Source organism: Mirounga leonina, unplaced genomic scaffold, assembly GCF_011800145.1.
Source record: "Mirounga leonina isolate KUSES-001 unplaced genomic scaffold, KU_Mleo_1.0 Mir_126, whole genome shotgun sequence".
NCBI lineage: Eukaryota > Metazoa > Chordata > Mammalia > Carnivora > Phocidae > Mirounga > Mirounga leonina.
Window position 1 is genome coordinate 9,384,874 of NW_023270314.1, and position 132,053 is coordinate 9,516,926.

A 132,053-nucleotide genomic window follows, 5' to 3' on the forward strand; every position below is an offset into this window, starting at 1 on the left:
CCTATATTTATTTTCTTTATAATTATTTCAAGTTATTTTATTTTATTATTTTGATATATTTTTGGTTGTCTAACAAGTCTTATTACAATGTAAGCATCGTACAGATAAAGGCCTTGTCTTTCTTCCTCATCTCTTTATCCCCAATGCTTACAGCCTGGCACATAATGGCATCAAGTGACATTGAATAAATACATGAATAGGTGGATGCATGAATGAATGAGTGGCTTATCTATGATCACACAGGTAAATGGTAGAATCTAAATTCTAAGTTATTCCTTCTCATTTCAAACCCTACAGATTAATGTATGGAAGAATTTATTCCAAAATTATACATCAAACTTAAAAACAAGGAATAGATTAATTCCTAGAAGAATTTGATTCAACAATTATGATAACTACCATTTATTAAAGGCTTACCCAGTGCCATGAACTCTACTAAGTGCTTTCCAAGCACTATACATATAATCATCAAAAACACTCTGTGAAGTTGCTGTTTCTATCCTCATTTTGCACTAAGGAAATTGAGGTTCATAGAGGTTGAATAATTGACCCAAGTCACATCTAATAGGTGAGTGAGCTAAGATGAAACCAGGTCAGTCTCTAGAATTTAAACTATCACAGTCCATACCATAAAATCTGGGTGTTTTAAAATAATATGCCACATTGTATATATTTCCCTAATCTAAATATGTATTTGCTTGATACTTTAAAAATAAATTTAAAACAATTTGTGTCCAAAAATAATATGTAAATTGTATCATCACACCTGACACTGTTCTCATCTTCAACTCTTTCCCTCAGTAGAGAAACAAGATGTTACTTGATGACGAAATTTTCCCAGCACTAAAATCTAATATGCTATAGAGAAGGGCAGTTCCACTAGATAGAAATTATAGATGGCAGATGTCCAGGGCTAACCCATTGCCTTTTAAATGAAATAGAAAGAATGTCTTTGAGGGGACATTTATACCATCTAATAAGTAATCTTCCAAAGCACAAACTGCTGAGGCTAATGAATAATGCTAATCTGAATGCATCTGCATAAACTCCCTCCACTCAGGACTTTTCCCCCACTTTTCTCTTGAGGTGACTATTTACAAACTAAAGCCGGAATCAGAGACTTGCAGAGAGTTATCAGACACCACGTTCTTTAAACATCTCTGGATGCAGAATGCTGACTTAACATGGGAATAACAGATCATACAGGCAGTCTCTCGACTGCTTCTTATCCAACAGTCTGTCTCTAGCTGGCCTGGAAAACCAGCTTTCAACAGAAGCAGCTGAGTTATAATCTCTTAGATGAAAAATTCTACAGGGAAAAGGAAATACAAAAAAACATACACAACTAAAACAACCTGCCTCAGCAATTCAAAAATGGCAATGAGAAAACACGTGTGTGTGTGTGGGTAAGCTGGATAATATTCTGAAGAAAGTGAATAAAGCAAAGACTAGTTACTGTTACTAAAAGGGCGGGGAGTGGTTTAAGGGCTTTGCACCAACAGCCTAGAATAGCATGCCATTGCAAAGCATCAAATTTCAAGAACACCAGAACATCAAGTGGTACCACTGATATGGATTTTTCTCCACATAGTTAAATTTTTCTAAACAAAAACTAATGCTGGTTTGCCTGGGTGGTTCAGTCCATTAAGCATCAGACTCTTGATTTCAGCTCAGGTCTTGATCTCAGGGCCTTGATCCCAGGGTCATGAGTTCAAGCTCTACATTGGGCTCTACGTTGGGCTCCACACTGGGCATAGAGCCTACTTCAAAACAAAACAAAACAAAAAAATTAATGTTTATCATTCTGTCCAGAACTTTCACTTTTCTCCTTTATTTTTTTTTTAATATTTATTTATTTATTTGAGAGAAAGAGAGCACAAGCAGGGGGAGAGGCAGAAGGAGAGGGAGAGGGAATCTCAAGCAGACACCCTGCTGAGGGAAAAGCCCAATGCGGGACTCGATCTCATGACCCTGAAATCATGACCTGAGTCGAAACCAAGAGTTGGAATTCAACCAACTGAGCCACCCAGGTGCCCCTCACTTTTCTCCTTTAAAGAGTTGGTGGGAGAGGGTCAAAATCAGTAATACAAAAGTTCTTCAGTTTCTGAAAATTTGAAGCCTAGATCCAGACACCTCGTTATTACTCTTCTTTAATATGCAAGCAGCATAAAAATTCACCTTTATCAAAGACAAGGTAAAGATGATGGAAAATTTTTCCCGATCTTACCCTTTCTTTGCACTTGTTGAGTGTCTTCCTAGATGGACAAACTGGCTTCCCAGCCTCTGGTCCATCCATACCGATCCATCATGCCTGCCACTGTTGAAGAAGTTTCTTCTCCCCTTAAACTCAAATACAAGTATATCTCTTCCTGTCCCAAACCTCTGATGATGACTATTTCCTACAGAATAAACTTCACATCCTCCAGCCTTTAGGCCTCCAGTTCCACAAGTTCCTACCTCTTAAACATGTGTCCAGCAGACTTGACCATTGTTCAGTTACTGGATCATATTCTGTTCCTAAATGAACTCTACAGCTACATATTTGTAGGCCAACATTTCTCAAGCACCAGTTCTCCTGTGGGTCTCCCAGAAACAGTTTAGGAAATAATGCTCTGGCCTTTGCTTAGCCAGTTTCCTCTGCCCTCTTTCTCCACACCCCCAATGTCCCAGCCTTCTGGAAAAGTCTACCTCCAAGTCTATCTCTGCCAAGAAAACAAGTGAATCTCTCTTTCCCCAACACTTAGAGAATGTGGAGGCTCTCTTTTATCACTTTATATTTAAGATTTTATTTAATTATTTGAGAGAGAGAGAGAGAGAGCATGAGCAGGGGAGGGACAAAGGGAGAGAAGCCCAATGTGGGGCTCGATCCTAGGACCCTGGGATCATCCTGAGCTGAAACCAAGAGTCAGATGCTTAACCAGGAGCCCCTCTTTTATCATTTTATAAACAAATATCCATACAGAGCTTTTTGGTTTATCAAAAACTTTTGTATATATTATCTCTTTACATTTTTACAAAAGTCCTGCATTTTCCATTCTATTTTTTTTGCGGGGGGGTAGATTTTCAAAAGCTCAGTCAAGTTCCTTCTATCTGAACCTCATTTTTGTCTGTAAAATGGGAATAATAATAGCATAACTAAAGAACCATGAGGAATATTGTTATTATTAAAACAAGGTACTTATTCCCAAGGACCTTACACAGCTCTCACACAGAACACAAACTGATGGACCATAAACAAAATTTGACTAGCATGTATATTGAGTTTGGTTTGCACAGTATTTTTTAGTTGAGCCAATATGTAAAGACTAAAATTCCACATGAAATCTAGATCAACTATTCAGCTTCTCTCTCATAAAAAAAAAAAAAAAAAAAAGACGAGAAGGAGAAGAAGGAAGGAGAATATTTAACATTCCTATATGACAAGTGAGTAGTTGGTGTGTTTCCTTAGAAGAAGGTATTCATCTACAAAGTGTCACAGTCCCCATCAGCCTCTCTGACACTCATGTCAAGTGTTAGTCCCTGTTTATCATCATATACTGTTGCTTTTCTCATAGGAGAGAAATATATCTCAAATATGTCTCCATCAAAATTGGAAAAGTGAAGCATAATCCAAAAGGAGCTCATGTTTCAAGAAAATTAGGAAGCAGCACCAACTCTGTGGAAGAGAAAACTACTTTCCCTCACATTTAATAGCCAAAGAAAGGAAGCTTGTGTCTTACACTTGGTGCTATGTTCTGAATGTTTGTGGTCCCCAAAATTTATATGTTGGAATCCTAAGCCTTTAGGGCATAGTACCCGGAGGTGGGGCCTTCTGGAAGTGATTAGGTCAAGAGGGTGGAGCTCTTGTGAATGGGATTAGTGCCCTGATACAAGAGACCCCAGAGAGCTGGCCTGCCCCTTCCACCTCTGAGGGCACAACGAGAGGTCGTTGGGGTCAGCGAGGAAGCTGGCTCTCACCAGACGCCCAATCTGCCAGTGCCATGATCTTCGACTTCCCAGCCTCCAGAACGGTGAGAAATAAGTGTTTGTTGTTTATAAGCCACCCAGTCTATGGTATTTCATTCTGGCAGCCCAAACAGACTAAGACACCTGGGCTGCTTCACTCATTCACATTACTAGCCTGGTCCCTGAAAACATTTGGAGTCGCAACCCCAGATCCAGACTGTGAACTCCATGGAGAGAGAGAAAGAGATGATATTTTGTTGTTGCTTATGGCCATATCTTCCATGCCTAGAGCAATACCTGGCACAAAGGAGGGCCTCAGGAAGTGTCGACTGAACACAGTCTAACGGTCGCGGAGATAGCTACTTCCCCATAACTGCCATCACACAGTGGCAAGTGCTCTTTAAACCGTACCTACAGGATACAGTGGAGACAGCGGGCGTGGCCTCCTCCAGCATAACATACAGCGAGGGTGAGCAAAAAGGTTCCTGTGTCGCCTTGGCCACTATGCTCCCCGCTCCATGCTAGCTTCAGCAGCAGGGGTTGGTAAACATTTTCCGTGAAGTGCCACGTAGTAAATACTTGAGGCTTTTTGAACCACAGTCACAACTATCCAACCTGCCACCGTAGAACAAAGCAGCCTTGGTCAACATGGAAACAAACGAGCACGACTGTGGCCCGGTACAATTTTACTTACAGGCAGTAAGCCACATTTGGCCACAATTTGCTGAATCTTGTTCTAGAGCATAGGAACTATTTTTATCATCTTTGTGGCTTCTTGAATTGAATGGAATTATACGGAGGACTCTACTCTTGGGATTCTGGGCTCTGATCTTTGCCAATATATATATTTATTCACTTGAAACAGTGGTAACTGACACTAACCACCTCCAGAAAAATGCTGCTGCAGAAATGGAAAAAGTATTTGGTGTGCGTGACTTCCTAATGGAAATGAAAGTCTTTGGACTTTTTTGCAAGTAAAGCCCTGACCTCAGTTCCACTGCGTGGTCTTAAAAAGATCCAAGGGAGTATCAGCTTAACAACCTAGATACTTGTTCTGATATAGACAAAACTGACCTCATTTTCTCTGATGAGAACTCTAGGAATGATATTTACTGAGATTATGTTGCTTCCCTAAGTTACTGGAGATACCTGGGATAGAAAAAAAGAATAACAAATGGACATCATATACATATGCGACATTCTCTTAATGAGAAAATAAAGCAGCTCTTCAGATTAAAGGAAAGAAAATATCTTCCCACCAGAAATTAACAGGCTCTTGGTCCTACTGTCCCCAGTGGGGCTGGGTAACAATTATTCTGGAATAGACAGTAGGGGAAATACAGAGAAAATGGAGAGATAGAAAGACAAGGAAGAAGGAAGAGAATAGAATAGGAGGGGAAGAAACAGTAAGAAAAAGAGATGAGGAAGAGACCAGTGAGCCTGTGGTATGGTGGCAGGTTATCAAGGATTCCTTCAAGGTCATGTAAATCTTTTAGGGTCATAGATGACCAAAGTCTGGCTCACCAGATTTTTAAAAAATCTAGTACATAGTATTTTACAGAAGTGAAGGCAATTGCTTATTACAACTCTATGTGTTAGGTTGCAAACTGGCCCCCATATGCAGAGGGCAAGGAGAGAGCAGAGAAAGAGGGAGGCCACTCCAGATTGGTAGGTGGTAGGTTTTAATAAGCAAGGCAACTAACTCATGAGAGAAGTAGATCTCTGCACCAGCCCACTAGAATCTTCAAAGTTTATATAGAGGCCTTAAGGGTTCAGTCACATATAAGATACAACAGATAGGCTGGCTCAAAGATATTGTTCTCTCAAGTCTGCATCCCTGAAAACAGCTTGAGCTGTGGGAATGGCAGGCTGAACGTACATTTCAGGTGAGGAGCCTCTGATGTCCTGGTCCAGCTCCAGGTCAAGTGGGGGTCGCTTCTTCTTAATGACCTCCAACACTACAAATCAGAACATCTATTTTAAAATTCAGACAAAATATAATACTTGGTGTATTTGGGTCCCTCAGATCTGTGCTGGTATGCATTGCATTTCCACCATTCAAGATCTCTGTTGTGAGAAGGATCATGCTGCATTTGTTGATGAAAGAAAATTCGTGGGCCATAATGTAGGCCAGAAATGACTAAAACTGCTTTGACTGCCATTTAACGTGACTTGTTGATTTCAACGAGTGTTAGAGAAGAGGCCCTTACAAATCTGAAAGGAATGTATGAGGGGCTCTGGAGAAAATGAGCTCCCGCGTTCCACACTCTGAAACCAATGTTGAAACCAAAATGTGAGATTAATATGTGTTTTCTTTTTCCTATAATTTTCCCTCCCTTTTCCAAGATGGCCACTGAGTCTTTATGTTTTCTTCTTAAGGGAGTTCATGCTGCAAGGTCCAAGCAAAAGTTGCCCAAAGATTATGCATCTTTCTGGATTTTTTCCTAAAAGCCTAAACTCATTTAGAGACTTACGCTAGGTCTACAGGGGAAGAAAGGAAGGAAATAAGATGAATGCTTGGAGGAGGGAGAACTACCAAGACGAGGAAAGGGATTGAGATCTGTGGGTTTGACAACAAAGAAGTCCCACAAAGAGAGAAGACGGCAGTACTGCTGAGAAAAATGCTTGTCTGTGTATGCTGGTAGGTGTGTAGGCACACAGCCTCACAAAGACCCAGACTCCAGCTTGTAGCAAAAGCAGCATACAGAGAAAGACAAAAACTGTGTGGTATCTCTTATATGTGGACTCTTAAAAAAAAAAAAGGCAACTCAATAACAGAGGGTAAAATTGTGGTTGCCAAGGGTTGGGCATGGGGGAAATGAAAAGATATTGGTCAAAGGGTACAAACTTTCAGTCTTAAGATGAATAAGCTCTGAGAATCTAATGTGCACCGTGGTGACCATAGTCAGTAATACTGTATTATATACTTGCAATTTGCTAAGAGAGTAGACCTTAAGTTTTCTCAGCACCAAAAAAAAAAGTAACTATGTACAGTGATGGATGTGTTTATTTACTTGATCTTGGTAAACTCCACAATGTGTATATATATATGTATATATGTATATATATATATCAAGTCATCATGTAGTACACTTTAAATACATACAATTTTATTTATGATTTTAATCATAACTCAATACAGCTCAAAAAAAAAAAAAAAAAGGCAACAGAGCCTGTCCCTATCCAAGATAGATGTGAGCTGGGGCAGAGATCCGTATGAACCAAAGATATGAGAATCACCCCCAAATATTCTCACTGTAGGCTTCATCCCCCACCCACCTCATCCTGGCCAGCACCTGGATCAGTCCCAGCCAACACAATGACATGAAGGCTTGGATCAGATTAAATTTGTTTTGTTTTTTTAATTTTTTTTTAATTTTTTTAAAGATTTTATTTATTTATTTGAGAGAGAGAGAGAGCACAAGAGGGGGGAGCGGGAGAGGGAGAAGCAGACTCCCTGCTTAGCAGGGAGCCTGATGCAGGACTCGATCCCAGGACTCCAGGATCATGACCTGAGCCGAAGGCAGTTGCTTAACCAACTGAGCCACCCAGGCGCCCAGATTAAATTTGATTTAAGGAAGTAAAAGAAATTTCTTACACCTAAATGTTAGGGTAGAATAAAATATATTGCTACTGCCCCACTTTTTAATGAGTCACTTTAATTTTGTACAGTTCGGTTACATCTCACATTAAATGCAAAGTAGAATCGTTCTTATTCTCAGCTTCCTCCACTCCCAGCTCATGAGCTACAATGTGTCAGACACTTTTCTCAGCACTTCATTGCAACTCTGTGAGGGAGATACTATTATTGCCCCCCTATTGCATATGAGGAAACTGAGGCAGAGAGAGATTAGATAACTTACTAAGACCGTCGCTGGTGAGTAAGAGAAGCAGGACTCAAAACCTGGCAATTTGACTTCAGAGGCCATCGTCTTTACCAGCAGCTGCTACCCTGACTCTACAGGCTGGGGAGGGCCTCCTGCCTGCAGACAAGAATCCCAGTCCCGTGGCGCCAAAATTCCCTGTGCCCTCAATGTCCTGGTGTAGCCGTATGATAACAGATGTGAGAATTGAACATTAAAACAAAATAAGCCTCAGTGAATCGCTGTTGATGAACCGAACGTTTTCCTGGACAATCTCCAAAACCAGAAACTTGAAATCTTTTTCTACCATAATGCTTATTCTAGTGCTTTTAAGTTTTAAAAATAGTGTCCTGAGGTCCAACCAGTCCTTTTTTTTTTTTAGTTTTCCACAGAAATAAAGAAAACCTGATCAGCACCTCTCTCATTAAAGGCCATGCACCTTCCCACAAAGGAAATGACATTACATCCCCACTCTGCCCCCAGTGCTTGTGGGCGTGGCTCCAGCAAGGAGGAAACCCACCAGCAGGGACGGGGCCAGTGACTGTCACAAGGTGGAAAATGGGGGGGGGGGGGAATGCAAATGCACCACCTTTTCTCTGAAGTGCCCTGTTCCCTCACTCTAGACCCAAGAGGAAGACCACAGCTGGCCTGACCCTGGGGGAAAGGGGGGTGGGGCAGGAATAAAAAGGGAGCATATATCCAATTAAAATCTTCAGCATATTCTCAGTCTAACCTCTTTTTTCCATTTCAACACAATTTCAGCAATTATGTCTATCCCTTAAATGCCTCCTCTTGTTCATAACTTTGATGATTCTCACATGGGCTGTAGACTGTTTACTCTAATTGTGTTCTTATTAACATTCCCATTTTAAATGGCTAAAAATAAGACTTTGACCTTCCAAAGTGAAAGCCTGTTTACTGCCCTTCCTCAGGGAGAAATTAACTTTGGAAATATCAGCAGAGTATGTCCAGGGTGATATGTCCATTCATTTTTTTTTTTTTTTTATTCTTTAAGGTAGAGTCTCCTGTTTCCTTTCTGGAAGAGATGTGGGGGCAAAGAGTCACTGGGCCCCAAAGAAAAAATCACAAGACACTAGTGACAAATGGAAAAGGTTTTCACAGGAGAATGCTACAGAGACTACTCTTTCCCACACACCCACTGATCTATGGCTTTTGGTTTTAGGAAAGAGATCAAATGATGAATGTAAAGTATTTTTCTTAATAGATGCCAGCCATTAAAAATGATACCATTTAAGTTCAAATTTTTCATGTAAAGAAAACTATCATTTGGTCATTTCAAGGGGAAAAAAATAAACTTATGCATTTCTACCAGAAAAACAAAACAAAACAAAACAAAACAAAAACCCCCTCTGGAATGTCATCCTGAAGAAGCAGGATAGTGAGGATTTTTTTCTATACAAAATTGAAGACTGAAAACTATGAATTAAAAAAAATTTAAATATGAATTAAAACACTCAAAGATCAAAAGAGTTATTTGCAAAGACTTGGAAAACCTAACCCAACATATTCCATGTGCCTCTATAAATGTGGGTGATAAGTGTGAGTGTCGGTACCAAATAATAATTCTATACATTTTATTGATAATTGTCGTCAGCCTGACATATGGAAGGGAACATAATAGTTGCAGGAAATTGCAGCAATATATTTAGTCCCTTTAAACCTCTACTTCAATCACCTTTCATAAAGTAAAAGAAATGAAAGGAACTTTGTAAGATATACAAAGGAAACTAAACTTATTGATATATGCTAGGAGACCCAAACCAATTCCTTTCATCCAGACACACATAATTCTTACTGCCGACCAGGTTCTTTCTTTTTTTGGATGAGCAGTCACTCCCTCCCATTAGAGCTTGGGAAGAATGACTATCTCTGATCATGTATCACTATCATTAAAACTAAGGATATATGCCCACCTACCCCTTGCAAATGAAAGGGAAGAAAAGTAAAAAATAATCATCAGTTCTTCCAAGCACTGACTTTTTATATCTTTTACAGGGATCCATGAATCTTCCAAAATTAATGACAATGGATAAGCTTCCTCAAAGATTTTGCAGGATGCTGCTGGCACTTTTCTGCAAGGTAAAGCGATTTACTTTGCCCTCAGAGGAGGGAAAAAAGGGAGGGCTTAGAAAAATAAGCTAGCTTGAACATAAAATTATAAAGCTGAAGAAATAACATATGAAAGAAACATCCCACCTCTTCTCAATTTTAATCATCTCAAAACCTAAAGGAGAATTAAACTTATTTATTTCCCCAACTGAGGCCATTTTTGCTGAAATTGCAAAACCAGTCATTTTGCAAAAGAAAGGGAACAAATAATATTTTGTGCTGTCCAGAGTAAATACCATAGATTAAAGAAGAAGGAAAGATGGGGGCGCCTGGGTGGCTCAGTTGGTTAAGCGACTGCCTTCGGCTCAGGTCATGATCCTGGAGTCCCTGGATCGAGTCCCGCATCGAGTCCCGCATCGGGCTCCCTGCTCGGCAGGGAGTCTGCTTCTCCCTCTGACCCTCCCCCCTCTCATGTGCTCTCTCTCATTCTCTCTCTCTCAAATAAATAAATAAAATCTTTAAAAAAAAGAAGAAGAAGGAAAGATGAAAATAAAGCTCAGTTGAAAAGAAGTAATTTCAATAAATATATTCTCTACTATGTACTTTAATAATAATTGATTAAGCAACATCCAAATTATAAAATTTTTCTGACGAAATAATTCCTAAATCCAAAGATCGACTTCAGGAGGTTATAAGTGATCAACAATATTTTGAAAGTTAAGCATCCCTAAGATGTTTACTGGTAATTATTCACAATTAAGCAAAGGAATGTTCTTTCTGCCCATTATGAATTAAACACTTATGAAACAGTAAAATTCATTCAATTACTTTTTTATTCAAAAAATATTTATTGAAGTTCTACTATGTACCAAGCATTCTTCTAGACACTGGAGGTACAGCAGTGAATAAGAGGGGGGAAAAATCTCAGCTAGAGAAATGGGAGAATAGAGCTTTTATTCCAGTAAAGGAAGACAAAATGTGAATAAAATATATGTATGTTTGATGGTGATAAGTACTATGGAGAAACACTACAGGAAAGGATGATGGGAAGTGCTGAGGGTGGCAGGATTTGAGGAGGAGGGGGGAGGGAGAATTGAACAATAATGCTAGCTTTTTTTGCAAATACCTAAAGGAAATAAGAGAGCAAGACATTGATATCCAGAGCAAAAGTATTTCAGGCAGAAGAAATAGCAAGTGCAAAAGCCCTGAGGCAGGGGTATGGTTGTCATTGTCAAGGAACATTGAGGAATATGTTATTTCTGAAGCAATGTGAAGCAAGAGAGAGTAAAGATGATCTCATAGAGGTAAAGGAATGAGATTAAAATTGTGTACATTCTTTTAGGCCATTGTAAGAATTTTGGCTTTTTCTCTAAGTTGGGAAGCTTTTGGAGAAATTTGAAAAGAATGACATGATCTGAGTTCCATTTCAACAGGATCGCTCTGGTTGTGATACTCAGGAAGACCGTCACAAGAAAGGAACAGTAGCATGGAAACCAGATAGAAGGTTATTATAATTATTCAAATAAGACATGATGATGGCTAGGACCTGAGTGGTAGCAGTGAAGGTAGTGGGAAGTGATCAGATTTGGGATGTATTTTGAAGGTAGAGTCAACAGGACTTATTGATTATATGTTGGGAGCTAGTATGAGAAAGAAGAATCAAGAAGAATCAAGTATGACACTGAGGATTTTGGTTGAGTTTGGTCAACTGAATCATTGACTCTAATTCCTCATGTCTCCCAGCATCAGTGTCCTTCTCATTACCTTAATACGGGCAGCATCTGTTTTCCCACACCTTGACCGTGGGCTCAACCACACACTTAACTTTGGCCAATGACATGCATGTAGAAGTGACTGCCTGCTGGTCCTGAGCCTAGGCCTCAAGAAGCCTTACACATTGTCTCTTGCCCTCTTATACCTCTGCCATCAGCATGGAAGAATATTTCCTGCCCTGCCTGCTTGTTCCAGAAAAATAAGAAACAAGTGGAGTAGAGCTGCTCAGGTGACCCACAGATCTGCAGTAGGAAGCCAGGGCCGCCTTAGCCTCTGAAGCTTGAAGCCAAGGTGCCTAGGCAAGGCCAATCTAGATTAGCCAACTCCAAATCAGCCTTTAGATATAGGAGTATTAATAAATGATTATTGTTTTAAGCCTTTGAGAGTAGGATGGTTTGTTATGAAGCAATAGCGAACTGATACGCTGAACAACTTAATAGAGTTGTATTTACAAAAACAAGGAAGCCTACAAGAGAGGCAAGTTGGGGGGAAAAAATCAAAATCTTAGTCTTGAACATCCTAAGTTTGAGTTTCCCATTAGGCTTTAAAGTGGGGATTAAATAGAAATTGTACATATCAGGGAAGAAGTCTAGGCTAAAATATAAATTTAAGAGTCATAGGCACTTAGACATTATTTAAAGCCATAAGATTAATAAGATCTCCAAGGAAATGAATATAGCTAAAGAATAAGTGAAATCCGAGGCTTGGAACACTTCAACATAAAGAGGTTGAGGAAATGAGGAAGAACAAGCAAAGGAAACTGAATAGGAGCAGCCAGAGGTGCAGAAGGCCCCAAAAGAGGAGAATGTATGAAGCCTAGTGAATAAATTCATGTACAGAGTAAGAGAGCCATTGGACCAGTTGTATTGACAGGTGAAGTGAGAGGAAGACTGAAACATTACCATTAGGATCCTGCAACGTGAAGGTCTGATGATTTGACTAAGTTTTGGTAGAGTGGTGGGGGCAGAAATTTGGTTGGCATGAGGTCTAAAGAATGGGAGAAGAGGGACAAGGTCAGTATGTATAGATTGCTCTTTAACAACTCTTGCTACATAGGGAAACAGAAATGGGGCAATAGCAAGAGGGAGAAATGAGATTTTTAAAAGAGTATATTGGATTGTTGTTGTTTAATGGTGGAGAGAATAGCATTGTTTTTTTTCATAGGCTGATGAGAATGATCCAGAAGAAGATGAAAACTTAATGAAGGAGAGAGGCAGACAGTTGATAAACAGGAGAGAAGACAGCGTAGATGGAACAAGGACTAGAAGACAAGTAGTTTTGGATGGGAGCTTATGGAAAGCCTCTTGACTGCTTGTATTTTGTCAGTGAAATAGGAAGCAAGGTCAGCCAAGAGAGGGGATGGAGCAGCGATATGAGAGTTCAGAGAGGAGAAAGTATGACAAAATCTAAGAGTGGGAAAGTACATGGATCACATAAGGTCAGGCTGCATAAGCCCCACTTGGGGTGAATGATCACAAATTTAAAGTGAGACCAACCAGGGGTGCCTGGGTGGCTCAGCCGATTAGGCGTCTACTTTCAGCTCAGGTCATGATTCCAGGGTCCTCGGATGGAGCCCCGAGTCAGGCTCCCTGCTCTGCTTGTCCCTCTCCTTCTGCCTCTCCTCCAGCTTGTGCTCTCTCTGTCTCTGTCTCTGTCTCTCTCTCAAATAAATAAATAAAATCTTTTAAAAAATAATAAAAAAAATAAAGTGAGACCAACCACGGTTGTGTGTTTGTCTACAATCACATTCTGTTGCATGGTTATAGGCATAGGAAGACAGTACGGTTTACCCAGGTTGGGATTTTCCCCAACAAAACTCAGAAAACAAGAGCGCATGGGACAGCTGAGGATGTATGCATTACCACTATAATGACAGACCCTGGAATTTAAGCTGGAGAAGAGGGGAAACGTGTACAAAAGGCAGGTGAGGGAGAGTGATAAGAGGATACCAGGACTTTCGTGGTTGACGTCACTGAAGGGAGCTGCAGAGTTGGGCTGGTGGTGACAGGAAGTAGTTGTTCGAAACAGAACCCATGGAGAGGCTGCAGTTACTGGCAACAACAAAGTTGGGATATGCCTGAAAATGAAGAGCTGCACAAGGCTGGAGGACAGGGTGCATGGGGCAGAGGAGGGCAAGAGAATAAAGCCAGTGTATTCAAAAAATCATCTGGGCTCTGATGTTAAATTGCCAAGAATCCCATCAAGAGGAGTGTTAGAGAGAGAGCCGGTAGAATAAAAGATAAAATATTCCAGAAATTAAAATTAAAAGGTTTGGGGTTTCTGCAAAATATTTATTTCACACCTTAACTGAGCTCATAGTAAGTAGCATTCAAATTCCCCTATAAAACATTTAACAGGGATCCTAGAAGTATAGTAGAACTCTGTTAACCTACCTCCACTTAACCAACTTGCCAGGTTACCTGATGCTCCCCGGCTCCCTGGTGGAGCCCAGAGCAGCAGAAAGCCACGGGGCGGAGGCCACTCCCCAGCCAGCTCACTCAGCGCTGCTCCCATCAGTGGCGCTGGATGCTCGCCAGGAGGCAGCTATGTTTGCTCCCAGTTCCATTTATGCCGCTTAAACTTGTTTTTGTAGTTGCGTAATTGCATAATTTAATGAAATATCACATAAGTCCATGATGTTTGAATGCAAAAAGAGAGCCATGGCTTCTTTGAAAACCATGCTGAATGCTTTGGAAAGACTATAAAGGTGAGTCACTAAAAAAATACACTGTCAGATTAGATGTGAGTGAGACAATCACAAAGTATTTTTAAAGAATCATGAAAATGAAGGTGTCACTACCCAGGTTGCTGTGCCCATGTCTTAGATTATTGCTCTACTTGAAGAAGCTGAAGCAGAATTCACAGACAATAATTATGGGTGTGGTTGACGCAAGCAAGATGATGCAGAACTCCAACCGGGGGACACATACTCAAAATGAAGACAACGAGGTGAAGGCTGGTGAAGGAATATAAATGTATACGTTCTTAAGGTAAGTAAAATCTTTAAGGTGTCTTTTTAAAATAATTTCCTGCTTTAAACAACTTCTTCAATTAACCAATTTAACTACTGCCCTGATAGCATTAGATAAAGTCACATTCTGATGTTACTTTAAACTAGACCAAAATTTAGACAAGCAAACCAGAGAGATGAAAGGATTCATTCCTAAAGACAGTCCATTCTAAACACGGAAAGAACATTACCTGTTTGAACTGGGCAGTGACTTTGATCTTCATTGTTATTTGGGTAAAGTCCCGTACCATTACCAGAATGGGAACAACGTTACATGAGCATCAAGGCCACACACTTGTCTTTAAGGCAGGCTGCTCCTGAATTCCTAAATAGATGAGAATCTCTGCACTGAGGTTTCCCTTTGATTCCTTTCATATTAGAATAAGAGTTTTGGTGTGATGAATTATGTTGTAACTTTACATTCATCATTCACCAGGGTAGGCTGCATGAATGTGGTTGTGAAGAAAGTAAATAATTAAACTGACCTGCTCTTGTCCAGAAGGATCTATATCAGTGTGACACAGGAAATATAACTGTAATTAAGCTACTGCACAATTTGACCCAGTATTTCCACCCAAGTCCAGACTATGGGCTGAACGAGGCAATCCAGAGGACAGAAACAGAGGACCCTACGGGGCAAACATTGCCAGAGTAGTAAGGAACAGATGAGAAGCGTTCAGCATGGGAAAAGAGGAAAGCCATCTCTTTTGAACACTGTGACAGACTCTATATTTTAAGACTCCGAAGGAAACTAAAACTTTGCTGCAAATGGTAAGAAATGTCCTGTTAAAAGGAAATAGCCTTCTAAGTGGAACAAGATCACCATGAGATACACAGAAAAGGATAAAAAAAAATAATAACTTGTGTGATACAAAAAAGAAAACTGGAACCAAAACTCTTTGCTCAGCCACATTTAACTAAGGTTTCTGCACATTCTTTAAAGAGGATGATTGAAATTCTCATTTCATTATCATCATTAAAATTTACCGTATATGCTTAGACTGAGGTTAACCAAATACTACACTCTATAGAGTTTTCACCTCAGAGCATGAATTCAGTCAAAGTGAAATTTCAAAGTCAAAGAACCCTTCCAGGTCTTGTAGGAGCTGTGATTCAAGACTGATTTGTAGCCCTATTAACTACCGCAAGCAAAACTCTGGTACCCACTGCTGATAGCAACTCTTTCAGAACAATTCAGTGATATGCATCAGGTACTATAAATTCTTCATACCTATTCACCAAGAGATGCTACATCCAGGAACTTAGTCTATAGAAATGGAGAGTGAACAGGCATCTTATACACAAAGATTTAGAAACAATTCACATTAACAACTTTAGAGAAATGGTTAAGTCATACAGTGGTATATTTATATGTTATTGGGTCTTAATGGGACCAGAGAAGTAGCAAAGGGGCAACGCATACGTATTTAGGGGAGAATATTTGTTATTTTGAGAGTTGGGCCCTGAGTTCTTATTAACATAGAAACTCTTTCGTCATGGGAAAGAGGAGCAAGCTCGTCTGCCTAAAAGAGAGAGTCAAGTGACAGAAGTGAGTGAAATGGCCCATGTCTAAGAGATAATATGGAACAGTGGAAGTGGGGGTGAGGCTCACCGAAGAGCACTTACCTGGCTATAAAGACAACCAATCCGCAGCTCCATCTGATTGTATGTGGGAGTGTGCCCTTGTGTGGCTGGAAATGTTGCCATCTCTTCTGATTTTTTTCTGAAGGAGCTAACCGCCTGGGTTTTTTATGCTTTTTGTGTAATGGCCAATATTGTAAAGCACCACTTACAGCTCAAGGGCTGCCAAGGTGCCTTAGTGTGTGTGTGTGTGTGTGTGTGTGTGTGTGTGTGAAAGAGAGAGAGAGAGAGGGAGGGAAGAAGGCTATCTGAGGATAGCCTGGGTAGGCTGGGACTAGCCAGAGAGTAGGTAGCTAAACTGCCCTGCAAAAAAAGTTTAGGGCGCCTGGGTGGCTCAGTTGGTTAAACAACTGCCTTCAGCTCAGGTCATGATCCTGGAGTCCTGGGATCGAGTCCCACATCGGGCTCCCTGCTCAGCGGGGAGTCTGCTTCTCCCTCTGACCCTCCCCCCTCTCATGTGCTCTCTCTCATTCTCTCTCTCTCAAATAAATAAATAAAATCTTTAAAAAAAAAGTTTAATTTGGGGTTGAGGGAAAGAAGAAAAAAAGGGAGAGAGGAGAGGAAATCAGAAAGCAGCTAACATAGCAGTAGATGGGGTTAGGACTTAGAAGAACAAGGATTTTTAAAATATCCAATTCTTGGGCGTTGCACAAACCTTCAGCAAAGTATGCCATGTGCACAGATAGCCTGGATAATAGTATTAGGGGGAAAGAAAAGGACAGAAGCTCTTTGTTCTTCCACCTGGATTAACGTGGTCAAGGAAGAAGAGAACTATTTTATAAGTTGAGAGATAAATGAGTTTCAAGGCTTTAATAAAACCAGAAATCAGAGAGAGAGATACCATAAAAATATAATCCTCCAAGAAGTGCCAGAAATCATAGCTAGAGCATTGGACATGCCATGAGACAGAAATTAATGAGTGTATTAAGGTAACCTTACCTGCTATTCCTAGATCTCAATGGTTTAAAACAATAGAAATTTGTTTCTACTACACATCACAGTTCATTTGGTGATGGATAAGAGACTGGTAGCTCTGCTCCACACAGTTATTCAAAGTCTCAGGCTGACAGACAATGCGACACATGGATTCCAAGGTCACCCTGGGCATTCAGCTAGCTCTTAGTAGGAGAGAGAGAGTAGAGGACCATGCAAATTATTTCTATGATCCACATTCTCCTATCTGTAATTCAATCATATGGCCATCCCTAACTGTAAAGAAGGCTAAAAGTGTGATCTAGATGTATACCCAGGAGGAAAGAAAAACTAGGTTCTCTAATCCAGTTAATTCAAGCTAAGTTTGTTTAAATCTTAAAGAACTGGGTAACATGTAGATGGATGGATGGATGGATGGATGGATGGATGGATGGATGGATGGATGGAGATAAGGATATATAGATTTGGAGGAGAAACCCCAAATATTTGTGTTGTATTTATATGTCCATATTTGGAGGAAGTATATATATTCATACAAAAATGGGCAATTTGTATGCTTTGCCCCTTCTTAGTCTTCTCCCAGAACCTCTATGATGTTGCCATGGTTCACATGATCCTGCCTCCCCAGATAAGGATTGCCTAAATAGGGAAAATACCTTACCCATCCTAGACCAGTCAGTACCCCATTGAAGAGAGTTTGGAATTAAAGAGGAGGAGTTGCAGTTTGAGTTCTTGAATTAGGAAGTCCTGGAAGAGGCTGCTAGTGTCCACAGCAATAAGGTCGTAACTGGATACCTGAGAGCACATTTAACATTTCCCAGCCTCTAGTGGCAAATTGTGGTTAAGTGGTTTAGTTCAAATCAAAGGACTGAGAGTGGAAGTTAAGTATGCAACTTCTAGATTATCTCCTACTTGAAAGATAAGCTCTTTATCCTGAATTAGTGCTGCCCTGATTCCCTTCTATGAACTGGAAGCTCGGATACGCCCATGAACCAATTTCAACCAGGCAGACTCTGTCAATACTCCAGGGAATGGCAGAGCAAAAAGATGGAAGAAACCTAGAATCCAGAATGGCTGCACGGAGCAGACCTGCCCCATCACCCTGGAGAGAGACAGAAATACACTTCTTTTAAGCCACTGGATTTTGGAAGCTCTTTGGTGCAGCAGCTCAGCCATTACTGAAACTAATACAAAGGATATGAACTAGAGTAGCCACATGCATGTCCACACCTGAAAAAATCAGTGTCCAAGAGCAGAAAAACACCAAAAGGAAGCAAAGATAAGAAAACATTCTGTCTTAGAAAAATAAAAAGAGTAAATAGTACTGCTGCTTTTTCAATGACCAGAGCCCTTCTTTCTTGATGTTCTTGAATTTCATGGATGTCCTTTCAATAAATGTCCATTCTTGCTTGAGCTAATTTGAGCTTCTGCTGCTTATAGCTATAAAACCTCTAAGACTGTAAGAGGGCATGAGTTTCAACAGCAGCTCTGTCTGTGAGGTAGGTGTACAGGTCATTTTCTTCTTAAGTAGGCTCCACACCCAGCATGGAGCTTGAACTCATGACCCTGAGATCAAGACTTGAGCTGAGATCAAGATCAAGAGATCTGAGCCACCCAGGCACTCCAGTGTACATGTCATTTATTTATGTTTTCTTTAATTTCCCAAACATCTTATAATGAAAATACATTGCTTTTTTTTTTATAGGAGAAAGGTTATATTGAAAATTTTTTCTTGGGCGCCTGGGTGGCTCAGTCGTTAAGCGTCTGCCTTCGGCTCAGGTCATGATCCCAGAGTCCTGGGATCGAGTCCCACATCGGGCTCCCTGCTCGGCAGGAAGCCTGCTTCTCCCTCTCCCACTCCCCCTGCTTGTGTTCCTGCTCTCGCTATCTCTCTCTCTGTCAAATAAATAAATAAAATCTTAAAAAAAAAAAAGAAAGAAAATTTTTTCTACTACAAGAGGGGTTAAACAGGAAAAATAACCCCTCTAACAGAATTCTCTCTTAGCCATACTTCTTGTCTGGGTGTGCGAGATAATACATTAATAGTAATGATACTCTTCACCATATACCTATCATGGGCGAGACACCATTACTATGAATTTTTAATATGCAGATTTAAGAAACTGATTAAATAACTTCCCCAAGGTAAGCAAAATTATGCCCCCCTCCAAAATGTCCATATCCCTAATCTCTGGAATCTGCAGATATTTTAGGTGACGTAGCAAGAGAGAACTAAGGTTGCAGATGGAATTAAAGTTGCTAATCAGCTGGCCTCAAAATAGGGAGCTAATCCTGGATTAGCCAGGTAGACCCAGTGTATTCACAACAGTCCTTAAAAGTGGGGAAGGAAAGCCAAAGAAGAGTCAAGAGAAACAGATGTGATCACAGAAGCATGGTCAGGGTGATGCAATGTAAGGACTCCACCCACCACTGCTAGCTTGGAGGACAGAAGAAGGGGTCATGAGCCAAAAAATGCATTCAAAAATCTAGAAGCTGGACAAGGCAAAAAAAAAAAAAAAAGCAGATTCTCCCCTACAGTCTCCAGAAAGGAAGGCAGCCTTATCAGCACCTTGGTTTTAGCCTAGTGAGACCCATGCCAGACTTCCAACCTAGAAAACTGTTGTTCTAGCAGCTAAGGTTGTGATGGTGTTAGAGCAGTAATCTCACACTATTCACGTGAGATTGGTGCTTGTGGACATAGGGAGAAAAGAAAGCAAAACTCAAAAAAAATCTGAGGTGCAAGAAAATGCATCTGCCCATGTTGCTCAGACTGGCCTCTGAGAAGGTTTCCTAAAAGTGGTTAGAGGAAGTTGCAATTAGTGATTGAGGTATAGAAGGAAAGGCTGGTGTTTTATGCTGGGTGGACCCTGAGAAATAGTCGAGAATGTTAATACACTTTCTGGCAGATTAATCAGTTCTGAAAACCTTCAACAACCATATGACAGAGGAATAGATAGGTTTTATGGAGTCTGGGGAAAATCTGGCCTATAGATATTGTTATAGATATGTTAAATGAATTTTGAAAGTAGAAGTAGTTTGGAAGTTATATAATCCAATCTTCTTTTTCCAGTTTATTTATTTATGTATATTTTAACAGCTTTATTGAGGGATACTTGATATACAAAAACTGCATGTATTTAATGTCTGTAATTTGATGAGTTTGGACATATGGTAAAACCATCACCACAGTCGAGGTACTAGACATATCCATCCCCTTGTGCCCCTTTGTTTTTATTTTGGTTTGGGTTTGGGTTTGGGGATTGGGTTTTTTGGGAGGTGGGGGGAGGTTCTGGTAAGAACCCGTAACATAAGATCTATGTTCTCACTCAAACTTTTAAGTGCATAACACAGTGTTGTTAAGTATAAGCACAGTGTTATACAGGAAATCATTGAAACTTACATATCTCACAAACTGGAACTTTCTACCCATTGAACAACTCCCTATTTCTCCCTCCTCCCCAAACCTGGAAACCACCAGTCTACTCTCTGCTTCTATGGGTGTGACTATTTTAGATACTTCCTATAAGTGGAATCATACAGAATGTATCCTTCTGTGGTTGGCTTATTTCACTTAACGGAATGTTTCCCAGGTTCATTGTTGCTGTTGTATATGGCAGGACTTCCTTCTTTTTCAATGCTAAATAATATTCCACTGTGTATATATACCACAGAGGTATTTATACCTCATTTTCCAAAGAAAGGAAAATGCCACTCTTAGAATAAGGTAGGAATCTGAGTAGGAACATATAGTCCATAAGGATGGAACTTGACTGGCTATGCTCATGATTACATCCAGGACACAGGTACTCCATTCACACCTCTACAGGCCAAAGACTCCATTCTCTGGAGTCCATAGCCCCTTAACCCTTAAAGTTCTTCTCCTTTGGCTTCTAGGACCACACATTCTTGATCTTCCTACTTTTCTTGATGCTCCTCCGCTGTTTCTGTTTTTATCGTCTCTCCTTTCTGCTCACCACCTTAAGAGCCCACCAAGGGCTCTTTCCAGCCTGCGTGTTAGATGATGTCAAGTACAAAAGTGGGGAGAGAGTAGAGAGGGGGAGAATGGACTGGCCAATGGTGGTGTTTACCACTAGTATAAGCTCACTCCATCCACTCCAAAAACTAGGACATTGGATGAGAAGTCAGCACATGCAAAAGGGAGTGATTAAAATGAGACATAGGGGGTAAAGGCCCACCCCAAGCCTGATCATTTAGGATCTAAGGACAAGCTCCATTAGGCACAATGATTTTTTAATGGGGCAATAGTTGTAGTCTGGAGGATAAAAACCTGTTTGGGTTTCTGTCCATCCCATCTTCTCCCAGAACTGACTCCCTGCCCATAGGAAAGGGTCTCTGCAGTCATATTTAAACCGTCTTACCCTTCCATTCTGTCCACAGTCAATTAGACCAGGAATGGAAGCTGACTCACACTGGAGCAATCAGATTCTCTTTCCCAAGAATTTGAAATCTGAATTCAGAGGCAGTGAGTCTGTCTTTAGCTAAAATATAACATGTAAAACTCAGGAGTTCTAAAGTCCCCCTATTCCACCATGCAGATGGGTCAGTAGAAAAATCCCATCTGCAGATTTTGAAAATTAAAAAAAGGGAGTCCTGGAAAGTAGAATGAAACAGATGTGCAGAGAAGGCAACAGTGAAAACAGAGAGCAAATCCCGAGTCTTTCCGGTTACCAGCTCTTTTTGGAGGCCTACTGCATCCCTGCTCTTGGGTCCCATGAGCCATATGTAAGAAAGCTCCCCACCGCTTGCCAAGCTAACCCAAATGATTCAAATAATACAAAAATAAAGGTCAATAAAGTAAATGTTCAGGAATGGAAGATAAAGATAACAGTTGGTCAGTTTTTTATTACAAGGCTTCCTGAAAGGAGGCTCCATTTCAGTTTGCATGTCACATATCCCTTCTCCCCACATATCAGGTTTTGTCACACCTAACCTCAGTCCTCACGTAAAGGTGACCACAAGGAGATTGGCTCTGTCTATGCTGCTGGTTAGAAAGAGCACTATATTCAAAGTTGTTTAATTTAAAGCCAAGATGAAAAGGATGCCCGAATCAAGCTCAAAGTAAAATTGAATCCAGCTACTGTGCCCTTTTCCATATTCGAATATTTTTCTGAAAGTGAATTCTCCAGGGAAGAGGACATCACAAAGGAAACAGATGGTTATTTTAAGGCAAGTAGGAGACACTCCATATTGCCTCTCCCTCGCTCCTTCCTTTAACAGGGAGGATTTAAGCAGTTACGGCTAGTCCTCACACACATCTCAGCCATCCTGTTTATGCAATGCAATAGATAGACAGATAATTGTGCTACTGCAGGACAGAACAAGCAGCTGAATGTGGAATGGGACTCCGAAATGGAAACCTTGTCGGTTCGCGTTAGCGAATCATCACACGAAACAAATTGTTCACTTTTTGTTCAGTCCATTAGCTACAAGGATGAAGGGAATTGCTCTTCCAATACATAATATTCCAATTTCCTCTTTTCACTTAGCACCTCCCTTTCCTGCTTTACAAATAAAATGCATTTATATTCTGAACTTAATTTGTTCCCTCTGACCAGGACTTCATGTTCATTAGAGACAGCCCTAAGCAATTGCTCTCTGAAATGAAGCCTTGGGAATGCGGTACCTCTGACAGAGAAGAGGTTGGTTGGGCCTGCCTTTTAGTAGATGGACTGGTGACTAGAACATGCGCCCACCAACCATTCTGCCCTCTGGTTCAGTTTTTCTGCGATAGAGTTGTAGGCTGACCAGGAGCCAACTTGCCATGACACAATGAACTATGAATAATAGCTCGATCTGCTCAGTGTGTTTCTTCCACAAAGTTCCAACCTTTTATATTGTCTCATTAATTTAAACGGGTTTTTATCTTTTTATCCCCATTTCATAGATATAAATTTTGATGTCCAGAGAGAAATGCAAAACATCTCTGAGGTCACTGAATCGGTGAGTATTCATTGCTTTTGAATTTCCAGGTAGTGATTTAAGGCCATCATGCAAATGATCACAAGCCTAAGATTCACGTCTGAATGAGATTCAGTCAGTTCTATTAAAATCTGGTCAAATGAAAGTATGAAAAGTCACAGAAATAAAAACAATGACCCAGGGCACCTGGGTGGCTCAATCGTTACACTTCTGCCTTCGGCTCAAGTCATGATCCCAGGGTCCTGGGATCGAGCCCCGCATCGGGCTCCCTGCTCCGCGGGAGGCCTGCTTCTCTCTCTCTCCCACTCCCCCTGCTTGTGTTCCCTCTCTCGCTGTGTCTCTCTCTGTCAAATAAATAAATAAAACCTTTAATAATAATAATAATAATAATAATAATAATAATAATAATAAAATGAAAGCAATGACCTGAAACACTGGTATAGTACTTCTTTGGGCCATTAAGGTACAATGATTTCATCATCTAAAAGTGTGGGAAAAGCTGGAGATGTTTAAGTGTTGATAGATTTTAAAACAAGAAGGAAAGGAAATTAACCTTTGTGAAGTAATTTTTATGGTTAGACATATATACAAAATTAATTTTCATGATAATTCTGTAAACAACATATTCTCATTCCGATTTACAGAAAACAAAGCTGAAGCTCAGAAAGTGTCAGTATGTCCGTAGAGGTCACCCAGTGAATAGGCAGAAAAATCAGACTGTGTACTTCCATTTACCTGATTCCAGAGCCCATGTTCTCTTACTATACTCTGAGAATTTTATTTAGAGCGGCTCAATTCTACTGCAAACCAGATCCTCCTAACAGTTACAATAAAAACAAAAACAACAACGACAAAAAAAACAAAAACAAAAACTGGTACAAAAAAAGTCTTATCCAAGTATCTTAAGTTTAATTAGCCTTGATATTCTTTTTCCATGGAACAAATCAGTGGCCTACAGACTGAATCTCAAATAGTCACCTAGAACCCAATTAAACACTTCCCTTGAGCAATTTTGCCGGCCACATCTTACTGGAAGAAGTCATACCGTTCTCAGCGTTAGAGGAGGATAAACAGGTCAGACATCCCAGACTTCTATGGTACACACTAAACCAGAAGGATATAAATAATTCTTCTTCAGGAAGTTGTGATTTCCAAAACCAAGAGGAAAACTGTGAAAAAAAGCAAGTCTAAAATCTCCTGCCTCTCCTTTTGTGCTTTTATCCTGGGCCTCAGTGTTTTTTTGGCGTCAGAGGGGGCAGCAGAAAAATGAGAGCAAGGGAGGAGAGGCCATTTATTAGCTCACAGACCTGGAACGTCCAAAGATACATCTAGCTTCAGGTGCAGCTAAATCCATGAGCTTGACGATGCCATTAAGACATCGTCTCTATCTCTTGTTCTTGGTGCTACATTCCCGGCGTGGTGGCTCCTAGAAATTCCAGACTCACAAACTACCACCTTCCAGTCACAGAAGAAAGCAAGCAGCACGCCTCTTTCCCAATGGTTCCAGAAAAGGCCAGGATTTGACTTTAATTGGCCCATCTCAGGGCATGGCCCATCCCTGGGGTCAGCTGATCACCAATCAAACGTGCTGGAGTGGGCTGTGCTGATGACCTATACTTGCAGTAATCATTTGGCTGGGTGAATCAAATTATACTTTCCAATGCCACTTCAAATCAGGATTTCTATGTCTGCACTGGTTTTCAGCAGTAAGTATGACCCTGCAAGTTATTTTCTTTGATATTGACTGTACGTGGGAAAGGGAGGAATTTCGGCTTCTTTTAAATTCTGCTTAACAGGAAAGACCAAAAAGTTTTAGAGATTTGTGAGGAGGCTAATTAGGATCCATTCCAATTTAATGGCTAGGCTTTCACATTGAAATGGATAGGGGAGCATGTTCTGCCCTTGCAAGGTAGAGATTTTTCTTCCAAGTACCTATCTGATTTGGGGACCTCATTCTTTCATAATGCCATGTGCCATGACCAATCAGCTGTAATGATCAAAAGGAAGTTTGCCTTAATCAATCCCAATAACAAATAACTGCTATAGTGGCAAACCTAATGTGTTCTTCACTTCAAATTCACTTGCCAATAATTGGCCTCATTAATGCCTGTGAAGTTAGCTGTTCACTAAAATTGGGCAAGCTGTACATTAGATGTGTTCAGTGGTTTTCAACCCTTTGGGAATAATAGACCTACTGAATCAGCATCTTGCTAGTTCCATGAAAATTAACAAGCTAAAAAGTAAAGAGACTGCAAGGGATCTGGAAGGAGTGAAGGAGGCACCAGGAAATTCCCACCACCTTCCTATAATGAATAGTATCTTTCTCAACCTAAAAATGGGGGCTAGGTTTGCATCTTTTTTAAAAGATTTTATTTTGACAGAAAATGAACTTGATTTCTTTGTGCCACGAGCTTCCAAATCACCCTACCCACATCTGTCAGATGTTTTCGTTGTTCAATTATAACAAGTGTACCCAGACTGGATTATGAGAATGCTGTCTGCCGTCACCATAACCACAGATGCCCTCGGGTTGAACATCCGGCTCACTGTGATCTTCCCCGAGAAAGAACTACACACCCAGCTGCTGCACCAGACCCATCTTCTTGGGGAGAGGAAGAAATCACAGTAAGTGAACCTTTCTGGGGTATCTGAAATATGCATCTGGGGAGATGGAAGGCAGCAAGAAGAATGGAAATAGACAACTGATTCACTTACGCTTACAGGGTCCATTCCCACAGAAATGGCTGGATGGCACGGTGAACACAACTATTCAGCGTGCCTGGAGGTGTGGGAGCTTTTTTGTCCTGAATTACCCTAAACGTCAGCACCACCAATGGTCACCAATAATGCCTCATTTTCTACTTCATTTTTGCCTATGCAGCTAATATTTGTGAGTCACAAGGAAAAAAAAAATCGCTGGCTTTTTAGCCTTAAAAGCTGGCCAGAGAAATTTTAACATGATGTTGCTTTGTCAAAGGAGGCTTTAAGTATTTGCAAAAGACACAGGATATCATTGGATACCTGCTTCTCTGGTCAGATGATAACCCAGGTACCAGTTATTCCAGTTCCTCGTTTTTCATCTGACAGTTCTAATTCACCCACTCAACTTAGTAACTTACTTAATTACAACTAGTTTTAATAATGTCCACCATGATCCAGCAAGATACTGTATTGCAATGGCCTCCTAATTGGTTTGACCCCACCCTCCCATCCCCCTTCAATTCATTTCTTTTTCTTTATTTCTTTTTTTTTATTATTTATTTGTCAGAGAGAGAGAGAGAGAGTGCACAAGCAGGGGGAATGGGAGAGGGAGAAGCAGACTCCCCGCTAAGTAGGGAGCCTGATGTGGGACTCGATCCCAGGGCCCTGGGATCATGACCTGAGCCGAAGGCAGCCGTTTAACGACTGAGCCACCCAGGCATCCCCCCCTCAATTCATTTCCACGCCGCAGCCTGGGTAACCTCTTAAAAATGTAAATCAGATCTTGTCACTGTCTTGCTAGGGCTCTCCAGTGACTTTCCACCCCATTTAGAACATCCCTGACCCCCTCGGGGTACCTGGGTGGCAGTCTTTTAAGCAGCCCACTCCTGGTGTCTGCCTCAGGTCGTGACCTCAGGGTCATGAGATCAAGCTCCGTGTTGGGCTCCGTGTTGGGCTCTGCACTCAGCGGGGAGTCTGCTTAGGACTCTCTCCCTCTCCCTCTGCCTCTGCCCCTCCCACTTGTTCTCTTTCTCTCTCTAAAATAAATAAATATACTGACCCCCCTCTAGAACCCTGTATTATCTCATCCTTGCCTCCCAGGCTGCCCTCTTAAAGCCTTCCACTGGCTTTGATCTTACTGTCCCCTCTTCCAGAAACAGTCTTTCCATGGGTCTCTTCATGCCTGGCTTCTTCTCATCCCATGGTTCTTAGTCAAATGCCATCTGCTCAGAAAAGCTTTCCCTGGCTACCTTACTCCTTCCCCCAGCCCATTGCTCCTTATCCCTCCAATTATTTTCTTCATAAAATTTGCCGTGGTCTCAAATAATCTGTTGTGGGGTTTTTTGCTTTTTTTTTTTTTTTTTTTTTGGCCTGTATCTGTCCACCAGAATGTAAGTTCAAAGTGGGCATAGCTTCTTGGCCTTATTTAGCTCTATATCCTCAGTGTCTAGAAAAGTGTCTCATACAGTCCCTGATATGGTCTAAGCCCCTGAATAAATGTTTTGAGACCCCAAGTCATATTATAAAGAATCACCATTTCATGTTCCAGAACTGGTTTCTTTTGAACACATGCACATCTAATATTAGAAGAAGCAGTATCTCACTATTAATTCTCTTGCCTCTTCCCAGAATATGGCAATCTGCATAAGAATCATTTCCCAAAATAAGAGAATGCCTTTGGAAATTGAAGAAGAAGAAAAAAAAGAAAAAAAGAAAAAAAACCAAAAAACTCAGACACACTAGAGAACTCCGGGCTGTTTTCTTTTTCATTATAAGTAAGACAAGGTTCATGAGAGTAAGCATCAGTGCTTGATTCTTTAGAAGTTGAAAATTAGATCAAATGAATTGGAGGACAACTACATCGTGTGTTAGTGCTTTCTTTCTCGAATGAAGAAAATGAGATGTTGTGAGCCATGACTCCATTTGAAAATGAAACGGTGTATTTCTATTTGCTTCCACGTTAAAGCACACTGTTTTTTCATTTTAGACTTTTCATGTTGGTAAATGTCGCAATACTTTACATTCATTAGGCACAGGCCCATTTACTATGTACAAGCAAGACAAACACAGATATATCATCCCCATAAAGCATCATTTCTAAATTACACAGTAAATAAATGAGACTAAGCCAGAAACCCAAGTTCCACAACCCTTCCCACCAATGTAAAAAAAAAAAAAATTAACAACCTTGGGTCAAAGTTCCCTACTTTAAAACATGTAATTTATGGGGCGCCTGGGTGGCTTAGTTGGTTAAGTGTCTGCCTTCAGCTCAGGTCATGATCCCAGGGTCCTGGGATCGAGTCCCACTTCAGGCTCCCTGCTCAGCAGAGTCTGCCCCTCCCCCTGCCCATGCTCTCTCTCTCTCTTTTTCTCTCTCTTTCTCACTCTTAAATAAATAAAGTCTAAAAAAAAAAAGATGGAATTTATGAATAATCCATTGAGCTCTCATTATACAAAATAAACTGATCATCCAAGAATATATTGGATGCCTGACCCTAATTCGTAACAGACAAAAATGCTTAAAAAAAAAAAAAAACTGGACTAATCAGATTCTGGCTGTCTTTTGCTAATTTGTGATGCATAAAAACCTGGTCTTACTAGGAATCTCTTGTTGATTTCTGATTAGCTGGTTATAGAAGTTAGCAGCAAAGTCAAAATAAAGTAGCAATTCACAATGAGACAACAGTGAGCAAGTGTCTTCAAATTTATAATTGTCCTTGATTCTATTTAATTTGGCTTTAAGTCATGAGTCATAATGGTTACACAGAACAGGTATCAAATATGATGAGAAGCTAGCTGTGATTATCTTGTACTATTTCCATTTGGGGACTTTTTCTGCCAACACTTTTCCTATGATGGCTATTAAATTTTATAGGATTTTTTTCCCACCATTAGTTGTAATGGCATTTCCATGTTAAATGCTCACAACAAATGAAAACCATGATTCCATTGTTTCACATGGTGAAAACCATCGTTACTGCTATTCCAAATGGAGATCAAATCTAAAAAGAATCAAGTAATTCCTCCACGGTGTATGATACCTATATAAACTCTGTGGGAAAGCCTGTTTACTTTGCAACTCTTCTATTTTTGAAACAACATAGATTTTGCACATATTAAAAAAAAAACCTGAAGATGCCCCTGTAAGCCAAATCAGAAGATAGCTCAAATGTTATTTTTGTTGGGGGAATTTGTTCACAATTAAATATAATTCTTCTTTCAGTCCACTTAACTGAAAACCTCCCCTTTCACGGGGATAGAAGGGAAAAACCCGATGGCTCCTTAGGGGTTTTCTTTAAGGGCGGGTATAGCAACACCAAATTACAAAAACAACACAGAAGGCAGACATTGCTTAGCCAATTTTCTTCTTTGAGAAAATTCAGGAACTAGTTCTGGAAATTTCTGGATTTATTGTTCTGGGTTATTGTTCTAGATTAGTATTTAAAAGTAAATAATTACTCAGGGTCATCTAGATCTAGCAAAACAAGATATAAGAAACTATTTGGGGATCTATAAAATTATTGAAATATACAACTGCTAGATCATTCTAGACCCTTTTGGTTCAGCTAACTCATCACTTCTCTACCACCAAGAATTTTTCAAGGCACTATCTCTTTCATCTAAAATAGCATTTAAGTTGCATGACTCTCACATTCTGTCTACCAAATCCCTTTCCAAAACTCAGTTGTTCTGAGAATCCTTCAGAAATGAAAGATCCTCATTAGTTAAGGAAGCACCATTCAAACCTCTGATTTATTTTCATTTTACCTCTCTCTACTGCATATTTTCACTCTTTTCATGTTCTTCCTGCATATATCTAGTCCAAAAATTTCTGACTCATAATGGGCCCATGTGAGTATCAATTAGTTTGAAATTATATGCAATTTGTTATTAAACGAACATCTTAGAAATTGTGTCATTATTTTAGAACTGTTAACTTAAAAATTATTTGGTCATCTTTTTCTTCTCTACTTTTTCCCAGCCCCTCCACCCAGCATTCTGTATGACGAACAGAGAGTGAGAGGAACAGTGGTTGTGTTTGTTGAGAGAATCAGAAGAAGAAATTTATTCACTCCTTCAGCAGTTTTTTATTTGTTCACTTAATCACCTGATGATACCTCTTATGGCAAAGATGACCAGAGATTTGTGGTGTATCACTACTGTTTGCCCAAATTTGCCCAAACTTTGGGCAAAGTGGACACACCCTCAGAGATCTGGCTTGGATTGGGGCTGTACCATTGGCAGCCCTTGATCACAAACCAAATCCTACTTAGTGATAAACATTAGTTTTGATAAGTATTAGTTTCCCATCTCTGACTACACACAAATCCACCACGCTGAACTCCTTAGTGATCTGAAAGTGGGATGCAACGGGCTATACATGTTAGTGCACACCGACTGTGCCTATCACCTAACCTCTCCGAGACTCAATTTCCACATCTCTGAAATCAAAGCTCTACGTTATTATTGTTCTCTAAGAGAAATGGGCTAAACACCTGAGCGTGATAATTCACTTTATTCCAGCATAAAATTCATAGTCCCAAGATTTTTTTGCCTACCGTTTAGTCTTTCCTAATGCCCCCCCTCTGGAAGTATTTTCTTCCAAAATTCTTTGGAAAGCATGCCACCCCTCAGTTTCTACACAGTCAATGCCACCTATCTGTTCCATTTGTAAGATATTCTCTTCTCTTACATTGTATAAATACTCAATCTAAAACCCATTCCAACTAGTGTGTTCAACTAGTTTTCCTTTTTGGAACAGAATACTGAATCCTTTGTTAACATGAAGGGAGTTCCACACAATTCTGGGTTTATCTCAAATAATGCTGTGGAAACACTGAGACTATAAAAACAGTTTCACTGCTATTTTCATTTTATCTAATGAACACAGAGGAAATGCTCAGATCTGAGAAGGAAAAAGTAATAAGCTAGAATCATAAGAGGGCTATTTGTTACAAATTTTAAAGAGCTGCAGTTTGATTAAGGACACCAAGTAGGAATGTCAAATCTATTGAAGACGTTTAAACAGGTTACAATATTTCAAACAATGAGCGGTTATCTGTCATTGGGTTCCTTACGGTGTTTCACACATTAACACAGCAGATTACATGTAGATAGAGATATACAGAATTGCATGCTTACTAGCCAAGCCATGACACAGAAAGTTATCAGTGTTATATGACGTTGACTGAATTACTACGAAGCCCCAAAAAGATCATGTTGGCAATGACACTGGTCCCAGGCATCAAATCCCCAGATACTGGTTCATTTTGTTCAAGGCATCACACACTGTGTTCAAATCACTGCGAAGGTCCTGCACCACATTTTCAATACTTCGGGTGTCTTTCAGAATTTCAATACTCTGTGTGTAGGGATTGAAGTACACAGAGAAAGGACGCGTAATTGATTTTGCAAAGTCCCTGCAAAAGAAACGGAGATAGAAGGATATGCGATCAACTCTCATTGGTAGAGGAAATACAGAGAGACGGAAGGAACAGCCAGAAAAAATAAAAATTTTTTTCTGGAGATGGAAGAAAAACAAGTCTACCTCATCTTTTCTTTGGCTTCTTCAAAACTTTCTGAAACAAAGTAGGCTTCCTGGAAAGTGGTGATAAGGCATTCCTGTAAGCAAGTTGTCTTTGGGTCAAAGGCTTTCACACATGCCTTGTCAGAAAGAGCATGCTGCAAAACATACCACAAAACCTGTTAAACTCCACAATGAGACTTCCAAAGTGCCATGATGTCACGTTTCTACAGCACAGCTCAGTATTTTTATAGAACTGCTCAGTTACTAGTCTGCCATGAAATATGGTACTCTCCCATATGCAGGGTAAATTGAGTGTTTGGGGTTTTGTTTACTTTTGTTCAAGTCTGTTAGAAGCTGAGGGGGGAAAAATGAGATTATGGTATTATTTTATTTATCATCAGACAAATTCATATGGAAGGACAGTTCAGAGCTATATCCCAAAAGAAATGGAATTTTAAATCTATGCTATGAATAGAAGCAAGGAGGGAGCATAAATATGGCCCTCAATTTATTGCCATAAGCAATGTACTGAAATTTCACTTAAATGGCAGAAGTAATAATCACCTGCGTGGAAAGGTAATTGGGGCTCTGACTGAACTATTTGTGGCCTCATCACGAGACATTTTGAGGCCAGGTACTGTGTATCAACAGAGTCTGGAGTGGGCTTGTATATTTAAGGATACTGGCAAAGCTTACCCTTTCAGTAAGTATAGGAGAGCAAAATACCGCAGATAAATATTGTCAGGTGGGCAAAAAGAACTAATATTAATAGTTACAGTTATGCGCAGAGCAGGCGTTAGGAAAACAGGGAGGCCGGTGTAATTACCCTTTGAACCATCATTAGCTCCATTCAACTCACTACATGACTGGCACTGAAAGCAGCAAGGAACCATGAATGATTGTCTTCTCAAGATAAATTCAGTGATGCCAAAGGTGAGTGGTCACTCCCCGCCACATACCACCTGCCTATTTATAGGCTCTAATGGTTCTCAAGCCTCATGTGCATAAGAATGACTGAAGAGCTTGTGAAAAAAATGCAAATACCTGGGCCTCAATTTTATTTAGCGGGTCTGGGTGAATCCCAGAAATCTGCACGTTAGAGGCATCCACGGTGACGCGAGTGGTTGTGAGTCTATTTTGAGAAATACTCCTCTAGATTCTGTGTTTTCCTTAAAGGGGGGAGAGGGGCGGACTGAGAGAAGGGGCAGCAGGAACTGCCTTGAACTGAGAGAAAAGGGGCTCCACTCCAGACATTTCTGCTGTCACACTGGGTCACCCAGCCATGGTGTTTCACCTCTCTGTGCCTCTGTTTCCTTAACTGTAAATGAGAGGATTGGGCTGGATGATTTCTGAAGACACTGCATTCCAGCCTCTGGGTTCCACCCAAAGCACTTTTCTACCTTTCAGTGTAAGAGGTAGATTGCTAAGGTTACCAGGAGAAATGCTACAAGCCTTTCCTGTTCCAATTCTTGGTATATTCCCCAACAATTTCAAAATGCATGGGATGATTTGCAGCCTTCCATGAATAAGGGTGTGGTTCCCTAAGCTTGAAAATACAACTGCAAACCCAAGGACTAACATGTTTGAGAAAGGGCACGCGGCCCTACCCAGCATGTGATTTGCTTTCCCGCCAAGTTGTGCTGTCCCCATCGATGCATGTATGAATCAGGGAACCCAGAGGGCCTCAGGGACTGAACTAATTCTTTTTGGCCCACAGAACAACTTCATTAGAAGCAGAAGGTCACTACACCTGCAAATGCATTTGTGCTAGATTCAATCCAGTGCAGTAAACATCGGGGGATTTGGGTTCCACATGACTAATAATTCTGTCCACATTTTAAAAACAACTTCACAGTTTCAAGAAACAAATGTCCTTTTCGGAGAGCTGGGGCTCCTCTGCGAAGAACAGGCCTCCTACTGACTTGCTGTGGTTTTCAGAATTAGAAGCGGCTTTCTTCACGGCCACGTACTCGGGGCGTGCTTGACTTCGGTACGTTATTCTAGGGGTGCGCTCCCCAACCAGCACATATGAAAGGAAAGGCAGTGACTGACTCCGTGTCCTTGATCTTTCTATTTTCTCAGCCTCGCAATCAGGGGCAGCTGGACAGCCTGTGAGAACATTTAGACTGCTGCTCCCTCAGGCAGGGGATCACTGCTGAGCCAGACTTTGCACAGAGTCGATACAAGCACAGGAAGGAGGTGAAAGTCATCTGCTTGGGTCTGAAATGTTTGGATGGGCCATGAGCAGTGCTGGCGGCCACCATGTGTAACAGAGGCCTCCCGAGTGTGTGTAGACAGTAACAGAGAACGGAAATCGGTGTAGCTGTAGAAAGAATTGTCACGTGACATCCCACTGGATACTCAGGTGAGCCCAGGTCGTCATTTTAACTAGTAAAGGGGAGGAGAGTGGACCAAGAAAGAGCCCAGAGGGCAGAGTGCTCTGCCCCAGATTTCAAGGACAGTCGGTGGATTCACAGCATAAAACTTGAGGCAAAGACCATCAGGCAATGCATTTCACACTTGCCTAATGTAATATTCCAAGGAAAAACTGGGAGCTGCTTGTTGCAAGCTCTCAACAAGGCAGTCTATCCTCAAGAGCCTGCTGTGTCCAACATGCTAATGACCTACTGGGGACCTCTCCCTCCACGGGGTATGGGATCAGGGCTGCTCCTTGGCTATTACAAAAGGCAATCATAGTGGTACCCCAGTATTAGCCTGGAGAATGACAAGAGCCTGGAGTTCGGGGGGCAACTGGTGAGTGAGGCCGACAAATGAGGTGGTGCTCACACCTGTAAGTGGTCTCATTTACCTGACAGGGAGTTTTTCTGTGGGATGCCTGCCGGGAACATGCATGCAGCTATGAGGTTCCCTGAATACTAACGTGTGGCCCCAAGGCTATGAAATAGCATCCATGTCTCCACTGATGCCCCAGGGGGTGAAGCCCTATTGAGTCTGTTCTCAACTCTTGTCCACATCTCTCTCTCAGCTGCCTCGGCTTGAGGGAGCAGCTTCCATGCCCTTCCCTCTACGTCCACAGTGGATTCTCTGCAAACAGCGAGCCACACTGCTTGATGTCCCCAGGGAACTCTGTGATGACTACTTCCCAAAGTGTTAACAGTCTGACATCCTGAAGTCTGCAAGAATTCATCCAACTTCGGCAGACAGAGGCTTTATAAGGCTAAGAGAATGTGGCTGACAGTCTTTTAGTCTTAAGCCATTTTAAAATTTCAGGAATGCTTGAGAATCACCTGCCCTCATCTGAAGACTTTCTAAAAGGACTATTTTGGATTTACCCAGAGTGCTAAAGACGAAGTACGCAGGACTGGGAGCTGTGATACCTGGGTCCTAAACATAGTTGTCCCAGAGGCATGATATCAAAGGAGTGAAACTTCCCCATGCTGGGACAGAGTTTCCTCTTTAATAAACTGAAAAGATTGATCTGCATGAATTCTAAAGCTCTCCTTGCCGTATTGTTTGAAAAGGGCCCACATATACACTGCACTGCTTGGCATCCCCTCCCTCTGCCCCCAGTGGTACAAATTGGCCATGGCAGGCTTTCCCACTGGCCTCAGCATGGCCTTTCCCCCACCTTCCCAACAGAGGTGGCCATTAGCAATTAATTGGCTTCAGTGCACAAATTAAGGCTTATTTGCCATTCTAGCCTTTTAAATACAAAAATCTTTTTTCAACATCAAGTTGCCCAGAACCCAATTGTTATCTGAAGTTTCTACATGACTTGGGGCAAGTTATTCCACCTCTGTAAGCCTATTCTAGTATTCATCTGGAAAACGGGAATACTAATAGTATCTATAACCCAGGGTTGTGATAAGAATTAAACGAGGGGCACCTGAGTGGCTCAGTCAGTTGAGTGGCCAACTCTTGATTTCAGCTCAGGTCGTGATCTCAGGGTTGAGATCGAGTCCCACATGGAGCCCCGTGCTCCACAGGGAGTCTGCTTTTCCCTCTCTCCGTCTCCCTCTGCCCATCCGCCCAATTGCACTCTCTCTCTAAAACAAATAAATAAGTCTTTAAAAAAAAGAAAAGAATTAAACGAGGTGATGCATACAAAGTGCCTGGCACATGGGGAGTGCCCAGTATACTAAGTGATTATTGCCAATTCAGTCTGGAGATGATGTTTGGTGGACACAGGCATTCAGCCACACCTGTCACCACTGACGCAGCTCTTCCCCTCCCCACCCCCCCGGGGTCCAGAACCCACAGAGAAAGAAACATGGCCCTCGCTATAAGGCTTCCAGGTTTTAGACTGCAACAGTGCCTGCCCTAAGTTCAATTTAAAATCTTCCTTCCTCCCAGCCACCTGCCTTTGCAGACACAGAGTTACTATCTCAACTATTCTCCACGTAAATCCTGTGATCCTCACCCTCTATATTAGGACTGGTTTAAGTTGGGAAAACACTCAAGTGTCAAGTCAGGTTTAGAGGTAGTTTGGGCCCTAGATTCTGAATAAGAATTTGCAACACTCCTACGTTCACACTGCAATCATCTTTTCCCCTGTCAGAACTGCAAATATATACATTTGTATATGTACATATGCATGTATGTAGATAATATTTTTTGAACTTCCCTCAAATGTCCCTCCTGCTAACCAAATACAAAGTGGCATTGACATCCCTATTGCTCAGTTGGTTGATAATGGCATCGCACCTTTTTTTTTTTTAAATCAGTGATGTTGCAAGTTTTATCAATTTGAATAAGTTGCAGGGGCAAGGGAAAAAACTCCCTCTTCAAACAATCTCTTCATAAAGGCCAAAGACCTGTTTCCAGCTCCCTATGCTCCAGAGTTTGCTCTGTCTTTACTAACAGTGCTGGTTTCAGGCAAAGGTGGGGGGGGGGGGGGGGGGGGGGGGGGGGAAGGGAGGTGTGAGCCATCTGTGCAGGGGAAATGTGGGGGAGCTCTGCAGCAGTGAGTCCTAACTCTAGCCACACTGGTGACAGGACCCGCAGGTGCCTCCAGCCTCTTCTGTACAGCCTGGCAGGAATTCTGACCACTGGACAGAGTTGCTGCAAGTGGCAGTAAACATGAATAATTGTAATAAATACAAGTCTGTTGGGTGAATGCTGATTAAGCTATTTTAAAAAGCAGTATGATTAAGTCCCTGTGCAAGGAGATCCTAAAACTAGAGCTGAAAAATAATAATAATTAAAAATTGTAAAACCATCAGCTTTGTCAAAACCTGAAAAGCAGAACGGATGGATTTATATGTACTATTTCAGTGACTACTATGGGGTAGGTGCTAAGGCTGTTTACCAAAAAAAATCTAATCCACGCCCTTAAGGAAATAAAGAACTAGACTCTGCCCATAAAAAAAGGAGAAATTGCCTTTTTGCTTTTAAGATGGATTAACTTTTTGGGATAAGATTCAGCCAATTCATCAATTAGCAATCATTTCCTTACCACCACCATGAACAAACTTCACTGTTACTTGTCCATGAGTTTTGGATTCAACAGATACCCATATCAACCACTTTCTTAGAACTTCCCTACTAGAGACTCCAAGTTCCTTGAAACCTTAGGCCTTTAGTTGTGGGTTTGTTGAACAAAGTGAATAAATAAATGAGTGAGACACATAATGTAGGGTCTCATAAATAAAAATGAGACACATATAGTAGGGTCAACTCTGAGATAGAAAAAACGTAAAAGACACATGCTGACTATGGGTAAACAGCAATTGATTATCCTACTTTCAGCCTTTTTTTTAAAGTCAGACTTCCAGATGAGTTAGCTCATTATCAACTGCTCCCCAGAGTGATGAAGGTATGGTAGAGTCCCTACCCAAACACACTTTGGGAATTCCTGAAAGTACATCACAGAACAGAGAAGAGAGAGAGCAACCATTGATGAGGTTAAAAGAAGTCTTTGTGGCTATCAGATGTAGCTTGTACAAGCTTTTCCATATTTATTTTGTTTCTCTCTCCAAAGATTGTCAAAAAACAAGCATTGTAATCATTGAAAGAGTAAGAGGGAGAATGAAAGTTATCCTCCAAACTATAGAAACACCCCTTGGGGGTACTGGGCCAGCTCTGAAGTACAACATCTATGCCCAGGAAAATTTAGCCCCTTAAAGCACAAATTTTAAAACGTGTTCTGTTCAAGGAGAGAAGGTGAATCATGGATATTTAGGTAAAAGTAATAAAGACTACACCAAAACCTCTAATGACTTAGCTGGGACCTACATTTGGGTTGCAGTTTGAAACAAGAGATGTTTCACTGCAAAAAGTAACTCCTTTCAAAATTGTAAGCGTGTTTTACATATGAATTTTTATAATGCTACCAATTTTAAGTTATCCCCTCATCCTGTGTTCAGGATTATCATGTGTCCATTCTAACAGAAGTTAGGCAGAAGTACTCAGAAGCTGTGAGAGGGTTCTGGACACTTGCCCAGAGCGGGGAGGAGATGAGTGGAGGGAAGCGGGTATGGAAAGCATCCTGTGTTATGTATTCTCTGTGAGTAATCAGAAGATACTTCTCATTGCAAGAATTTCTGAATGGTAAAAATGGTCCAAAGTAGCAATCTTTGGGATGCTGGAGTGTAGAAATTTGAGAATGGAAGAATGCTAATGACTAGAGGTGATGGACCAGAACAAGATTCACGGCCGACAATGCCCTTTGGTGAACACAGCCCTAGCTGATTTCCATTTTCAGACGTTTCTGTCCACACTCATAGGAACAAAAACAACAGATTCACCCCAGTGCTGCCTATACATGCCCCATTAACCCGATTAGAGGACCCTGTCGAAAGTTGGGGCAATGAGAGAGATTTGTTTCTTTTGTTTCTGGTGTCATTTACAAACCTTCTGAGGAGAATGTAAATAGATATAGCTCATGAGATAAATCATTTTCTAATTCTTTTTTCATGGAAATCAAGAAGCACTCTACAAAAGGCATGGGTCTTACAAAGATATGACATCATGCTATTGCTGTGGGCTTTGGCCACTGTACTGAAATTAACCCCAAGTGGCCTTTTGTTGTTGTGGAGAACTTCGTTAAAAAGAAAAAAAAAATTACCACATTACATCAGGCTTTTGTCATGCGAAATGTTATCATCTACTCCAGCCACGTGAAGCCTCAGGTAGCTCCCTAAACGGGCCAGGATTTGACAAGAGCACACATGCTGCTGTCCACTCACTGTTCTGTGCATCTCATCCTCTCCTCACTCATCCTTTCCACTCCTCAAGAATCAGCTCGGGCAGCAAGGCCCTCGTCAGGAGCCTTCCCCAGCACGACCTAGCAGGTGCCAGGCCCACATGTCACACTTTGCATTATCTGATTGGCTGTTTATCCCTTGCACTAGAAAGTAAACCCTCTGATAACAGGGACCCCAGACAGTACAGCCTGCTGGTTAAGGGCTGGAACCCTGCAGGGTAGGCCACCTGGACTTGGGTCCAGCTCCAGCACTTACTAGCTGTGTGACCTTGGGCAAGCTCCTTAATGTCTTTATGCTTCAGTTTTCTCATCTGTGAGATATTATTATATTATTACTAAATACTGCTTATCTCACTGGGTAGTTATGAGAAATAAGTGAGTTAATATGTTTAAAGCACCTACAATACTAATTGAGGTCTGCTTAAGTGTCCACTGAGGTCGCCATTATGTCCTCCTCCCCCTCCCCCTTCCCCTCCTTCTCCTTCTCCATCATTTATATCCCCAGTGACTGGCACAGTACATGGCACATAGTAGGTACTCAATCAAATGTTTGAGGAATTAATGAATGAATGAATGGAATCATAAAATGAATACTCAATTAAGACTACCTACACTGTACCTTTCAAGAATATAAACAACCAAAAAGTTCCAATAATCATCTATTTCCCAACTATATTATATAAGGATAATCAATACCCCAAATAACAACCTTAGGGTAGTCAATAATCCTGATCTTAGTCTGGGTAATCAAAGAAAGATTAAATTATCATCAGTACCATTTCCAGATTATACATCTCACTGCATTCTAAATTCATCAAAACTTGCTATCCTCCAGCAGTACAGATAGCAATTCTTAAGTAACCAGGATACTTAAATTAGCAAATGATCCAGGCCCCAACGTTTCTGAATAAATGACCATTTGCTGTATTTTAAGACCAAAAAAAAAAAATAGCATTCTTTAGGCATCGCTACACATATTAGCTACCTCTCTGAACGTAGGTTTATTTAGGGTTTTTTTCCAAATTGTATATTGTTTTAATACACATTAATTTTGAAGAAGCTAAAATAATCCCAAATTCCCCTTTGAGGAGTAAATTCTAGGGTGTCCATGGGAGCCATGGGGATAACAGAAATGAAAATAGCCACGCCATCCTTACAAGGAAATTTCAATCAGAGGATCACTGCTAACTTGCTGCCCACTTTTCAGCACTAAATTTAGGCCAGTCATATGTTACCCAACATTTGAGCATATATTTGTCATTCCTGTTGATCTGTGCACATGGCTGCTCATCCATCTGAGTCACGCCACGAACCTAGAAAGGCATGACCCATTTTCAGAAGTGCAAAAACTTAGGTCAGCACCCACATCTGAGGTGCCAAATCTTCTCTATTAAATATTTATGGTATGAGTAGAACTGCTCAGACAAACAAATCAATATTTCCATGACCTTGAACCAGTTTGCCTGGGAAGGATATTTTCATTCACAGCTTCATACCTTTAATTCTCCAATGGAGGAAAGGAGTCCTGCTCCATATGCCCGCAGTTGCCCTTCTTGCTTGCAAAGGCCAAACTCGATTGTGAAGAAATAGCACTGAAAAAAAACATGGACACACATCCAGTGTACTAGTCAACATAGTTCTTCTATAGAATAAAATGGCACCCAAAAGAAAATGGTGCCCTGGGCATAATCTCTTCAACATTGTCAATTTAAATACATTTGAATTAAGAACATTCATTGAAATCTATTCCCTTGCTTAATAATCCCTCCCTAGGTTAAAGGTATATGGAAAAGCTATTAACTACTAAGAATTTTATACTTAGCAGATTCAGAAACCCCGTAAGTCAAATCATATCCCTAGCAATAATTTTAAAAATTAAAAAAAAACAAAACACAGACTTAGAAATGAATGAATATGTCACAGACATAGCACTGTAAGAATATGCTACTGTAGGGGGTGCTTGGGTGGCTCAGTCAGTTGTTAAGTGTCTGACTCTTGGTTTTGGTTCAGGTCATGATCTCATGGGTTATGGGATCGAGCAGTGCATTGGGCTCCACGCTCAGCAGGAGTCCACCTGGATAGTCTCTCCCTCTGCCACTCCCTCCACTCACACACTCTCTCTCTCTCTAAAATAAATAAATAAATCTTAAAAAAAAAAAATGCTACTGTGTTTACCAAATTGTGTTTCAGCTGACATAAAAAAGTTCATGCAAATGTGGAAAAATGATTTGGAACCCAGTAATTCCAAACTGATTTTTACAGTTTTTTTATTCATTCAACAAGCATTTGGTGAGTACCTACTAGGTGCCAATGTTTGGTAAAGAACTGTGGTAAAGAAACAAGAGTGAGAACAAAAACAAGTACATGCTTACCAAATTACCAAAACCACAATTTTAGTATGATTTTTTTAGTGAGATCTTAAATGTATATCTTCGTATACTACACACAGATACACGTATATGTGTGTATATATATATAAATATATATAGTAAAACCATCTCATTGACTGAGCTTTGCCACCATCAACTACTACAGCTTCCCCAAGACATTGAAATCTATAATTGTTTCTGTTGATTTTAGGAAACCAGCCTAGACAGACAGAAACCTCTGTACAACCAAAAACCTCACGATGCTCTTGGGAGAGGCTGAAATCACACTACTCTTGCTCTGAGAGAAAAGCGAGAAGTCGACAATGAGCAATACAAATTGCATCAAATTAACACTGTCCTGCATGAGTGATGATAGAGTACTGCAAGTGTTGAGAAAGAAGAATTTAAACACCCCTGAAAAGTGGAAAATGATAATTATTTCTAGCCCACGGCAGTTTGCTCTATTTTCATTTGGAGGCTGAGATGTTCCCTGGTTAGGAGGGTTTTATATTTTTTAAATGTAAGGATGATCTGTGAAGTTGAGTGGGCTGAACCCAAAGGACTGGTCCTTGCAGGTCAGGGAGCTCAGCCTCCCGAGGCAAAACTTCCTTTCCTGGGGCGCCTGGGTGGCTCAATAGGTTAGGTGTCTGCCTTCGGCTGAGGTCATAATCCTAGGGTCCTGGGATCAAGCCCCACGTCGGGCTCCCTGCTCAGCGGGGAGCCTGCTTCTCCCCCTCCTCCCTGCTCATTCTCTCTCTTGCTATCTCTGTCTCTCTGTCTCTCAAATAAATAAGTAAAATCTTAAAAAAAAAAAAAAAAAAACTCCCTTTCTTGTTTCACCTCCCCAAATGGCTAAAATTATAGTCTTTCCCACCCCATCACCACCCACAATGCCCACCAGCTCTCCTGCTTACTGTGTTCTGACTTTTCTTTCTTTTCCATCATACCATCTTTTTGACATGGTCTTTAATTTCCTTATGTATGATACACACAGTCATCTGTCTCTCCACTCTAAACTATAAGCTCCACGAGAGCAGGTATCTGCTCATCTGCAATAGGGGTTTCCAACCTCAGCACTGTTGACATTTCAGGCAGGACAATTCTTTATTGTGGGAGGCTGTCCTGGGCATTATAGGACACATTTAGGACAGCATCCCTGCCCTCCACTGACGAGATGCCAATAGCACCCTCCACCCCACTTGTTAGAGCTGAAGATGTATCTAGACATTGAAAAATGTTCCCAGGGGACCAACATCACTTCTGCTTGAGAACCGCTGATGTAGAATAGTGTCTGAAACATAATAAGAGCTCAATAAATAGTTGGTGAATAAATAAATAGCGAATGAGAGAATCATCTCTAAGTCAGGCTTCCTGTGTGACAGCGTGACCCGAAGGAAAGACCTGAAGGGGCCTGGGTTCTAGTCTTGGCCCTGCTTCTTTTTTTTTTAAATCAATTAGTTAACATACAGTGTATTATTAGTTTCAGAGGTAGAGTTTAGTGGTTCATCAGTTGTATATAACACTCAGTGCTCATTCCATCACATGCCCTCCTTAATGTCCATCACCCAGTTACCCCACCCCCCCACCTCCCTTCCAGAAACCCTCAGTTTGTTTCCTATAGTTAAGAGTCTCTTATGGTTTGTCTCTCTCTCTGATTTTGTCTTATTTTATTTTTCCTTCCCTTCCCCTCTGATCCTGTTTTGTTTCTTAAATTCCACATATGAGTGAAATCATATGATAATTGTCTTCCTCTGACTGACTTATTTTGCTCAGCATTATACCCTCTAGTTCCACCCACGTTGTTGCAAATGATAAGATTTCATTCTTTTTGATGACTGAGTAATATTCTGTTTTATACACACACACACACACACACATATACCACATCTTCTTTATCCATTCTTCTGTTGATGGACATCTGGGCTCTTTCCATACTTTGGATATTTGGACATTGCTGCTATAAACATTGGGGTGAAGGTGCCCCTTTGAATCACTATGTTTGTATCCTTTGACTAAATACCTAGTAGTGCAATTACTGGGTCGTAGGGCAGCTCTATTTTCAACTTTTTGAGGAACCTCCATACTGTTTTCCAGAGTGGCTGCACCAGCCTTCATTCCCACCAACAGTGTAGGAGGGTTCCCCTTTCTCTGCATCCTCGCCAGTATCTATGGATTTCTGACTTGTTAATTTTAGCCCTTCTGACTGGTGTGAGGTGGCATCTCATTGTGGTTTTGATTTGTATTTCCCTAATGCCGAGGATGTTGAGAATTTTTTCATGTGTCTGTTGGCCATTTGTATGTCTATTCATGTCTTCTTTCACCCTGCTTCTAATTAGCTTTGTGACCATAACCTCTCTGGCATGTAGTTTTTCTACCCATGATGTTCATTCATTCATTCATTCATTCATTCTACAGACACTCCTTGAGCACCTATTATATTCCAGAATCTGCTTTAACTCCTAAGGATATGCAATGAACAAGGCAACAAAGTCCTTAATCCCATGAAGCATATTTGCTACTGGGATGAGATATAACAACAACAAAAATTGATATACAGGATAATTGCAGGTGGAATATCCTATATAAATAATAAATCCACATAATGTGTTAGGTATTAAGCAGAAGAGATGGCTGTTTTAGACGAAGTGCTCAGGGAAGGCCTCTCTGAGGGAGTGATATTTAAGCTGCAACCCACTTGAAAAGCAGCCCTTTGTGCCACATCTTAGGGAAAGAGCATTCCCAGCAGAGGAGGCAGGTGCAAAGGCAGGAACAGATTTGTATTTCCAAGGGCAGTGAGAAGTCATGGGAGGGCTTTCAGGCAAGAGACAGACATGTTCTGATTTTGTTTCAAAAGATTGTGCTGGTGCTGGGTAAAGAACAGACTGTCGGCAGGACAAGAGTAGAAGCAGAGAGACCAGTTAGGACAGAGGCAGCCAAGGAGCTAGGAGGCGAGTAACTTAGAAAAGGACTTGGGCCAGGGGGAGCAGGGAATGGGGAGAAGTCGGTATCACAGAGGCCTCAGGAGAAGAACCAAAATAAGAGATCTGAGTATGTGTCAAAAAGCAAAAATACAGCCCTCAAGCCTGTTCTCCCCGCCAAATATATATATATATATATATATATATATATATAAAATTTTTTATTTTTTTTAAGTAGGCTTCATGCCCAGTGAGGAGCCCAACATGGGGATTGAACTCACAACCCTGAGATCAAGACCTGAGCTGAGATCAAGAGTCAGAGGCTTAACTGACAGAGCCCCAGGAGCCCCTGTCCTCCAAAAAATTTTGCACAGTCCTGGGCACAATGAAGAGAAGTAATTGTATCATCATAGAACAAGAGTCCTGGAAGTTCAGCCTCCCGTTTCACCAAAAGGAAAACTCAAATTTAAGGAGGTAACATGATTTACCCAGGACCAGTCTACATGGTGACATTTAAGAGATCTCGAGCTCCAAATTTTACAGAGCTCAACATCTGTCACATTTTAAAGATTCTAGGTAAAAGATTAATAGATGCATGATTCTCCCTTACAACCAAAAAATGGAGAAGTAAAAGTCTAAAAGAGGAAAACTAGAATCTTATAGCATCTTCTGAGTGTGTTTTGGCTGATTTCCCTAGTTTATATTGCATTTATAGTGCATGAGGTAAAATCCTTGGAGCCTTAACATTAAATACAGAAGAGTTTGTAAAAAAAAAAAGAGAGAGAGAGAGCGGTCATGTTCAAAAGCCTCCAAAATACACATATGGAGCCAGCTATAGGAGCATTCAGGTCAGCCTGTTAAGGGCATTTTTAATTTTCCTTATGCTACATCAGTGCATACATAATGATATAAATCAAAACAGGCTGAGAGAGCCCTTGAGAAAGTCTCGTGTGCCATACACACGGTCTTCATACAGGTTTGGCATCCCATCCTATTTTAAAGCAGGAATTAAAAGGTCTGCATCAACTCAACCTAAAGGTTCAAAGTTAAATCTATCAGTGTGTCTTTGGTCCATGGGCTTCTAGAATCAGGGCAAGCTCAGAGGAAAGAGCCACTGTGCATCTTCCTTCCCATCACTCAGAATGCTCTCTGGCCCCATACCTTGTCTGGGAGTCCTTCCAGAAACTCTGACCTTACATAGCTCCATCTGCTCATTCGCTATCTGTTGTCCTCAACCAAGGAAGCCTAGGTGCTAACTTCTACAGCCTCCTCTCCCCCGGGAATTAGATCTTTAAGACAGTTTTCCATTTGCAGCCCCGTGTGTGGCTAACAGATAAAGAGAAATGGCAAAATATACCCGAACCTCAGGTGTTGGCAAAATTTGAATTATGGACATGCTCAGGACAGAGATCTCACAAGACAGAGTGCCCTGGGCATGATCGCTGACGGGGCAGCTGGGACAACTGCACCTTTCTTCTGCCTGGTTTGAAATGCAAAGCCTGCTTAGAGTTGGACTGGATGACCCCTTGGAGACCTTTCGAAGTTCAAGGGATAACTAATTGCTTCCCCAAATTAAAAAAAAAAAAGAAAACATAATTTGTTTTCCTTAGAGCACTCTCCAGATGTGGATCTATAATATATTCCCTAGAGATTTACCAAATAAATATCCTACCTATTAGCAAAACAAAACAAAAACAACAACAACAAAAACCACCAAAAAAAAAAACCCTGCACGTTACAAGAGCACCTGTAAAAGAGAATTGCAGATTCTTGGCCACTAATGTCTTTCAAACAGAAACAAATAACATGAAGACTATCACCTCCCAAATTAAAAGGTACCTTTCATCAAAGCTGATGTTCATAAATTCCAAATTTTACACACCACTAATTATATGTCATTATTTATAAATATTTTATTTGAATATAATTACATATAATCATTAACTCAAAACCCAAATAGGAGTGATAGATCAGACCTTTTCCACGGAGGAAAAGCAGAATCATTTACATACATACAGTCATTAAGCAGAAAAAAGTCTGAGTGACAGTCTGAAATCCAAACCCTGCTGTGGAGTGGAGCTACAGAATGTGCCAGGCCCAGCATGTGCTTAGGAAAATGAGCTAGGTCGCCCAATGCTGCCATCTTCAGGTCACTACTGGTAGTACACCACTCTTGCAACAGTTCCCGTCTACCCAGCAGGCTGTCCTGCAAGCTTGAGGGAACCAAGTCCACAGACACTGGACAGACCAACAATTCTACACTGGCCCTCCGTGGTGTCTTCCAAAAGTGAATGCCGCAACATCTTTCTTCTGTTTGGTGTTAGGTACCTGAAGCTTTTGCACGTATTCCAATTAAAGAGAAATACAACTTTTTCAAAGAGCTCTTGATGAAAGACATTTACTATTCCAATTTCCCTTTTAAAGGGTCCTTTTGCCTCCCACTTCCCCCACGCCCTGCATTTCTTGAAATAATTATATATGCTCTTCCTGAGGGTCATTACGTATTCTTAGATTGGATTGGAAGAGTGCACGCAAACTTCTAGGAAGAAACTGGCTGTCTACTTCTTTCACTTTCTCCAGGAAAGTGGCCTCAACACGTCACTTAGTAAATGCCTGAAGGTGGGGATAAGTGATATATTTTCTCTACCGCTTTCACCAAAAATTTGATCTCTGCATACAGGTAGTATATATTTTAAAATAATCACGTATATCTTTCCACATCTAGAATTCCTTTATCCGCATATGCAGGACACAGACACAAAGCCAGAAGCTAGCAAAGAGAGTTTAGAAAAGCCCTGAGATGTGCTAAATTTGAATTACTTTACTTCTAAAGGAATCTCAGGCCTTCACTGAGATCTTATTTATCCTTATCTTATACGCAGTCCAAAATTTACTTACGTAGCATTAAGCCCATACCCTAACATAAGAGGGGAATGTGAAAAAATAGACAAAATTCAGACCCAACAACTCAAAAAACACAGAAATATAAAATTCGACACGAGCATACAAACCTAAGTAAACACTTCCATACTTGAGGTGATCACTAAACAATTCAACAATGATGCTAAAACATCAAGGTAATAGGGAAACTTAGCCAGAAGATGTCCCAGTTTAATGATGCGTTCTCACGGATGTCACCTTACTACAAACATGTTATCTTACTGTAACTTGAGCTAGAGCAGTTATTACTACACATTTCCATGTTATAGGTGGGAAGACAGAGACTCAACATTCCAGTGATTTTTCCTGATTCCACAACTCACGGTAGGCAAGGCTAGGAATCAAGCTCATTTCCTAACTTCAAATCCAGCGTTCTTTCCTCAACAAGTGCACTTACGAATGCAGGGCCACAGTCAGCCAGTCACATTGGCACAATAGTTCCTGTTGTTGAAATAATGAAATCCTTCCAGAGTGGGTGTAGAGCTGTCACCCGCACTCCCCAAGTTCCCCGCCCCCACGCTGCCTTGGCTTCCAGGTTCCATCCCTCACACCCTCCCCACCACCACTGCTCCAGAATCTAGCATCAGCTTCCCAACTAAGCCTTTGCACACTGCCTTCCCTCTGCATGGAATGCTCCTCTCATCATTGCCCGGCTCCCCGGCCTGATTCCTCCTGATGTGCCTGCATAGGGGGTTCTCTTCTCTCTCCCAGTGCAGCACATATGGGTCCATGTGGAAATCGCCAGGCTTCTTGCCTGTCCGCTCCACCAGGCTCTGACTGACTTGTTTTGGTGGTTCTTGTTGTCTAATAGCTGGTCTCGAACTTCCTGCCTGACATGTAGCAGGTGCTCAGCAAATGTTGAAGAAGGAAGGAAATGGTTAAACAAGAAGAGTTTGCCAGTGGCCTGAGCAACAGAGTGAGCACCAGTCTTCCAGAGCAGTAACTACTACTCTCAGCAAATTTTCCAATATTATAGACTTGTCTGTAAAGCTGAAAACCCTTCTACAGTAGCCGTCACATCAGTTTTCACTTACAGCTTCAGAAATGGACCTGTCCGCTAACCTCCCTTCAGCAACAGCCCACGGCCCTCCAAGCCGGCGAGGAAGGGAGAGGAGCCATCCTACTCGCAGGCCTTCAGGAGTGAGGCTGAAGGTTGATTGGCAGTTACCTCCGGTGGGAGCTCTGTGGTCTTGTGGTTAAGTGGCCTCTGGCCTTCTTCATCACAAGCAGTAACCCCGAAAACCCACTGATTCAACATGTGGATCCTCATCAAAAATACTGGGGTGGGGGGGGTAGTTCTTCAGGTGGCCATGTCTCAAACTTGTAGCCAAGTGGAGACTCGCCAGGGAAAACACTAACTGCGCTTTGTCAGGGTAGAGAGGAGTCTGACTGTGACAGACCCAGGCCCTGAAGGGCCTCACGGCCCAGGCTACTCAGAAGTAGCAGCCACAAGGGGTTTCTGTTGGCATCACTGCCCAGACCTTCATTTAGCAGATGATGACACATAAGATCCGACAGATGTTATTTTCTCCCGGAGATGAATTTGTGAGATGACCACCCATCCAATGCTGTTTTCCACAAAAATCTGTGGCTCTTTAAAAGGTATTATGAATACAAATAGGCTTCTCTTTAATGCCCACTGGACCTACAGGTATTTTGAGTTTCACAAATCAAAAGCTGGTTTTATCTTCAGCAGTATTACTCCTTGGACCCTAGATGTAGTACACGAGTCTCAATACAACATCTCCACAACAAAGCAATTCACATAAGTTTGGCTCTCCTTTTAAAGCAATTCCATCTTTTTCCAAACAACCACCTACTGAACTTATTATACAACTAGCTACCTTGAAATGGCTAAACTTCACTCTGAGGACAGACAGACAGACACACACACACAAATCATTTTCATACCAGGTGCATGGATCAGCATTCCATTTATATATGTGCTTCATCTACTTTGCACAGAAGACCTACTTAAGGAAATGCTATAGGTTTGGAAGTGTCCAAGAACTGACTTTTATAATCTAAGCAATTCTGAGCTCCTTGAAGGAGAAGAAAACTGATGAGCACATTCTCAGCCATCTATCCTATGGCATGTCCTAAAATGTTCTGCATCAAATCACACATTCTCCCCAGATGTGGGGATTTTAAAGGTCAGCTCTCGAAGGCTAGTATGAAAAATGAGGTTTTTACTGACTCCCAAGTAAGCTGTGGGCAGTCACCACTGCCTTTCGAGGGTCATTTTATTTTTATCCCTGCATTACTAAAAGCAACGCCCTCCCAGACATTAGGGCTAAAGAGCTTGCATTTGCTCACTTATTTCTTTCCAGGCAAGCCCAAAAATCCTGGAGATGATTATATGTCTGAAAAACTGGTGAGAAAGGTGTGTTTAGTGGGGAGAGTTCATTCTCGCCACTCCATTGCACCAAGGCATCTTCTATTTTAGCTTATTAATGAAGTCGTGTTTCTTTTCTAGTCACTAACCATCAGCATCTCTCACACTCAGAGTCGACACTAACCATCTCTATGTGTAAATGGAGCTGAGAAGATTTACCTGTGAATTGGGGTCCCCGTCACAATGAGGGTCTACAGGTAATTGAACCTCCAGATGGCATTTCAGCTCAGTTGAGCGCCCCTATCTCTAGTAATAACCACTGCGCATTACTGAAAGCTACTCTCTACTACGGTGCTAAGCACTTTACAGCGCGCTCTCAACAACCCCAAGAGGCAGGCACTGTGACGGTAACATAATATGGTAGCTTGAGCGCTTTGACTTTGGAGTGAAAGATCAAGCTTCAAGGGCAGGCTCTGCCATTTACTTGACCTTAGGAAAGTTATTTAGCCTTTCTGAGTCTTAGGTTGTCCATAAGATGGAGAAAATAAAATGAACAACTAACATTTATTGAATTCTTACTATTTGCCAGTGTTAAATCCACCATTTTACAGCTGGGGAAACTGACACTTAGGCTCAATAACTTGGGCAAGTGTGGGGTGATAGAGCTGGATTGGAATCGGTTGTGCCCAACCCCCCAAGTCAATGATGTTGGCACGATATCACAGTTTGTCCCCTCTTGTCAGTGACTGAACGCTGCAGGCCCCCAGAACTGATGTTCCTAAGAGCTGGGCATGGCATATGCCAGGAAAGCTGTCTAGCTTGCCTCCAGCCATCCTTCCATGGCTTGCACTGGGGTAAGTGCCTTCAACTCCTCAGTGGCCCCAGAATCAGACAAGGAACCCAGCGCACGCCTGTCGGGAGACAGTGAAGAGAGCACACTCGTAACTACTCATTAAAGGAAGCCATACCTTCTGAGTCTTGCAAGTGGGAAACAGCACGGCTAATAGCACAGCTTGGGAGACCTGAGACTATAATAAATTAGGCGAGGAAATAAAATACATCGTGTCCAGAGCACCAGTCCCTCTGTTCCCTCTTCCTTCCTCTAGTCAGCAGATTCCCCTCATCATAAGGGGGGGGGGGAGGGGGAGACAGGCAGGTGACTAAAGATGAAATTTTACTTCTCAGTTCAGGACCATGTACCCGTTCTAATAGAACAGCAACCCCACTCTGGCCAATTGTCTCCTTGGGTAAAAGCAGTCTGAGTCCCAGAGACACTGGTCTTTTTAAGAGAAGCTAGGAATCCAGATGCTCATGGGCTAGCCTCTGATGTGTAAATACACACCACTTTTTAAATTTAAGCAAAGTGTAGGCTATATATCTATATATTTCCCCCTTCACTCCCTGCTCCCATCCCTCCCCTCCCCAGCACCACCCCCACCCCCACCACCCCACATTAGCCTGAATCCCGCTTCTGCAACAATAAGTTGCCTCCAGGACACCAAGCACATGTCTCTGCTGCTTCACCTGGTCACACCTTGCTCTGACATCCTAAACTCCTGAGAAATGGTCTGTGCACTAGATCAGGACTCAGAAAATCTCAGTGCTCAGACCCTGCCACTATTTTACTGCATGGTCTTGGACAAGTCATTTCAATTATCTGAACCTCCCTTTATTCGTCTATATAATGGGGGTTCCTTTCCTCACCAAATTTTTATTGAGCACCAATTGTATGCATAGCACGCTGTAGACACCAGGGACTGCGTTCGGGGATGATAATAGGAGTGCTGCCCATCCTGAAGTGCTATTGTGAGACTCAAATGAATAAACACAGGTCAAATGCTCAAGCAATGCAAGAGCCGTAACTCAGAGGAAGGTTCCCTGCTCTGAGGCGATGAAGACCACAGACGTCCTCATGGCTGACTCATCCCATCTCGGGGCTCCGATTCTATAGAGTCATTTCTACAGAGAAATTACCTTCTGGGTCGACAATTGTGGGCTTAATTACAGGTCAACAGTTCCTGAAACTCAATCAGAGGAGCTTTCTGATATGCAGACAATCCACTGAGAAGCAAAAGTTGCCTAAAGTACTACATCTCTTCCATCAGTAAGCATATATAACCGCAAATAAAAAATTATCTGACTGCTGAGAAAGTCTTCCCCCCAGAAACCACCTCTGATCATCCTCAACCTGATGTAAGTGCTCTCCTTTCCCTCTCTTTGAATTTAGCAAGTTGTATTTAAATCCCTGTTCACTTCTGTGCATCCCTCGCTAGACTCTAAGTCCCCAAGGAACAGGACCATGTCTGCCTGCTTCACTGCTGAATCCCCACTGCCTGACACATAATAGATGTTCAGTAAATGTTTACTGAATAAGTAAATGAACGGGCCACAACTGATTCTGTCAGAGTTGTGGAAAAGATGTTTATTAGGGATACAGCAAGGTCACGCCTTTGTTAAAAAAAAAAAATCTTTGCAAAGAAGAAGGATCCAGTGCATCTTTTCTCACCAATTATAGCTTTGGCTCTTACCTTGAACGAACTAAGTCTTCTTCATTAGAGTTGAGGGAGGAAAACGTGAACAGCCCAAAAAAAGTTTTTGTGAGCGCTGAACATTTAAATGTTTCTGAAGTATGCCATTTTACAGTACCTTCCCATGTTTTATTACAGAGAACTTTTAAACCTTGCTAGTTAGACACCGACATAGGACCCCTGCGTACAAACACAGAGACGCATCCAACATGCATCCAAAGTAGAGCAAACAACATCTTTTGGAACTCTTCCAAGAGCTTCTTTGCATACTTTTATGTTAACGCAACCATCTTACAGCCAAAACAGCCAAACTGCAAACACCTGGCTTGAATTCTCAGAAATCTGAACTCATCAGGAGGAGCAGCTGAGATGTGAAACCCTGAATTTATTGCTTTCTTTAGTTATTAAGGGAGTGCCACACGTATCAATGAACAGCATCATTCCTCATCTGCTTGCAAAGTTTAGTCGGGAATTCGTAGTTCATGTGCTCTCACCGGCACAAACAATATTTATTCATCTGTTCTCTCCGAAGCGGTTTCCTGCAACTTGCCTTTCTCGGTGTTCACTCAGGGGAGGTGTGCTGTTAACTCTGGGGAGGCCTCCTCCATCTCCAGGGAGAAACTTGACATCTTTCAGGGGAGGCCTTACCTTTATTATTTATGGTTAAAATGCTTTACATTGCAAAGCAGCATGCTGCCTCCATCCCCTTTGTAATATAAACTGCACAGTCGGCATTTCAGAAGGGAAAACCTGAGTTGTTGAAAGGTAGAGAACTACTCAAGGTCACATGGGGGTCCTTCCTGCCCTTGAGTCTTACTGATATGGCCACCTCGATACCTAAGCGTACAGTCACATCAAATATGCCAGCTAGCGGGTATCGAACGGGCACTGGGCTTCAGCGGCTTTACAATGCATTAGTCCTCAACAGCTCTGCAAGACTCAATCGTATTACTAGTCTCACTTTAAAGACGAAGAAACCAGGGCACAGAGAATTTAATTAACTTATCCAACACTGCCCAGCAAATCAGTGATGGAGCCTGGCTGTGAACCCAGGTGATCTGACCGTGAAGTCTGCACTCTGAATTACGCACTCATGGGACGGCCTCGCTAGCAGGTCCCTAAGGCGCACTGGCTCAAGGAAAACCACACAGTGCTGTACGGGGTGGGCTCACTCTATTTTGTTCCAGCTTTCCCTTTTACTCCCTACCAGAATGCTTCTCTGAGAGGGATGGATATGGGAAGTGCTATGGGGAAGGATATTGATGACTTTACACAAAAAGAGAACAATAGGAGGGATGAATATGGATTAGATAAAAGTAGCCCTCACTGATAGGGACAACCTAATGCAAAGACAGAAAATGGAAGATTAAAATATGGAGGGAAACCAATTTTTAATTAGAAAGTAGCATCCGCTTTTTTCTCCAACGTAAAAGAAAAAGGAGAAGCAAACAAAGCTCATTAGCTACATAGGATGTTCACTGAAACACTCCGCAACTTACCTGAGTGAAAAGTCATAAGCCCCATATTTCCAGAGTACTTCCAATTTATTCTTGCTTCTGGAGATGTAAAAGATACAGTCTCTCCTGACAGCACAGGTGTTTGATAAATGGAGGAACACCTCACTGCTCCTTTTTCCAAAGCCAGGACTCCCTTTACGAAGTTCTTATTTGACGTGGCAAAATAATTTCGGAAAAACAAGAAGGCTATATACCAAACGTTAACGGCGGTGATCCCTGCTCTGATATTACAAATGATCTTTAGATTTTTTTTCCTTCCTTATCCATTTTTTTACATTTTTTTCCCTACAGTGAATATATGTCACTTTTGTCATACGGAAGGGAAACAAAGAGTTTTGGTGAACACTTTTCAATAAAGGAGTCCCCAAGTCACCCTGCCTCAGCACTCCCCTTCATCACCGAGGGAATGATTGTTTACGGACACCATAAAGGACAGACTGGCAGACCCTGAAAAGAGCGATGAAGCCCTGTGGGTGATTTATTCCCCTCTATCCTCCTAGCATTTCTTACTCACACCCACTGCGGATTTCAGCCCTCAAATGACAGCATTTCCATTCTCTCCCCACTATGCAATCCACCCATCGGAAATATTCCAGAAATGCCCATCTTTACAGTGACAAGCATATAAAACTCTAAGCAAATTACAATATTTCTACAAGGGGAACAAAGAGATTTTTAATCACCGTGTGTTCAATCTCGTGTCGTGTTTCTTATTGTGTTTCCATTCATTGTGGTAGCTCATAATGTACAGTAATACATTTTACATCTACTAAATGCGTTCTGGGTTTTTATATCACAGTTCAGAAGAATAGCTTCGAAAATCCTTTTGACTCCTTTATTTGAAAACTACATTTGTGGAATGGGGTAATTAAATTCCTATAGCTCATAAAAAAAAAAAAAATCCCAATCATCTTCTCCCTGCTTTTGCTAGAAATGGAATTACACCACAGAAATTTCTGTTAATACAAGTCTAAGATTTTGAGAGCCTACTCCATTGTAGTTAAACCAAAAAACTCCCTCTTTTGTACATCTTTATGGAAATTAAAATGACTGCAGAAATCTTCTGTGCTTGATGAATGCATGCTAGCTTACTTTGAGGAGAAAAAGTAAGAAGGGCTCAATGTCAGGGCTTTTGAATCACAGGAATCTCTAGATGAAGAGCTAGAGGATTCAGGGCCTTAAAATGACTCTAAAATTAGGAAATCAATAATACAGAACCTTTGGTGCAGTAGGATTGCTTGGGTAATGGCAAGATTGAGAACAACCATATCTGAGTATGACGTAGATAACGGCGTGGCATATACATCACAGAAGTATTTCATTTCATTTGCTCCTCATTCATTATCAGGTGGTAGGAGAATATCCCCATTTTAAAGAAGACACTGGAGGCACCAAGTGGTAATATAATTTGTCCCCGGATACAAGTTTAGGAAGTAACTAAACTCATAGTCATATCAAGAAGATAAGAGATAACAAATGTTCGCAAGGAGGTGAAGACAAGGGGACTCTTTTGCCCTGTTAGTAGGAATGTAAACTGGTACAGCCGCTATGGAAAGTAGTATGGAGTTTCCTCAAAAAGTTAAAAATAGAGCCACCGTATGATTTAACAATCCCACTTCTGAATATATATCCAAAAGGAATGAAAACAGGCTATTAAAAAAGATATCTATTCAAAATAGCCAAGACATAGAAACAACCTAAGTGTCCGTCAATGGATAAATGCACAGAGATGTGGTATTCAATGGAACATGATTCAGCCCTGAGGAAGAAGAAAATTCTGCCATTTGCAACAACATGGATGGACCTGGAGGGCATTATGTTAAGTGAAATAAGTCAGACAAAGAAAGACAAATACTATAAGATCTCACTTATATATGGGATATAAAAAAACCAAACTCATAGAAACAGAGACTAGAATGGTGGTTACCAGGGGCTAAGGAGCGAGGGATAGGAGGAGGGATGGGTCAAAGGGTACAACCCTCCAGATATAAGACGAAGAAGTTCTGAGGATCTTAACGTCCAGCATGAAGATTAGAGTTAATAATACTGTATTACATACTTGGAAGTCGCTAAGCGAATGTATCATCACAAAAAAGAGATGGTAATTATGTGACGTGCTGCAGGCATGAGCTAACTACTCACTCATATTATGATATATAAGTATATCAAATCAGTACACTATACACCTTAAACTTCCACAATGTTATATGTCAGTCATACCTCAATAAAGCTGGAGAAAGAAGAAAAAAAAAAAAAAAGCTGGCACTCAAGCCCCACAGAGACTAACTTCGGGTTCAGGCCCTTTCCATCACATCGCACCACACCACATACTGCCCATCAGACACCCCAAAAGCAGTTTCATCGAGTGCTGAGAGACTCCAACTGCTGGCTCGTGGTGCTCCTGCACAGATAAAATTAAGTGGGCATAGAGCTCGCTCAGCCCACAAACAGAATGAACTGCTACCAAAGCAGCTCTATGTGTATGAGTCTCCAAATATCTAAAGTAGTTTGTTGGGCTTGTTTCCCATCTGCAGTTATACGAGGGCTCGCTGAAGCCCCTAGGATACAGTTTTAAGTGACAAAGAGAAGATCTGAGTTGCAAAAATATACAACTATTCTGAATTGCAGATCAATTTGTTTTTAACCGTAGTGAGCAATGTAGAGCTCATTTTTTAATTCCGAATTACAATGGTGTCCTCATCATAATATAAATAGATGGGGATGCCCTCATAATGGCAAGGATGCATATCATAAGTGAAACATACACAGAGAGAAAATAGCCTTAGCTCCAACATCAAAGTTCCCAGAAGAGAGCTAAAGTCAGAAGGAAGTGCGCCTAGGCAAAAGAACACTAAGGGGAATCACTCAAAAAGTTAAGCTTGGGGGCGCCTGGGTGGCTCAGTCGTTAAGCGTCTGCCTTCACCTCAGGTCATAATCCCAGGGTCCTGGGATCTAGCCCCGCATCGGGCTCCCTGCTCAGCGGGGAACCTGCTTCTCCCTCTCCCACTCCTCCTGCTTGTGTTCCCTCTCTCCCTGTCTCTCTGTCAGATAAATAAATAAAATCTTAAAAAAAAAAAAAAAGTTAAGCTTTATGGGGCTAGCTGAAAATATACAGTTTTCCTACAAGGTGCTACAATTTTTCTATATGCACAGAAAACATGAAAGTGAAAGTAATGAGTTGGAATAGATACTATTAACTTTTAATTAAGTTACTCTTAGAAATAACACACACACTGATCATCTGCCCAAACATCTCAATTAAGAATGTAAAAAAGTGCATTCCTTCTAGCTTTTTGTCAGCTTTGTATCAAATGATCCAAACAGCTGAACTAGTTCAAAGACTCTACATGGAATAAATAAGCCTGGGGCTTATTTCAAGCTTTCTGTAGAGATACTGAAATGGTCATTTTTAAAGTCATCCATCTTCAGAAAGAACTAGAGCTGTGAGTAAATCTCTTAAAAGCATATGTAAGTTTCCCCCTCAGCCAGGTAGACAAAGACGAGATACAGGGAAACAAGCTAATGTCCTTCCGCAGGCAGGAAAATATTAATTAGCAATTCATAAACTAAGGTTACCTTTACAAGTACACTTCTAGTGTGAATTATGGCCGATTATTAGTTTAAGACTGACTGTACATTTCATTACCATTCTCAGCGTGAGAAAGTCCTGGTTATAACTGGAAATTCAAACACACTTGATTCATGACCATCAAAAGCCCCAGTCAATGCAAACTCTTTTACTTGGAACAAATAAATTGTTTCTTTTGATAAAGTACAAACAGAACTTTATATTATTAATTTCCTGACAATCCTATTCTGAAACAAAAAAAAAAAAAATTAAGCTGGTGACCGGTTCTCTGCTCACAATGAATTCTACCCTTTCCAAAATCATTCTAGACTTGTATCTCCTAAACTGTGTTCCTTGGAATATTAAAAGCTTACGATGCTGATATGCATTCCATAAAAAGAGACTTCTGCACCATATAATGTATTTCCTTAATTCTCAAGTTCACTGCACATTTTAACATTTCCAAAATGGAGCTTCATCTTACAATGTCAAAAACTGCTAACTAAATCTTTTTTCCCCTTTAAAAAAAAAAGCTATTAAATTACAGGTATATTTTATAACAAATGACATCTTAAAATGGATGAAACATGGTAAGTTTGGAGAAATAATTTTTTATTACCTGTGGAGATCCACCCTGCACATTACCACATTAAAGTCTCTGAAAAGTCCTACACTTTACAAACAAAGCTGTTTTCCTCATTTAACTCAATGTTTCCCAAACATATTTACCCATCGATCCCTTCTTTTCTAGAACTCATAATAACATTTCATGGGACCAATGTTCTGGGAACACATCCTGGGAAAGACCGCTTAATTTTTTTATTACCCTTGGCCAAGACTCTTCGCTCATCAGCTTTCCACGACCCAGTGACAGAAACCTTCAATCATAAAGTGAAGGTAAACATGTTTCAGAGTCAACAGAACTGAAAGAATGACCCAAAACTCTCTGTAGAGAGAAAATGCCAACTAGGCCAGAGGCCGATTGATTCTGCTTGGAGACATCTGTGGTGTATTCATACTGATTGCTTTCTCCACAAATGATGCACAGCTTTGTCTGTTTCAAATGCCTTTATGATGTGAGAAATGAATAGACTGAACTGAAGCCATCTGCATGGTAGGATGGGACGCACCATAGGATGGGACGCACCGTTGGGTGAAAGGCACCCCCATACATTGCCCAACATTTGGAGGTAAGAGAAATCCCTATTGTTCTAGGACTGGTTCCTAAATTTACTTCATCAGCAAGTTGCTATTTGTGCGTTCCCATAAAATAAGTCATATGGCCAAAGGGCAGGCAGCAGGAGAGTGTGAGAGCAGACACTGAAAATGGAACCAATGACATGGCGCTCACTGATGCAAGCGTCCATCTTTAGGGCCAGACTAAGTCTTAAATGAACTCATCTCCTACCACTCAGTATTTATCTGCCAATACCCTATGAATCCAATTTGCAGAAAAAGTATCAAAATATGGAAATAGGACCAGAAGATTACCATGTGCCTTTTGAAAGACAGACTCAAGCATTGTCTAACCAGCCCACCTGTCTAGCAGGTCAGCTGATTCTCTTGGACTAGCAGCATCGCCATTACCGGGGATCTTGTCAGAAATGCCAGATCTCAGGCCCCTTTCCAGACCTACTTGATCAGAATCTGCCTTTTCGCAAGATCCCTAGGTTATTTTATAGGCATTATGGTTTGAGCAGCATTGATCTAGGGAATATAACCTTTTTCTGACTTCCCGTTTACTGCTCATCGGGGCCCAGATGTCGTGAAGCTAGATGTTCTCTCGTGAAGATGGAAAAATCGCAAGTTATTTTTGTCTATTAGACATGCAAATGTTTCTTGCCTGGTAGGAAAGACATCCTCTAGGTTTATGGGGGTGCTGCCCGGTAGAACATAAAACATTTTACACCTTATTCCAGAATTCTCTTTCAGGGACGCCATGGTCTCAGCCCCTCAATTTATCATCCTGCTTTTCCCTCATTAATGAGTTAAATAAACCTTTGACACATGCTCAGCACATATGCATGACAATCATGCTTGTAACTGTTTATGGTTTCATTCAAACCCAGTCATCTCTTGACAGAGATGGGACACTTATCTCTAGTGAACGCCCCAATAGCCACCCTTTTTTGTCAGCAAACAGTAACTAAGAACATCCACTCTGACAGAGAGATGAAGACCTACCCTCAAGGATGGTAGGTCTAATGTATAATCTAACTTCAGATACAAGGGCTGGCAACTGAGAGCCTGTAGTTCTGTTTCAGCTTGCAGACATGGTGTATAGCCAAAGAACATTTTGTTTCATTTTAATTTTTGGATCTGAAGGCCTTTAGGTATAAAGTGTATTCTCCAGGTCTCCACAGGCTCCTACATTCCTTATTGTTGTATATCATGCTGTTTCACACATTTGTTACCTAGCTGGCCCCTGAACGCATTTAAGTTTACACCCCTTAAAGAAGGCACTAATCTATTAAATCCACTTAAGCCAGCATTACAGTGGGAAATGGCTCGCTCCTAGCACACTCGAAGCAGCCCTTATTGGGAATATTTTTGCATATCTATCATGCGCAGACCCTGGACAGCTATGATGAGTAGAAAAACAGTACAGCTGCCAAAACCGGTGGCCTTTTTCATTATCCAGCAGAGGGCAAATTATTTACACGTATAACAATGCATTTGAAATACATTTACCACGCATCATCATCAAGTTCTTCAGATACAAAAGAGTTTCATTTAAACGGTTCTCCGAGCATAGAAGCCACTGCCCACGTAAAAAGCAGATAGCTTCGTTCTCAACACTGAGCATTATTGAGATGTCAAAATAAATATCATGCAGAAATATAGCAAGAAGAGACACTCTAGCTATAGGCAATAGCCTGGTCCCTCTGAAATCAGACCCAGGAGTCCAAAAGCGGCTCTGGACAAAACAGAGGGTAGTGGGGCCAATTCGTCCTAGTGGACGTTGCTTTCTTCCTTGGATGGACTTGTTGACAACACATCACAGAAAGTTCTTAAGTGTCTGCCTTTATAGGCGTGACTCTCTGTTTCACAAGTGCTTAAAATCACTAAACAAAGAAAAGCAAGCACTACATAAACAGAGTCATTAATAATATAAATCTCACCTAGAGAAAAAGAATATTATGGCCTGTCTCATTGTACCACATAAATAGTGATTTCCGTGGTTTTCCATTTGTCCTCTCTATGGATTTTTCTCCTTTGGTACATCTCATCTCTCATTTTACTCCGGTACTCCTTCAGGGGACTTAATGGGAACAACTTCAAGGAAATCAGCTAATAACACCTCCATTTCTCCTCTGGATAGCTACGAGGCCTCGCCAACCCCCACTCTCCCCCCCCCCCCCCCCGCCTCCCGCCACTGGGCTTTCCACACCTCCCAGTGAGGCCTTAGTTAGCCCTTAATCTCTTAGTCTTTGTACTTGGGTCATTATATTGGGCTTTCAGCTACAGTATATGGCTTGAGGGTCATTAATATGCAGTTATCCAATAGGCTATTTATTCCAGGGTTTACTTGGCAATTGCCTGGCTGGAATCTGTGTTTTCTTTCAAAACCACCTTCCAGGAGTTTTCCATTCACTTTGTTTTTCACTGAAAGATGGGACGTGGTTTCAGAAGTCAAGAGCAGTTTTAGGAGCATTTCAGGGAAAATCTCCCTAGCCTCCTGGCACTGTGAGTCTCTCCTCCATACTCCCCACATCACACAGAAAAAGCTTTCCAAATTTCTCTTCAGTCTGTGAACCACTTTTCAAAGTAAATGGGCAGTCTATAAAACTAGAAGGAACTAGAGGAACCGGAACTGCAAGGTTTGTGAGAGGCAGGAAATCCAAAGGAGTTGGGGTGGGAGCTGCCCATACAATATGGGGGAAAGAGGAAAGAGTGGATCAGGCAAAACCGTGGTAAGTGCCCCCAAACTCTCCACTGCATTTAGAAGAGATTCCAAATCTTTTGTGATAAGGTCTTTTGCAAGTTTATACTCTCTTGGGTTGGTTGGTTGGTTTGTTGTTTGTTTTAACTGTCAAAGCTACTGCAAGATTCCAGGCAGGTTGGCTCCCTTGGGGGACACTTGATCCTCCTTAACCTGTCACCAGTTACTTCTTCCATACAAATGAACCTGTCTGCTGGCCCCTGCTCCCAATTCTAAACCCAGTCTCCACCACTGAACTCAGAACTCAAACACATTCGGAAGATTCATCTTAATTAAATCCACTTCTGCATATCTCTCTTAATAAAAGCTGGGGGCGGGCGCCTGGGTGGCTCAGTTGGTTAAGCGACTGCCTTCGGCTCAGGTCATGATCCTGGAGTCCCGGGATCGAGTCCCGCATCGGGCTCCCTGCTCGGCAGGGAGTCTGCTTCTCCCTCTGACCCTCCTCCCTCTCATGCTCTCTGTCTCTCATTCTCTCTGTCTCAAATAAATAAATAAAATCTTTAAAAAAATAAAAAATAAAAAAATAAAAGCTGGGGGCGCCTGGGTGGCTCAGTTTGTTGGACATCTGACTCTCGATTTTGGCTCAGGTCATGATCTCAAGGTCACAGAATCGAGCCCCATGTCAAGCTCCGTGCTCAACTCAGAGTCTGCTTGAGATTCTTTCTCTCTCTCTCTGCCTCTGCCCCTCCCCCGCTCGTGCTCTCTAAATTAATTAATTAATTAATTAATTAATTTTAAAAAAACAGGCTGACACTGACTCTGGGTTTTCCGTATTTTTTGTGTACAAGGTCATGAGCTCCTTGCAAGTACTACCTTTTTGTCTTTTTCCCTATTCCTACCTCATGGTACCTAGGACTCTTCAGCCATTTAAAGACTAACTGTTGATTGGTTTTTGCAGAGATGCCGGTATATTCCAGGAAAAAGGCAATGAAAAAAATGAGAGAGAGAGAGAGACATGATTAATGACCTAATGATCTCTAACAGATGGAAGCATTTTTGGCTGTTGGAGCTCTAGGGCAATGCATAGCCAACAGTATTGGAATCATGCTAAGCAATGTAAGTTCCAAAAGAAAACTTATTCATACTCCAAATTTACTGGTCCTAGTAGAACAGGTTTCAAGGTACATGTGTTTGTTCTTTCTTGCAAATGTAAGAATAGAAACAAAGAATAATGCCCGCCCCGCCCCCCCTCCCCCCCACCGCCAAAGATGTCCTGCCCTCATCCCTAGAATATATTCTCTTTCCAGATATGCTTAAGAATACGGACTTTGAAATGGGGAGGTAATTGTGAATTATCCAAGGGGGACCCAATCTAATCACATAAGTCTTTAAAAGCAAAAAACCTTTCCCAGCTACAGCCAGTGAAGACAGATGTGACGATGGAAGAAAAATCAGAGAGATGCAACATTGGTGGCTTGAAGACAGAGGAAGAGGGCCATGAGCCAAGGAATGCAGGTAGCCTCTAGATGCTGGGAAAAGCAAAGAAACAGATTCTCCCCGAGAGGCCTCCAGAGAGGAACACAGCCCTGCTCACACCTTAACTGTAGCTCAGACTTCTAAGCTTATGAAACTGTAAGATAACAAATTTGTGTTGTTTTAAGTCACCCATAATTTGTTAACGGTAGTGATAGAAAACTAATAGAAAAGGCAATCCTCCTTTTCAGCATGGCCCTGTAAAGGGGTGAACAGGCATTCACTGCTGGACCCCCAAACCAGAGAGATTTCTTATTCTGGCTGAAACTGTCCCTCCAGTCCCCCTTCCTCCCCTTGCAACTTGGCTGACTTTGTCATCTTTCAAGATTCCACACAAACTTTCTCTCCTGTGAAAAATCTTAGTTTTACCTACAGAGGCTATAAATTTCCCAAATATGAGGACCATGTTATATTCTTGGTGAATGTTAGTTTGAACGATGGACTTAATTAATTATCATTTGATGGAGTATAAAAATAAGGGCCAATAAAACTACTTTCTTGTTACTGCTTTTAAGAAAGGAATAAAATCACTTGCTAGGACCCGCCTACATTCACAGCCATGAAGTCCTACCTTATTCCTTCTCCTCCTCTCTTTGGACACACACACACACACACACACACACACACACACACAGAGCCTGACAGAGGTGAACCCCAGTTTCTGACTGTTCAGAGTCAGATAAGTAAGCAAGATGTGCATCCCCGGTGAAGAGTACAAGCTGTAGGGGGTCAAAGACTGAACCCAGAAAGTTGCAAGGCACGGGAAAAGTTCTAAAATGTGGAGATTAAAGACAGAGCCAAGGTTGAGAATTAAATAACAGAACTCAGTGTTGTGCTGGTTTTAAAATATGTCTACAAATACTCTGACACTCCTTTCTTCAAAAGGTGGAGACTAAATTCCCTCCCCTTGAGTATGGGCTGGAGTGAGTCCCTTCTAATGAACACAATATGGCTGACATGAACAACATGTGATCATGTCGCAAAAGTCATTACAACTTCCTCCCCTCGATCTCTTTCTTTCTCCTCCCCCCTCCAACCTCCTCATTATTTGCTCTAGAGGAAGTGATTTGCCAATAGTCACATGAGTGAACTGTCTTGGCAGAAGATTCCTAAATCTTCAGACAACTGCAGACCCAGCCCACAACTTTTTTTTTTTTAATTTTATTTATTTATTTGACACAGAGAGAGAGAGGGAGAAAGCAAGCACAAGCAAGGGGAGTGGCAGGGAGAGGGAGAAGCAGGCTCCCTACTGAGCAGGGACCCCGATGCGGGGCTCGATCCCAGGACCCCGGGATCGTGACCTGAGCCAAAGGCAAACGCTTAACCAACTGGGCCACCCAGGCACCCCCACCAGCCCACATCTTGACAACCACAGGATGAGTCCATGAGCCAGAACCATTCAGCCAAGTTTCTTTCAAATTCCCAAACACAGAAACTATGAGATAATAAATGTTCGCTGTTTCCAGCCACTAAGTTTTGGAGTTATTTGTTATGCAGTAATAGATAGCCAATATGTATGAGACACAATCCCTTGGGCAGAGGCTGCAAATTGGAAGTCAAGATCCTAATTCAGTCTACAAATACATTTTCCGCAGCTCATCATGTTTTTTATGAGCCAAAATTTAAAAATCATTTAAATTCATTTAGAAATCTCGATTTCCAGTCTCTCCTCAAAAATGTGCAGATCTGGCTCCCTGCTCGGCAAGGAGCCTGCTTCTCCCTCTGACCCTCCCCCCTCTCATGTACTCTCTCTCTCTCTCTCATTCTCGCTCTCTCAAATAAATAAATAAATCTTAAAAAAAAAAAAAAAATGTGCAGATCTGGCAACACAAAGGCCTGCACTCTGGTCCGGTGGCTGTGAGTGAGAACTGAGGATCTGCCTTCTGCTGTAGGCTCTCCCGAGCTCCCTGGAGCCCCCCCAGCCCCACTAACTATTCATCTCTACGCCGACTCTAAAGCATGGCTTTTGCACTGCTCTTTCTCTTGTATTAGAAAAATACTTTCTCATGTCTTATATCTCTGTGAAAACTAGGAAAGATAAACTGAAAGGGCTTATGTGTCTTAAGAAATCTAGAACAGTGGCGCCTGGGTGGCTCAGTTGGTTAAGCATCTGACTTTGGCGCAAGTCATGATCTCGGGGTCCTAGGATCGAGCCCCACGTTGGGCTCCATGCTCAGCGGGGAATCTGCTTCTGCCCCTCCCCCTCACGTGCGTGCTCTCTCTCTCTTTCTCTCTTTCATATAAATAAATAAAATCTTTAAAAATCAAAAAAGAAAGTACACTTATTTTTTGGTGGGAGAAAAGAATATCCCTGCATGCCTAATATGCCATCAATGAGCATCTGCGTCAAATACACACAACTTAAGATTCCAGAAGATTCTAGAAGCTTTGTTCATTAGGCAGATGGACTGGCCCCCGTAATGAGTTGGCTAAAGCTGCTCTTTCTCACCCTGGGCTCTTTGAAAAGGGGTTAAGGTAGGGAAGATGAGTTTGCTAGATTTGGCTTTGAGCATCTTAAAGAAGCCACCAACATGACACTTTTCCTCTCATATTGCTTGTTTTGAGAAAAACCTTGTTGAGAACATAGTAGCCATCAAATCTTCTGGTTTTGTACTTACAATAATTGCTTAGCTTCAGCTTCTTACTGCTGACTCAAATTGTGTCTGACCACATCCATATTGACTAATCAGAAATAACCTCAAGCACAACCCCTACTTTTCCATAAATGCATATATTACTATTCCTAATGTCTCTAGGAGACATAAACACTAGCTCAGTGTTTATTTTCGTTGACAAGAGTCAACGAATTTCAGCACACAAGCCAAATCTGGCCCACTGCCGTCTTTAATAAATAAAGTTTTATTAGAACACAGCCACACTCATATTCATTTCCATGTTGTCCATGGCTGCTTTTGCCCCACGGTGGCTGAACTGAGTAATTGTGACAGAGACCTTATGACCTGCAAGCCTAAAATTTTACTATCTAGGGACACCTAGGTGGCTCAGTCAGTTAAGTGTCTGCCTTCGGCTCAGGTCATGATCCCAGGGTCCTGGGATCGAGTCCCCCACTGGGCTCCTTGCTCAGCAAGAAGCCTGCTTCTCCCTCTGCTTGCCACTCCCCCTGCTTGTGCTCGCTCTCTCTCTCTCTCTCTGACAAATGAATAAACAAAATCCTAAAAAATATATATCTATTTACTATCTAGCCACTTCTTGAACAAGAAGGATAAAATACAAATATTTTGATAGTTAATAAGATAAGAACACATTGTGTTTCAAAGGAACACAACATGGGAAACAGTGAAGTCACCATGCCCTCTCCAGAATACTTGCCTTATAACTTATAGTCAATAACTCTAAGCTTACTTTACCTTACAAATGGACATAAATAGGACAGTGTTTTAAACTGAAAATGAACTCACGGTGGCTAGTTTCTGAACATCTTCATCTGACGCTCCCAGAGATGCCAGGCCTATTTCTTGTGAAAACTGAGCAAACTTAGGATCCGCAAGTAGTGGAACATGTCCCAGGAGTTCATGGCATGTGTCTCTGACAAGAAAAACATCGTAAAAAAAAATATTATACGAAAGGCTTTAAACTATCACTGGTAGAACAGGACTTAAAATCATAAATATAACCTTGGTTTATAATTAATTGCTGTGACCAAATTTCATCAAATCTAAGACTTTTTTTTAATCACCTTTCAATATCTCTGAAATCCAGATGCACCTTACAATTCATGGCATCTTCAATTATATGATATCCAAAATTTGTAATAAATAATAGCAATGACTATTTTCAAGTGCTTACCGTATGCCAACCACATGGTAAGTGTTTTATTACATTCACTATCCCTTTTAATCCTCAAGAGAAACTTAGAGAATTAAAGTAGCTTAACAGTACAAAATCCGATAGAGCAGGGGTGGGCAACCTACAGTCGCAGGACAAATCTGGCCCACCACCCGTTTATAAATAAAGTTAATTGGAACATAGCCATAGCTCATTCGTTTATGTACTGTCTATGGCTCTTTTTAACTAAAACTGCAGAGCTGAGTAGTTGTGACTAAGACCATATGGCCCGCAGAGCCTAAAATATTTACTAGCTGGCCCTCTACAGAAAAAGTTTGCCATGGTGATAAAGCCAAAATTTGAATCCAGCTTATGGTGACTTCTACACTGTTGCTTTTTTTTAACCCTTAAGTTGCACATACTGCCATGTTACACTTCGCAGACACCAGGACACAGCAGAGGATCATATTGTCATCCTAAAAGTGGCTTTTCCCATCAACGAGTTATCTGCCTATAACACAAGCAACTCCCTTGAACTTGCCCAGTGGAGAACCTTCCCAGTCCTCTGCTTTGGTTCACCTGAACTAGATAACAGAAGCTCAGATCTGCTCTCATTTGCCTGCGCTTCCATTTGGAGCCAAATGATCAGGCAAAGGCAGGTACATGTCCCAGGGAAGCAAGGCAGATGCCTTCCTGAGTCATTGCCATGAATCACAAAGTGTTCCCTGATCCCAAGCTATATTTGAATGAATCCCCCTATGATTCTCTGGGAATGGATCAAGAAGATGCAAAATTTTATTTTCCTGGCAAAAAGGAATCAGCCAGGTAGTATTTGAAAGATGTTTCCTAACTTCACCTGGGCTCCTCTCAAGTGTATCACTTCAAATAGATGCTAGAATATAAATGCCAGGTGCTGCCACTATGATTAAAAGTATAAAGTACGTTGGGTGGTTATGCGGTTGAAGCAAATTGATGGTGGTCAAAGGCACAAGATTGATGCCCACATAAAACAGATGGCATTACTCAATCAAAAAATCTTGTTCCCGCAACTCAAACCACATCCCCAGTCTTGGCCAGCCACTTCATAGGTATATCAGGTTGAAAAGGCAGCCGAATGAGAATATGGAGACAGGATACTAAAAGAAATTCCCAATTTATTCCCTGTCAACTGTGTGCCAATAGCTTTCTTTTTACACATGACTGAATGTGTGGAAAAGAATACATGGTTGTTACTCTCCAATCGTATTATTTAAGGCAGAGAATCAGACTCATTGGATTTTAGGGCACAAGGAGAATTTAAACATTATATGAGTCCTTCATTTTACCTATAAAGACATTAAAGACAGAAGGGAAAAAAGAAAGAAAGCGAACATATTCTGAGCTCCTATTATGTGCTGGGTACTACACTAAATGTTCTCATATCGTATCAGTAATTTATCTTTACTTACAAAGAAGTCTTATGATTCCCATTTGATAGATGGGGAAACCATAATTCAGTAAATTTAAGCATCTTTCCAAGGTCACACTCTTAATAAGAGACAGACAAGATTTGAAATCAAATTCTTCTGACTTGAACCTGTGCTCTTCCTGCTCTGTTGTTTTATCTAGCAGATGTGGAGTAAGTAGGAAGGGATAGGTCAGGGGGCACCGCTTACATGGTAGAGAGAGAGTTTAACCAAGCTGGTTAGCACAAGTAAAAATGCAGTCAGTATGTTGCAAGTCTATTTTCCTGCCACTCAGTGGCCCTGAATCCTCTAAATTACTTGAGGAGCCTTTTTAAAAATACCAGTGACCAGGTCTTATGTAAAACCAATTCAATCCAACTCTCCGGGATAGACCAGAGCATCTGTATTGTTTCAAGAGCTCCGAGGGTGCTAATGAGACACAGCCAAGGTGGAGACCCACTGTCGTAACAGATGATGCTAGGAGCTCTCCTAGCAGGCTTCGAGCAGCAAGGAATTGAAACGAAAGCCAAATGTGATTTTGTAATTTTGAGCTGCCTAAATTTAATTCCACTGAAATTACATCAGAATATAATAATAATAATAATAATGAAAGGTGGTGATAGAAAGTTCACTAGGTAGCTAATTACTCCTCTGCATGCATTTGATTCAGTTAAAGCATCTAATACCCCTATGCTGGGAGTAGACCCTATCGATGCACTCCCGTGACCAGTTTTTTAAAAGATCATACAGTCTGCACTGATGTTGGGATTAGGATCAAGTGGCCCACCATGGATAAATCTGAATACCTCCACTGTAGCCTATAATGCAAATACTAAAGCACCCCTACCTATCCAGGCAGAAAATATGACAACGATAATTCCAAAATTAGACCAGATGTCAAGCTTTGGGGAAAACTGAAGGCGGTGTAAATAAAATAGGTAAGCGGAAACTAAAATAACGAGTATTGTGACCAACACATTATCGAATGCTTGCTATGAGCCAGGCCATGTGCTAAGTGCTTCGTCATGTGAGAACGAGACAGGTCACGGCTACCATGACAGTTGATTCAGGGTGCAATACAGGATTTACTTTTGAGCTTGTTAAATCCTTGAAGAAGGCTGCTGCCGAAGATAGTCTTCTATCTACCTAGGTACTAATGGAATTCAAAAATGTACAGGTGTGGGTGCCCAGGTGGCTCAGTCATTAAGCGTCTGCCTTCGGCTCAGGTCATGATCCCAGGGTCCTGGGATCGATCCCCGCGACGGGCTCCCTGCTCAGCGGGGAGCCTGCTTCTCCCTCTCCCACTCTCCCTGCTTGTGTTCCCTCTCTTGCTGTGTCTTTCTCTGTCAAATGAATAAATAAAATCATTAAAAAAAAATTTTTTTTAATGTACAGGTGGAAGGAAAAGTGAAGAGGTGGCAGCCAAAAAGGAAAAAAGAAGGAAAATACTAAGATCCAAAGACATTAAGGAGTCAATTCCCTGTAATAAAAAAAGGAGCTATCACCTAGATTTTAAGTTAAGGTGTCATTATCTGATAACTCATAGCCAACTTAAGAACCTTTAATAACATTCAAGTGACAAGGTAATCCAACTATTCATAGATGAGGATAAAAGAATGAATTTGAAAGGATGAAATCATACAACATGGCAGAATATACTGTTTCATTAAGAATGAAAGTCTGGGGGTGCCTGGGTGGCTTGGTCAGTTAAGTTTCCGACTCCTGATGTCGGCTCACATCTTGATCTTGGGGTTGTGAGATCAAGCCCACGTCTGGCTCCATGCTCAGCAGGGAGTCTGCTTGAGATTCTCTCTCCTCTCTCTTCCTCTGCCCCTTCCCCCATTCCCACTCACACTCTCTCTCTCTAAAATAAATAGGCAAATCTAAAAAAAAGAAAAAAAAAGAATGAAAGCCTGAAGCAAGGTGTCTAACAGAATTACTGATGGAACGTGAGAGATGCCCTACACCCTGTTATAAGTAGAAATGCTAGTGCTGTATCTCACTGGTTTGTATCCTCTTCTCAGCTCCGTGTCCCCGCGTCCCCGCAGAGACCCTGAGGAAGAACTGCCACTCGGATTCCTGAGCAAGTGTGTGTGTGCAGTATGGACAGTAAGCCCATTTCTCATTGAGCCAAAGCTTTAAGCACCTATATTTCAAGACCAGAAACAAGGTTATCGTCTTTTATGACTGGTGCAACGTTCTCAGAAATAAACTCCATCCCAGTGTCTTTGGCTTAGACATGGGGTGTAGACAAAGGAAACCGAAGTGCCTGGAAACCCTTCAACCAAACAGTGAAGGAAGATGTTTAATGTTACTAAAGATGTTTAAAATTACTTAACTTCGAAAAGTTTCTTTGGTTTCTGTGACACTGAAGGATTTAGAAGCTGAGGTTGACTGTGACTCAGAGCCTGAAAGAGGCTCCAGACTATTGGGAATCTGAAGGAAAAAGGCTGAGTCTTTTCTCCAACCTTTGTATCAATCAGGTTCTGTTGGGCTGAAATCACGCGGTTTCGCCCTATTTTACAAAGTGCAATGGTTATTATGGCCGGCATATAAAGTAGTTCACGATCCCTCCATCGGTTGTGTCATCCACAGCTGGGACCCCTGAGTATCTAATTATGAACAGGTTTCCGAGGTGAGTCCACAACTGTTGCCTTATCACACCAGATCTCTCTTAAAAGATTCAATTATTTGGCTATAATTGCACCTGTCAGCACATGCTGCCTCCAATCTCCACATTGGCAAACTTTTCTCTTTTTAACTCGCATCCCTTTGATGCATTTTCGCCTGAATAATGCTTTCAGAAGCTTTTCACAAAAGCGCTCTGTTCACTGGAAATGTAGGACCTTTCAAAACTGTTAACACTGTAAAACATCATGTCTCCTTTTAAAAAAAGAAAGAAAGAAAGAGAAAGAAAAGCTAGAGCTGATATCAGACTCTACACTTTTGCTGCTCTAAATTGGAATCTTCTCTGATAAGCCCTGTTAGGAGGATTTTAAAGCCTGCCGAAATGGGCCCACAAAAGGGCCTGGGCAAAATGCCTCCGGGGAATTCTTAGATCATTCTAAGAAAGTCGCGATCATCTTGCCGCGGGGAAAGAAGGGTCCTGGTTGTTAAGTTCACATTCAAAATGAGTCTGGCATTTTTCTCCTCTTACCAGTTTTCAAAGCTGACTCCTCACGCCACGTGTTGAACAACTCCTTTTTATTTCTGCTGTAAATTAAAGCCTTTAAGAAGCAGTGAGCCAGCATCCAACATTGGCTTCCCATCCCAAATCAGTGCATCTGTCTTTTAAATCATATTTCTATAGGTTTTGTTTGTTCTAAATGACACAGAAGCCAACACAGTAGCTAAATCATGAAGAGAAGGAAAGCAAGATGAGTGGGAGGGGTGGGGTGTTCGCACTGGTGAAAAGAAGCAGGAGGATGAGCTGGGAGGCAAAATAGGTTATTTTGTTCAGCTTTCACACAACATTTGGCGGGCAAGGGCAAGTAATCTGGGATAACACTCCGGGACGCACAGAAAAGGGGGTGACTTAGTTTGTTTTCACTGCACCAAGGAGATGATAACGGGAATTAATTTGGTATCAAGGCAATTTTTCTTCAGCGCTTGCCTTGCCATATACAGAGTTCTTTTGGTTTAGATTTAAAATAGCATACTGTAAAATCTGGCCCAGATAAAATTTCAGGCAGCCCTTATGATCACTGCCTCTTCTATCCGTATCGCCGTGCAGATAAATAGATATGTGGCCCTCTTCCTATGAAGCCGAGCGCTCGGATATCGCCCTGGAGGAAATCTTCTTTACTTTTTTCCCCCTAGAAATCATAAGGAAGGCCACCAATGTTACTTCCCTTCACTACAATTCTTTTGAGACTGACAGAAGATATTATAGTTCTTTTTTGAAATTTCGTTCAAGAAGCGTTTATGGTATGCCTATTTTGTACCAAGCACTATGTTAGGAACTGACGCTTAAAAGTAAATAAGACATAATCCTAGAATAACTCTTAGCAAAGTCACCTTATGGTGCCATAAGAGGGCAAATAGCAAGTACTAACTTCCTTGGTCCAGGGAGAGACATAGTTTCCAGTTCTTACAAGTCCCATAAAAGGGCTGCAAGGGAAACTGTTGCTAGGTCTCTAGGTCCCCTATCATCTCAGATATTTCTTACTTCTGGAATAAATAAGAGCTTTTTAATTCTTTCCCTGCCGCCTCCCCAAATTTCACTAAAGATTAAGGATGCATTATAACAGAATGGTTAAAAGTCTATACTCTGAAGTCAGATCCAAGTCCATTTCCCACATTTCTGCAGAGGCAAATGACTTAGAGCAGTTCTGTGCAATAGGACTTTCCTCATCAATGGAAATAGTCTAAATCTGCATTGTCCAGTCTGGTAGCCACTTGGCACAGGTGGAAATGTGGCTAGCACTACTGAGGAACTAAATTTATAGTGAATTTGATTTTAATTAATAAATTTAAATAGCCACATCTCTACCATATTGGACAGCACAGCTGTATTTTTTCTCATCTTTGGAATGGAGATTACATGGAGTTCTTAAACAATGTAGTAAGATAACACATTGAAAACATCAGTTCCCAAAGAGTTATGTATGATTCATCATATTACATTAAATTATACTGACACAAACATCTATCGTACTTCAGTAAGGCTGCCCTTTTGGAAGATATTTTATCCCTTAAACAAGAACTTGTAATCTCCTCCCAGACAGATGTCATGCCATGTTCGTCTTTGGGTGCCTGGCACATAAAAGATGCTCAATTTAACTGTCGTTTTAACTCAACCAAACAAAGCAGGGATGATGGGACTCTATGGCTCCATAAAGAGGTAAATCCAAGTGCATCCCAAGTACAACTTTCCTAATTTCCGGTGTAGCATCGGGGCATTGGACTAGGTCTTGGTTTTGCTATTTCCTAGTTGTGGGACCACAGGGAAATTACCTGACTTCCTTGAACTATGGATTTGCCATAGTTAAATGGTGACAGTCCTGCCTACCTCATAAAGATGAGTGGAATGATGCCAGGCCAACAGAACACGTGTGGGAGTAGTCAGATCCCTCTTTCCTTCTCTTTGGTGGTGGCTTCTGTACCTGTCAATAGATGTAATTCTCTGCCCAGCAGTGAAGACGTATGACCAGTGGTTACCTCTTCCTTGCCTAAAATTCAATCACTTTGAATTTCTTTTTCTGAATTTGCAATTTAAAAATGCAAATATTCATCTCAGTCTTCCACACCTGATGGCACAGAAATGAGCTTCCCGCTGACTACATGGCACTGAGGGAATGAGAACTGTGGTTCGGGTGTGGTGTTAATTCTAGATGATTCTAGATGACAAGCACCACACAGGAAGGCAAACTTGGAGGGTGGGGGTGGGAAGGAATCCTGCTTTGAATCTGCTAATATATATATATATACATATATATATATATATCTGAAAGCTTTACCCCAAGTCACTGTGGATAACAGCCTAAAAGAACAGAAACAGCTCCAGCAGGCACTTAGATTTAAGTTTGGTTTCAAAATGCACAGGTTTTAAATAATGTATAGTGCTTTTTTTTTTTCATAGAATATCTATTGTTAGAGTGCTTGGAGCTCTTGAGACAAAAGGCCCTGTAAGAAGTCTTAGGGGTTATTTTTGCTTTTAGGCACCTCACAAAACTAGACAAAATTTTATGATTGAAAATTTGGGAGTCCCGGTCTAGGAATGTACGTGGACTTGTAGCTAGGCCGGAATTTTATGAGGCCCATCAGCCTCCTCATGAATTTAAGAGGTACCAAGAAAGAGTGGACCTATTTGGTATTTATGTAAAGCTTTTTTTTCTCTCTGCAAAGATCAAAGCATTATTTCATTATCCCTCACACAGAGAGGTTAAGTGGCTTGCCGACAGTCGCTGAGAGCTGATAGCGGGGCCTGGATTTCAGGCAAGCAGCCCATGGGTCCTTCTGCCTGAGGACGGGGACACAGCAGCCTCCTATCTGCATTTCTACCCTGTAGAGAGGAGCTATCCTCTTTTTCCCAGTGAAAGAGGAGATGCCTCCTCTTGATAAATAGGGCAGGCTCTGGCTCTGTGAAGATCAAAGGAGAGGGTGGGCTTCTAACAAAGACTAGTAGCAGGGCCCAAAGACTAGCTGGGACCTGCATAGCTCTAGACCATCCAATAGACACAGACAGTGCTTAGGCTTCTGGCAAAGCCGGGCCACCAAATTAAAAGAAGGGTGTTACTGTTGACTCTCTTACTTAACATTTGTAAATTAGAAAAACCAAGAAAGAAGCTATTCAACTTCACACATAATAGGTTTTGAATTTTCCTGTTTAATGGTACCTTTTAACATAGAATAGTGGCTAATCTCACAGTCACTGACACTACTACTTGAGTTCAAATCCTGGCTTCCTCCCTTACCACCAGCTGTGTGACCTTGGGCAAGTTGCTTAACCTTTCTGGGCCTCAGTTTCCTCATCCATAAACTCAGAATAATAACAGCAACAACCCCTTAAAAGGTTGTTGTATTAAATGAGCTCAAGCCACATCCAACACTGAAAATAGTGCCTCATCCATAACAGTCAATAAATACATACTTGTTGTTAATAGTGAAAAATACTGTTGTTGCTTCTGTTGCTACCGATACTGTTGTTGAAATGATCTGTTAGTCTAGAAGGGATGACAATACTTTCAGGTCTTAGGGCCTCTATCTAATGTCTTAACTGGCCCGGGTAGAGCCCAAACCAAACTTCTCCTGAGGGGAGAGATGGCTGCTAGGCTGGGGGTGTGAGCTCTGGGTTGAAGCGCAAGAAAAGGAAACCAGGTGGGATCGGCCTTCTGAGAACATGCCATTTTCTGAGAATCGCTAGTGGTGATGCTTCTCTGCAATCTCGAAAGGCAGCGATGATAATAGAGCCACGGAGGAAGCTAGGCAGGGAGCTCGGGGCTTCGCTCTGGTGTCCTCTGGGAAAGAGCAAGTTTAAGCTAAACAGAGCTCATAGGAATGAAGGTTAAACTCTCTAAAGCTCTGGTTCATCTTCCCAGCGCCACAGTTAAGATCTTGCCCAGACTTGCCTTCAGCGAGGCCTGATATTAAAAACACCTGAGACGGTCAGGTCTTAACATCAGACAAGTTCACATGCCCAGAATCCCTCACATGGCAGCAAGGAGGGAAAACTGAGAATGGAAAGATCCTCTTTTTCCTCTCATTACAGACCTAGTGAGAGACATCTGTTAGATCAAGAGAAGGGCAGCCAAATTTTCTCAAATTTTTTCAAAACCTACGTCTTTACCTGCTGCTATTATTACTTAACAAATGAGGATTAATGTCTGAGCCACAAGAAAAGAAAATAAATGACATCTTCGGCCAGTTTTAGAGAGGGTTCTGTTCTAATAAGCAAGGGCTAAGCATAAAATTCATTGACTTAGAAAGAGATGAAAAATACTGTCAGAAATAATTCACTTTTATTTTTCTTGTAAAATTGAAACACAGCAGCAATTATAAGAAAAATCACCTGACTGCAAAGCTTTTTTTAAACTTTAAAACAGTTATATTTAAAGATAACATTAATTGCCCCTAAAATGTTCAACTGGGACAAGAAAGAATTTCCTTAATGCAAATGAATTCAGTGGTATTATGGCAATAGACACTGCAATATTAGTCAATGGTGTCATGAATTATTTCCTAATGGTGGAAGTTTGCCCTTTGATTTGAAAAGTGCCATACCAGGAAGGAGCAGAAGAAGATATACCCACATCACTCTGTGCTGAATAATTGATCATCCCAATGCAGTTCTGAATCAGGGACTCCCTGAATGAAGAAGCTTATAATATGTTGTGCCAAGTATATTTTTGTTACTAGTATGTTAAGCCCAACATCTGAAAATAAAATAGAATGAATATTTTTAAATGTTTTCACTAAAACATTGTTTAAAGTGATTCCTGGTGCAGAACTGCATTATTACTCTGGCAAGAGTTCTTCTGGAAAGACAGATATTGTACTGGCTTGACCTCAAAAAAATTGATGTCGAAGAATGTAGGTTTAAAATTCCTGGTTGCTTCTCCCTGAGCAATAGACAAGGGTTAGAGGGCTTGTGCTATGGATGTGTATTTCACCATGGCTCTGGGCAATGTTTAAGTTTCAAAGGACACCCAGTGCAGAACCATGAGGCATCTGGTCACCTCCATCCAGAAATCTAGACCACGGTAGATTTGGCCTATATTGAGAAGAACAAGACCATATTATATAGGAAAATTATATAGGATTAAGGCCTTAGAAGATAGGGTCTGCTTGCCCTACCCCTCTTCATTCCTGAGATTTCAGTCAAACCACACAGCTTCTGGAGGAAAGCATAAAATTTGGCCCCGGGTCTTGAACTATATTTCTCATTAAAGGGCTCTGCGTTTCTAAGATACCACTGGGCATCGGGTATAGAGGTCCCTGAAAATCATATACATGAATACATGTAGGCAAATTCAGTTAGCAGGTGCTCAACCTCCACCTTGCACAATTCAAGAAGTCTGTAGGAACTATGAAGAATAGAGACCACAAATCCCCTCAAAGGAAGTGCCCAGGGAAGAAAAGGCAAAGGACTTAAAGCAGAACTAGGGAGAGTGGAATATATGCCACATCTGAAAATCCAAAGCACCTTCTGGAAACCAGAAGCCTGACATCAGAGACCAAACCAGAGAGAGAGGGATAGGCCCCTTCCTACGACTTGTTTATGTGCCCGGTATGCCTCCTAAGTTGAATCACCACCACTTCAGCAAGAAGCTTCGAGAGACAAATCCAGAGATGTTTCTACCTCTCTGGTCCACTCTCCTCCTTGAGGGAGGGGCAGCCACTCATGCCAGACACGGATGACACTCCCATCCACATGGCCACCCCTGGGGGACCTGCACCTGTGCTTGGCAGAAGTTGCCAATCTCATAGAACTTCTTAATGCAATATTTTGAATATTAGTTCAAATACAATTTAGAACATGTCACAGACTGACATTCCTGTTAAAGCTAGGGCCATGAGCTTCCCTGCCTTTTAAGTGGGACAATATTTAGGGTTAGTTACCCAAAGGGGAGAAAATACACTTCTTTAGCACCACGTAAAGTACAGTTTCTTTCCCTCTTTCTCTCCCTCTCTGGTTCTTTCCCTCCTTCCCTCTCTTGCTCTTTTTCTCTCCTTTGAATAAGGGGGAGGTGGGGACAACTTGCACATTTCCTTTTGTTCCTCTTCTTCAGCTTCACAATGAATAATCCCTCCTTTATTCTGCAACTATCTTTATCCCAAAAACAAAATAGAGGAGCAGAATAGGTTGTCCCTTACTGGGCTCTCTGATCCAAGTGACGTGCCCTGTACCCTCACAGCCGCAGTTGCTGCCTATAATCCCACCAGTAAAGGTTCAGGATTTTACCCAAAGACACTGAATGTGTAAAAATGCCTTATTCCTGGAAAGGTGTCCAGATAAGTCCCTGAAATCAGAGTAAAGCTACTGGGGAGAGCGGAGGGCCCTGCCCAACACAGGGCTGCAGCCTTTCAGAAAGAGTCCTCACCACCACAGTGTACAGGCCCAGGACTTCAAATAAATCCACAGCATCTACTCCCTGTACTCCCTCACTCCTCGGATCTCAGGGTGGGTCTGGGCCTTTGAGAATACCTTGTACTTGACACCTCCTGGTAGCAGTGCTAGTCATGGCTTCAGCCCACAGAGGACTCAGTTTTCACCTTATGTGCAAGGTTTGGGGATCCACTGCAACCTCAGTCTGATCTCCTCGCTTCTGCATTGCCTTTGTCAACCGGCTTTGACATCATCATAGTCTTATAAAGGAGACTGACACGTGAACGAAAAATTACCATTCAGTGTTGTAAGTGCTAAAATAGAAGTAAGGCAAAGTGTTGCAGGAGCATCCAGCTCTGCCTAGAAAAACTCCACAGAGAAGGCTGTGACTGAGCTCCAATCCTAGAGAATTAAGGGGATTCTACCAGAGTCATTCCAGGCAGAACGAACCACCTGTGCAAAGGGGCGGGGCCATGAACCAGCAGGATCATTGGAATGGTGAGAAGTCCAATGTGGCTGGAGCATAAGGTTTTGGAGGAGGCAAAAGAGAAGCAGAAGACATGGTTTGATGAGATCAGACTTTTCTCTCTATATGCAACAAAGAACAGAGGTTAAACAAGGGAAATCTATACTGCTTTTGTGTTTCAGAAAGGAAACAGAGTCTACAGACTGCTTCTAAGAGAAAGGAAAGCAATAATTAGGGGCACCTGGGGGCTCAATTGGTTAAGGGTCTGACTTTGGCTCAGGTCATGATCCCCAGGTCCTGGGATCGAGTCCTGTGTTGGGCTTCCTGCTCATTGGGGAGCCTGCTTCTCCCTCTCCCCCTGCCCCCTCCCCATCCCCATCCCCCTGCCCATGGGTGTTCTCTCTCTCTCAAATAAATAAATAAAATATTTAGGGGGAAAAATAATAATTGGCAGACGGAGCAACAATGTTAATGTGACCTGTCGAATTTCTTCTAGAACAGTGGTTCTCACTGGGGGCAATGCTGCCCCCCTCAGGGGACACTTGGCAATATCAGCAGACACCTGCCGTTGGCACCTCTGGCTTGAGTGGAAGGGTGCTCTTGACATCTAGTGGATTAGGGATGCTCCTAAACATTCTACAATGCACAAGACAGCTCCCTATAACAGAATTATCTGGCCCAAATTATCAATAGTGCCAAGGAGAAACCCCATTCTAAAGGATAAGGTGGACAGAGGGTACAATAAGACACAGCCACTGTGGATTTTCCCAAGAGGGAGAGAGGAGACCTGGAGATGGTGGACCTTCTCAAATTACTGTTCTGCCACTATTCACGCGCCGGGTGATGCTCACACACTCAGAGGATTCGGAACTCTGCATCTTCCCTTCTCATTCCTCAGAGTGAGAAGGATGCTATTCCTGGAACCTTGAATTTGACCCAACGGATATACGTAAAGGAAATCATTTACAAACTTCAATACTTGATTAGTGACAAAGGTGCCTGTGATCACAGCTGATCAAAGCATGCAGCTATGCAACAGTGAAGTGCAGAATCACGGCCTCGGGCGCTGCAGAAGGGGAGAAAGATAGCTCTCCACTTCTAGCAAAATCAGTCACCTTTCAATATAGGTAGAAACACATGGAAAAGCAAGTCCTCCCACCAAGAAAACCAAGAGTCATTGATCCTCCACAGCTTTCACTGCTGTCCTCCAGGATAGAAAACATTCCCCGGGGGAACCATTCCAATCTGCCATCACTTTTTAAATTAAAGTCCCACTATCCGGCCAAGTTTAGAGAATACAGAGTCTTTAACATGTAAAATGTAAAAACAGGCCAAAGACACACTTAAAGCCCAATATTTGTTGAAGGCGAGGATATCAAAATACATTCTCCCCAGGCTGAAAAAGGAAAATAAAATTCTTTTTTTCGGATAATGTCTTTTTGCTGCTTTCACTCTCATTTCTACCGGCATCTTCAAGGGCTCACCTTTGTCTCATTAGCGCTGCCCCCACGACAACAGTTCAGCAATTGAAGGCAGCTATTTGGAAGCAGAGCACAAGCACCAAACACAGGAGCCAAGCTGAACTTCACAAATTGGAGAATCTGCCCTCTCTTTGGTTTTCAATTGAAGAAATGAGATTTCATTACAAAGACAATGCTTGGAAAAGTGCTTGGGCAGGAAACAGCACTCCCAGCATGGGGTCCCATCCATTCAATGGTGCAGCTGGGAAGGGATTTAGGACTTTGCGATACATCTGGATTAAAGGGATCTTTACAGAGAATTGTGTCTGCATAGTGTATTTCTGGAAGGGTGCAGGGGAAGCTGGCAACAGTGGTGGCCTCTGGGGAGGTGAAGTGGGTGTCAAGGGAGCAGAGGAGGAAGAGAAAGTCATTGCTCACAGTATGCTTTGAATTCTGAAGCAGGTACATGTATTACCTACTCATAAAATAATAATAATCTAGAAAATGAATGAAAATTACTTACACACACACACAAAACAAATGAATGACATAAAACCCACTCCCTCAAAAAAGATTCTGTTAAAAAAAAAACCAAGTTAGTGAATCCCATGTTTTCATCCTCGGACTTAAGCCTCCTCTTGTCTGGGTAGTCATGGGAGTCATGGAAGAAGAAAACACTCACATCTATAGCGGGAGCTTTACATTCACTTCTGAACTCCTGACACTTATTTCCAACTATCAGGCGCTTCTCTGGAGGCTCCACCCATGAGCACCTCAAAGACAACATGTCCCAAACCCAAATCCTCCTCTTCTCTCCCTCCTTCGTACCTACTTCCCTCCAAGCCTGATCCTGCTCCAATATTCTCAGTCATTATTAGAAAAAAACCAACCATTCAGCTTCCCAATCTAAAAACCTTACTGTTACCTTGAGGACCCTCTCCTCACCCTCTTTATAGCCACCAAATATTGTTAATTCCATCATGATGGTGTTTTGCAAAGAGATGACCTCTTGTCCTATCCCACGGACCCTTTCTAGTTCAAGGAATTATAAACTACATTCCTTCACTGGAATGGGAGCTCCTGCTGGTTTTCCAGCTACTTCATTCTTTACATTTCCCCAGCCCCCACCCCCATCATCTTTCTCAAACACAATTACCTGATCATGCTTCAGAACCTTGGATAGCTCCCTATTGCCTACAGATTTTAGCCCAAATGTCCTAGTTTGACAAATGATCATTTACACTGTGGCCTGAAAAAAAAAATCCCATCCCTAACACATACCCTATGCTCTGGCCACTTGGTGTAACAAGCTTTGCTCATTTATGCCTCTTAGGAGCTTCCACAACTTCGCACTTGCTGTTTCCTTGACTTGAACGCTTTCCCCTCCCTCTCCGCCTTGCCTTGGACAAAAACAATTTCCTATTCCCCCTTCCAAATGCCCCACTCAGTTTATACCCTCTCTGAAAAGCCTTTTAGGACTGCTCCCTCCTCTGTACTCCTCTAACACTTTGTACACACCCTCATCATCGCCCCAACCACACTCTTTCATAATTATTTATGTTTCTATCACCCCTGCCAGAATGTGAGCTGCTTTAAGAAACAGCTGCTATATTTTATTCATCTTTGAATCCACTGCACCCCCTTGCTAACACTGCACATAAATGTTTGCTGAATGAATTGGCTGAAAGTACTTTGGTAAAAATGTAACACATTATCCCAAAATTTTATAGACTTCTGTGTCTAAAATCTCATTTCTTTGCCCTCTCTCTCTCTGCATACCCTTGGCACACTATCAGGTCTCAGGGGGACCAGTTATTCAAAAGGAACTAACAAAGTGCCTGCTATTTGTAAACAGGGCCATTTGTAAACCCTCTGGGCTAGATTTAGAGATTGCCTTTCTAACTCTGACAATGCTCTTTTGAGTACTCACTCCACTTTAAGAAGCATTTCTTTTCCAAATACCTTGAGTCCTATAAGTAACCTTTGTTTACCCTGAAAACACTTTCAGGGAAGCTGAAAGGAGCTAAAAGGCAATATAGTGACCCTGCTGGGACCTACCTGGTCAGTGAGCCAGCCTCCAGCCACCTAAGAGGAGAAGTGGAGCTTCAGAGACGCAGCTCAAATCCCTGCCTACTTCCACCACCAGCAACTACACAAGTGCTTGAACCTCCAAGGACTCTCTGCTCCCCAGTGAAGATCATGGCAGTCCATTAATCACAAGATGATTCTAGTAAGCATCACAAGCAAAATGATAACCCCAGTGTCCTGAAGAACAGTGGGTAACAAATTTGGGTAAGATGAGGGGTAGACACTCATTCAAATGGAGCCCAAGGGGACAGAGACCCAGTGACAACTCCCAGCCTTGGGGTCTTTGGCTCTTGCTCTTTTCTCTCTACCGGGAATGTTCTACCAGGAGATATTTGCATTTAGGTCTCTGCTTGAATGTGACCTCCCAAGAGGCTTCCCTGATGACTCAATCCAAAAGAGCACCATCCATTACTGGCCATCTATCTCCTCACCCTGCTTTATTTGTCTTTCCAGCACTTTGAGCACATCATAGCACTTGTACCTGATACCATATTGCCTATGTGTTTGTATGCTGACCATTGTCCCCCACCCCCACTCATTCACCCTAGAGAGCAGGGACCTTGTCTTGTTCCTAGACCATCCAAGCACACAGTAATCTCCCCATAAATGTTTATTCATTTTTTTAAAAAAAGGGTACAAAGAAATATTCAAGTAGTTGACAATTTCGGCAAAGATGTAAGACCCAAGTTAAAATGTTAAAAGCCAGCAAGGCTAAATACATGTAATAGATGGATGATAAGGAAAGTAAATGACAGATTTGCTGAGGAAGGAGTGATTGTGCATGAGGATGGCAAGAGAATGTTTCCCAGAGAAGATGGGATTCGTGTCTGTCTCAAAGGCACTGGAAAATTCAGTTAAGTTTGAGAAAACAGGCCAGTGTTTCACCCTGGAAGACTCTACAACCCATGTGTGATAAGGCCAAATGATTAACACGTGAGGGTTCAGAGCTTACCCAACCCTTGGCCACCCACTATCCAGTAGAGAAATGATAAAAGCCCCAAAGGTAGATTCTCTCAAGGAAAGCTGACAGAGTCAAAGAAGAATCACAAACCCCATATACATCGAGAGGTGGTGGGTAGGACTGGAGGAGTGTTCAAGAAAAGAAAACAGCAGGAAGAGCACAGCACAACGTTCTGAGTTTTGGGGGGTGATGAAAAACACTAAGGGAGAAGGAATCTGTCATGAGCATTACTAAGCCTTTTCGCGTGTGCATGAACGTCCTTAATGAGGAGGAGCCTCCTCACGAGACAGGTGCGTGAGTCCTGACTGTGTCGACGTTGACTTATGCCTTTGTGCTTGCATCTCCTCATCAGTAAAACCGGAAATAATAACCTACACCATGGGATCGCTGTGGGGATTAAATGAGTTGATGAGAGCCACACCCGGCATGTCAGGATTGTCCTTATTAGAATTTTGAGCCCTGCTTCTTTCAATGCAACTTTGACCTAATAATGGTCTCAATGGAGCATGGCTTTATACAAATTACACATTTTAAGGAGTAATATCATCAACAGCCTGGCCAAAGTGAAAGGGTCAGTGTTGGGATAAACTTAGAGAGGCAAACTGAAGTGAGACTACTGGAGACCCTACATCCCCAGCTGATGAATCCAATCTTTCAGTAACCATTGGCTTCTTTAGGTGAGCACGGTGGCCCTCAGATGAAATTACTTTGCAGGTAAAAGAGGGCCTGAGCAACTTTCCAAGTAAAGTGAGCATGGACCACTTGACAGAGTGGTGGTCCCCATCCAGCCTAGGAATGCAATGTGGGTACTCACGGTTCCGGAGTGTAGAGGGGGTCTGAGCCATGTCGGACGTACTGAGTACAGTGGAACACTCTGTAGGCCAGTCCCGCCAGAAAGTCTCTCGGACTCAGGTATCCAGCCACCGGCCTCACGGTGAAGCCTGATCTTTCTGAAATGACAGAAAGAGCCAACTAAATATTAACTCGACAAGACTTGAGGGCCCAAGCAGGGCATCCTATTATTTATAAGGACATTCTAGAAACAAAGTAATCAAGGTCTTAAAATTCTTGACAATTGAATGACATCTACTGTTAATAGCTACCACGTTTGTGGCTTCTGATTACTAAAATATACTCCCGCATGATGGTTTCCAGGGGAACAAGACATTCATTAAAATGGAAAGACAGGTGAAAAAAAAAATGTTAAAGATTTAAATTCAGAAGCCAAATTAGGATAAGAAAGCTCAAATTCGCGGGACAAGATTACAATGAAAGCGAGGCTTACCGCATATTACCTGGTATCTTTCTCAAAGACACACCCTTTCCCCCTGTATGTGTTCAGTTAACACACAGCTAATTCACCCCCGTCACTAGCCTGGTGGAACCAGTTCACACTACAGCTTTCTATTGTCAACACCCCTACCTCCTTCATTCCATATTACTGTTTTCTGTGATACTATGAAAAGAATCATATTAATTACTGTCATTTGAAGAGGTACACTAAAGCTCTACCTACTCTATTCACTTATGAGAGGAGGAGACAAAATAAACAGAATACAACATCATCTACGAAGCTGCCGGGTACCGCTGACCCAGTTAGGCTGTGGGTCATCAGTGTTCTCCGTTTAAGGGCTCCCCAAGGCTTGTTTGTGGTGATGGCCCCGCAAATTTACAACAGGAGAGCTACCCCTGGCTCTGACACCAGCATCGTACAGGCTCCCATTCCTGAAAACCTCATCTCATTAGGATAGCCTAACCTCAGAATGGTTAGAATGGTTTTAAAAGGCAAGAACCAATTAAGCTTATAAATCCCATTCTGGGATTTCTGGTATATACGTGAAAAATATTCCTGTTCTCAGGCCTCCTCAGACCCATAATTCTAACAATATTATGTTCATCCTAAAAGCTTTTACTTTGGATTTTTCCCCACTGAATATCAAAAAGATAAGTGTATTTTCTTCTTTTTCTATTTTATGTCAATTAAACCAGTATATCCCACGTGTGGAACCCGAGTGGTGGTACACAGAGGAATGTTCTTTATTTGAAGTTATGTATCTTATTTTTATATAAATTTTTTAAAAATATGTAACTAACACATCAAGAACTTTGAATTTGTGGATATCACTGCTTTAAAATTTTCCTTTTTAAATAAATCAGGTATTTAAAAGCGAGTCGGTTAAAAAATAATAAAATAAAATACTAAAAAAAACCACATACATTTACATTATGCTTGCTATGTGCCAATGAATGATGCAGACTGATCACCCAGTGTCCAATTCACAGGAGTCTTGAAAAATAACAGCAAGAACAATAGCAAGAATAATTAAGACTCTGCTATGCTTAACATGTATCAAGAAATAAATTTAGGGGCGCCTGGGTGACTCAGTCAGTGGAGCCTCCAACTCTTGGTTTGGGCTCAAGTCATGATACCGAGCCCTGCCTCAGTCTCCAAGCTCTACAAGGAATCTGCTTGAGATTCTCTCCCTCTGCCCTTCTTCCATCTCCTTGCGCACACACGCTCTCGCGCTCTCTCTCAATAAATAAATAAAATATTTTTTAAAAAAAAGAAAGAAAGAAAGAAATAGGGGCACCTGTGTGTCTCAGTTAAGCGTCTGCCTTCAGCTCGGGTAATGATCCCAGCGTCCTGGGATCCAGCCCCCCGTCAGGCCCCCTGCTCAGCTGGAAGTCTGCTCCTCCCTCTCCCTCTGCCTGCCGCCCCCCTTGCTTGTGCTCGCTCTCTCTCTGTCAAATAAATAAATAAAATCTTTAAAAAATAAAAAATTTTAAAAAGAAATAAAAAAAATTTTTCTAAAGAAATAACATTAGGGCTTCTAGGTATATCTGTATCAATTAGTTTCCCTTCCCAACTACCTTGTGAGGTAGATAAAATAACTATCTCCACTTGCAGAAAAGAAACTGAGGCACAGAGAGGTTAAGAGAACTTATCTGAGGTCACACAGCCAAGAACTGGCAGAGTGGGGACTCAGCCCAGGCATTCTGCAGCCAGAATCCGTGCTATACCATACGGCCTCTCATAAAAATATTAAGTTGGGCGACAGTTGTGGCAAAAATTATGGGATGGTATTCTAATTACTGGGGTTTGGGAAACAACGCAGTAAAAAGCAATTCCCACATATGAGCAATCAAGCTCATGGTAAATCTATATTATGCACATAACTGTTGGAAACAAACAGGGACATGCCAGAGGCAAGGCCTTTAGGGAGAACATAATCCAGTTAAACAACAACATAAGGCATTATGTAATTAGGCACTAATTAAGTGATACTGATTAGTGGTTCTCAGTCTTTTTCCCGTAGTAATAAATATCATGGATGACGTTCACACACGGGGCTCTCCCGTTGTGCTGGGCATGGTTCTCCGAGTACCTGCTCTCAGACCACGCCTACCTCGCCCCTGATACACACGTGATCTAGGATGAACTCCGAAAGGGAAAAGTCCTGGTGACTGTTAGGATCAGGATTCAGACAGGAGGCAGGACTTGCTCTGAGTCTTAAAGAATAGGTAGAATTTGATGAGTGGAGGAGAGAGGATTTTCCTAGCAAGGGACAAAACCTGAGCAAAGGTGTGGAGAGCCCACAGGTAGAACAGAGGGTTTGTATGGCGCAGTCATCACTCTACACAATCTCGGAAAGCCAGGTCGGGGCCTTGAGTTGAGGCTGAGCAGTTCAGAACTGGAGCATATAAACCAGAGATCAGCAAACCATGGCCCGTAGTCCAAGTCCAGCTTGTCCTGTACACCCCACGTGCTAAGAATAATTTTTACGTTTTTTTAATGGACACGCTTAAACAGTTATCTAAGTACTGACAGAGAAGCCTCCATTTTGCCCACAAAAACGGAAATATTCACTATCTGGCCTTTACCAAAAAAAAAAAAAAAGTCCAACCCCAGTAAAATCAAAGGGGAGCCACTGATAGCTTCTGAGCAGAGATGCCTGGAAGGGAGTGATGCTTTAGGAAGCTTCATTGGGAAACAGAGGACAAGAGAGTGGAGGGGAGAAAATACGGGCATCAAGGTTGTGAAATGAGGACCTCAGTTTGGGTGGTGGCAGTGGGTAGGCTCACGATGGGTAGCAAAGCTAGAAGTGGCCATTTGTGGGGCTGCAGCAAGGTGAGTCACAGCCTCCAAAGATGCCCCTGGCCTCACGCCCTGAACCTGTGTCTATGCAGCAAAACGGGTTTTCCAGGATTTTCAGTGGAGCGATTACCCCAGATTACTCAGGTGGGTCTGAGATAATCACAAGGGTCCTGATAAAAGGACGACAGGAGGGTCAGAGTCAGAGAAGGAGATGTGACCAAGGAAGCAAGAGGTTGGAGCCATGTAAGGAAAAGGCCAGGAGCCAAGGAATGCAGGTAGACTCCAGAAGCTGAAAAAGGCAAAGAAACAGAAGCCTCCAGAAAGAATGCCGCCCAGCCAAGACCTCCCATCTGCAGCACAGTAAGGTAATACATTCGTCTTATTTAAGTCACTAAGTTTGTGGTGTTGTCTTAGAGCAGTAATAGGAAATTAATACAAAGATGGATTACATAGTGGGGAGAGTGGGGAGGAATTCAGAGGGGTTCCTTACAGGTGGGCCTGAGGAGTCTAGAGAATAACTGTCACCGATAGAAAGAGGGTAGGCAGGCAAGGAAGGGAGTTCCAAGAGAAGGCAGCAAGGCTTTTACTTTTACAACTGCTGCGCTTGAGACAGGGGGAGAGAAAAGAACGGACAACCTGGGACGCAACCCCAGGGAAACTCAGAGGAGGGAGTGGGGCCCCCGTAAAACCTGGCCTCCTCCCGCCACCCCTACAAACTTCCCCAGTTGCTGTCCCAGGAGAGCCAGTGAGGAGAGTGACCACACAAGGACATGAACTTGAGCTGCCACTCTGTCTCATCTTGTTCCATACCGTATCAGCCATGAGTATAGCCCCGGCACATCACGTATATATAACAATATTTCTTTGATTAATTGACTGGTATCCCCCAAAGGAAAGTCACTAGTGTTCAGCATTATCCATGATACTTCTTCATGCAATATGTAATTTTTAACGAAGCAAATAAAATGTCACCTTTGAGGTCATTCCATCCCCATGTAGTCCCCACAGAGTAGTTCCTGGACCAGAAAGAGCTCAAAGCTGAACTTGCAAATATCCTTTGGGGTTTAACACCTAGAACAGCCAACCACGAGAGACCCCCCGAAGCCCCTGAGCGGTGTGAACGGCAGGGTCTCTCTCCCTGCCCACAGTCCCTGCTCTGCTTCTGCAGGTGGCCCCGGGGAGTTGCTGGCTCAGTGCTCCTCTCTTTAAATCAAAGGGAGCTTTTCCTTTTTTGTAAAATGGGCCATTGCTGCCCCGTGTGTCCTTGGGAGGCAAGCAAGGGTGTTGGCTAGGAGAGCAAGAGACAGCCTGTGTGAAGTCTTACCTTTCAGAAACACGGAGACGTCTTCAAGTTGAGGCACGTTGTCCTCCCTGTAGCCACAGTATTTAGTCAGCAGAGGGAAGTTTTTCAAATACTCCCGGCAAGCATGAGTGGGATAGAGCTTGGAGAGCTCTCGGAACACGACGCCCCACGTCTTGGTCTCTTCCTCTGTGTACTCCACCCTGGGAATAGGCTGGCCGCTAGGCAGGAGAGAAGAGCAGTGAACGACTCTAGCTCTGGAACGGAGTTAAATATCTTCTCACCTCACACCTACCATTAGCCAAGCTCCTGTAAAGTGGGACACCTGAGTGTCTAAAAGGATCCCAGGAAGAATTATTTTTTTAAACAAATGCTAACCTTTTAATTTTGTGTGTATATTTGGACTTCCATATAAATGATTTGGTTAAGTTACATCTTCACACATCTTTATGGAAATTTGATAACATTTATGTTCTTACACTGAAATCAGTAACGAGTAAGAATTCTTGGTTGAAAGAAACTGGTTTAGGTACAAAGCTATGCTCTGGAAGCCTTTTCTGCAATTCCCTAAGGATGGCAATAAATGGATGTTGTCTCTAGAAAATGAAATTGCCTGTGGGTTCTCTTTGTCCTTTGTGGGGAAACCACCCCAATTTCCAAGTGTAATTTTGAGATTTTTTTGTTCAGTGAGTAAAATGTCTGGGAACTACTAAAAAAAAAAAAAAAAAAAAAAACCATACTGAATTCTTGGGGCGCCTGGCTGGATCAGTGAGTAGAGCATGTGACTCTTGATCTCAGGGTTGTGAGTTTGAGCCCCACATTGGGTGTGGAGGTTATATAAAAATAAAATCTTTTTTTAAAGATTTTATTTATTTATTTGACAGAGAGAGACACAGTGAGAGAGGGAACACAAGCAGGGGGAGTGGGAGAGGGAGAAGCAGGCCTCCCGCTGAGCAGGGAGCCCGATGCGGGGCTCGATCCCAGGACCCTGGGATCGTGACCTGAGCCAAAGGCAGACGCTTAATGACTAAGCCACCCAGGCACCCCAAAATAAAATCTTTTAAAAAAATGGGGGGTGCCTCAATGGCTCAGTCAGTTAAGTGTCTGCCTTCAGCTCAGGTCAAGCTCTGCATCAGGCTCCTTGCTCGGTAGGGAACCTGCTTCTCCCTCTCCCTCTGCCTGCTGCTCCCCCTGCTTGTGCTGTCTCTCTCTCTGTCAAATAAATAAATAAAATCTTTAGAAAAAAATAACATAAATTTTTAAAACTATACTGAATTCTAAAGTGAGAGATTTGCACAGTGCACAATAGGGGCATTCATTATACATCATGCTGGGAGGTTCATACATTAAGCTTTCTCACTTTAGGAGGGGGCTCAGCAAACTTTTTCTGCAAAGGTTCAGAAAGTAAAAATATTTTAAGTTTTTGTGTGCCACATGGTCTCCGTCACAACTGTTCAGTTTTGCCATTGTATCTCAAAGAGAGCTGGAGATGACATGTAAACAAATGAACATCGTTGTATCCTAACCAAACTTTCATTACAAAAACAGACAGATGGCTAGGGTTGACCTACAAGCAGTAGTGTGCTGACGTCTAGGTCAGAATAGTGAGAGGTGGCTCGGGACTGGAACAGGCACCGAGAGCTTCCTGGAGGAGGCTAAGCCTCGTGGGCCAGGTGGGATCTGCCAGATCCCAGACAGAAAGGTGACGGAGGAAATGCTGTAACAACAGCCAGCAGCCATGAGCAGGAAACAGCTCCTGAAGCAGCTGGGAACCAGCAGAAGGAGGGCAGCACAGACATGTGCTTTTGCAAGCTATTGTTTGACAGACCAGAATCCGAATTTAGCCTCTGATGAAGATACGTATTTTAAAAGTGACATTCGGGTTTTGCAAAACCTCTCAAGACATCCTCAACAGCCACCTGCAGCACTCCCCCCTCCCCACTGCCTACCCTGGCCACCCGTCAGAAGTTCTGCCCCTGCCGTCAGCACATATATACATACAACATATGGAAGTCCAAATATATACACATAAAACTAGGAATGCTACCTCTGCCATGTACAGAACCCAAGCTCGGGCAGCAACTGCCACTCAAGGTGCAGCAGCTGCAGGACCCCTTCAACAAGCTGGGACCACCTGGAGCACCCCGCCCCCCCACCCCACGCCTGCCTCCCCTCCCCCGCCCCCTCCCCCACCAAGGCAGTAAAGAAGGGAAAGAGGACAATAACAAGACGAGGCTAACACACAGATCCCCCATCCCCCAACCAGCTCTATACTTATGGGTGTTCTTGCCAAAATACTTTTTGTTTTAAACTTTAGATCCAAATGTGGTTCTTACTGCCCCAAATTATTTTTATTTGAAAAAAAAAAAGAACTGAGGTGCATGAGGGACAAGGGAAGAACACACTTAAGAAAGAACAAGCAATTAGCATTTGCTTTCTTTAAGTACCAAGACTGGGGCTCACGCAAACCAAATTAGAAAGAGATTAGCCTTGTTTAAATTTGGCTGTTGATAATAAATAAAAAATTACAACCTGGCAAATATTTGCTGAGAAGATCAAGACTGCTAAGGCTTAGCATCTGTGATAAGTTTAGAATGAAAGCTAGAAATGGAAAGATAAAAATAGAAAGGATGCAAGGAAATAAATATATAAACGGTCTGCCTCCAGTTCCAGAAAAGTCAACGAAATCAATTTGAGTCAGGTAAGCCAACAAAGCTAATAAGAGCTGGGCACAAGCATGAGGTAGGAAGGCGATGAGGCTGAAACAGTAAAAGAAATATTGAGAAGCCATTTGAAAAGAATTGTTAGGTCAAACTTTTCCCTTCGATATGAATCTGCAAACCTTCGGCATTTCAAAGGGGAGCTGAATATAGCCAACAGCAAGCAATAGAAGGAAAGCAAGTGCGAGCTAGAATGAGAACAAAGAGATTTACTGATCTGTTACTTAATAACGAATTTCCAGCATCAGTCCTGGGAATATAGATGGTCACATACATTTCCATTTGTTTCCCCTTGACCGCCCTGCCTGGGTGGCTCACTAGCCTGCGCTCTGAGTTCTCCACAGGTGCATGTAGGATTGCTACCCTGATGGCAGGTACCTCTGACTCTGGTCATCTCGAGCTTTCTCATTCCACTCTAGCCCCTAGCCCCAGGTCACTCTTTAAGGCAAATGTTTAAAAGTCAACTTCATCACAAAGTAAATGCTAATTTTATCCATTTTATTTCTATGATTAATAGCCAAAATACCAAGATCCAAGAAAAAGTAAGAAATTTCCTATTTTTCTCTGTAGCTAATAAGATTATATAATAAAAACCCATCTTGGGCGCCTAGGTGGCTCAGATGGTTAAGCGTCTGTCTTCGGCTCGGGTCATGATCCCAGGGTCCTGGGATCAAGTCCCACATCGGGCTCCCGGCTCAGCGGGGAGCCTGCTTCTCCCTCTGACCCTCTCCCCTCTCATGCTGTTTCTCTCTCGCTCGCTCTCTAAAAAATAAATAAAAATCTTTAAAAAAAAAAAAAAAAACCATCTTTCAGAGGTCACTATGGGCCAGACACTTTTCTAAGGTTAATTAAGTGGTTTTTTCTTTTATGAATTAATCCACTTCATTCTCACAACAACTCCATGAGGTAGACACTATTATTATCCCCATTTACACATGAGGAAATTGAGGCTCAGAGAAATTAAGGTATGTGCCTAAAATCATGGGGCCAGGCTTAAAACCCAGTCAGTCTGGCTCAAGACTGGCTGTAGTCTTACTTGATTGGTATAATCCAATGAAATAAAAAATGTATTCCAGAAACCAACTTATTTTCATATACCAAACTGAAATAAGCCTTGTAGGTATGTGTATTTATACATAGAAAATCGCATATACAATACATGTAATCATGGTACTTGCATGTATTTGTAGATCACATAAAGTACTTGCATATTTATTCACTTATTAATTCCTCTCAGTAAGACCAGAGATAGTGTTTGGGGCACTAGGAATGCATATATGTTTTTAAAAACTTTGAAATTTGACATTTGGAAAAATAAAAATTGTAGTCATGGGAAAAACAGAATGCATTGCCCTTCTTTGCCCTTGTCATGGATTAAGGTTTTTGTGTGTGAATTGTATATGAGAAGAATGACAGGAGGGTGTCCTGATCTTTTTAGGGCCTAGGATATATACCCATAATCATTTTACATCTATCTGTGGGTACACGTTTTAATATATATGTAATAGGTGTCATAGTTCAGCATCCTAAAACTCTGCTCTGGCCCAAAATTAAAGTCTCTTAAGTACTTCACATTCTAGAGAAAGCCCCCAGCAGCTAGAGTTAGCCAGCTTATTAAGAGGCAGCAGAGGGGCACCTGGGTGGCTCAGTCGGTTAAGCAGCCAACTCTTGGTTTCAGCCCAGGCCATGATCTCATGGGTCGTGAGATCGAGCTCTGAGTCAGTCTCCATGCTCAGCGGGGAGTCTGCTTGAGGATTTTCTCTCTCCATGTCCCTATGCCTTTCCCCCTGCTCATGCATGTGCATGCGCTCTCTCTCTCTCTCAATTAAATAAATAAACCTTTAAAAAAAAAAAAAAAAAAGAGGCAGCAGAAATGGCCCTACCACTAAAAAAGTTCTGTCAGAGGCACCTGGCTGGAACATGTGACTCTTGTTCTCAGGGCTGTAAATTCAAGCCTCACACTGGGTGTAGAGATTACTTCAAAATAAAATCTTTAAAAAAAAAATTCTGTCCTACCACCCTTCCCAACCCACGCCCAAACCTCACCCACCAGTCTAACAGGAAATAAGAGAGGCACAGGATTACGGGGAAGGCCAGTGTTTGAGGGAGAGGGCAGGTTCTTTCCCCTTCCCCCAGGAGGAGAGTAGGCTGCGCCATGACAATCATTTAGGAGGACTGCCCAGGAGAAGTGGGGCCTGGCATCATGTTTCCCAGCTGGATGTTGGCTGAGTGGCAGGACCCCAGGACCCCAGGACCCCCTGGTGTGGCCACCAGTAGAGAGACATGAGGGTACCTGGAAGCTAGGAGCATAGTGCTCTATGAGAGAGAAGAGGGGACCTTTGACATGCATCCTCTGACATTTGAGGTTCACATGAACATAGAGCCAGATGCCCAGTGAGCTCTAGAGATTTCTGTGAAATCGATGTGATGTGCCTGGGAGGAAAATGGAGAAGTCTTGTCCCATCTAGTTTTGCCTAACTCTCAGGAGGCAAAGGGGATCCCATCACTCCTGTTTTGTGAGGGGTTCCCAAGCTCTAGCGTGCACAACCTAGAGAAGGGGTCGGTGGCATGACCACTGCCAAGGCCACGGGGCTGCAGGGCGCATGTCTGCAGGGATGGAGGTGGAGGGAGGGGTGCTGGCCCAAGAAACTGTACATAACACTCTGCAGAGACCATTTCAACAGAGAGCACCCCATCAGAAAGAATCTGTCTAAGCCACGGTGAGTGTGGCCTGCAGTCTGCCCACCACTGATTTTCTAACAACCCTGTAAAAAGCTCCCAGCAAACCCCCTCCCCCCGCCCCAGCGCTCAGGGGAGTGAGGTCCTAGAAGAGAGAAGGAAAGGTGTCTCAGAACCAGCACACATGTGCATTTACACACATGCACACTCCCTCCAAATAACAGAGGGGGAAGGAGGATACACTTTGAATCAAATTTGAGATTTATCTTTTTTTTTAAATGAATGGGGACTAGGCCTTAAATACCCAAATGAGACTATACTAATAATTGAAAATGACAGCAAATTAGATGTTGCTAAGGAACTTGCTTCCCAGCAGGAAAGTAGAATTCAACACAATACAGTGGAAAGCAGAGAGTGGGGAAAATAAAACCATTTTACCATTGGAATAAACCCCAATAAGATGAGACTTCTCAACAAACTAATGACATGTAAATATTATAATTAGATCTTTAGGGAGTCTCCTCCATTTGCATGGAATAAGTTGGGATTCCGGAATTCTCAATAACCCCCAAAATTATTATTCACAGATCCCTAAATCACTGGAGAAAAACAGATGCGACTCTCGGGAGCTTCTACTCACTGCAGATTTGGCCCTCTTGCCAAAGAATGGTAAACTAAGTCTGTAGAAACACAACAGGAAACCAGCACTCAGCGAAGACAGAACTGGGAAAAGCACGACAGTGGTCACTACAGAATCGAGGCTTGATGATGAGAAAAATCCCTGGTGCAATAGGTTACTCAGAGATGATGAAGAACTTTCTTTGGAAACACTGAAGGCTGTGGGAGGCGTCTTTCTGCCTGTGAGGTGAAATGCCACTCTTCCTCGAGGCAGGGGGATGATCCTGGAAAACCTGCCTTGTCCCCACAGACAGGAAAAATAGAAAGTGCAGAGGCAAAAGTACATTTATAGATATTGTAGGTAAGTCCCAAGCTTGTTCAAGTTGTTTAACAAATATGTTTTGGATACGGAAATCCAGAGACACATAGCCCACTGAGGCAGAAATTGTGGGAGTTCTTCCTCTAGCCAGATGAATAAGCAGCAATGCTTTTTTGTTTTATTTAACGGTTTCTTTGATCTTCTCCTCCAGCAGGTCCAACCACAAGGCTGGACTTTTCTTATACTTTTTTTTTTTAATTTGGGGGATTGGAAAATATTTGATTACCGTGGTACACCCTGGCTGTCTCCTGGAGCCCTTGCTGTCTAGAATTCCAAAGGTGAGATGCAGTTTCTTTGCTTGCGTTTTCATTAGAGGAACTCCAGCATCGGGAAGCAATTCACTTATTCAGTGGAGGAAGATGTAACAGGCTGCAATTGACAGTATTTCCATCAAGATGGCAAGACTGGCTGCAACACAAGGCGGATTGTGTTCTTTGAAAACATTTGGATCTCCTCAGTGGCAAGAACCAAACAGAGCAGAAGGTAAACAGAGAATCGGTTAAGGGGATGGGTGAATCTGATAGAAGCAGTTAGGAATGAACTCATTTTTTATTGGATTTCATTACATGTTCCTTGGGCCAGGAGACACCTCACTTATTCAAAAGCTGTTTATCTGCCTGGAATAGACTGTCCCTCTCATCTCTGTCTCATCTTCCTTCCCTACCTTAGGCAGTTCTCTCTTGACTGACACTTCCACCTGGGGGTTTGCAGAAGAGAAATGAGAAGAGATGAAATGTAAAACCCCATCAACTTTGCAAATCATTAGCAATTAGCAGCTCCTCTAAGGGTTTGGACAGGGCCTTTGGAGAAAGAGTATAGAAACATGAAGGCAGGAGGTCTCTATCTTGCTTCCCCTTGACTTATATGACACATGCATGTGCTGCCTCCTCAATGAGCATACCCTGAATTCTGCATAATTTTCAGGGAGCTATCTGTAATTCATCCTCTTTCTTTCCCATCCAAGAAAACATATAAGACTATAGAAGAGGAGACTGACATTATTCTAAGAAGAATCTTTATTTTGATCCAATGTAATTTTTTTTAAGATTTTATTTATTTGAGAGACAGAGACAGCATGAGCGGAGGGGAGCAGCAGAGGGAGAGGGAGAAGCAGACTCCCCGCTGAGCAGGGAGCCCGGTGCGGGGCTCGATCCCAGGACCCCAAGATCATGACCTGAGCTGAAGGCAGACGCTTAACCAATTGGAGCTACCCAGGTGCCCTCCCCCCAGTGTAATTTCTTTAAAAGAAACATTCATCATTCACAAAATTTACTATCGATTGTCACAAAGCATTTGTTACACTTCTCACAACTGAGGTGACACACTGGTGTACAGAAATTTCAATCAGTACTTGTGATCTCATGTAGCTGGTGACCATAATGTCACCTCTTCCTGTGCCAGTTGGTCCCACCTTCACAAAATAGTATCCCCTGCAGCCAGGTGTCTTGAGCAGAGAGCTGTGTGGTCAATGGGAGTTCAATAGGAAGATGGCTTATGCCTCCGAGACTGGAAAATATGTTGCCACAAGCCAGGGGAAAAAAAATCCTAAGTGGAGGGCGCCTGGGTGGCTCAGTTGGTTAAGCGACTGCCTTCGGCTCAGGTCATGATCCTGGAGTCCTGGGATCCAGTCCCACATCGGGCTCCCTGCTCAGCGGGGGGTCTGCTTCCCCCTCTGCCCTCTTCCCTCTCATGCTCTCTGTCTCTCATTCTCTCTCTCTCAAATAAATAAATAAAATCTTTAAAAAAAAAAAAAAATCCTAAGTGGAGTCAATGGATTCCATTAAAGTTTAACCAGAAAGCAAATGCCATTTTTTCTACCGATTTCCCAGAAGTCAATGAGAAAGTCTAAGCCTCCTGCATTTGATAAAGTTACACTTCAGGATTCAGACCATAAAGGACACTAAGTAACTTTATGATGAAATAGTGTCACTACTACCCAGGCGGGGCGGGCGGCGTAGGGGTGAAGGGGGGAGTAACGTATCCAAAATATTAATCTGCTAAATCTATTCCCCCATTACAACGTATGCTCCTTGAAGACAGGGGATTTTTGTTTGCTCTTTCATTTTTATATCCCTGCTACCCAGAGCAGAGCCTAGAATACATAACAAATATTATTTGTTGAATAAGTAAATCAATCTGGCTGAAACAAGCCACAAATGTAAAGGTTGAGAAGAATTATAGTTGTGTATCACAAAGTCTGGCAGATATGCATTTGTCTTACTTCATCCCTGCCTCATATTTTAATTGCTATGGAAAAAGCAAGTCCGAAGACTGAGATTTCAGTAAGTTTCCTGGTAGCTTCCAGTTATCCCCACGTACTGCATACTTTATATGTAAGAGTTTCTTTTTTTCGAATTTTCTTAACTCAGGCTTCCTAGGCATATCCTATACTTGTAGCCACAGTTTTCATGAGGAAAGAAAGCAGCATATTCAAACCCATAGGGACATAAAAGCCAAACTTAGCTGAACGCAGAGATGTTTCCTTTGCTGGACTTCTTAAGGAATGAACTTGCAAAGATGTTTCCAAAGCTACAGAGCATGGTGATTGAATGCAATTTTTCAAAAAGGAAACCCACAGGGCGCCTGGGTGGCTCAGTCGTTGGGCGTCTGCCTTCGGCTCAGGTCATGCTCCCAGGGTCCTGGGATCGAGCCCCACATCGGGCTCCTGGCTCAGCGGGGAGCCTGCTTCTCCCTCTCCCACTCCCCCACTTGTGTTCCTGCTCTTGCTATCTCTCTCTGTCAAATAAATAAATAAAATCTTTAAAAAAAAAAAAAAAGGAAACCCACAAATCAGTACAGTGACATAACAACCGTCTGAGTTATATCCAGATTTCAAACCATCGAGTTGGTCTGACATAAATAAAATGGCTCGATGAGGGTTCACTTAGTAAGGAGACCAGGCAGCCCGAGACAAGTACGTTACACCATAGAGTAGACGTAAAGGCACAAACTCATTTTCAGCTAGTCCCCTAGGCCAGTCAGGTAAAGAGCATTTGTGATCACATATTTTATTTGCTTTTGCAAATGAGTTTTGCACACATGAATTTTCACAAATGAGTCTATGGGCCCTAAGGAACTTTCAGATGGTAGCAAACAAAAATGTTAGTTTGTTTTGTTCACATTGTTAATATTGGTGCTGCCTTTACAAGAGACATAATGAAAATAAACTACTGCACCTTGGGAGCCTCAGGGAGAGTGAAAATTTAACTCCTGGAAATTATTTGTTTTTATTTGTCCCGTGCACCCCAGGATGGGGCTTCCCACCATTTTTTCACCTTGCAGAAAGCCCTCTTCACATTCTAGAGGAGTGACTTTCTTCCGCAAAAACTATCATGAAATTAACTATGAACAGCCACAACAATGGGTCTCACATCCATCGCTCCGTGCGTGTTCAACACACAAAAGGAAATGGGACTCAAAAGAATGCAATCCAGAAACGAGCTGAAATTCAATAGCGGCCAGCAATCTCAGGGCACTGATATGGAGAGACCCAGGCCGGGGTCTCCAAGGCCTCCAGATTTAATCCCACACGTCTTGCGCCTTGACCAATTATAGCATCCACCCATTCATCTTCCTGTAACAATAACAATATAATAGCACATCACCTGGATAATGTCATATAACACTCACCTTAGAGAGTGATTAAATTACTGTTAGTCTCCCTATTTTATGGTGAAGGAAACTGAGGTTTACACACAGTAAACTAAGATCAAACAGCTAGTGAGCGGCACCACTGGGACTCAGATTATGGAAGGCTAGCTCTAGAGACCCCCGCTTTTTTTTTTTTTTAATTTTATTATGTTATGTTAGTCACCATACATTACATCATTAGTTTTTGTTGCAGTGTTCCATGATTCATTGTTTGCATATAACCCCCAGTGCTCCATGCAGAACGTGCCCTCTCTAATACCCATCACCGGGCTAACCCATCCCCCCACCACCTCCCCTCTAGAACCCTCAGTTTGTTTCTCAGAGTCCATAGTAGAGACCCCGCTCTTAACCAACACTCCTCAGTGCAAGGTACTGAGTACTTAATGTGTATGAAGCATTGAGTTTGACCTCTGCTTCCTCATTTGAAACTGAAGGAAATAAGACAACCACACAACACTGAGATCAAATGATGCCATCTGTAAAGTGCCTGGGCCGATGCCTAGCACCTACTGGCTACTCGGTATAGATGGATCCCTTCCTCCAGGCATATGGGAATGAATACAATTTTATCCCATCCCTGCAGGGTCGGGAATAGGTCTGGAGATGACAAAACAGTTCTCTTGTGTGTGAATCCATTCACCTCTCAGACACGACTTGTGGAAAGTAATTTCAGTCCTTCATGTTCATGGAAATCATTTTAAAATAAAATACTCATACCTCATTCCCTGTGGAATTTGGTGCAACGCCTGTCCTTGTCAGTAAGTGACACCAGGCCATACTGTGCTAATGTTTCCCCAGCTGTGGGAGCCACGTTATAATCAGACAACATCCTACTGAGGCATTCACGCACATCTAAAAAACGCGCCAAGCTCAAAAAATGAAAAGGAGAAACCTTTTCCAAATCAATTTTCCCTTTTGTCTTTCTTTCAATTCTCAGGCTCCCTTCCTTTCAGCCATTGAGCTGAACTTCAGGTAGAGAGAAACATTTGGCACGAAAATGATTCTTCCATAAAGCCTGACATCTTTTAAGTACTTCCAAGAACTGTGCATTTCAAATACACTGAGAATTCTGTAGAGAGCAGAATAACTTTTTAAAAACCCGGTCATTTAATTCTGGTGCTCTCATTTTCAACTTGAGGATGATATCACCCATGTCAAATGGAAGTTGCTATGTAGATTGAAAAAAAGGGAGGAGACAGGTGTGGCCTCTTGAGCAGAGAAAGATATTTAGATTCTACGGAAGAGGCACTCTTGAAAACCCTAATGTGACCTTCCTCAGAAACCATTCCAGTCATCTGGGAAATGACCCCAGCACAACAAATATTTGGTTTTGTTCTACTTTTCAATTTACCGCTCCATTTCAGAGAAATTAAAGCATCAACAACTGGTGTTTATGCAGGAGTCACAAAGTACCCAAACAGCCACATATATCTCAGTTTCATTCAAAACCCGGGAAAGCAAATCAATGGAGGATAATGGAATGGGATAGAATTAGCTCAGTCGGGGAGAAAACATATTTGCTTTCTAAGATGCGTCTTCGCAAAAAGGTGGAGAAGGGGAAAAAATTAAAGCTTGGTCCCACCTCACAACAGAGCCCACAATTCATCAAGGTGACCATCTGATGAGAAACTGATGAGAAAAATAGAATTAAAGATAAAAACTTACAACCCCCCAGTTAAGTTTTCTTCCCTGTGAAGAAAGCATAACTTTTCCCTTTCATCCTTCCTCTACCTTCTATTTGTGATGTTTCCAATTAAGATTGCCTATCTAAAAATAGGTAATGTGGCACTCACAATTCCTGTTAGTAATGTATTTCTTTTCACTACATTCTGAAACCAAGCAGGATCCATAAATCATACCTCTTCTCACATGAAATGAGAAATGCTAAGGTCAACTGAAATTTCTGGGAAGGTGGAGAGGTGGAGCCACGCCTGTTATATTTCTGCAAGTTGCAAGAATTGCAAATGCTTCCTAGCAAAGACTCAGCGTCCGTAATCCTCCAGCTCAAACAAACGCTAACTCGTCACAAGTACCTGGGAGTCGGGAAGGCCCCGTGTGCCCAGTGGTGGGCACAGGCACCATCAGCTCTACCCAGGATCTGCCAAACAGTCCTATTCGCTGTCTCGAGCCTACCTTTGCTTGTCTCTGATCATCCACCTCCTTCCTTTTCTTTACAAAACTAGAGCTACTCCTGCGGAGTCACGTAGCACAAGAGGAAACAAGACCTCCTGAGAAGCGAGATGCCGGCTCGGAAGGCACATCCATTCCTTATTATGTATCTAGTCAACGTCTTATAGTGCACGGCATTTTGGTCCCAGAGAGCTTCGTGTTGACGTGGGGTATCTGGGGTGGGGAGAGAGGAGGGTGGCAAAAAATGTTCTCTGCTTCGTTGAGGAAAGGAGGTTAGAATCATCTCCACTCCATGTCGAACGAGAGGTTTCTCTCTCTCTCTCTCTCTGATGGAGCAGAGTAGAATACTCACAAGCTCCCCCAAACTGAATAAGCCTGCTGGGCTGGCGATTGCACTTTTCAAATATGCTAGTCCCCATTCGGGACTGTTTTGTTTTAGAGTCTCTGTTTAGCTGTGTACTTAAACTCGCAGCAAATGAATCACAAAGGGTGCGATTCTGTTAAATCAAAAAATCAAGAAATAGTCTGGCTACTAGAAAGAGCCAGAGAGGGACAAACCCCTGGCAATCGTTTTTCAAGCGTCAGCCCAGCTGTGTTTATTTCCATCCATCCTACCTCCCACAGGGGTCAGGCGGGGAGAGGCGGGAGGAGAAGAGCACAGGATAGGGCGGAGCTGGGCAGAATCACGGCGCAGGCTGGGGCGTGGCTCTGGCCCGCGGGGCCCCGCCCACGTGCCGCCCCGCCCCGCCCCGCCCCGGGACGTGCCAGAGACTGGAAGTCACACCCGGCTGGGTTGAGTCCTGGCTCCCTAAAGCCTGCAGTGAACTAAGTACACACAAGAGCCGTACATTTCAAATATGCCGAGAACTCTAAAGAGAATGACTTTTTAAAATGCCGAGTCTCCGTGCTGTGACTGCGCTTTTCAACCTGTGATACGATACCGCCTGTCAAGAGGAAGTGCCACAGCCACGTCCAGGCGGACAAAAGAATAGATGTGGCTTCTTGGGCAAAGAAAGAGAGAGTCTTTAAGAGAAGCACACTTGACAGCCCCGGAAGTTACCTTACTCGGAAACTATTCTGGTCATCTGGGAAATGAACCGAGGCCGACAGTATTTGCTTTCGTTCTACTCCTCAACTGCTCCATTTCAGAGAAATTAAAGCATCCACAGCTGGTGTTTATACAGGTAACATGATCAGCTGTGTCGCCTTCAGTAAATTTCTTAATGTCTCTGAAGTTCAGTTTCCTTGTCTTCAAAATGAGTACAAGAACGGCACCTATCCCAAAATGAGCGAACAAATGAGCAAAGTGTTGAACACAGTGTCCCGCACATGGCAGGAATTTAACCAAAGGAGGCTAAAACTACCCAAGTATGCCAGCTGAGAGGTCCCTACAGTGAACACTTCTACCACCGTCAGCCCTTCAGGGACTGATCCAACACAGCCGAGCTGCAAGCTGCACCCTCTAACCTTAGCTGAGACTCTCTGGCCTGGGAAGGCCTGGGAGAGGGCCAGTTTGTCAACTGAAGAAGCAAGCTGTATGCATGAGTTACAGGAAACTGAAAAGTTTACACACACACATGCACATACACGCATATACTTTTGAAAAGCTCCTTTAACCCAGCCCACCATGGAGCCTGAAATTCCGTAATTCACTCACTCCTTAAGGTCATTTATCCATTTTAAATGAGCTTAACAAATGATTATACGGGAATCGAGGAACCATTAGCTACTTAACACATGATAATAATAGTCATATCTATCCTAGATTCAACCCCAGCTTGTAACAGCCAGCATCTGGGCCGTGTAATCACTGCTAATTGTCCCAACCACACAAGGTAAATTCTATGCCCGTTTTAAGGTAAGAGCACTGGGACTCAGCAGTGCCTAGGTGGTTCAATTGGCTGAGTGTCCAACTCTTGATTTTGGTTCAGGTCATGATCTCAGGGTCATGAGATTGAGCCCTGCATCGGTCTCCACACTCAGCAAGGAGTCTGCTTGAGATTTTCTCTCTCCCTCTCCCTGTCCCTCCTCCCTTCCCACCTGTGCTCTCTCTCTCTCTCAAATGAAAAATAAATCTTAAGGAAAAATAAAAGAGCACTGAGACTCAGAGAAACTAGGTCAGTGCTCATGGCCACAGAGCTTGTAAGTGGTGGAGCAGGAAGTCAAACCCAGTATTGTCTATCTCCAAAGTCTAATCACTCTGCCACATGTTCTCCCACACCTCTGCTTCCGTGAGGATTACTTCTATGGATAATACATTAGCACCTGTTGTGGTAGAGCTGATAGAGAGGGTCTTGAAGAAATAAAATTGAACACAAGTTAAATGTATATGGTAGCCAACTTCCAAGATGGTCCCCAGGGAAGCCTGACTCCTGGCCTTCATCCCCATGTGTGGTCCCCTCCCACAGTGTAGCAGGGTTGGGCTATGAAACCAACGGAGTACATCAGGAGTGATGGTATGTCACTTCTGAGGCTAGGTTATAAAAGGCAGGGTAGATTCTACCTTGCTTTCTTTGGGACCACTTGATTTGGGGGAAGCCAGCTGCCATATCTTGAAGACACATGGCAGCCTTAGTGCAGGGACCCATTTTGTAAGAAAATTTGGCCTCCTGCCAATAACCATGTGAGTGAGCAGACTGGAAACATCTTCCAGCCCTAGGCTTCTCGGGTCAACACTTTGACTCCAGCCTCGTGAGAGACCCTGATACAGAATCACCCAGCTAAGCCACTCCCTAATTCCTGACCCTCAGAAACTTTGTGAGATAATAAATGCTTGTTGTTTTAAGCTGCTCAATTTTGGGGTAATTTGTTACACAACAATAAATAACTAATACAGTATAAAAATCAGACAATTTTAGGGCTTAAAGAGTCTTAGTGAAGGGGAGTGGAGAAGGGTATTAACCAAAAGATAATAAAAAGATCTGGAGGGGCACCTGAGTGGTTCAGTTGGATACATATTTGACTCTTGATTTTGATTCAGGTCATGATCTCAAGTTGTGAGATCAAGCCCCACGTTGGGCTCCATGCTCAGTTAGAGTCTGCTTGAGATTCTTTCCCTCTTCCCCTCCTCTGGCTCGTATGCACATGTGCTCTCTCTCCAAAATAAATAAATAATCTTTAAAAAAATCTTAAAAAAAAAAAGATTTGGAGCACGAGGATACACAAAAAGGAGAGCCAGTTGAAGTGCGAAAAATTATAATAACATTAGCAAATACTTATGTAGCATTTCCTATGCAGTGTTCTAAGTGTTGTTATTATATTAGCTCACTTAATCCTTAAAACAATCCTATAAAGCAGTAGTAGTTATCCCCATTGTACAGATATGGAAACTGAGGCACAGAAAACGAATCATTTGCAGGAGTCACTCAGCTGGCAAGTGTTTAAGGCTGGAATTCACCGCAGGCAGTCCAGTCCAGCTTCTGCCCTCTTAAACACACCACACCTTGCCTCTCAGATTGAAAGAAAAACTGGAGAAAGCAACCAAGGCCCTCCAAGTGGGCCAGGGGGCTGAGTAAACCCCACGCTTTTGGTCTAGATTCTTTGATTATTGTTTTGAGAGAGAGAAGGATAAAGTACACTGTATAGCAATGCTCCATTGATTTCATTTAATCCTCAAAATACTCACAGGAGAAAGGCAGAGGAGATACTATTATTCCCATTCCACAGAGAAAACTGAGGCTGAGAGATGGATTCAAGTGGTTCTCCCAGAATTTGAAGTCAGAGGAGTTTTTTTGGCAAGTTAGGGAATTTTCCAACTTAAAGCAAATTCTGGCCTGTTGCAACTCCCTTGTTTAACTTACTCATTGACATGGCATTGATCTATTTACATTTCAGATTCCAAGGACTATAAAAAATAAATAAATCAGAGGAAGCAGCCCCATGAGAAGGACATAAGGTTCACATACCACCTTAATTTCAGCCAGAAGAAAGTACATTCATAACAAAACACAATCACAATAATATTCAAAATCAATTGAAGCAAACAAGAGTGGCATAATTAAAGTCAGAGCTCAGGGCCTCTTTCCAAGAGAGTAAGATGGATTGAAATAACTACCACCACCCCCACCAAAAATATAATTAAATATGCATGCATATTGTTGAGGAATAATCATTATAATAGCCCTCAAAGAAAAATGTGTTTATTTCTAGCCAATTGGAAAAAAAAAATGTATTACTGATTCTTCTTCCCCAATAATACAGCAATTGTGAGCCCTACAGAAATGCAGCCAAGCGAACGCCAAGGTTAAAATATGAAGGTGCCAATGGCAGAAAGCTGGATCGTTTCAGACAAACCTCACAGCTACCCCCTCCCCGTCATAATTCTCTCTTCCTCCACACGCCATCTGCCCCCTACGCACTTGCATAGTCTCTGAACTGTCTGTATGCGCTCCACACCGTCTAATCATGAGCTACTTCCTTCTTTGTTCCCCCCCAAAATTTCTATTATTTGGGTGGGGGAGGACAGGGTGTGTGATGTGCATCCTCTCCCACGCGAATTCAGGAGCCGTGCCCTCTCAAGCCAGGGCGGGCGTTCTGGGGTCTTCCACGGAGAATGTATTTGCACTCAGGACGGTTTCCTCTGCCTTGATTGGTGAGGCAGTTAGGCCTCCCCCCGACACTCGCGGCCACGCGGCTCAGGCCCTGGGTAATCAATCCTGTTCTCGGCCGCGCTGTCAATCAGCTACGCGCCCGAGTGCCCCCTATCGACAGCTCTCAGCGTGCGGCCGCCTTCCCGGCTCCCGCTCCTCTCCGGGTTCACCGTGAGACAGAGCTTGAGCCTGCTGGTTTTTTTCATCAGAGACTGGAATTTTTCCATTTTCTCTGCTTGTGTTGATTCTTCGCCCCCTGCTTTATCTTTTCAAGACTAGCATTGAAAATACAGTATTCAACACGAATCCCCCGGAGGGCTTCTTGGCCATGGTTTCAGTATCTGTTATTCGGTCTTTCATTCCTTTCTCCCTCCCCTTACCTTCAGACACCTCAGACTGCAGCCTGCCGATCCCTACAACAACCCCAAACATCTGGACTCCATCTTCGTCTCTATTTCCGACCATCTATTTGACCTGCTCGGGGTCCAGAAAGCCTAAACAAATTATCAATAGGGAATTGAATTGTTCTCCACGTGTCAGAATGGTCTCTCGTTTTATCACCCAGTTGTATTTGCTGGGACCTCACATGCCGGATTTTTCAGGATCGCCTCAATTTCAAATAATCTGCTTCTCAGACCAGTGGTTCCAAGCATCCGTTTGGAAAACCAGTTTGCAGCATGCTGCCAGAAGCCACTCTAATGAGCTTATTTTAAGTACTTATCATGTACATCCTTTTCCTTTGCTCTCTCAGAAAGCCATCAGCACTAGAAAAATACCTATTTCAATTAGAAATTGCATCTTTATTCTTCGTGAACGAAAAGGACACCTAACTTACTTCGTGGCAAACCGGCCAGGCCCACTTGGGATTTGTTATCACCTGTGCCCCACACCCACCAGCCCCTAACACAAGCTTGACCTCCAGTCCTCTGTGTGCTTGTGTGAGCACGTGCGTGCATGCGCGCGTGCACGCGCGCGCACACACACACACACACACAAATAGCTAGCCCTTAACCATCCTCAAACTCCTCCTGAGAGAAGCCACAGCGGCATTGACATAAAAGCCATTAAGGAATGATTCTTTTCTCTCTACTTTCCACAGGCCCTTGGTTTGTGCTTTCCAAATTTATCCACCCCTGCTAGGCACCTTCCCCACTCTGTCAACTTAACAGATCATCAGTTGCCTTGGTGCTCCTGGTATCTGTATTTTGGCAGCTTCACACACACATGGGTATGATTGCTTTCTATGAAATCTTTCCATAAAGAAGGATGTTGTTCTGCCCTAAATGCTTCAGTATAGGGAACAGTCTTTAAATGGGGAACCGGAGGAGTTTTCACCCAAGGATGACTTCTAGGGACGTTGGAGCTACAGTATTTGTTAAGGTGGCAGCATAAACAATGGTGTTAACATAGCTAAAGAATACAACAATAGTTCAACTGGAAACGGAAGACAGCCCGTGGAAAAGGGGCAGGGGAAGATGTACTGATACTGAGTGGCACGATCACAAACCACGTGCCAGGCCCTGTGCTAGGCACAGCAGGGCGGCCCCTGCGACCACCCCGGGAGGTGGGTCACACGTATGTGGAGACGCTTTTTCCGGATGAAGAAACAGGCCCAGTGGTGATGATCACCCAGCGAGGAAGCCGTGCAGCCAGGACTTGAACCCCAGACCGGCTGGCTCCAATGCTGTAATCATTTTGTTGTTTTTCATCTATTTGCTATTGGAGGTCATCAGTCTGGACCCGGCACTGTCCAGGGAGAGGGTTATAAAGCCCCTGGATTCCAGACTCTCTTTACTAAACACCCTTTGCTTTGACTCTGTTGCCACCAAATCACCATCAGGGTAATGTCTAGCCTTTATGGGGTCATGACAACAGGGACTTTTGTGAATCGTATGAGAGTAGGTTCTCTCTGTAAAATGATGAATTGGCAGTTTCCTGTCTACCTCAGCCTCTTGAACCTCTACTTACTGAGTGAGGGCCTTTGAACCTAAGCACTCCCCAGCCCTGTAAACAGGGGCCAGATCCTGGGATGCCCCTTCGCACCTCCCATTACCCACCAACCTCTTCTCCAGTCATAACGTTCAGAGCCACCTTCTCAGCCACACTCAGCCTCTGGAACCAGCCAGTGCCATCTTTTGAGCTTAGCTTCCTTATTGGCCACCAACCAGGAGCTTGCAGATTGGTCAGAATTATTCCCCCGAGGTGGAGGCCACCGTCAACAGCCTGGTCAGCATGCATCTGCAGGCCTCCTGCACCTACCTCTCTCTGGGCTTCTATTTCTATCACGCTGGTGTGGCTCTGGAAGGCATGGGCCACTTCCTCCCTAAATCGGCCAAGGACAATCACGAGGGTGCCCAGCACCTCTTGTAGAGGTAAAAACACAGCAGCCAGGCCTTCCTCCAGGATGCCCAGAAGCCATCCCATGGAAGCTGCTGCGGTTCTAGAGAAGAGCCTGAAGCAGGCCCTTCTAGATCTGCAGTGCCCAGGTTTTGCCCACGCAGACCCCCAGCTCTGTGATTCCTGAAGACCCACTTCCTATATGAGCAGGTGAGACTCAGCAAGAAGATGGCAACCACCTGGCTAACTCCACAGGCTGGCGGCCCCCGAGGCTGGGCTGTGTGGGTATCTCTTCCAAAGGCTCACCCTTTGAGAGGCCCCTCTGGCATCCCCCTGGTGCCAGGGCTCCTGCCTGAGCCTCTTCCTGCAGCCGTGAGGCAGCTTTTTAGCCACCCTGGAGCCTCCTCCTGAGTAGTGGGCCAAACAAACAATAAAGCTTTTTGCAGGAAAAAAAAAAGATCTCTACCATTTCCAACCGCCAATTTATACTTTTGCTTTCCACAGACACTGCACTTCGATTTTCCTCTTTAGCTGAGGGAAGGTGGCAAACGCAAACTCCTGTTAATGCTTTGAGAGCTTCACCCTCCATCATTTTGATATATGCTTTTTTCCTCTTCTGCCCCTATCAGTATGTTTTCTTTAAAACCAAAAGAGTCCCCATGGTCAATGCCCCTTGAAAGTGAGTGTCACCACAATATCAGCTTGTCTTGACCCATTTCTGGGCTGTTTCCAGAAGAAATAAGTAACATTTGAGATAGTTCCTTGATCACTATGCTATCGAAATTCTTTATAGACACACACACATACATACATATATTTTTTACATAGGTATAATGCATATACCATCTATGCATAAAATACATACTTATCCATCTGTTCTACCTAAAGAAAAAAGCTCTGCCAAGCACTGAGCTTTTATCATGTCGTGGGCAGGTGATGCCCTAAAGGCCAGTCCTGCTCACACCCCTTCTAAGGACCCATGTATGACCTGATTCCCCAGGGACAATCTGTGAAGCAAGGAGAGCCAAGCTGAAGGCTCATAATCAATTATCAGACCCTGATGTGAAAAAGTGAGCCCAGCCCATCAGGGTCCTCTCTTGGTAATTTGACTGGGAAACAGTGGGAGATGGTGTTCGTGAGTGATGGTGCTGAGGGTGGGAAGGAGGCTTGGGCCAGGACGAGCCTTGTGCACATTGACATCGTGAGCGGGGGAGAAAGCCACAGGAGGCTAAAGGCAGTCAAGAAGCTGCCTGGAACAGAGGAAAACAAAAATGGAGTAGACACGTGTGGAAAAGCACGTGCCAAGTGGTCCTGGGTTTTAGGATCATAAACATGGGGGAGAAAGAACGAAGGATGCCTGGGGCTTGGGAGGAAGAAGGAAAGAGCACCAAAGCATGAAAGGAAGTTAGAAATGAGCACACAACTGACTCGGTCAGAGGTGTGATGTGGAATCCTTTGACTTGGCTTTAAGCCCTTGTGTGTCATATTCTTTAAAAAAAAAAAAGAGGAAGAGAAAAAAGCAAAGGATGATACTCTCTAAAACACACAAAATGTCTGAAACTCACCCTAGACAAACTTGCCGCACAGGACAGTCAAGCTTCTCACCTATTCGCAACTAAAATAAGAAAGACCCTTTCCTATGGGGTATGGAGTTACATTTTGTTCGGAAGACATGATATGTGTAACTGATCACATACCAGACAAAGGAAAGGCAGCGCCCGGAGGGTCTACATGTTTTATTAATGTGAGCACAATAAACAGAGGCCAATAGCCACTCCTGCAAGTCAACACATTACATTACGGCCGGTCTCAAACATCCCGTCACACACCATGCACGAGACACCGTGCTAACCCCAGTCCTGAGGTTCTCCAACTTCATCCCAACTGGGATCTGGGATTAGGTATGAACCTCTCCCATAAGCCCTCCAGTTTACAGGGAATTTTCCTTTCCATGTAGAGCAAACACATTTATTTTCTATTAAGGCTGCTTACATGAACCCTTGCACCATTCCTGCTGACTCTTCTACTTTCACCGGGGAAGCTGGACATTGAAGGGGGTTACTGACAAGTCAAATCAAAAGTACAATTCAAACGCATTTTCCGGACCCTGCAGCGTATATACGAAAATGGCCCCATGCCTTGGCAGAGCGGCAAACACAATGGTGAAAATGGAGTGCTTGGCATGTGGCCTGTGGGTCTCATTATTTTACAATTACACCTGGATGTGAAACATCAGCGTTGGCATTTAAACCCCACCAGGTTGGTGAGGGTTTAAAATGGTTCGTGTCTGCCTTCTGCAAAAGTTAAAGTGAAGACAAGGCGGGTCTGTTTAACACAGCAGGTTTCCCCTAATTAGCCGGCCACAAGTCACAGAAAAGAGTTACACAGGTACTTACTATTTGTAACCCATGGCCACATCCACAAAATACTTTCTTCTCTGTCGATAGACATTGTCCTTAAATCCCTTAAACAGAAAAGAGATTAAGTTATTTAACAAAGTGCCAAAAAATTCGCCGCAGCAGGCCTGAAAGAAAATCACCGTGGTGGTTATTGAGTGTTGGAGTCAAATGTGAATTTTATCCTTGGATGACCATCTTCATGGCACAGGCAGAAGCGAACTGGCCTTACAGTAAAACCTCATTACATTTGGGTTGTACTAATTTGGGATGCATGGGAATTCAGGCTAAAGTGAATGGCATCTTTGGTTTTCAAGTATCATTTACGTGTAATTGATGTTAATCACGAGTTAATCTTATCCTGTTCATTAAAACAGGTCCCTTTAACATGGTTATTTAGTAAGTTAACCTAAATGTAATTGCTTTGGGTAAATAGCCAATAAATGCACATTTGTTAAAAATTCTATCATTCAGAATAATCATTGAATCCCCCAAATTAGCATGGATTAAAGAGGTTTTGCTGTTTTTTATGAGAATAGCCACATAATGCAAAATCGATTATAAGGGATTCATGCACAGGGTAGCAAGTGAGCTCCATTCCACTCTGAGTTCCCTTTGATTCTGTTTAGTCTTTAGGAACTGCAAGGCTTCTGTCCGTCATCATGCACTTGGGAAGTTAAACATCCTGACTGTCATTGTTCTGTCAAGTGGAATACTCCTGAGAGGAACTTCCCGGTTTACTCAAGAATCTCTCCTCTTGTCAACAGACCTTCCACTTTCCTTTCCTTCAGGTACTTTCAATCAATTCTTTCTGGGCTGGTTTTTTCAAACTGCTGGAAACCCAGAAGGAATTGTTTCCATTTAACTTCTTACGTCTGCAACCCTGTGAGCTCGAAGCGTAACCAGGAAGCAGTGGAGAATGGAGGCTGGGCCAGACAGGCCGCTGGGATCACGGGCTCTGAGAGGAGAGCTGAGACAGGCCCACGGAAGCCCAGATTACCTCTGCTATGGCTTACACGCTTCTGCAAAAGTGGGCTGTTCAAGGAGGCACCTGAAACACAGAGAAAATCACTCTGTTCTCTTGTATGGCTGAAGGAGAACTGAGGAGAATTGAGGACCGTCTGCTGGGCTGAGATAAAGAACTTCCACTGCTAACAGCCTTTCTCTCTAAGAGCATTACTGTCAGTGGGAGACAGAGAGAGAGTACCCTGAGATCACCCAGACACCCCGAAGAAATGAAGTATGCCCGCCAGAGAAGCTAGCACTTTCTTTCCTCTGTTATGAATTGGGAGTTTTCAAACTGGGGTTCATAGGCAGGCTTACGAGGCCTTAAAATGTGTACACACAAAATGTTGTGACCAAGCTACTGCATTACCAAATGTGTCTGTGACCTAAAGAAGGTCTCCTGCTCTAGAGGAGAAAGTATGAGCTTCAAGTCACTAGGAATATCGGGCCGCCTAGGAGAGCAAAACGGGGGTTCCAAGCACCTTTATTACTCAGAAGGAAAGCAGGCCATGACAAAAGGCAAAGAGTCATATGAAAAGCACAGCACCTGTTCCCCAGTTCCTGCCAAACCAGACATCACCCTGCAAGCATCGTTATCGGCTGGGCTTCCTGAAGGTTCTCGACTGTCTCTCCTTGGCAAACACCTGCACCTTTTCCAGGCATGCAAGAGAGTGATTTACTCAACATGCCTCATTAGCCTAGTATGGCAGTGATTATGCAAATGTCGTTGGCGATCCACAGCTGCCAAGATTGAACTGTGGACTAGCAAAATAAAACAGGGACGCTAGCTACACCAGTGATCACAGAGGCAGAGCATTCTTTGGCCATCTATTCTGGACTGAAGGCAGGGATAAAGTTACCAGATAACACGGAGGACACCCATGCAATAGTTGGGGCATACTTATACTAAGAACTGATTCCTTGTTTACCTGAAATTCAAATTTAACTGGGCATCCTATATATGTATTTACTAAATCTGGCAACGCTAATCCCCAGACAGTATCTGCCCCACACCCATCCTTCCTCTCTCAGTTTAAATCAAGGGGAACTGAAGAGCCAGCCAGCACCCTAAAGTGCTCAGCCAAGTGTGAGTTGGCACTCAAGTAGCTATCCCAAATAGTTGGACCCTGGTGAAATATTAGAATCCCTTGGGGAGCTTTAAGGAATACTCTGAACCTAGACACGTTCCCAGAGGTTATGATCTAAGCACTCTGGGGGTGAGACCCTGGCCTCAGTATTTTTTTTTTTAATTCCCCACAGATTATTTGAATGGAAAGCTAATGTTGAGAATCACTGAGCTAGAACATTAGTTCTCAAACACTAGAGCTCATCAGATGTCCTGCGAATTCTTTTAAATGCAGATTCCAGGGTCCATCCTGAAAGTTCTGATTCAGTGGGCTTCAGATGAGCCCTAAGGAACTGCATTTTTAATAAGCACTTTATGGCTGGGCCTTGAACCACACTTTGAGAGACCCTCCCAGTCTAGATCCTTGCTACTCAAAGTGTAGCAGACCTCCAGCGTAAGCCTCAACTGGGAGCTCACTAGACACGCAGGACCTCACTTTGCACTTTGAAAAGATCTTCCAGATGGTTTGTTCAGCAAAGTTTGGGAGACACTGACCTAGATAGATGTTTAACCCTTTCTAGGGAGCCTCGGCAACCTGACTCTCCCATTCCAGCTCCTTCCGAGCCACCTTAGTACAAGGGCACCATCCTGACACAGTAATCCCTGTCTCAGAACTGGGAGTATTCCCAGGCACCAAAGGTCCTTAGACCACTTTTTCCATGCTCACCAAATAATAACTTACAAAAAACATCAACTTACCAATACCAGATTTTGCATAACGAACATTTGGTGTGCTTATAAAAGAAATACATGTGGTAAAAAAAAAAAATGATGAGAGAGGTTGAAGATTGCTAAATACTTGGGATTATTTCAACTGGCTGCACAGAAAATAAGAGGAGACGTCATAAGGTGGGTATAATTAGGAGTAATGGAACAGACTTAAACACAGGAAAATTTACACTAAGTATCAGAATCAATTCCTTCACAAGGTCATTGGTTCCTGTGGTTATTACACTAACAAAGCTGACCCCCTTTCTCCCGGTTGAGTAATTGAAGAACTAGACTAAGGGGAGCATTTGGAAATAGGAGGTTCGCAAGAAATCCTTTACTATCCAGGCATTGATCTGAATGATTTAATAGAGCATTTCCATTCCTGGGATTAGGCATTTACTCTTGCCAAAATGCTTTCCAGTTGTTTTATTAACTAGGCTTTTCAAATGCCCCTTGGAGGTCAATAAGGATTTTATTTCCACTTTTTACATAAAGAATTTGAGGCGCAGAGGTAGAGGGACTTGCCCAAGGTCATCCTGCAAGTTAACAGCTGGTATCTGGAAAGTCCTATTACTGCTAATCTCTTAAATCAGGCTTCTGTGTGAAGTCTGACTCCTCTGAAAGTAGCAGGGGGCAAGGGGAGGGGGGAAATAACAAACGGATGATTCTTAAAGGCACTTTGAGTGTTCAGGAGCCTTATGTGTGACTTACTGTGAATTATTCTGAAGTTTTGGATTGGCAAATGTAACACTGTGTCTCTGAGTAAATTCAGCTTCTTGAAAATAATGCAGATGAATTAAGTCTGTTTGACCATTTGCTTGAATGGTATGTTATGAATTGGTCTGAATTGGTATATTATAACAAATGACTAATTTGGTTGAAACCTTCCCTCTAATTAAAGATGTTGTAGGATCCTCTCTAGCAGTGGTTCTCAAACTTAGGTTTGTTAAAACAAACTCCCAGATAATGCTAATGCAGCCAAGCCTGGGATCACGCTTGGAGAACCACTGCATAGGTTAATAGTCACACGTCAGATTTCTAGATTTCCTCCATTTAAATAAAAGGAATACCTCAGACCACAAAGCCCTTCTATAAGCCTGGCTGATCTGCTTGGGTTTTACCCTTTTATCTGCCCATTTGTAGAAAGGGGCATTGGGAAAAAAAAAAAAAAATGCTTGTAACAAATGAGTATATTGCTTACTTCTCCCAGACTCTTAACTGTACTTCATTCTGACCATAAAGAAGTTCCAAGTCTCTTGTGTCAAATAAAAACTGATGTAAAGGGGGAGGGAGGAAATAATGGGAAATGCTTACCTACATATCATATTTCTTTAAAGGTGGTCATTTTTATTGGAATAGAAGAGAGATAGCGGTAAATAGATTCAGGGTAGATGTGGGAAGAGATGTGTTTTCCATCACGACCTTATTCTAAAACTCTCTCCCTTTCCATTGAGACTGAAGTCCACCGCATTACTCTACTCCTAACTACCTCCAGTCAAGGAAAATAGCAAGGAGAATTTTATTCTCTTACTGAGCCCCATAATGCCTAGTCCTCCCTCCTTTCTCAAAGGGGTGATCAATTTCAGTTCATCGTTTTTCCAAGGGTCACCATCTGCAAGTATATTTCACACTGTCTAATGCTACAGAAATATTCTCCAAGGTTTAGAATCTCCTTCTCTAACCAACCCTTTTAAGAACAAATGTTACGTGGAAATGCCATCTTTCTAATCTGCTTCCAGCCAACGCATATGTACAGGGAAGATTTATCATTGGGAAGCTGGCTCTCAGGGATGGGGAATAAATAATAAATTGCTCCACAATAAAGCACACAACATGGCACGCTGCCTGGCACATGCGTGGAGCTGGACCAGCATGTATGGAATGGATTTGACTGGACACTTACTGGGTGGTCGGCATCAAGCTCAGAACCATACATGAGAACTCTGTGAGAGCATTTGTCTAACTCAGAGATCTTCCGGGGGAACCAGGGCACATCCTCTAGTTCTGTTGAAAACACAGTGCGGGTTCAAAAATATTAGCTCACAGATTGTATTTTCCTTTTTGCAACATTTGTCAGATTGCTAAATCACCCGACAAGGAAAAGCTGGCCTTGCCTTCTTCCTCCGTCCAAATGTTCTCTGGCGGATTCAGCGTCACAATTGTAGTTTGAAATTTCAGCAACTGAATGAGCTCATTGAATTCGGTTTTGCCACACTCGCAGTCCACGAAGATTTCAACCTCTGAACTTCTTCGCCGGGATTTCCTGGACTCAATATGAACCATGTTGACATGTTTTTCCTGTGGAAATATGAGCAACATCTCTAAATTATCTTCACGGCACAATAAAAGGGATGCCAAGGGCTATTCTTGTTCAACTCTTAAGAACAGGTACCAAGTACCCACAAAGGAGAAAAAAACAATCTCCTTGCTCTTTGATTGACTAAAACATGGAAATGTTTTCAACCAGTGCCTCTGTTAATTGGAATAGAGACTGTATGTAGGTTTCCCTGTCTCTTTTTTTAAAAAAAGAAGAGGGTATATAAAAGCATATAAAGGGCCCTATAAAATGTATTATAATTATGAATATCATCATTTCCCTGCACGGTCCACATCCCACTGGGGGTGTGCATTGCTAGTTGGGGGCAAGGGGAAATTAGCTTATCACATCATCGTATCATCCCCAAATTTATATTTTTATTTTCATATGTTTTCAAAACCATAGCTAAAACTCAACCCCTGATTTAATAGTGGTATAAGGTTTCCACTATACATTAAATTAAGGTTTAAAAATAATCTTTGAAAAAACACGTAAATAGTACAAATGGTAGGCAAATGAGGCAGACCCTGGGCAGGTGGCTGGGAGGCACAAGCCAAAGAAAAGGAAGAAAAGCAGCCAAGAAAGTATCTCTACAGGCAAAAACAAAAACAAAACAACAAAACAAACAGCAACCGAAAAACACCCCTCAATGGGACCATTCATTAACTGTTCTGTTTCAGCAACCTCCAGACTAGCTTCATGCAAGGATGCATCGTTGCAACCATCACCCCACCAGGGATTTCAGGAGTAAAAGTCTCCTTACAATAAGGTATTCAAGGGGTGGGGAGGCAGCAATTTAATATTTAAACATCAGGTTTAAACTTGCCCAGTGAGGCGTTTTCCTTTCTGCTGAGTTGACTGAAGACTAAGTTCTCATCTCCACTCTAGCCTACCCCTGAATAAGCCCATACCTCCCCATCACACCAGCTGATATCCTGTGATTATCAATTCACATTCCTAATACGATTCCCACTGCAGAGTAACATCAAATCAAACAGCATCCTCCTCTGTATAAAGAAACTAGTCCTGTGACCGGGAAACTAGATGCTCTAGTCTTGTTTTTATTAACCTTCACAGTCACACCATATTTTCTAAATTGGCTGATAACAAAGGTAAGACTAATATTAAGGTCAAGAGTCTTCACACACATTGTGTCACTTTGGGCATTTAATGCCCATTGGTTGAAGCAGAGTAGGTATTTTTAGACAAGGGAACTGAGGTCCAGATGGGTTAAGTGGTTTAGCTAAGACCCAATGACTAGCTGATGGCCATGTGAAAACTCTGGGCTGCTAACTCCTTCTCCAGGGATTCTGGCCTGCCTTGGGGCGCTGAGTGGAGACAGCACTGGATGATATAATTATGTGTAAAATATTTCCCCAGATTTCCATTACCACTGTTTATGGTATCTGATCCTTTCTTCCAGGTCAAGAGAGAACGGAAATATTTGCCATATCAGGCTGCTAATTCCCCCTCTTTGGTCATCAAAGAGACATCACAATAGAGGCCTCATATCTGTACATTTTGCAAGGCACTTTCACTCATATTACTGCATCACAACTACCTTGTTAGGTAGGAATTATGATCGCTATTTTACGAATAAAGAAATGGAAGCTAGGAAGCAGCTAGTGGTTAGCCAAGCCAGGAGAACACAGGTCTGACTCCTCTGACTGCAATTCCCATCATCTTTCCGCTGTACCAGCAGCCCCAGGCACCACGCAGAGCTAGGCTCCCTATCTTACAGCTCAAATCAGCAGCCAGCGCTCCCCAAACAAAATGCAATTGTAAGGCACAATGCTTGCTGAAGGGTAAGGTAGCGATCAGGTCTGCCCTGGCCAGAGGGGATAGTTTTTCTGGGGTTCTCTAACCTCACCCTCAACCAGGCTCTTTCTTGAGGGTGCAAGCCACCAAATTGGACCTGGAAAAAAGGCTACTACATTTCTATAAAATAAAGAGAGAGCTAGCCCTGGCTTCGATAGGAGGAGAGTGACTCATCTCCCCAAAAAACATGTTAAGCTCATGCAAAAATGAGGCTCAGGGGAATTTACCAAATGCCTCTACTCATGCATCTCATTTGATGCAATAAATGTGCTCCCCGACATGTGCACAATTCAGATGTTAACAAATCAAATCAGGCTGCAGTCTCTTGATATTTAAAGATACCCTCTTTGGCTCCTTTTGCCAAACAAAAGGGGTGAGGCTCACATTTTTTAATTACTGACTTTCTTATCTGATGATAGTCTGCGGAATTACCAGTAGATTCACTTGGAATTAATAAAACGTAGTTGACACAAATCTGCTTATTTCATTGCTTGGCAGACAAACTTTCCTTATAAAGCTTCATGAAATCTGGTTTCTTTGAACCTTTGAACACATTACCCGGAAATGGACTCAGTAACGTTTCACAGCAGAGGACGGGTTTGTCATTGGGCACACAGTCACTTTTAAGGTTAGGTAATGATGTTTACATTCACCTGGAAGAGGTTCAACACTTTTACCAATCCGCCAACTTCATTTTTCAGTGAGAATACCACAGCTGTTTTGCCGCCTTCGGGACTGGTTTCACTTCTGCTGTTTCCCTTGCTGCTTTTTTTATCATCCTTTTTGCCAGAGTTAGCTTTACTTAACTTCAAGAAGGTAGAAACACACACACAAAAACATTGGTTAGGATCCCAGAGTTCTCATAACTAGATTTTTGGTCAGATATTCCATTCATATGCTAGAAGCGTCAGCAATCATATAAACTCAAAGAGAAGTTGCCACATCACTCATAACTTTCGATCATAAATACCAGTCTAATTTACTCTGGGACACTATTTTCCAGTGCTCTAAGATAGCCGGTGGTTGAAATTAAAGGGGGATCAGATTTGCTTCACCTTATTTAATAGCAACAAAAATCTGACCATCATAAAGTATAAAGTCTCATATATGACACTTCCTGCTTTACTTTCTAGGTTTATTTTACAGCATGAAATTTGGTCTGTTAGCCTGGTTGCATAATATGGAAACTATATTAATAACTAACATAACAAAAATAAGACCAAACATATATTTCACAACAATAATTATAGTTTCCATTTAATCTTAAAAACAAAATATTCATTTCATTCTGAAATATGTCAGGACGCGCCCTAAAATTGACAACCTCACTTTCTGCAATTAGATCCACATTGTCAGTGTGAATCTATCTGCAGAAGTTCAACACAGGGAAGCATATTCAATTAAGGCCATCTGTGTCAGCAGAGGATTCCTGAAAAGTGGCTGTTAAAATCCAGCCACAAATAAAAGAAAAAAGAAGGAAGGGAGGAAGGGAAAAGGGGAGAAAGAGAGAAAGAGAAGGAAGGAAGGAAGGTAGGAAGGAAGGAAGGAAGGAAGGAAGGAAGGAAGGAAGGAAAAGAGAGAAAGAGAAAAAAAAAAACCTAGCTAACCATTAGAAGCAGAGAGTAAAATCTGAGAAACTATAAAGGATTAACACTTCATTAGCTACTCAAGTTATTATAATACAGAACTAAGTGATGACTCTTAGTCCTATTGGTTAAAGACAAAAACAGCAGATTTCAGAAACTTGGATCCCACTGTCCGAAATACCAAATAAAAAAGCTGGAAACTTTCAGTTAAAAGACAAAGTGACGTTAGGGTGTACTTTTTTGTGTTCTTTATATGCAAACGAAGACTCGGGCAAACAGAGACGTTTCTCCCTGGCTAATAGTAGTACAGTGCAGTTGGACCGGTCTATCACTTCCTCAGGAAACTGAGAAAAGTACATGTGATACGGAACCCGGTGAATAGGGACTTGCCACTGTCTTCCTCTGATTTCCCCACTGCCTTTCTTTTCACGTGTGTCACATTTTCCCATTGCCTCATTCACTAGAGTTTTATATCACGGAAATGAATATTTGATTAGTTATGACTTGAAGGAGAGAAGTGTATGCAGACATTGGCATTTGACAGTATGTTTAGTCATTAAAAGCTCAAATGTCTCCGCACTCTCAACATCTGTCCTCTTCCCACCACATAACACACAGCTCTTAGATATTTAAGTAGGCTTTTTTATATGAAAGGGTCATACATTAACCATAACTCTGAGTTCTTTGTTTTCCTTCTAGCAGTTCATTATGACTTCAGAATTCCTCAATGTAATATCTCATCCACATATTCATGATGTTTGGATGTTAAAAAAATCTATTTACATTTCTGGTCTCATTTCTGCAAACTGATTTAAACAGTTCTACAAAACATGCCCTGATTACTTTTCAACATTTCTAGCAGTAATAATACACCAGTACAATATAACCTTCTGGCACATGTTTGGAGCTATGCTATTAAAACAGAATTTTCTATGATACAGACTGAATTGTAATTGGTTTGATAAACTCCGCTACAGCAATGAAATAGCATTTAATATTTTTAATGACTAGGAATCTGAATACTTTTTGTTGTTGTTGTTCACTGTCTTTTTTATTAAATCCCATCACTATGACCTCAAATTAGGATCTAAAATCCTGCAAAATGTTAACTTTTTTCCTGTTAATATTTAAATACAAAAACTGCCTTAAATACTGAAATAAGTGGCATATTGCTTTCATTTCGTCAATTAAAATGAAAAATGGAGTAATGAGGAAAGCAGGAAAACTTTTGAAAGGAACCGATCTTTATTTTATCCCAATAATCAACACTTCTAGGCAAGAATAAAAACCTTACTTCTGTGTTTAAAGAACAAGCTCTGTAGATGGGAAGGGCTATAGGAGACAAAATTGTCTTGCGGGAACCAAAGAAATCTATTTAATTTCTTCTCCCTGTTCCTACTCATAATAAGTGGCCTTTCGAAATCCTACGCACTTTTTTTGGTTGTAGATATAAGACATTGGTTCATACAACCTCTCGCTCTTGGTGGATAGGAACTTTTTTACTTTCTACTTACAAACTTTGAGGAAAGGAAGTTTAGAACACAGGGATCAGGACACCCACTTTATGGAGAGAGAAGGAAGACTGAAGGCAGACAGGAGGGAGGCAGGGTATTCAGACGCTAGAGGAAGGAGTTGAGGTGTGTGTGCTTACTCTACATCAGGTGTCCACATGGCAAGACTAAGACGATCACTACCCTAGAAAGCACTCCTCTAGAGTGCCAGCCACTCAGTACTCACTGTTAAGCTGCCAAGGAGCTGATGCTCTTCGGGCACCGCTGAATCCAGAGAAAATCCTCTCCTTGCCCAGTATTTACTGGAAAACATCATCATTGCCGGCTGCATGGATCCCGATGTAATTTTCTTTCTCTGCAGCAGGGGGGACTAAAGGGGCAGTAGCAGGGCTGGTGGAGACTGAGAGAGGAAGGGGTGTAGGAATAGCAGCCCGCTCCAGGCTCTGTCCAGAACCCTGGTGCTGGAGAAAGAGCAATGAGAATCGTCCTCTCCCCAGGCTCCTTTATATGAGTGACTGGGGACTGATGGAAAGCTGATTAGAAAGAAACTCATTTCTGGCTGCCGATGGCCACGATCAGATTACAGACCTGAAACCTGGGGTTATCTGTGCTTCTGGTGCAGTCTGTTTCATAGGTCGAATAGACGTTTGGGCGTGGGTGGTGGAGAACAATACATAATGGTGTGTTACATGTAAAAGAAAACATCTGTCCCCTGATATTAGCTCATCTCTCAAACCTGCTCCTGGCAAGCTAACCTCAGCCTTTAGGTGACTATGAGTTCAAAGGTTTTGTGCTTTCTTCCTAAAGGAGGAAAATTAGAAAGATCAATGTTGCTGAATCCTTAAGCCATTTTGTTTTGTGTTAATAAGTGTTTTCTGCTCTGATGTGTTATGATTGTATGTGTGTGGTGACTTCATGAAAAGCACTACTTCCCAATCCTGTGATGCCGCTCTGTGGTGATGTTCAGGCAACAGTATTGTAAAGGAAATGTGAGGCTTTGATTTAGCCTTACATAATATAAATATAGTTGAGACACTAACCCTAGAATCTTCCTCACTGTATGGGAAGGAAAAGGAAACTAAATGCCTATATACCATTCTTTTGATGCTATTGATGGTCACTGAATTTTTCCTCTCCACTTGTAACTAGATCAAACCCAACAATTTGAAATGCATAGATCAGTTGAAGTCTTTACTATTCAAAACTTTAGTAAGTGATAAAATTCCCCATGTCACAGGAAAATATTACCAATCTCCTAAAGGATGGAAGACTCTTGACCAATGTGTTTGACTGCAAAACTAAACAAAACCTGGGGCTGACACTGCTTCTCTTTTCAGAAAACAAGATGAAAAACTTTCAAAACCAAAATGGATGACTTAATGTTAACCAGATATTGTTCCTGGAATCTTGGGGGACATAATTATTACTTGACTTAATTTTGGAAATATTATTTGGCACGAATTTCCTCTAAAAATCAGCTCTGACGAACTAATAGGAAGGTGAAGGGGTTTTTTTTAAGATTTTATTTTTAAGTAATCTCTACATCCAACTTGGGGCTCAAACTTACATCTCCAAGATCAAGAGTCACATGCTATTTGGACTGAGCCAGGCCGTTGCCTCCAGAAAGGTAAAGTTTAAATACATTGATTGAGGTTTAAAATATAGGATTTTAAGATTGTCCAACACTGTACTCAGACACTTAGTAAAACCATGCTATTTCTTTCTATTAAAAAAATAAATACAGGGCGCCTGGGTGGCTCAGTTGGTTGGGCAACTGCCTTCGGCTGAGGTCATGATCCTGGAGTCCCGGGATCGAGTCCCGCATCAGGCTCCCTGCTCGGCAGGGAGTCTGCTTCTCCCTCTCCCACTCCCCGTTTGTGTTCCCTCTCTCGCTGTGTCTTTCTCTGTCAAATAAATAAATAAAATCTTTAAAAATAAATAAATAAACAAATAAATAAACAAATAAATACATTGATTGAAGTAATTGTAACAATAACTAATATTACTGAGTGCTTAGTATTTGCCAATCTCTATCCTAAGAAAATTTTGTGATCAATCACAAAAATGTGATTGATCATCACAACAACACTTGCAAGGCAGTAACTATTATTTTCATTTTACATATAAAGGCACAAAGAATTTAGGTAACTTGCCAAAGGATTTATGCAATTAAAGAGGCAGGATTTAAATTCAGGCAGTCTGGCTCTAAACTCCATGCTCTCAGCTATTACATTCTACAGTCTCTTAAGTATTCCAAAGAAGGAAACATAAGTAGGCTCAAGAGACCACACACAGATAATTTCAGCTAGAATAGGGCTTAGGATGATGTGTAATTCAACATAAACTTTGTTAACTGGTCACTTTGTGTTAGGCATTGAAACTGAGTCCTGACGAGGCAAAGATGAATGAGATACAGTGCCTCTCCTCAAGGAAATCACAGACAGGATGCAAGAAGCATACATGCAAATAAACAAGTGAAACAAAATATATTGACTTATCTGCAGAAGACATTAGAAGCACAAGAGACAGGGGGGTGCTCAATGCTACCTTACAAGAGTCAGGAGAGGCTTCTAGGAGGCATTGCCTGAGCTGAATATTTAAAAGTGAGTTTGTTCTGGGTATTTACTCTAGAGAAATGAGCTTATATTAAAAAAAAAACAAAAAAACAAAAAAACCTGTACTCAGGTTCATAAGGTCAAATACTGTAAACAGCCCAAATGTCCTTCAGCGGGTGAATGGATACACAAACTGTGGGCTATTCACAAAATGGGATACTACTTAGCAATAAAAAGGAACCAACTATTAATATACACAACCTAAATGAATCTCAAAGGCATTATGCCAAGTGAAAGAAGCCAGGCTTAAAAGGTCATGTACATTTATAGGATATTCTCAAAAAGATAAAACAATAGTGATGGAGAACTAATCAGTGGCTGCCAGGGTTTATGGGTGGGGGAGGGTGTGACTCCAAAGGGATAGCAAGAGGGAGTTTGAAGGGTAATATTTTATATCCTGATTATGGCGGTGGTGGTTACACTAATCTATCTGTGTCAAAATTCACAGAACTGCACAACAAATTGATTTTACTGCACACTAATTTAACAACAAAATTTTAAGGGGTGCCTGGGTGGCTCAGTCAGCTAAGCATCTGCCTTCCGGCTCAGTCATGGTCCCAGGGTCCCAGGGTTCTGGGATCGAGCCCCACATTGGGCTCCCTCTTCAGTGGGGAGCCTGCTTCTCCCTCTCCCCGCCCCCCCACTCGTACTCTCTTGCTGTCTCTCTCTCTCAAATAAATAAAATCTCTTTAAAAATTAAATAAATAAAAGTTTAAAAGCTTCCAAAAAAGTGTTTGTGTTTGTTAATCAAAGTGAAAAGGGAGACAGAAAGAAGGTTATTCTAGGTAGAATATAAAAAAATATACAGAGAACTGTTGTTCAGCAATGCTGGAGTATGGGTTTGGGGCAAGTGTGCCCAGTGAGAGAGAAGGCTGAGGAGGAAAGCAGGGTCAAATCCTGTTAAACCTTGAATGGCATCCAGTGGGCTTTGTGCTTTATCACCTTATGCTGAGGGTGAGAGAGAACAATTAGAAGGGCTTTATGCAAGTTGATAGCATAACCCCATTGGTATTTTGGAAAAGCAGTAGCTTGGAGGAGGACTTCGAGACTGAAGGCATACACCACTTAGGACTCGAAACAGTGTAACCAGGAGATGATGACCTGGATTAAGGCAACAGCAGTAAGGATGCCATGGAAAAAAGAGATATTAAGGGGTAAAATCCATAGGATATCTCTACTTGGATGTGGGAGTAGGAAAAAAAAAGTGCCAGAACAACTTCCAAGTTTCTGACTTGTGGGACTGGGTAAATGATAGGTGTCATACATTAAACTAGACCACGCATACATACTAGCAAGAAAATTCCTAAAAGTTAGATTTTCTACAGATCGCATGTGAATGGCCAAGTGAAGATGTCCAATAAGCACTTAGATATATGGGTGGTTTTTTTTTTAAGATTTTATTTATTTGACAGAGAGAGACACAGAGAGAGAGGGAACACAAGCAGGGAGAGTGGGAGAGGGAGAAGCAGGCTTCCCGCTGAGCAGGGAGCTCGATGCGGGGCTTGATCCCAGGACCCTGGGATCATGATCTGAGCCGAAAGGCAGACGCTTAACGACTGAGCCACCCAGGCGCCCTTAGATATATGGGTTTTGTTTTTTTTTTTAAAGATTTTATTTATTTATTTGACACAGAGAGAGCACAAGTAGGCAGAGCAGCAGGCAGAGGGAGAGGGAGAAGCAGGCTCTCCGCTGAGCAGGGAGCCCAACGTGGGGCTCGATCCCAGGACCCTGGGATCATGACCTGAGCCGAAGGCAGCCGCTTAACCGACTGAGCCACCCAGGCGCTCCTAGATATATGGATTTTAATGCAGAAATGAGACCTAAGTTGGATATACAGGTTGAGGCATTGTCAAATAATTGAATTTTTGTGACTATACTTTCACTCATGGAGAATATGTTGTCTGAGAAGAGAGCCAAGAACAGAATCCTGACCAAATTTAAGAAGCAATTTAAAATAAGTCCAAAAAAGGAAAACAAGAAAGAAAAAAGTTCAGAGAGATAGGAAAAGAAAAGCCAAGAGAAGATAACTTTCCAGAAGACAAATATAAAATTTGAAAGATAGGATAAAGACTGATTTTATACAGAATACAGAAATTTAAATGTCAGGATTGAAAAAATTGTATTTGAAGAGCAAGCATTTATCATTTTTGTATTGGGACTATAGCCTATGAAAGTGATACCTTAGTAGGATTTAGTCTAGGCAAGACAACAAGTTGGAGGAAAAATGATAGAAGTTTGAACTAGGTGGTGGCAGTTATAAATAGAAAAAGGAATGTCAAAATGAGAATCAACAAGGATTTGGAGGCTCACTGAATATTACTCCGAAAAAAGAAGGCAAAGTCATATATATGAAAAAAATTAAACTATCAAGCTCCCATAGCAATTCCACTGTTTCCAAAGAAGGAATAAGTTTTGGAATAAAAGAGGAATTTAAGGGACAGGGAATTTGAGTTGACTGCAGTACTATCAAGAGACTTTTTAAAAAATTTTTTTTGATCGATGCATTTTTTATTTTTTTTCTTTTTTAAATTTTATTATGTTATGTTAATCACCATACATTACATCATTAGTTTTTGATGTAGTGTTCCATGATTCATTGTTTGCGTATAACCCACCCAGTGCTTCATTCAGTACGTGCCCTCTTTAATACCCATCACCAGGCTGACCCATCCCCCCACCCCTCTCCCCTCTAGAACCCTCAGTTTGTTTCTCAGAGTCCATAGTCTCTCATGGTTCGTCTCCCTGCTCCGATTCCCCCCCTTCATTTTTCCCTTCCTGCTATCTTCTTCTTTTTTTTTAACATATAATGTATTATTTGTTTCAGAGGTACAGGTCTGTGATTCAACAGTCTTACACAATTCACAGCGCTCACCATAGCATATACCCTCCCCAATGTCTATCACTTAGCCACCCCATCCCTCCCACCTCCCACCACTCCAGCAACCCTCAGTTTGTTTCCTGAGATTAGAATTCCTCATATCAGTGAGATCATATGATACATGTCTTTCTCTGATTGAGCGAAATAAGCATTTTTTTATTTTCAGCTATTGTGATAAGTGTTGTGTCGTGTATTTCTTTTCTATGTATTTCCTTTTTAAATTTAATTTTATTTACATTCAATCAATTAACATATAACGTATTATTAGTTTCAGAGGTAGAGTTCAGTGATTCATCTGTTACATATAACACCCAGTGCTCATTACATCATGCGCCCTCCTTAATGCCCACCACCCAATTACCCCATCCCCCAAACCCCTATCAAGTGACTTTAAATAGCATACAATTATAAATGTGGGACTGGATTTTGGGAAATAGATTATAGCTGGGAATAGAAATTTTAAAGTAATTCAGAGACCGTTAGCTGACAAATTAAAAAAATAAAGAGGAGGGGCGCCTGGGTGGCTCAGTCGGTTAAGCGGCTGCCTTCAGCTCAGGTCATGATCCCAGAGTCCTGGGATCGAGTCCCACGTTGGGCTCCCTGCTCAATGGAGAGCCTGCTTCTCCCTCTCCCTCTGCCTGCCTCTCTGCCTACTTGTGCTCTCTCTCTCTAATAAATAAAATCTTAAAAAAAAAAAAAGAGGAAGAAAAGACTGAAACCCTTGTACACTGTTGGGGAAAATGTAAACTGGTACAACAGCCATGGAAAGTACTATGGCAGTTCCTCAAAAAGGTGAAAACAGAATCACCATATAATCTAGCAATCCCACTTCTGAATGGATATATATATAAAATCACCAAAGCAGGGTCTCAAAGAGATACTTGTATACCCATGTTCATAGTGGCATGATTCACAATAGCCAAAAGGTTGAAGCAATCCAAGGATCCATTGATGGATGCGTGGATAAGCAAAATTTGGTATACCCATACAATGGAATATTATTCAGCCTTAAAAAAAGGAAATTCTGACACATGCTACAACATGGATGAACCTTGAGGATATAATGCTAAGTGAAATAAGCCAGTCACAAAAAGACAAATACTGTATGATTCCACTTATATGAGTAATCAATCTCAAGTAGAATGGTGGTTACCAAGGGCTGAGGGTGAAAGACAATGGGGTACAGAGGGACAATGGGGTATAGACTTTCAGTTTTATAAGATAGAAAGTTCTGGAGATTGGTTGCACAACAATGTGCACTATATATATATATCTCAACACTACTGAACCATACATTTAAAAATGGTTAAGATGGTAAATTTTATCTGTATTTTACAATTTAAGAAATTAAGAATAAATATATAAAAACCAAGAGAACCCAGGAACTAAACCATGGAAGATGCTCACAATTAAAGGTAGAGGGAAAAGAGAAGTCATCAGGTGACAAGATGACTAAAGGAGGTGAAACATGAAGGCTTAGGAAAGAGATAAGAAAGACTTGTGGTCAATAGTTTCAAATACAATAGAGTAGAGGAATGAAATGAGAACGAGAGGAAGACCATTAGATTTGGCTATGAAACTGTTGTTGGTGACCTTAAAGAGTAGTTTTAGCAAAAGAGAGAACATAAAACCCAGATTACAGGAGTTAAAAAGACTGGGCACCTGGGTGGCTCAGATGGTTAAGCGTCTGCCTTCGGCTCAGGTCATGATCCCGGGGTCCTGGGATCGAGTCCCACATCGGGCTCCCTGCTCCTTGGGAGCCTGCTTCTCCCTCTGCCTCTCTCTCTCTGTCTCTCATGAATAAATAAATAAAATCTTTAAAAAAAAAAAACTCAAACTGACTTTATTTACGTGAAAAAAAAAAAAAAGACTGTGGGTGCTGAAGTGCAGGCCACAGGTCTAGATCATCTATATAAGATACCAAAAGACTCTTCCTAAGGAAGAATGTAGATTTAACTACTTCTGCCCCTTCCAGAAATCCAACTGGAGCAATGGTATAAGATTTCCTTTCCTTTTTAAGGCACAAAAGAATAGCATAAAGTCAAGAAACAACAGCAACAGAAAATTCAAAGCTGAAAGGAGATGAAGAGTGATCAGACTTTGCAGACAGGAGAACACTAAACTTTAAGCTATCAAAGACTAAGAAACAACTCAGTTTACATTGTAGAATCCCCTAAAGGCTCAAACACCTCTAGAAGTGGGAGTAAATGGAGGAGACCAACAAAGAGTGATTGGAAGTCTGTTTATGAAGCAGTTAATTTCAAAACTTAACAAAGTTATAGTCATCAAATCGAAATGGTATAGGGAAAGCAAGAGGGACTTAAGTCCTGTAAAGCTACTGGTATGAGGCAAGAGTTAAAAGTTTCCATTCCCTTGGAGACAAATACCTCCTTCTGGGAAAGAGAACAAATGAGAGATAACAGCTGTTAGGGAGTAATGGTTGTCTGATCAAAATTAGAAGTAACAATTTAAAGCCTGCTTGCACAAGTATTTTTATTTTCCAGGAGCCCTAAAGAACATTGACCATGAAGAAAGGCATCTTGTGATTGTCTTCTGTCCACTAAAAAGTAACGACCACAAGATAATGACCGTGGGACTGAAGGACACTTCCCCACTCCCAGCCTCTCACCCGTTGGAAAACTGCCTTTATAAGCCTTGCACATTACCCCGTTGGGGAGCAGGATTCCTCTTCTTGTTGGCTCCCTTGTGTACAAGCTATCTCTAATAAACTCTGCCTGCTTTATTAGAGTGTTCATTTCTGTGACATTGAGACTCAAGAACCTGGTGCTGGGGATCTAGTAACAAAATCAGTGTGGTACTGCAAAAGGATAGACATATAGATAAATGAAATCAAATTTAGAGTCCGGAAATAAACCCTTACATTTATGGTCAATTGATTTTCAACCGAAGTGCCAAGACAGTTCAATAGGGGAAAGAAAAATCTTTTTAACAAATGTTTCTGCAAAAACTTTGGATATCCACATGAAAAACAGTAAGTTGGACTCTTACCTTACATCATACACAAAAATTAACTCAAAATGGATCATAGATCTAAATGTAAGAGCTAAAACTATAAAACTCTTAGAAGAAAATACTGGACTATAACTTTAAAACCTTGGATTAGGCAATTGTTTCCCAAATATGATACCAAAAGCATAAGCAACAAAAAGAAAAAATAGGTAAGATTTCATCAAAATGCAAGACTTTTTTTTAAAGATTTTATTTATGTATTTGTTTGTTTATTTATGAGAGAGAACGCATGCACAAGAGCAGGCAAGGAGCAGAGGGAAGGGAGAGGAAGGGGGAAAGAATCTCAAGCAGACTCCACACCCAGCACAGAGCCCAAAAAAGGGCTCAGTTTCACCACCCTGAGATCATGACCTTAGCAGAAACCAAGAGTAGGATGCTCAACCAACTGAGCCACCGAGGTGCCCCAAAATGAAAAACTTTTGCTCTTCAAAGAACACCATCAAGAAAATTAAAAGACACACACAAAAAATTAAAAGACAACCCACAGTTTGGGAGAAAATATTTGCAAATCAAGTCTCTCACAGGAGACAGTATCCCAAATATACAAGAAACTCTTACAAATCAAAAATGAGAAAACAAATAAACCAATTTTTAAATGGGCAAAGGATTTGAATAGACATTTCTCCAAAGAATATATGGCCAATATGTACATGAAAAAAATGTTCAGTATCATTAGTCATTACAGAAATGCAAATCAAAAAGCATAATGAGACACAATTTCATAAACCACTATGATGGCTAAAATACGCAAGTGTTAGAAATGGAAAAATTGGAGCCCTCATACATTGTTGGTGGGATTGAAAAATGGTACAGCCGTTTTGGAAAAGTTTGGTAGTTTCTCAAAATGTTAAACATAAAGTTACTGTATGACCCAGCAATTTTACTCCTAAGTATATGTACAACGGTGTAGTTGCTTTGGAAAAATGTTTGATAGCTCCTCCAAAAATTAAGCCTAAAGTTACCATACACCTAAGAAAAATGAAAATATATGTCCCCACAAAAACCTGTACACGATTATTCATAGCAACATTATCCGTAATAGCCAAAAGTGGGAACTCAAATGTCAACTGAGAAAAAGACCAAACAAAACATGGTATATCCATAAATGGCAATATAAAGGAATGAAGTACTGATATGTCTTACAACATAAATAAACTTTGAAAACATAATGCTCAGTGAAGAAAAGCCAGTCACAAAAGACCACATATTTTATGATTCCATTTACATGCAATGTCTACAAGAGGCCAAAAGAGAGGGGAAAAAAGAGACAAAGAGACACACAGAAAGGAGATTAGTGGTTGCTAAGGGCTGGAAGGAGGTGGGGGGAAGGTAGAAAGGACTACTAAGGGGTACAGAGTTTCTTTCAGGGTAATGAAATATTCTAAAATTACATACTGGTGATAGTTGCACAACTTTGTGAATATACGAAAAAGCACTGGAGTGTATACTTTAAGAGGGTGAATTTTATAGCATATGAATTGTATTTCAGTAAAGCTTTTTCTTAAAGGCACTTAAACCCCCTTCTTTTCCTCCCCTATTCTACAGAACCAAGCCACTTCCCTTCCTGCCCCTAGTAGATGAATGGAGCTTATTCTCTGGAAAGGGTAAAATAGAGGCCTCTGGACTGATGGGCACCAGACCAAGTTGAGAATAGGGGTATCATCCTGAAAGGAGAGGGATTAAATGAACATATGCACTGGACACTGAGACTCACAAACCTCAGGAGGCTGACCGACAGGCATTTACCCTCCAGTCAGGCAAAGGGAAAAGCCTAGAGAATCTGAACAAAATGGAGCAATCAGATCACCCTACAGGGAAGCCCACAGTTGACAAACCCCAATTTAAATATTCAGTAGAAAGTGTGGGGTTGGATTAGTGACAATTATATATAAAATCAGCAAATGAAAAGCCTTGACAAGAATTAGCCCCCACCAGGGGCGCCTGGGTGGCTCAGTTGTTAAGCGTCTGCCTTCGGCTCAGGTCATGATCCCAGGGTCCTGGGATCCAGCCCCGCATCGAGCCCCGCATCGGGCTCCCTGCTCCGCGGGAAGCCTGCTTCTCTCTCTCCCACTCCCCCTGCTTGTGTTCCCTCTCTCGCTGTGTCTCTCTCTGTCAAATAAATAAATAAAATCTAAAAAAAAAAAAAAAAAAAATTAGCCCCCCACTGTATGTTAACCATACTAGAATTAAGTTTTTGTGTTTTTGTTTTGTTTTGTTTTTGTTTTTTAAAGGAATTAGCTCCCAAGGGAAAATGAAAGTTGGGGCTAAATTGCCTCAGCTAATTGCTTTAACCTAATCAATATTATGCTATCAACTGTATCGGAAGGTGGAAAAATAAAGAAGTTTGCGTGTATACATTGGGTGCTGAGGGGAGGGGAAAGGGGGCATAAATTCACATCTTCCAAGATGGGGAGCCAGTGGATAATGCCTAAAACTGAGAATTAAAGTAGTAGCAACACAAGCATATTACAGCACATTACAAGAGATACAGAAGTGAATACAAAAGAATCAGCTGAAAGCTGAAAATCTTGCCACCGGGGAAGAGGAACTGGAGACTGGAGGAACAAGTTTCTCATAACAACCATCCTGTGAAAACCATGTGCATGTGTGACATTGGTTACAAAAATAAAAAATTTTAAGAATAAATTTTACTGGGCGCCTGGGTGGCTCAGTGGTTAAGCGTCTGCCTTCGGCTCAGGTCATGATCCCAGGGTCCTGGGATCGAGCCCCGCATCATCAGGCTCCCTTTCTGGCAGGAAGCCTCCTTCTCCCTCTACCACTCCCCCTGCTTGTGTTCCTTCTCTCGCTGTGTCTCTCTCTGTGTCAAATAAATAAATAAAATCTTTAAAAAAAAAAAAAGAATAAATTTTACTGCATCAAAAAATAAATTATATTGCATCAAAATAGGACATTGGTTTTGGATAAACTTGGGTTTAAATCTTAGTTTGGCCACTTACCTAGCCGTATTTGAGGACATGTTACCTCATGTTTCTCAGCCTCCATTTCTGTCATACAGGGTGATTGATATTTACATTTTACAGGGCTGTTATGTCAATTAAGTTGGATGTGTTTACAGTGCTTATCACAATGTCTGACAGATATTAGATGCTCAAAGTATTAGTTATTTCTTCCCTGTCCCTCATTGATTCTGAAACCAGAGTGATATAACCTTGGGCACTGGTTTGGAATCTTTGGCAGAAATTAAAGAGATGTGGACACCTAGGTTTTCATGAGACAGCTGTCCTTATAGTCACAATAAGCAGGCAGCCAACAGTCATAAGATGAGCCAACAGAATTGGTTTGGACCAAGCAGTTAAAGAGCCCGCAAGTCAGAAAGTGGAAAATGAAGTGGGAATGTATAAAATGAGATACTGTCAGAGAAGACCTCCAAATACAAGACCTTACAAAAGTGAAGAGGGCCATGCAATCATGAATGGTAAATGCAAGTAAAAAGTTGGGAGATGAGACAGGGTCTACAAAGTCAGTGAAGTTCTATGTTAAGGACATCAATGAGTCCTGAACATAGGTATTTGTCCTCATTGAGGACAGTTGTGAAAACAAGAGAAAAATAATATAAGCCATCCTTTAATCACCTGAAAATAGAAGTGGGTCCTGGGAGGCTTTTGACTCTCAGGACGAAGATATGGAAAAGGTGATATAGACTAAGGGAACCAAGGACTATATATGGTCCACAATTGGAAGACCAACCTTCCCACTCTATCAACTTCCCCACTACACATACACACATACTTCCATTTTGTAGGCAAAAGATGAGAGACAACCTGAGGACCTCCTCACCATTCACCCCCATCACTCTGGCCAAATAAAAAGCCAACCAGGAATACAATGACATCAAGAGAAAGATAAGCTTTAGACAAAGAAGTATGTTGGGGGAAATGATAAAAATAAAGTGAAAGTAAGAAAGAATTCTCCTGGCCACTCTCCAGGGTGAATGGAGAAAGCAGGTATGAAGTTATTAAATAACAGAAATGGAATGGGAGAGGGGCACCTGGGTGGCTTAGTCTGTTAAGCGTCTGCCTTCAGCTCAGGTCATGATCCCGGGGTCCTGGGATTGAGCCCCGCATCGGGCTCCCTGTTCAGTGGGGAATCTGCTTCTCCCTCTCTCTCTGCCCCTAGCCCCACTCATGCTCTCTCTCTCAACTAAAATCTTAAAAAAAAAAGAAAGGGAATGGGAGAGTATGGAGATAATTGAAAGAGAATTAGTGACTATTTCCAAATTGGGAATCAACAAAAGTCTGATCTCTTTCCCTTAAATAACTTGTTTGGGTTTTAAGCCATCATTCCAGCCTATCAAGTTTATGTCACAAGTTTATGTCGTATGATGTATGCCTTTTATGCTTAAATTCTTGTTGAATAAAGAAAAAGAAAAGGCTGAACTTTATCGTGCAAAACCAACCTCATAACCAGTTAGGTTGGATTTTGTTCCCACTGACTTTTGACTCTTAGAGCTTACAGGGCAAACTTTAGGCTCCATGGCAGGAATTATTCCCTGTCACTACTATGCCCTCCTAGTTCCTCCAACTGAACCGTATGAGTACCATGCCAACATAAATTTATACCATCTCTAAGGGAGTTCCTTTAGTAGTTTAGTAGTAATTTATCAATAAAAGGAAATGAAATGATAAGCTT

General features: G+C 42.0%; 1 protein-coding gene across 3 annotated transcripts; it reads right to left on the reverse strand.

Annotated features, from left to right (window-relative positions):
- Positions 1-31,120: 31,120 nt before the first annotated feature.
- TPH2 (tryptophan hydroxylase 2) lies at positions 31,121-119,261 on the reverse strand. 3 transcript variants are annotated; one of them, XM_035002120.1, is made up of 11 exons: positions 119,108-119,261; positions 116,437-116,608; positions 113,763-113,946; positions 113,552-113,652; positions 108,807-108,874; positions 87,332-87,528; positions 82,726-82,861; positions 65,578-65,704; positions 40,064-40,159; positions 31,424-31,557; positions 31,121-31,295 (listed from the first exon to the last, which is right to left on the reverse strand). In XM_035002120.1, the coding sequence occupies exons 1-11, from the start codon at positions 119,209-119,211 to the stop codon at positions 31,121-31,123; spliced, it is 1,494 nt and encodes a 497-aa protein (XP_034858011.1). In that variant the 5' UTR covers positions 119,212-119,261. The 3 variants fall into 3 exon arrangements, with proteins under 3 accessions (XP_034858011.1, XP_034858010.1, XP_034858012.1); XM_035002119.1 differs by having other exon boundaries at positions 116,437-116,589; positions 119,107-119,261; XM_035002121.1 differs by having other exon boundaries at positions 116,437-116,579; positions 119,103-119,261.
- Between the last annotated feature and the right edge of the window lie 12,792 nt (positions 119,262-132,053).

Bases quoted from the DNA above. Each gene is read 5' to 3' on its own strand.
- TPH2 (XM_035002120.1), bottom strand. From the start codon at position 119,211: ATGCAGCCGGCAATGATGATGTTTTCCAGTAAATACTGGGCAAGGAGA. The intron at 113,947-116,436 runs GTGAATGTAAAC...ATATTTCCACAG, and splicing joins AAGTGTTGAACCTCTTCCAG to GAAAAACATGTCAACATGGT. The intron at 108,875-113,551 runs GTAAGTGTCCAG...TTTCTGTTTAAG, and splicing joins AGCTTGATGCCGACCACCCA to GGATTTAAGGACAATGTCTA.